The 144,179-nt window shown below is 38.6% G+C and overlaps 1 protein-coding gene across 1 annotated transcript; it reads right to left on the reverse strand.

Moving 5' to 3' along the window:
• Positions 1 to 82,037: 82,037 nt before the first annotated feature.
• LOC118618980 (60S ribosomal protein L32-like) lies at positions 82,038 to 82,445 on the reverse strand. The gene has a single exon (XM_036245596.1). It carries the CDS (start codon positions 82,443 to 82,445, stop codon positions 82,038 to 82,040), a length of 408 nt encoding a protein of 135 aa, XP_036101489.1.
• Between the last annotated feature and the right edge of the window lie 61,734 nt (positions 82,446 to 144,179).

Raw genomic sequence — 144,179 nt, forward strand, 5'->3', positions numbered from 1 at the left:
TAAAAAAAATTATTCCTCTCTCTAAAAAAAAAAAAGAAAAAAACAAGAAACAATTTTGTGAATACCAGCCAAGCAATTCAGGGATAGGTACGTTACATACATTTTCAGGTTCATATGTGCAGTCAGTGCCAAATCACACTTAGTACTCTTTGAAGGAGTGCTGAATCCAGAATCAAAGGGGATGGATCCAATAATTTGTTCTATCACTTCTTGGCTGTATAACTTTGGCAAATCCCAGCATCTTTCTGAGCTTTCATTCCCTCATACATTCATCAGGTTTTAGAATCATGTAAAGCGACGTGGGGGGGAGGTGGTATTTGTTTTTCCAACTGACCCTTAGTGACACTAATCTGTTCCTACCCCATGTCATGCTCACATGAGTCACGGTACATAACAATGACCATAGTGGGACAAATGACACATATTTTCTTCACCAAATTTGAGTCTTGAATGGAGATTCACAGAATGGAAAGCAAAGAAACTGAGTCAATTTAATAATTCAATGAATTCCAAATATTACACTGAGGACTAAGCACCAGACATTGTTCTTATGTTTTACATAAGTTGTCTCATTTATTTCTCACAACCATATGACCTGTAATACCTGTCTATGAGCCAGGATATTATCTTAAATTGGATTTCTCCAAAAGCAGAAGCCATGGAAGAATTTGGGAGCAAGTATTTCTTTAGGAGGTAAGGGGTGTTTGCAGTGAGACAGGAAAGGAAGAAAAGCCAATTCAAATTGTCATTACCCACAGCTTTCATGATGTGCTGTGTGAAGTGTAACTTCTCCAAGGATCCCAATTATGAGTAAAACTGTTTTCTTACTTTGGTGAGGGGATTTTTGCATGATTTTCTTTTTTATTATAGTGTCTTGTAGACATCAAAAGAAGACTTTAATTTGGGGTCAACATGGTGTGAAGTGTATATAATGTAGATGAAAAAAGAAGCATAGAAACAGAATACACTGTTAGGTTTTGGGACTCATAGAAATTATGGTTCACTGAAGATTTCACAGGATATGAAATGGCTGAGAATGTGAAATTGGAATTTGCACTGTTTTTTTCCCCTACATTCTCAAGATATCTAACTTAAATTGAGAACAAAAAGCACAAAGTCACATCTGCCCACTTCTCCTGAATTTTCATAATTATCATTTAATCAAATATTGGGCCATGGTAAAGTATAACTTCTGGATTTAGACTGATTCTCAATAAAATATGCTTTAGCCTTAAGGCCAACACTAGATAAGTTCACCTCATATATTAAACAGCAGTTGCTGCCTCTATAATTTGTATATTATTCCCTATGATGCCACATAGCAATATACAGCTTTGCTAAAGATTTGAGATCCTTCAAGTAGGAAATCTGAAATTCAAAATTTTATTTTTTGTATTTCAGTATAGATGATAGATCCCAAGAAGGAGAAAAAGTGGGGTTGTTTTCTTACACCCTACAAGAAAAAAAAAAGGCTTTACTCAGCAAACAGGCTGAATATGTCCTGACTGCATCACCCGTCTCTCCAGTAGTATCTTGAATCTAAGTTATTACTCCACGTTGTTTTTCTGGTATTTTGTATTGGTTAATGCTTGCTGCTGACAGAGTTAGGACATCATATAAGTCTTGCTTTGTACTTGAATCTGTGAATACCCTGAAGATGGATAACAGTAAAGATAGAGTTGGCTCTGAGCTGGTTGCAAGAAACATAGCCTCAGTATTATGAGATAATTTGTTAATTATGCTAATTTAAAAGGGGGCTCTAAAGTCTGTGAAAACAAAACTGCCTAAAGCATATTCAGTTTGTCTCGTTAGAGTTGTGAAGCACAAAATCCACACATAGTGTACCAGCCATGGATGCTGATTGGAGGCTGAATAGAATTATTATTTTTTTGCATGTGAGGAATATGGTTTTTCATTTTAGCCTATAATTGTTTGACATATTAAACACATATGGGAAGTAGAAATTCCAGAAGAGAGCGATCACTGAGCAAGCCAGAAGGACACCTTTTAAGTGTATGATCATGCTCTCAGACTTGGTTATCCATAGAAAGCAACCATAATTCTCACTGCTGACAGAGAATTCACATGTCCAGATCTAAAATCTCATATACAGGGTGGGGTAAAATCAGGCTTTCAATTGTTCATATGGAAAATAATACAATTCATAAGTAATAAAACAATAATAAACTGTGTTTTGAGTACTCACTACTGTAAACATACTTTTGCCCCACCCTATACTTTTCGGAAATGAAGATCAAGACTTGGTAAAGGCAACACTGGCACAAGAATGCTAAGAATGCAGGGGCTATATTGGATGTTATGGGGGTGTTCCTAACTCTTCAGAGCTAGATAAATTCCCCAGGAATATCAAAGTCTTTCCTCAAGCTATCTGGGAAGTACAAGGATGCTTACATTCTTAATATACCCCTCTGGCTCCCACATCTGCCAAGGAAAATTGACTTAACATCCTATATATTTAGCACCTGTTAAGTTACACACTCCCCTACGTAAACCTATATGTGGAACTCATTCTCATTGACATTCAAGAAACAAACATAAAAAGCACCCACAATGCATGTCAGTATGCAGCCTACTTTATTTAGAATTTAGAATGACAAGTTAGGGGGGGTTATATTGTAGCCATGGAAACAACTCATGGAATATCAGGTATCACTGTTCATAAAACTCTTTCACAACTGCACTTCCCGTAATTGTTCACTGGTCAGTTCATTTCATGTAGCTCATTAAATCTCACATCAGTACTTATTAGTTATGATTGTCAGCATCCCCCTTTACAGAAGAGGAAATGAAAGCTCAAGAGGGTAGAATTTTCTCAAGGTCACCCATCTACAAAGAACTAGGATTTGAATCCATGTTCATTTGAGTCCAATGCTCACCTTTTAATTTCACTGCTATTCTCAAACTACTCTGCCATACCTACCTGCCACCTATAATCAAGCTGACGTCTCATTCATCCAACCTCCAAGACATGCTTATAATTCTCAGCCTAAAACAGTGCTTTCACCTTTTCATCTCCTGCAGTGTTTTCCTTAATATTGGTGTCGTTCAAAACCCCAAACATCATCTAATGATGCCGACTCCATGCCTGAGTCTTCATTGAATTCCCCCCAGCTCCTCCAGTCTACAAGAATGTCTATTTTTTTCTGACTGTATTTGTAGACATAGTAATTGTTTATCATTTTCATGTTAGCTTGATTTCATGGTTTACTTGAAGGTAACTCTAAGGCAAAAATGGTGGGTTGTTATTTTGTTTTGTTTTTGTTGTTTTTACCCTTCCTCCACCCCAGAACTAAACAGTGTTATGTGACACTTAGGTATAAATTAATGCCTATTTATTGACTATAGGGAAAACCATATTTTTATTCTGTTCATCTTTCGGTTTGGTTTGGTTTTGCAAATAATGATAAAAAGCACAGAAAGCAGAATAATTAGATTTTTAGGGAAGAAAAGATGCCCAGATTATTAACTACTTTTGTCTTTAGATGTTTATTCTAGGCACTGCTTTGGCAGATACAGTTTAGGCTACCAGTAATTCTTAGAGATGATGAATTCCAGGTAGATGAAATCTTAATATCCTTTTGAGGATTATTCACTTCAATTTGCTGCATCATTACTTTTAGCAGGCAGCAAATGACAGCAAATACTATACACTCTTGCACATTCTAACTTCCCTCCCAAGTTGAAAACCATTTAAAAATAATTTGAGATACAGTTCAGTCAGTTAGCTAGTTATAGCATTCTCTTAGGGTAGCATTAGCGTTAATTAATGTTTGTGAACTGCTTTGAAAATCACAAATACTATCAAGTGCTGACTATTAATTTAGTGAAAGCACAAGCCATGAAAGCTGAAATTCAAAGGCAGCTGCATACTGCTGAAATGTTTTAAGATTTAAGTGAACCAACCTAAGGAAGTCTCTGACATCCTATGTTTATAAATCAGGGAAGAAAAAGGTCAGAGTGTAGATATTTAAAATGATTTAGAAGAGAATACCGAGGTGGAAGGGAATAGGAATGACTATGTACTATTAGAGGAGGGTAGCCACACTCAAGGATGAACAAAATCATGATTGGAGGTTCACACATCCATCAGTTTGAATATTCTTCCTTGTGCTGGGTATTGTCAGTGACTTAGGAGGTGACACATGGGGGAGGAAGAAAAAGAAGAGGAAAGAAAAGAGAGCTCTTGACTGAAATTAAAAATAGCAAATAAGCCCTGGCCAGTTTGGCTCAGTGGTTGGAGCTTGGCCTGCAGACCAGAGAGTCCCAGGTTCAGTTCCCGCTAGGGGCACATACCAAAAAAAAAAAAAAGCAAATAAAAGAAAGAATCATGGATACAGACTTCAGGATGGTGACTGCCAGAGGAAGGGGGTAGGGAGGTAGAACAAGGTAAAGGGCAGGGGGAGAGAAATGGTGATGAGAGGAGACTTGACGTGAGGTGATAAACACACAGCACAATGTACAGATGATGTTTTGTAGAACTGAATACCCAAAACCTGTACAATTGTATTAACTAATGTTACCCCAGTAAATTCAATAAAAAAATGATGATGCTGATGAAACTGGCATACTCCACTGCAAGTCAGTCCTAGGAGAAATCATATCACAATATGACTCCAAGTTGAAACCACCTCCTGATTCCATCCTAACAGTCATCCCATAACCCCTACTCCATTACATGTTGACATGTGGACCCAAGTGAGCAGACCTTTGTCCCCCCTCCCACCTACGACATCTGCATCCTTTTGCATTTAAAACATGCCTTCCTGAGATAAGGCTGGTATTCTATACACCTTCTCACCCTCATACTCCACTTTCACCAAGACACTGGGAGGGATTGGTCCTGCCCTCTTCCACACATTTCCTGTGTTATTTTTAATGCCTTCTTTAAGACTGTCCTTGATATTGAACTTTTCCAGTAAAGTCACAACACTAGGCCTTGTCTCCATATAACTGCTATTCTGATGGCTGAGACCTACATGCTCTTTCTTTCCAATGACGATTTCCAGGAGAGTAGATTCCCATGACTACAAACGTTGTTACCAACTGAACGTGTTCCTTGGATAGAACTTTCTAGATAACATTACTGGGGTACTACTTGAAATTAGGGGCATGACTTAAGTGACTGATATAGCAACCTGTGTTTTATGAAGAGTCCTTATAGAGGAGATACAAAACTGACTTTGCTTCCACCTTCCTTTTTTTCTTTGGTCTGTCTTCAGTGAACTTATTTTATTTTAAGCATAACATATATTTATATTGCAGAATATTTGGAAAATTGAAAAAACACGTGAAAGTACAAACATAAATGTGGCTCATCTGTCCAAGTATGCCACACATGCATTTAGTCACAGTCCCTGTCTTATATTTATTCACACATATTATATAAGGTAACATTGTATATACAATGTTATACTACATATAACTGAATAAATATTTGTATATTTATAAATATCACTTATATTAACTATATTTATAAATATACATATATTTATTATAACATTGAAGTATTTTAAAACATACATATAAATGTTTGCATGATATATAATGAATGTATTATATAACATATAGAATGTATTATATAACATATAAAATATACTTATATTATAAAATATTTTCCACAAATGTCTTTATAATAGATGGTTAATATTCTGCCATGTGGATATACCATGCCATTCTTTATCTTTAGAATTGTACTTTATTGTTCTTACAATATTTATCTTTACAAATAATGTTGTAATAAATATCTTTGGGAAAATATTTTTGCAGAATTTTTATTAAGTGAGGCAGGGCCTAATTTCAACAGTCATTTAAATTTTATGTTTTCTAATTTTCTTACCAAGACTTTCTATAAATTATAAACTATCCAATTGAAAAAAATGTATTTCCTAGTCAGAGTAATCAGGTGATCTTTATGCATATGGTAATAGTTGCATTTTAACAGAATTTCAATTCTAATCATAGATTCAAAACCTGTGTAAGGAGAAAACAAAATGAATTAAACTATGTCTAAGATATTTGTTAAATGGTAAAATGTGTCAGGTACTGAGAACACCACAATGGTGCCAGAGAAACCAAGGTAAATGAAACATGGTCCCTGCCTGTGAAAGTCCCCTGACCCTTCATTTAATCTATGTCATAGATCAATTGCAAAAGTGGGCAGAGTTCTTCCCCTCCCTTTATTCACATCAGTGTCAGTGTGACATTGAAGCATTTTCTGTCCATTCCCTCCCCTTGAATTTTGGCTGGCCATGGGATTTGTTTTTACAAATGGAATACTCCATATGTGACTATGTGCTGATTCTAGTCTGTGACTCAGGGACTTTGCACACCTTGGTTGCTCTCTTAAAACCCAGCTATTGACATATGAACAAGCCTAAACCAGCCTACTGGAGGAGGAGAGACCACATAGGGCAGAGATGGAATAGTCTACAGAGGTCACCTTGAACAGCCACCCCCACAGCATGCCAACAGTTGAACACAAACACATGCCAACTAAGGTCAGAAGAACTGCCCAACTTCTCAGAATCCTGAGCTAAATAAATATTGTTTGGGATGGTCTGGAATAATGGAATACTAATTAATACAACCTGTAAACCAATCACAGCAATGTGCTCAGTATCATAATAGTGGAAGAGGCAAGGAACTACACCTAATACCACATTTGTTGGCAGTATTTTTAGGATATAGTTGATTTCTAACACCTGCTTCTCCTCAAAGCAATGGTTCCATTTAAAGTTCAGGCATTGACTCTAACTGGCCATGTATTCAACAGTGTAAACCCTCAACACTCCAGGTGTGATCCATGGATCAGCACTCTCACCTAGGAGTTGGTGAAAATAAAGAACCTCCAGCTCTATCCCAAATACTGAATTACAATCCTCACGTGAGCAAAATTCCCAGGTAATTTTAATCAAAATCTGAGCCCTACTAGTGTGGAAATTTCAAAACATCTATCTATTCCTGTATTGTTCATTTCAGGACAACTCTTATGTTACGATAGAGAAAACACCTGGCTTCAAGCTATTTCTTCTAGTCATGAGGTGTATCATCCTTTGTATTCAAGAATAGATTACGGGGATTGCATCTACTTCTAGAGTTGTGACAGTGAAATGAGTTAAGATATATAAAAACATTTTGCTCAGGGCCTGGGACACTGGTGCTATGGAAAAACACATTGTTTTGTTTAAGAAAAGATAAATATGAACAACTTTGAAAGATACCGAATTGAGATTAATGCATTTAAGAATAAAATGTTACAATGGAGTTGGACACTGAAAATAATAGTACTTTATAACCACAGAGCAATATACAGGGGTGGGCAAAAGTAGGTTTACAGTCGTAATACAAATAAATAATACAATAATTAACAAATAATAGAAGAATAAAATGTGTTTCATGTACTCGTGTCTGTGAACTACTTTGGCCCACCCCATGTCCATACAATTCTTAAGAGTTTACTTATTAGTTTGGAATGCAGTGAGTTTTTATTACTCAGAAAATATTTAAGAGCATATATTTTGAAAATGAATACTAGCAAACCTAGAATGGTGCTACAGATGTGAAATGAAAGACATTTTGTTTACCATTGTCCAAAAATTCATATGGCTGCTTTGTGCTCATAAATGTAGCATAACGTCCTTCCAATATAGCACACAGATGTTTAAGGAGCCAAATTACTGCCTACAACGGCAAGATTTTGAAACTCAAAGGAGAGTAAGATTAAATAAAATCACTTGGAGTTTGATGTTACCTTCGAACCCCATTTGTGTGACTACAGAAAGGTAGTTCTCCTTTGAAATTGGTTGTTCTTGAGCAATATTAATTGCCCACAAAACTAGGCTTTTTATATCTTGAAATCAACAATAAACGCAAAATCTCAGCATGATTACTCACTCGAGTGCATAAACATCAACACAAAAATATGTGCAAAGATATTTTTATATCTTGAAATCAACACTAAAGGGAAAAATTCTCTACATTAACATATCTCTCTTGAATGTCATTTTGAATAGCAAGAAAAGGAATCCCGTTGCTTTCAAATGCCACAGCTAGAGTTCATTAAACCACTTCATTGATTATCCCTAAATATCCTTCTCTCTACTAATAGTATATTAAGGCTAAATACGTCTCTTTTTTTCCTTCTTTTTTAAAATATGCAGATCCAGCCCGGCCGATGTGGATCAGTGGCTGAGCATCGACCCATGCACCAAGAGGTGCTGGTTTGATTCCCAGTCAGGGCACATGCCCAGGTTGTGGGCCAAATCCCCAGTGGGGGCCATGCAGGAGGCAGCCAATTGATGTTCTCTCTTATCAATATTCCTATCTCTCTCTCTCCCTCTCCTTCTAAAAAAATAAAAATAAACAAATAAAAAATACGCAGATACATTTTAATTTCAAATTACTCTTAAGAAAATATAATTTGCTCTTTGAAAAATCACAGGCCATTTTACCAAAAAGATCCAAGTTTTTATTTTTTAAATAATTTTAGATTCAGACTTTAAAAAATAGTCTAAAAACATATGCCACATCACCTGCTATATTGAACCACATGATATTACTAATATTTGATGATTCCTGAGATATAATAATGGCATTTTAATATAGTTCAAGTCACTAATTGCTTCTCTCTACACTAAAGAAACACTTCATGTAGGCATTTTCTATTTAGTGTAATGTCAGTTCAGAAAATGTATTTTTAGATGGCCAAGAACCTAGGTTGCTTTCTGAATCAATTTTTACATTTGTTAGGTCACAAACATTAGAAGTACATCCTTAATTTGCATATACAAACCACCTGGTAAGTAAACCAGTTTTATACTGTTCTGATTAATTCTTGGTAGCTATGGTAGCACTCCCTTATAATTAGAGGAGGAGAAAACAAGAAATAGGGTGTATTTTTTAAAAAGCTTCATCTGCAAAATTTAACAATTAAATGGCTTTATAAAGTGTTCCCTTCTGGTAAATGCTTTGACCAAAAATTCTAACCCGTGGATCAATTATAATAGAAAAGCTTGAATAATCACTCACGTCTCTAACTCTACAACTCTAGTTTCAGTGGTGAGTGATAAACCAAGTTACCAGAATTTTGCTCAGTAAACAGTTTGGAGTGTCATGGAATAAAACAGAATCAACCCACACATCCACTCTTTCACGTTTGCTGTCCAGCACTGTGCAAAGTGTTGTTTTTAATGATTACACAGAGGAATGAGAAAATCCTAAACTGACTTCAAAGTCATTAAGGAGATTTAGTTGTGTTCAGTAGAGCATTAGACATTTATGTATTTCATTGCTTCTCAATTTCCTGAAAACTTGTAAACTGCTGATTCTTACACAATGATGGTATACAGAATTAACTTTGATGTGAGCTAACCAAAAGTCAATATATACTATTTTTCTGAATTAAAAAACAAAAATAATTTTTTGAAATGAGGCTTATAACATCCTGTCTCTTTCAGATGATAGATGAAATCTTGGCCCTCAGAGCATGCGTCTATGATCCAATGTCTTACAAATTAGGATGTGCCATTAGAAAATGCAGTGACTCGGATGCCAGGCCCAAAGGTAGCCTGGAAAGTGATTCAGTTTAATGATCCAGATAGCTTCTTTTAGCCCGCAGTGGGAGGGTAGGTTTTCTTATATTTAGTGACCACTGTTATTGAATAAGAAAAGCCCGCCCTGGCCGATTTGGCTCAGTGGTCAGAGCATTGGCTGGAGGACCAAATAGTCACAGGTTTGATTCTAGCCAAGGGCACAAACCTCGGCTGCAGTTCTCACCAGTCCTGGTCGGGATCATGTAGAAGGCAACCAGCCGATGTGTCTCTCTTGCATCGATGTTTCTCTCTTTCTCTCCCCCTCCCTCTCACTCTACCTGAAGATAAATATAAAAATATCCTTGGGTGAGGATTAAAAAAAAAAGAAAGAAAAGAAAAGCCATCAACTGAGTGTCCACATGGAGGCTCAATTCCAGGTGTCACAAGAGAAAGGCAAGGCCCAACCACTTAGACTCTAAGTCTTAGAGGAAACCCATTGAAACTTAACATTATCAACCATAAGAAAAAAAGTAAACTGAATTTATCAAAGATTCATCTGCTCAGAATCCAACACATTAAAAACTAAAGACAAAAGCAAGCAACATGCCTGTCAGCACCTATTAATCTTTCTTTAGTGAGCTATATAAATCATCTTTCACAAGCAATAAAGTATTCTTGAAAGAATATCTAATACTGTATGTCAGAAGAATAAGTGGATCTGGCCTGGAAATAGGCTTTACAAATTTATGGACATTTCAAATCTCCGTGACAAAGATGGAAGATATATTATAAAACAATTATTAAGCAATAACCAACTCTAGAAAGAGAAAACTGGGTGTGAACTTTGCTCAAAACTTCCAAGAAGGAAATCATTTGACACATACCTGATGCAGCTGTATTCCACCTGGGCTCATAGATTAGCGCTTTTTCTTTTTTTCAAACAGGGAGAACTAGGAGCCCACATTATGTGCCATGCGACTCGGGGTCACTGCGGGAACTGATGGAGGGAAAGGGAGAAGGGCTGCAATGAGCTGAGCGTAGGAGGCCACTCAGAGAAAGGCGGAATCAGGCCCTAGAGCTGCAGCCAGGACTCCTCTTCCCAGAAGGCCAGTTTCCATCTAGGGGCATCTCAGGATTTCTATCAGGGGAGGAGGAGGAATGATAGGATGAGAAACACCTGCATGCCTGGGGTGCCGGAGGCCCTTCCCCCACAGTCCTTTGGAAGGAGTCTGGCTCACTTGACCCATCAAGCAAATGCCAATACTTGAGGATTCTTTGGCCTTGTGCCCCTCAGAGGCACAGAACCAGGGAGCTTCTCCCAAGAGGCTGGGCCAGGTGTAGCAAAGGGCTCTGGCCCAAAGGCTCTGTAAAGGAGGGACCACCTGAGGCCAGAGCCAGACCCGAGAGTGGACTGAACATGTTCAGGGGCAAAGCTATAGCCCTCCAGAAGCACAAAGGGCCTGGCATCACACAGGCATGGGAGCAGAACCTGGGGCCCCGACCCAGACTGTTTGTTATGGTTCTGCACTGAGATTAGTACAGACATTTCAAAAAAATGCAAATAAGCTTTTATTACAATTCAACCAAGTCATTTTATGTTTGTGTAATCTCACTAATATGTTTACAATGGAATTTTGTCTTCCTAAATTTATTTAATAGCTTTTGTGTTGTGTTTTGCAAAAATATTAGTCCACAATGGACTGGAAATTTTTCTTTTCTTTTAGTCTTTACTTGAGGATATTTTAGAGTGTGTGTGGGGGGAAGGGAGAGAGAAACATTAATGTGAGAGAGACACATTGATTGGTTGCCTCCAGCACAACCCCAACCAGGGCCATAACCTAACCACAAAACCGAGGTACATGCCCTTGACTGGAATCGATCCCAAAACTCTTTGTTCCGAGGGCCAACACTCTAACTACTGAGCCAAACAGGCCAGGGTTGAATTGGAAAATTTAAAAATAAACAGAAAACAAAAACAAGAAATAATTCTTTCTTTATGGAAGTTCTAATGCATCTCTAGCTTCCAAATAAATTCTTACTAACGCCAGCCATTGCTATTTGCTTTCATCATGTTTTTATTATTTCTTTACTTATTTTTATAAATGAATTTATTTTGTTACAGATGTTTCTACTTTTTCCCCTACTGATTCCTTCCTCCCCCTACCTCCCCACTCTGTCCCAGCTGTGTTGTCCATGTCTATTGTTCATGCATACATGCATATAAGTTCTGCGGTTTATCTCTCCCCTTCACCCCCTCTTCTCAGGATTGTCAGTCTGTACACCACTTCCACGTCTCTGGGACTACCCCATTTCTCAGACTGTTATGTTCATTATATTCCACAAATAAGTGAGATCATATGATACTTGTTTTTCTCTGTTTGGCTTGTTTTGCTTAGAATAATACTTTCCAGGTCACTCTGTCATCTCAAAAGGATAAGAGATCTTTTTTTTTTTTTTTTTTTTTTCTTACAGCTCCATAGTACTCCATTGTGTATATGTACCACAGCTTGTTTATCCTTTCATCTACTGATGGACGTTTGGGCTGTTTCCAGATCTTAGCTATTGTAAACAGTGCTGCTACGAACATGGGGGTACATATATCCTTTCTGATTGGTGTTTCAGGCTTTTTAGGGTATATTCCCAGAAGTAGGATCACTGGATCAAATGGAAGTTCAATTTTTAATTTTTTGAGGCAACACTATATGGTTTTCCATAGTGGCTGCACCAGTCTGCATTTCCACCAGCAGTGTACTAGAGTCCCCTTTTCTCCACACCCTCACCTACACTTGTTTTTTGATGATTTGTTGATGGCGGCCATTCCACAGGTGTGAAGTGATACCTCATTGTTGTTTTAATTTGCATATCTCTGATGATTAGTGATGTTAAGCATTTCTTCATATGTCTCTTAGCCATTTGTATGTCCTGTTTGGAGAGGTGTCTAGTTCCTCTACCCATTTTTTAATTGGGTTCTTTGTCTTCCTTTTCTTGAGTTGTATGAGCACGCCATATATAATGGAAATTAACCCCTTATCTGATATATCATTGGCAATTATGCTCTCCCATAGAGTGGGTTGCCTTTCCATTTTGATGATTGTTTCTTTTGCTGTGCAAAAGCTGTTGAGTTTGATGTAGTCCCATGTGTTCATTTTCTCCTTTGTTTCTACAGCCTTAGGTGATGTATCAGTGAAAATTCTGCTGAGTATGATTTCTGGAATTTTGTTGCCTACAGTTTCTTCTAGGATTTTTATGGATTCATGAGTCACATTTAAGTCTTTTATCCATTCTGAGTTTATTTTTGTGTATAGTGTAAGTTGATGGTCTAGTTTTATTTTTTTGCATGTAGCTGTCCAGTTTTCCCAACACCATGTATTACAGAGGCTGTCTTTACTCCACTGTATGCTCTTGCCACTTTTGTCAGATATTAATTGAGCATATTGCCTTGGGTCCATTTCTGGATTTTCTGTTCTGTTCCACTGGTGTATATGCCTGTTCCTGTGCCAGTACCAGGCTGTACTGATTACAGTGGCTTTGTAGTATAACCTGAAATCTGGTAATGTGATTCCTCCAACTTTGTTCTTCTTTTTCAGAAGTGCTGTGGCTATTCGAGGTCTTTTTTGGTTCCATATGAACTTTGGAAGTATTTTTTCTAGTTCTGTGAAGTATGTCATCGGTATTTTGATAGGGATTGCATTGAATCTATAAATTGCTTTGGGAAGTATGAACATTTTAATGATGTTAATTCTTTCAATTTATAAACAACATATATGCTTTCACTTTTTGATACAATTCTTTATTTCTTTTTTCAATGACCTGTAGTTTTCTGTGAATAGGTCGTTTATTTATTTGGAAGTTTATTCCTAGGTATCTTAATTTTTTTGCTGCAATGGTAAATGGGATTTTTTTTTTTTTTAGTTTTTCTTTCTGTGAGTTCATAATTGGTGTATAAGAATGCCATCAATTTCTTGATGTTAATTTTGTATCCTGCTACTTTGCCTAATTCATTTATGAAGTCTAGTAAATTCTTGATGGAGTCTTTGGGATTTTCTGCGTATAGTATCATGTCATCTGTGAATAATGACAGGTTCACTTCCTCCTTTCCAATTTGGATTCCTTTTATTTTTTCTTCCTGTCTGGTGTGGCTAAGACTTCCAGTACCACGTTATATAAGAGTGGCAAAAGTGGGCATCCCTGTCTTGCTCCTGTTCTTAAGGGATATGCTTCTAATTTTTGCCCATTGAGTATGATGTTGGCTGTAGGTCTTTCATATATGGCCTTTATTATGTCGAGATGTAATCTCTCTATTCCCAGATTACTGAGCGTTTATATCAGCAAGTTGAATGCTTTTTCAGTGTCTATTGATATGATCATATGATCTTTATATTTCATTTCTTTTTATGTGGTATATCACATTTATTGATTTGCAAATATTGTACCAGCCTTGCATCCTTGGCATGAATCCCACTTGGTCATGGTGAATAATTTTTTGATGTATCGCTGGGTTCAATTTGCTAGTATTTTGGTCAGGATTTTGGCATCTATATTCATCAGGGATATTGGCCTGCAGTTTTCTTTCTTTGTAGCATTTTTTTCTGGTTTTGGAATTAGAATTATGCTGGCCTCATGAAACGAGTTTGGAAGCCTTCTTTCTTCTTGAATTTTTAAAAATAGTTTGAGAATGGGTATTAGTTCTTCTGTGAATGTTCGGTAAAACTCACCCGTGAAGCCATCCAGGCCTGGGCTTTTGTTTGCTGGGAGAGTCTTGATTACATCTTGAATTTCTTTTTTGTTATTGGTCTGTTCAAGTTTTCTCTCTCTTCCTGGTCCAGTTTTGGGAGACTGTGTGTTTCTAGAAATTTGTCCATTTCGCTTAGATTGTCAAATTTGTTGCCATATAATTGTTCATTATATTTGTTAACAATCCTTTGTATTTCTGTGGAGTCAGTTATTATTTCTCCTCTTTCATGTCTGATTTTGTGTATTTGGGTTCTCTCTCTTTGTTTCTTGTTGAATCTCGCTAAGGGTCCATCAATCTTTTTTATCTTTGCAAAGAACCAGCTTTGTTTTATTGACCCTTTGATTTGGTGTTTTGGCCTCTATGTCATTTATTTTTGCTCTGATCTTTACTATTTCTTTCCTTCTACTTACTCTGGGGCTTTCTTTTTGTTTGCTTTCTAATTCTTCAAGTTGTGAAGTTAGATAGTCTATTAGAAATTTTTCTTGCTTCTTGAGGTAGGCCTGTAGTGCTATGAACTTCCCTCTCAGAACTGCTTTCATTACATCCCATAGATTTTGTGTTGTTGTGTGTTCATTTTCATTAGTTTCCTGGAAGTTTCTAATTTCTTCCTTGATCTCCAAGGTAACCCATTCATTGTTCAATAACATGCTATTTAGCCTCCCTGTGTTCAAATGTCTTTGCGTGTTCTTGTTGCAATTGATTCCTAGTTGCATGCCATTGTGATCTGAGTAGATGCTTGATATGATTTCAATCTTCTTGAACTTGTAGAGAGTTAGTTTGTGCCACAACATGTGATCTATCTTTGAGTATGTTGCATGTGCACTTGAGAAGAAAGTGAACTCTGCAGTTTTGGGGTGTAATTCTCTGCAGATATCTATTAAATTCATTTGATATAGCACTTCATTTAGAGTCTGTGTTTCCTTGTTAACTTTTTGTCTATAAGATCTATCCAGTGATGTCAGTGGAGTATTGAAGTCCCATGCTATGATTGTATTGCTGTTGATTTCTCCTTTGAAGTCCTCCAAAAGGTTTTTAATATATGTTCGTACTCCTAAATTGGGTGCATATATGTTTTCCAAGGTTATATCTTCCTGTTGGATAGATACTTTCAATATTATGTAGTGGCCTCTTTATCTCTAGTTATGCCTTCATTTTGAAATCTATTTTATCAGATATGAGTATTGCTACCCCACCTTTTTTTTGCTTTCCATTTGCTTGGAAGATTTTTTTCCATCCCTTCAATTTCATATGTGAGTCTTTTGCTGTGAGGTGGGTTTCTTGTAAACAACATATGTGTGAGTCATGCTTTCTTATCCAGTAAGCTACTCTGTGTCTTTTATCGGAGCATTCATACCATTCACATTTAAGGTGATAATTGGTGTGTACTTATTTATTGCCATTTTTGTTTAGTGTGGTTCTGTTTTTCTTCCTATTTCTTCTACCAATTACAGCAGTCCTTTTAGCATATCTTGCAGTGCTGGTTTGGTGTTAATATATTCCCTTAGCCTTTTTTGTCTGGGAAGCTCTTTATTTGACCCTCTATTTTGAATGATAGCCTTGCTGGATAGAGTAGTCTTGGATTCAGATCCTTGTTTTTCATGACCTTGATTACATCATGCCATTCCCTTCTGGCCTATAGCGTTTTTTGTGATAAGTCAGCTGAGAGCCTTATGGAGTTTCCTTTGTAGATAACCTGTTGCATATCTCTTGCTGCCTTTAGGATTCTCTCTGTCTTTAATTTTTGGCATTTTAATTACTATGTGTCTTAGTGTGGGCCTGTTTGGGTTCTTATTTGGGGCTGTCTGTGCTTCTTGAACTTGAATGCCATTTTCCTTCACCAAGTTAGAAAAGTCTTCTGTCACTATTTCTTCAAATATATTCTCTAACCCTTGAGCATTTTCTTCATCTCGGGGACTCCTATGATGTGAATGTTATTATGTTTCCAGTTGTCCCACAGTTCTGTTAAGCTGTCTTTCTGTTTTTTAATTGTTTTTTCTTTTGGGTTTCTGATTGGTTGATTTTCTCTACACTGTCTTCTAATTCACTGATCCGGTCCTCAGCTTCCTCTACTCTGCTGGTTAGTCCTTCCAATGTGTTCTTAATTTCTGCTATGTCATTCTTCATTTCCACTTGGTTGTTTTTTAATGTTTCTATATTTTTACTCATGGTGTTGATGTCCTTACTCATGCTGTTGAGCTTCTTCAAGATCATGGCTCTGAACTCTACCTCTGATAATCTGCATAGCTATTTTTCATTTATCTCATCTTTTATAGAGTTCTCTTGTTCTTTCATTTGAGATTTGTTTTTTTGTTGTTGTTGTTTCACTATTTTGACTATCTTGGTGGGTTTTGGAGCCTGCCAAATTTTTCCTGTAGGTGTTGTTTTTCTGCTGTTTGTGGCTCCCTCTACTGGGTTTGGATGAGCCTGGGTTAGCCCACCTTAAACACCACTGTCAGTCTTACTTTCCTGGGTAGATTTGCAGCCCAGGAAATGTTCAGTTATCTTCTAGCTTTTTCCTGGTGGCTAGTAGTCTCAGTTACTCAGTGCCTTGGAATGTAGCCCTGGTGTTCTGTGTAAGAGGTTTTCCAGAGGGTGTGATAGATGCTGGTTATTAATGAACCTCAATTTGTATTTCTTCGCCTCACCTGGGGGGCTGCTGCTTTTCCCCACAGCTCTGGGAAGGAGCACACTGGCCACCGTTCTTTGTGGCCAAAACTCAGCAAAAACTCTGAGTGTCCTCCAAATCCCGGGTGTCTCCACAGAGTTCCAGCCCAGTCTGTCCTCCTTCTGCCATAGCCCCTAGGTGAGTGGCTGTGGTTATTTTAGCACTCTGTCCAGGCTCTCCGCTGTAGAGCGGCCTTGGTCTTTATTCCCCAAGGGCACTGCTCACAGCTAAGATTGCTGCTGTTCATGCACTCTCTCAGCCCGCCACCCTCTCATGCCTCCACAGGTTCTACCAGTGTACCTGGTTATATGGTCCTGTGCTGATGCTTTACTGTTGCTTTTTTTCTGAGGATTTGTCTTTATTTTAGTTGTAATTCCCATTTTGTCCGGAAATCATCTGTGTAGCTTCCATTCACTCTGCCTCCATTTTTACATCCTCTATGCCTATCTTGTGTGCAGCTGGGTCACACAGGCTTTTCTCGTGCCCTCACACCCTGCAAGTCCCACGGGTAACTGGATTGCACAGTCCTTTTGGGGACCCAGCTCTATGCCTATGTTATGGGCTGCTGGGTCACACAGTCCTCTCTGGTGCTTCAGCAGCCCGCAGGTCCCATGGGTAACTGAATGGCACAGTCCCTGCTGGGTCTGGGTTGAGCAGGCCTCTCTGGTGCTTCAGCACCCACAGGCTCCTTGGGTAACTAGATTGCGCAGTCCCTGCTGGGTCGCACAGGCCTCTCTAGTGCTTCAACACCCCACATGTCCCACGGGTAACTAGATGGCATAGTCCCTGCTGGGCCGCACAGGCCTCTCTGGTGCCCTCACACCCTGCAGTTCCCAAGGGCAGGCAGCTGGATTGCACCAGTCTCTCTTAGGCTCAGGTTCCCATTGTTCTTGTTGGGTACTGAACAGCACAGGACACTGTGGAGCCCCAGGTCCAACCACTGGCTTCTGGGGAGTGCTGCTGCCCCTTGAGGCTCAACTCCTGCTCAGCTTTTGCTGTAGTTCTTGTGGATGGTTTTCAGCTGCTGGTCTGTGCTTCTGTTGCCTGGAGATACATGTCTGCTCCCCTGCTTCTGTTGCTGGGGGTATATCTCCACTCTGATTGGGTTGCTACTATAGGGGATGGTGCTAGGCTCCGGGCTGTCTGGGGCTTCCCTGACCAGCACCTTGTGAGCTCCACTGCTATTCACCGGTCTGTGTTGACACAGAGTGTCCACTGGTCCGATGGTGCCAGGTGTGCTGGTGGGTTCAGGTTGCTGGGCCTAGCCGCTCCCATTGCCTCCTCCCAGGGAAGGCCTGGGATCTTCCAAAATGGTGGGACCTCCCCACTGTGCAGGGAAAAGCACCCTGAAGGGCAGCTTACCATGGTAGCCAGCTGCTCCCATCCACAGCACAGGAACTTTCTGCTCTGTGGCTCTGCACTGCTCCGGTATGGTCGTCCACTTTCATGTTCACTCACACTCTCTCACACACTCACTCACTCTCTCACACTCACCCTCCCTCTGGTCCTGCACAATGCCATCTTTCGCCCCTTTTTAATATAGCCTCTAATCTTGTTTTTAAAGATATCAGAGAAAAGTAATTTTATGACCTCCCTTGGAGTTCATTTTGGTGTTTTGTGCCCTCATTATTTAGAAGACTGCATTTGTAGCTGAGTAATCTGGAGGGTGCACTGTGCTGCCTGTAATAGACATGGGGACAAGTTACCACATTCTTCTAGTCCATTGTCCAATACTGGAAACAATATTGCCTCTCTTTTCTGTGCCCATCTTCCCACCCTCCCTACATCCCTCTTATGCAGGGGAGAAGATAACGGAGAGAAAGAGTAGCTGGTTGATTTTTACCTGAGTTAAATTTTAAGAGTTTGGAATAATGAGCAGCCCAACATTACATTTATTTATTTTTTATCTAACTACCATGGAGCTGAAATCAGACTTGCTTTATCCAAAACTCACAAAGGGCTCCCAAACACTTGGGGAGAAATATGTTCTTCTAACCAGGTCAGACCAGGTACAGCCCTGATGTTGGAGACAGAATATGTCTTGAAATTTACCTTACTGTGGTTGTTTTGTCCGTCAATCTAGACACTAAGCATTCTTATCATTCCACCACCAGTGGAATCTTTGAAGTCAGCCATGGCTCTAATTATTCACCAATTAACCTTAATTAAGACTGTTCTTATGTAATAGCACAACCAGAGCGTTCACTAAACAAACAGCTTGACAAATGCTGTCATTTAAAATCCTTTCCAGAGACAGAAAAATGGCGGCGGAGTGAACGGAGCTACGCAGACCTTCTCCCAGAACCAAACTGGAATTACAACTATAACACAGACAAATCAACGGGAAAAACCAACAGAAAAGCAGCTTGCGAAGACCATACAACGAGGGACACTGACTCCATCCCGGTAGGCTTGCGAAGGCGCGAGACGGGGCTGGGAGCCCACGGTCGGCAGCTCGGCAGCGGCCTCAGCTGGGAGCAGCGCCCTCGGGTCACACTCCCAGGCGGCTCCACAGCGCAGCCGGGGAAGAGGCTGAAACAGCCACAGCCACTCACCTTGGGCTCCGGCAGAGGGAGGGCAGACTGGACTGGAGCTGTGACGGGACACTAGGGGTTTGGAGGGCGCTCAGAGCTTTGGCTGAGTGCAGCCATTCAGGACGGTGGCCATATTGCTCCTTCCCAGGGCTTTGAGGAGAGGCAGAAGCCCCTCCCTCGGAGATCCAACCCCACCCTGTGGGCCATTGAAGTGTTAATTGAGGCTCACTATCAACCAGCATCTGCCCCACCCTCGTGAAAGCCCCTTGGCTGAGCGCCAGAGGGAGTTTTTCAATCAACTGAAAACCCAAAACTCATCAATTAACATAGACTGCTAGCTTCCAAGCAAAAAGCTAGAGGATAACAGTACGTTTCCTGGGCTGGCAACTTTAACCAGGAAAGTAAGACTTGACAGTGGTGTTCAACGTGGGTCCTCCCTCACTCATCTAAATACAGGAGAGGGAGCCACAAACAGCAGAACACCAACACCCACAGGGAGAACTTGACAGGTTCCAAAGCCCACAGTGATAGCCAAAATGGTGAAACACAGAAACAGAAGCCAAATGAAAGAGCAAAACACCTCCACCGAAGATGAGATCAATGTGGAGCAATTAGGCATGTTAACAGAGCTAGATTTCAGAGCCATGATCTTGAGGAAGCTAAACAGCATGAGTAAAGACATAGAGACACTGAAAATAAGCCAATTGGAAATTAAAAACCAACAAGAAGAGATAAAAAATGACATATCAGAAATGAAAAACACATTGGAAGGTTTAAAAAGCAGAGTAGGGGAAGCTGAGGACCGGATCAGTGAATTAGAAGACAGGGTAGAAAAAATCAACCAATCAGAAAAACAAAAGGAAAAAACTATTATAAAACAGGAAGACAGCTTAAGAGAACTATGGGACAACTGGAAACATAATACAGTGATACCTCGGTTCTCGAACATAATTTGTTCCAGGAGGACGGTCGAGAACCGAATTGTTCGAGAACCGAAGCAATGAAACCAATAGGAAAGCGTGACTCCACAAAGCGTGACTCTCTCTCTGCACTCACACTGATGACGCAAGCAAGGCGCGCTGGGCAGAATGAACGCCATTCGGCTCATCTCGGAAGTTCAAGTTCCAAATATTTGTTCGGATTCCGAGACAAAAGTTTCTCGAATCTCCATTTGGTCGAAAACCGAGGCGTTCGAGAACCGAGGTATCACTGTAATATTCGCATCATAGGAGTCCCCGAAGAAGAAGAAAAGGAGCAAGGGATAGAGAATATATTCAAAAAAATAGTGACAGAAAACTTCCCTAATTTGGTGAAGGAAGAAGGCATTCAAGTTCAAGAAGCACAGAGAGTCCCAAGTAAGAAGAACCCAAACAGGCCCACACCAAGACACATAGTAATTAAAATGCCACAAATTAAAGACAAAGAGAGAATCCTAAAAGCAGCAAGAGATAAGCAACAGGTCACCTACAAAGGGAACCCCATAAGGCTCTCAGCTGACTTCTCACAAGAAACACTACAGGCCAGAAGAGAATGGCATGAAGTAATCAAAGTCATGAAAAACAAGAATCTGAATCCAAGACTACTCTACCCAGCAAGGCTATCATTCAAAATAGAAGATCAAATAAAGAGCTTCCCAGACAAAAAAAGGCTAAGGGAATACATTAGCACCAAACCAACACTGCAAGAAATGTTCAAAGGACTGCTGTAATTAGCAGTAGAAATGGGAAGAAAAATAGAACCACACTAAACAAAAATGGCAATAAATAAGTACATATCAATAATCACCTTAAACGTAAATGGATTGAATGCTCCCATAAAGAGACACAGAGTAGCTGATTGGATAAGAAAGCATGACTCATCTATATGTTGTTTACAAGAGACCCACCTCTCAACAAAAGACTCACATAGGTTGAAAGTGAAGGGATGGAAAAAAATTTTCCAAGCAAATGGAAAGCAAAAAAAAAGCTGGGGTAGCAATTCTCATATCTGATAAAATAGATTACAAAATGAATACCATAACTAGAGACAAAGACGGCCACTACATAATATTGAAAGGATCTATCCAACAGGAAGATATAACCTTGATAAACATATATACTCCCAATATAGGAGCACCAAAATATATTAAAAATCTTCTGGAGGACTTCCAAGGAGGAATCGACAACAATACAATCATAGCAGGGGACTTCAACACCCCGTTGACAGCACTGGATAGATCCTCTAGGCAAAAAATTAGCAAGGAAACAGAGACTCTAAATGAAGCACTAGACCAAATGGATTTAATAGATATCTACAGAGAATTACACCCCAAAACTACAGAATACACATTCTTCTCAAGTGCACATGGGACATTCTCAAAGATAGACCACATGATAGGACACAAACTAAATCTCTACAAGTTCAAGAAGATTGAAATCATATCAAGTATCTTCTCATAGCACAATGGCATGAAACTAGAAATCAATTGCAACAAGAACATGCAAAGACATTTCAACACAAGGAGGCTAAATAGAATGTTATTAAACAATGAATGGGTCACCAAGGAGATCAAGGAAGAAATTAAAAACTTCCTGGAAACCAATGAAAATGAACACACAACAACACAAAATCTATGGGATGCAGCAAAAGCAGTTCTGAGAGGGAAGTTCATAGCTCTACAGGCCTACCTCAAAAAACAAGAAAAATTTCTAATTGACTGTCTAACCTCACAACTTAAAGAATTAGAAAGCAAACAAAAAGAAAACCCCAGAGCAAGTAGAAGGAAGGAAATAGTAAAGATCAGAGCAGAAATAAATGACATAGAGACCAAAAAAAATAATTCAAAGAATCAATGAAACAAAGAGCTGGTTTTTTGAAAAGATAAACAAGATAGCTAGACTCACCAAGAAACAAAGAGAGAGAACCCAAATACACAAAATCAGAAATGAAAGAGGAGAAGTAACAACCAACACCACGGAAATACAAAAGATAGTTAACAACTACTATGAACAACTATATGGCAACAAATTCGACAATCTAAGCGAAATGGACAAATTTCTAGAAACACACAGTCTCCCAAAACTATTCCCGGAAGAGATAGAAAACTTGAACAGACCAATAACAACTAAGGAAATTGAAGAGGTAATCAAGACTCTCCCAGCAAACAAAAGCCCAGGCCCAGATGGCTTCACGGGAGAGTTTTACCGAACATTCAAAAAAGAACTAACACCCATTCTCCTCAAACTATTTCAAAAAATTCAAGAAGAAGGAAGACTTCCAAACACGTTCTATGAGGCCAGCATAATTCTAATTCCAAAACCAGAAAAAGACAGTACGAAGAAAGAAAACTACAGGCCAATATCCCTGATGAACATAGACGCCAAAATCCTGAACAAAATATTAGCAAATCGGATCCAGAAATACATCAAAAACATTATTCACCATGACCAAGTGGGATTCATTCCAGGGATGCAAGGCTGGTACAATATTTGCAAATCAATAAACATGATACACCACATAAACAAAATGAAGAATAAAAACCACATGATCATATCAATAGATGCTGAAAAAGCATTCGACAAAATCCAGCATCCATTTCTGATAAAAACGCTCAGCAATGTAGGAATAGAGGGATCATATCTCGACATAATAAAGGCCATATATGAAAGACCTACAGCCAACATCATACTCAATGGACAGAAACTAAAAACATTTCCATTAAGAACAGGAACAAGACAGGGATGTCCACTTTCGCCACTCTTATTTAACATTGTACTGGAAGTCTTAGCCACAGCAATCAGACATGAAGAAAAAATAAAAGGGATCCAAATTGGAAAGGAGGAAGTGAAACTGTCATTATTTGCAGATGACATGATATTGTACATAGAAAACCCTAAAGACTCCATCAAAAATCTATTAGACTTAATCAATGAATTTGGCAAAGTAGCAGGATACAAAATTAACATCAAGAAATCGACGGCATTCTTGTACATCAATGATGAACTCACAGAAAGTGAAACTGAAAAAACAATCCCATTTACCATCGCGCCAAAAAAATTACGATACCTAGGAATAAACTTAATCAAAGAAGTAAAGGACCTATTTGCAGAAAACTACAGGTCATTGAAAAAAGAAATAGAGGAAGATATAAAAAAGTGGAAGCACATACCCTGTTCATGGATTGGAAGAATTAACATCATTAAAATGTCCATACTACCCAAAGCAATCTATAGATTCAATGCAATCCCCATCAAAATACCAATGACATATTTCATAGAACTAGAACAAATACTTCAAAAGTTCATATGGAACAAAAAAAGACCCCGAATAGCCACAGCAATCTTGAAAAAGAAGAACAAAGTAGGTGGGATCACAATACCAGATATCAGGTTATACTACAAAGCGTCTGTAACCAAAACAGCCTGGTACTGGCACAAGAACAGGCATATAGACCAGTGGAACAGAACTGAAAACCCAGAAATGGACCCAAGGCAATACGCTCAATTAATATTTGACAAAGGTGGCAAGAGCATACAGTGGAGTAAAGACAGCCTCTTTAATAAATGGTGTTGGGAAAATTGGAGAGCTACATGCAAGAAAATGAAACTAGACCATCAACTTACACCATACACAAAAATAAACTCAAAATGGATAAAAGACTTAAATGTGACCTGTGAATCCATAAAAATTCTAGAAGAAAATGTAGGCAACAAAATTTCGGACATCATACGGAGCAGAATTTTCACTGATACATCACCTAAGGCAACAGAAATAAAGGAGAAAATGAACACATGGGACTACATCAAACTAAAAAGCTTCTGCACAGCAAAAGAAACAATCATCAAAATGGAAAGGCAACCCACTGTATGGGAGAACATCATTGCCAATGATATCTCAGATAAGGGGTTAATTTCCAATATATATAGAGTGCTCATACAACTCCACAAAAGGAAGACAAAGAACTCAATTAAAAAATGGGCAGAGGAGATGAATAGACACCTCTCCAAACAGGACATACAAATGGCCAAGAGACATATGAAGAAATGCTCAACATCACTAATCATCAGAGAGATGCAAATTAAAACAACAATGAGGTATCACCTCACACCTGTCAGAATGGACGCCATCAACAAATCATCAAACAACAAGTGTTGGCGAGGGTGTGGAGAAATGGGGACTCTAATACACTGCTGGTGGGAATGCAGACTGGTGCAGCCGCTATGGAAAACAATATGGTGCTACCTCAAAAAATTAAAAATTGAACTTCCATTTGACCCAGTGATCCCACTGCTGGGAATATGCCCTAAGAAGCCTGAAACACCAATCAGGAAGAACATATGTACCCCCATGTTCATAGCAGCACTATTTACAATAGCTAAGATCTGGAAACAGCCCAAGTGTCCACCAGTAGACGAATGGATAAAAAAGCAGTGGTACATATACACAATGGAGTACTATGCAGCGTTAAGAAAGAAAGATCTCTTATCCTTTGAGACGACATGGAGGGACTTGGAAAGTATTATCCTAAGTGAAAGAAGCCAAGCAGAAAAAGACAAATACCACATGATCTCACTTATATACGGAATATAATGAACATAACAGTCTGAGGAATACAGTAGACCCAGACACATTGAAGTAGGGCACAGACTGACATCCCTCAGAAGAGGGGATGGGGGGTGGGGGGGTGGGAAGAGGTAAACCACAGAACTTATATGCATGTATGCATGACCAATGGACATGGACAACTAAGCCGGGGACAGGGTGGAGGGGGGTGGGGGGTGCCAATGGGGTAAAAAGGTAAAATATCTGTAACAAAAAAATAAATAAAAATTCATAAAAAAAAAAGAAAAAAAGAAAAAAAAAATCCTTTCCAAACATGTTACTTTGTTAATTAGGAAGTCAGGTTGTGAAGACTCTACATTCACTGACAGGTTGTGGGAAATGAGAGAAGATGGGGGTACGTTTTTCTTTACACTCCCCCAATGCACCGGTTACAGTGAACCGTGCTGCCATGGATGGACCCACGGGTCAGTGCTACGAAGAACACTGTTGTACACATTTGCTCCAGGTGAGAAATAAATGATACCAAATTACTGAAGTCAGTTTTATTTTTTGAAGAAAGTTTAGAAAACAAAAGGAGGTGTTTTATCGAAATAATGAAAGGATTTAAGATTGATCTTTTTCCCGTTGCTAATAGGCTGAAAGTCACATCTATACTATACATTTCATAGAAAATGCTGACAAAGTTGGTGTTTTAAAATATGTCTTTGACATCTTTATAATACAGGATTCTCTTTTTTAAAACACATTTTCTATTTATTCACGTCATGACTTAAGCTATTCAACAGATTTTTATGTTGAATTTGCACATTTCTTATACTTTTGTTGCTTTTGTAAATGGAATCTTTTCTTTCATCATATTTAATTTCATTTTAAAATAATTTAATGTGAAGTCTATCATACAAAAATATATAGCCCTGGCTGGTGTGCACAGTGGTTAGAGTGTCAGCCCATGCACCGAAGGGTAGCAGCGGGTTTGATTCCCAATGAAGGGCATGTACCTGGGTTGCAGGTTCGATCCTCCGCCCCTGTTGGGACATGTGCAGGAAGCAAACAACTGATGTGTCTCTTCACATTAATGTTTCCCTCTCTCTCTCCCCCCCCACCCTTTCTCCTTCCCTCTGTCCCTTCAACTCTCTCTGAAAATCAACGGAAAAAAATATTTTCAGGTGAGGATTAAAAACAAAAATATATAGAATGTGTATATGTAATATTTTAATAAAATTTATAATACTTAACACCCTGTTTAAGAAATAGAACATTAATAATACTTTTAAATCTCCATGTTTCCTTCCTTCCTTATACCTCCTTCTTCCCTACACTTCAGAAATATTTTCTCCTAAATTTATGCTAATAATTTTCTTCACTATGTTTAGAGTTCCCCCACCTAATACTGTTATAATTAACCTGGTTATTAAATATCAGGAATGGAGAAAAGCGGAGACTAAGTAATATAGGCATGTCATTTATACAGCTTTGCCAGAAAGCTGCAGTTTAGACATATGCCCAATAAGGTCTGAGTGATGTGGGAAAATGCTTCCTGTTAGTCACAACTGGGAACAGGTAATTGGCCAAAACAGGTATGGTACTGCAAGGGCACAAAATCTGAGATACATTAGCTTCTGAACAAAGAAAGTTCCCTCTCTTGGTTCTCTTGGCCCTCTTATACTCCTGTTGCAGGGAACGTGTTCCCCTGTGTTCGCCCATGTTGGTTGACGGCCATGTGGGCCCCACACAGTGGTGGACTAATGGACTCAATCTGGCCTGATGCCTGATGCTACAACAAACTCAATTTCACCATGGAGCAAAAGCTTGGGACACTGGCCCTACTTCTAGCTTTGCTGAATTCCCAGTTACCCCTCTTCCAGGACTTGCTTAAGGGAACTGGAACTTTACAACCCAAGGAATGTAACTCCACAAAAATAAAACCTTTTATCACATCTTATTCTCTCATGCAAGTCTTAGAAAATTCATTTTCTCAAGATATCATAAGAACCCCACTCCCACAAGCTACGGGGAACTTCATTTCTCCAGCAACATACCTATCTGTAGTATAAAACTAAGTTATATGTGTGTAATTATGCACATTTTTTGGCATTTATATAAGTGAAATCATACTGTAATATTATTTAAAATTTTCCATCAACCTATTTTTGACATTTATCCAAATATGTGTGTGTAACTTGACTTCATTTGTTTTCTGTCATGTGGCTATTATGAAAAAACATCTAACGATCTAAGATGATCCCCAAGATTTCCAACACCTGGTATACACATACTTTCTGCTATTAATTCAATGAACACTAATCTAGGTGCTGCTGTGAAAGGACTTTGCAGATGTAATTAAAATTCCTAATCAGTTGACTTTAAATTAGGGACAGATTCTTGGGTGGGCCTGATCTATTCAGGTGATCCCTTAAATGAATTCAGGGAGATCTGAAGCAGGAGAGGGCCACACAGCAAGTGACTACTGGCAACCTTTGGAGCTGAAAGTGGCCTCCAGACAAATACCAACACCTTGACTCCAACCTTATGAAATTAAGCAGGGAATTCAGTGAGGCCAAGCACAGACTTCTGACCCATAGAAACTGAGATAACAAATGGGTGTTGTTTCAAATCATGTAAACTGTGGCCACTTGTTATGCAGCAGTAGAAATGATGCAAGTTATCTGCAGAATTGTGCTTTGAGAGACAGTGCTGCTCTGAATACTTTGCACATGTTCCCTGGAGCACATGCGGGAGTTGAAGGAATAAAATAAAATGGAACAGAATAAAATGGAACTGTTATGTGACAGGTACTGGATAATTTAATCCAATTATTTTCAATGTATCCTTTGACCAGCAATCAAGAGAGTTTCTTTTACTTTTTCACATCCTTCCCAAAATATAGCATTGGAAGTATTTAAAGTTTTGCCTGATTAATGACTGAAATATTTATTGTAGTTTTTAAATTTGCAGTTCTCTGAATTATTAATAACAATGAGCATCTTTTCATGTTTATGTACTGTGTGTATTCTCCTCCAGTGAAATGCTTTTTCAAGGGAGTCTTCTTTATTGATTCACGGGAAGGGTCAATCATCTCCCCACTAATCTGCTAACCCAATTTGAACCACATCATCTTTCAGATTAATGAGTCTGCATGTATTTACCTAACTATATTACTCATTGTATTTGTGACTATTTGGGGCCCTTGTTCTTCCAGATACATTTTTAAATGAGCTTATCATATTTTATTTCTTAAATGGTATTTGATTTCTATTATATTGAATCTATAAATCAATTTAAAAATAAATAACATCTACAAAATGGTGAGTTATTCTATTCATTAAAATAATATTCTATATGTACAGTTATACTTTAATGTCATTTATTATAGTTGTATCGTTATATATATATAATAATCTTCTATACCATTTGTGAAATATGTGTCCTATGTAACAAATATGTTTATTGGTATTGCATATGGCATATTTTTATTTCATTTATTTATTTACTTTAAATCCTCACACAAGGATATTTTTCTATTTATCTTCAGATAAAGTGGGAGGGAGAGAGAGAGAGAAATATCAACGTGAGAGAGACACATCGACTAGTTGCTTCCCACACGACCCCAAATAGGATGGGAAACTGAACTGCAACCAAGGTACATGCCCTTGAAAGGAATCAAACCTGAGACTCTCTGGTTCACAGGCTGATGTTCTAACCACTGAGCCAAACTGGCCAGAGAAACATATGGAATCTTTTTAAATTGCATTTTTTTGTAATTGTTTATGAGTAATCTATGAAAATAAAATGGATTTCTTGCCTTTATTTTATATCCCAAAAGTTCACTAAACTTCTTAAATTTAATTTTTTCCATCACCTTTTATCCCATCTATGCCCTCTTCTATCTCAATCCATCCCCCTCTACCACCGCAATTATCACACTGTTGTCCACGTCCATGAGTTCTCTCTTTTTTTCTCTTTTTTACTCAATTTCTCTCTCCCACCCAACCTTCCCTCCCCCCCCCCCCAAGCTGTCTGCCTGCTCTCTATCTATTAATCTGTCTTTACTTTGCTAGGTAGTTTAGTTTGTTCATTAAATTCCACATAAGACTGAAATTTTATGGTACTGGTCTTTCTCTGACTAGTTTTATTTCACGTAACATCATGTTTTCCAGGTCCATCCATGCTGTCACAATAAGTAAAATTTTCTTCCTTTTTATGGCAGAGTAATATTCCATTGTATAAATGTACCACTACTTTCTTTTTATTTTTTTATTTATTTTTTATCCTCACCCGAGGACATTTTTACATTTCAGATAGAGCAGGAGGGAGAGAGGGAAGAAGAGAGAGAGAGAGAGAATCATCAAAGCGAAAGAGGCACATCAACTAGTTGCCACCCACACAACCCCTTCTGGAGCCGGGGATAAACCGCAACTGAGGTACGTGCTCTTAGCAGGAATTGAACCCAGGTCTCTCTGGACCGCAGGCCGATGCTCTAACCGCTGAACAAAACCGGCCAGGGCAACCACAGCTTTCTTATCCATTCATCTACTGATGGACACTTAGGCTGTTTCCAGATTTTGGCTATTTTAAATAACACAGCAATGAATATAGGGGTGTATATATTCTTTGAATTAGTGCTTCTGGTTTTTTCATATAAATTCCCAGAAGAGGAACCACTGGGGCATAAGGCAGTTCCATTTTTAATTTTTTGAGGTAACTCCATACTGCTTTCCACAGTGGCTGCACCAGTCTGTATTCCCACCAATAGTGCATGAGGGTTCCCTTTTCTCCATATCCTAAACAACACTTATTGTTTGTTGATTTATTGATGTAGCCACTCTGACAGACAGGAGGTGACATCTCATTGTAGTTTTAATTTGCATTTCTCTGATGATTAGTGATGTTGAGCATCCTTTCATACATCTGTTGACCACCTGCATGGTGCAATGTAAGAAGATGGTTGTTCCATTGTTTAATATATCTGTCCAATTTTCCCAACACTATTTATTGAATAGACTATCTGTCATCCATTGTATGTTTTTGCCTCCTTTGTCAAATATTAATTGACTACATAGGCGTGGATTTATTTCTGAGTGTTCCATTGATCTGTGTCTGTATTTATTCCAGTACCATGCCATTTTGGTTACTATGGCCTTGTAGTATAGTTTGATATTAGGTAAGTTGATTCCTCCAATTTTGTTTTTTCTCAAGATTGCTGTTGCTATTCAGATTTTTTTGTGGTTCCATACTCATTTTTGAAATATTTTGTTCTAATTCTGTGAAATATTCCATTGGTATCTTGATAGGAATTGCGTTGAATCTGTAAATTGCTTTGGGTAATAGGGACATTTTAATAATGTTAATTCTTTTTATCCATGAACATGGTACACACTTCCACTTATCTGTATCTTCAATTCTTTATTCAGCATCTTATAATTTTCCAAGTATAGCTCTTTTACATCCTTGGTTTAATTTATTACTAGGTATTTTATTATTTTTGAAACAACTATGAATAGAATTGTGTTTTTAGTTTCCCTTTCTGATAGTTCATTATTGGTGTATAAAAATGCAATTGATCTCTGGATATTTATTTTATATCCTGCTACTTTAGTAAATTTATTTGTCAAATGTAGTAGTTTTTGGTGGAATCTGTAGGGCTCTTTATGTACAATATTGTGTCATCTGGAAATAATGACAGTGTTATTTCTTCCTTTCCAATTTGGATGCCTTTTATTTCTTCTTCTTGTCTAATTGCTATGGCTAGATCTTCCAATACTATGTTAATAAGAGTGGTAAAAGAGAACATCCCCACCTTGTTCTTGATATTAAGGGGGACTCTTATAGTTTTTGTCCATTGAGTATGACGTCTATGGGTTTGCCACATATGGCCTTTATTATGTTAGGTAGGTTCTCTCTTCCCATTTTGCTGAGAGTTTTTTTTATCAGAAATGGGTGCTGAATTTATCAGATGATTTTCTGCATCTATTAATATGACCATGTGTTTTTTATCCTTTTATTTGTTTATGTGGTGTATCACATTTGTTGCTTTACAGATGTTGTAGCAAACTTGCATTCCTGGAATAAATCCCACTTGATTATGGTGTATGATCTTTTGAATGCATTTTTAAGGATTTCAGCATCTATGCTTATCAGGATTATTTGCCTATAATTTTCATTCTTTGTTATATCTTTATCTGGTTTTGGAAATAGTATAATGCTGGCTTCATAAAATGAGCTTGGGAGTCTACCCTCCTCTTGAACTTTTTGGAATAGTTTGAGAGGGATAGGTGTTAGTTCTTTGAATCTTAAGTAAAATTCTCCTGTAAAGCTATCAGGTCCAGAACTTTAGTTTGTTGGGAGTTTTCTTTTCTTTTCTTTCTTTCTTTTTTTTTTTTTTTTACTGCTTCAGTTTTAGTAGTTTTAATCTGTTGATTCGGATTCTTTGATTCTTCTTGATTTAGTTTTGGAAGGCTGTATATTTCTAGGAATTTATCCATTTCTACCAGATTATCCATTTTTTTGATATATAGTTGTTTGTAATATTTTCCGACAGTCCTTTGTATTTCTTTGGTGTCAGTTGTTACTTCTCCTCTTTCATTTTTATTTTATTTATTTGGGTCCTCTCTCTCTTTTTCTTGATTAGTCTGATTAGAGATTTGTCAATCTTGTTTATCTTTTCAAGGAACCAACTCTTTGTTTCATTTATTTTATTTTATTTTTTAGGCTCTATTTCACTTATTTCTGCTCTAATCTTTATTATTTCCTTCCTTCTACTCACTCTGGACTTTGTTTGTTGTTCTTTTTCTGGTTCCTTTAAGTGTAAATGTAGATAGTTTATTTGAGCTTTTTCTTGTTTCTTGAGATAGGCCTGTAATGCTATGAATTTCCCTCTTAGGACTACTTTCTCTGTGTCCCACAGATTGTTGTTATTTTCTCATTTTCATTCATTTCGAGGTATCTTTTTATTTTTTTCTGGATCTCATTGTTAAACCATTCATTGTTTAGTAACATGTTATTTAGCACCCATGTCTTTGTGTGTTTTTCAGTTTTCTTCTTATGGTTGACTTCAGTGTTCATAGCATTATGGTCATGGAAGATGCTTGATATGATTTCAATCTTATTAAATTTATTAAGACTTGTTTTGTGTCTTAACATGTGGTCTATCATAAAAACATTCCATGTGCACTTGAAAATAATGTATATTCTGCTTTCTTGGGGTGGAATGCTCTGAAGATATCAATTAAATTTCTTTGATCTTGTGTGTCATTTAAGGCAGATATCGCCTTATGAATTTTCTGTCTGGAAGATCTAGCCATTGATATTAGTGGGGTGTTAAAATCCCCTACTATAACTATATTAATGTTAATTTCTCCCTTTATGTCCATCAAGATTTGCTTTACATACTTAGGTGCTCCTATGTTGGGTGCATAAATGTTTAAAGGGGTTATATTCTCTTATTGGATTGATCCACTTATGATTATGTAGTATCCTTCTTTGTCTCTTACAATATCCTTGGTTTTAAAGTTTATTTCATCAGATAGAAGTATTTCTACCTGAGCTTTTTTTTTTCCTTTCCAGTTACATGAAATATCCTTTCTCATCCCTTTACTTTTAGTCTGTGTGTGTCTTTTATTCTGAGGTGGGTCTTTTGAAGAAACCATATGCATGGGTTTTGTTTTCTTATTCATTCAGCTACTTTATATCTTTTGATTCGAGCATTTAAGTCATTTGCATTTAAAGTGATTATTGATAAGTACTTTTGTATTGCCATTTTATTTTTTTTTAACTATGTACCTCTGTTTTTTATTTGTTTGTTTGTTTGTTGTTTCTGTTTCTTCTCCTTCTTAAAGGAAGCCCTTTAAACATTTCTTGTAATATTGGTTTGGTGGTAACAAACTCCAATAGCTTTTTCTTGTCTGGGAATATTTTTCTTTTTCCTTCAATTTTAAATGATAGCCTTGCTGGGTAAAGAAGCCTTGGTTGCAGATCCTTTTCATCATTGAATATTTCATGCCAATCCCTTCTGGCCTGAAATGTTTCTATTTAGAAATCAGCTGACAATCTTATGGGAGCTCCCTTGTGGGTAACTGACTGCCTTTGTCTTGTGGATTTTAAGATTCTCTCTTTGACCTTAGCTTTTGGCATTTTAATTATGATGTGTCTTGGTGTGGGCCCCCTTGGGACCATCTTGTTTGGGACTCCCTGTGCTTCCTGGATTGTATGTCTTTTTCCTTCACCAGGTTAGGGAATTTCTCAGACATTATTTCTTCAAATAGATTCTCAATCCCTTGCTCTCTCTCTCTTTTTCACCCTATCATATGGGTGTTTTTTTGTTTGCTTGTTTCATGTTGTCTCAAAGGTCTGTTAAACTATCTGCACTTTTTTTTTTAAAGTCTTTTTTCTTTTTGCTGCTCTGATTGGGTGTTTTTTTGTTTTGTTTTGTTTTGTTTTTTTCTTCATTGTCTTCCAAATTACTGATTGATCCTCTGCTTCATTGACCCTGTTATTTATTTCTTCCAGTATATATATATATTTTTTATTTCAGATATGGCATCCTTTATTTCTGACTGGTCCTTTTTCAATGGTTGATATATTATATTTCATGCTGTTGAGCACCCTTATAATCATTACTCTGAACTCTGTATCTGATAAATTGCTTACTTCCACTTCACTTAACTCTTCTTCTGGAGAATTCTCTTGTTCCTTTATTTGGGGCCTGTTTCTTTGTCTCCCCATTTTCGCTACCTATTTGTGTTTGTTTCTATGTATTAGGTAGATCTGCTGTGACTCCTAGTCTTGATAGCGTGGCCTCTGTTGTAGGTGACCTGTGGGACTCAGTGGTTCAGTCTCTCTGATTACCAGAACTGGGTGCTCTAAGAATGTCTCTTATGCACATTGTATGGGTCCTCCTGTTGTAATTAAGTCTTGATAACTATTAGCTCATTTGTGTATGGGCTTGACTCTCAGGCTGGCTGACACTGAGGCTCAACCCCCAACACAGTGTTCAGGCTGCTGTGCAGGTGTTAATCACATGCCTCAGCAGGGCTTGGTGCCTGCCAATAGCTTCCTGTAGATATGCTGCTTACTACATTTGTTGGATTCTGCTCTGTTGTCTGAACCTGGCCACTGGGTGACTGGTCTGAGCCTCTTTGGAGGTATTCTGGTGCAGTCCAATATCAGACACTATCTGTGTTTGGCCCTGAGCAACCTGTTTAGAGCTATCAGCAATCTACAGCTTTTGCCTCTCTGCTGGGCTTGGGGGTGTGTGTGGAAAGATAAACTTATATTAAATCTAATAATTTTTCTGTAGAAATTTTCTTTTGTCATCATGAGATCATGAAAACTTTGTTTCAGCCTTTTCAATAATTCTACTTTTGATTTCTTTTTCTTGTCTTATTATGATGGATAAAACTTGCAGCACATGCTAGATAGAAATGTTAGTAGCAGGCATCCTTGCCATGTTACTGATTTTAAAGTTAATACTTTTAAGTGTTTTATCATTGTAATGGTTAATTTCATATGCCAACTTGTCTGGGTCACAGTGCCAGATATTTGGTCAAACATTTTTCTAGATGTTTGTATGGAGATATATTTGGGTGAGATTATCATTTAAATCAGTGGACTGTGAGTAAAGCAGACTGTCCTCTACAATGTGGGTAGGCCTCAACCAATCAGCAAAAGACTGACTTCCCTCAAGCAAGAAAAAAATTCTATGAGCAGGTAGTCTCAGACTTCAACTTCCATGTTGTCTCTTCCCTGTGTTTCCAGCCTGCTGGCCCACCCTGCAGATTTGGGTCTTGCCATCCTTTATAATTGGGTGAGCCAATTCCTTAAAATGATTTTTTCTTAAGATATCTATCTATCTAGTTAGATAGATAGAGATAGAGATAGAGATAGAGATAGAGATAGAGATAGATAGAGATAGATAGATATACAGATATAGATCCTAATATTTTATTTGTTCTATTTTTCTAGAGAGCCCTAAATAATACAGTCATTAAAAGGAGTTTGTATTTGTTTTCTTTTTTAAAATAGAAATCTGTTATCAGTTAAGGTGGTTATTCTCTCTCCCTATTTTTAAGAGGTGTTTTGTTTGAATTTGTCAGGAATGGTTGTTAACTTTTATCAAGTAGTTTATTAATCTATTGCAATTATCATAAAACTGTTATATGTTTTAATTGTGCTAATATGGAAAACTACATCACATAAAAATCTTATAGATAAGTAATAAGTCAACTTGGTCATGCACTGTGTTTTGTTTTACAATGCTGAATTTATATTGTTGCTTAGTTTTTTGTGGGGAATGTTGCATTCATGCCCATGAGTGATTGAATTATAATTTCCATGTATCCTATTGTTCTACCCTGATTTAGATATCAAGATTTTATTAGCTTCAAGACATGAGTGTCAAGGTATCCTCTCTTTCTGGTCTCTGGAAGAATTTTTTTAAGTTTAGAATTATCTATTCCCTGAATATTTGGCATTACTCTTTTTTAAATATAACTAAGATGAGAAAAAGGCAACTTGAATTTCCTATTTTCTGGAATTATTAGCATTTCTAGGAATATGTTTCAATTCTACTAAATTTTCCAATATGTTGGCATACATTTCTCCATAATTACCTCTATTATCATTTTATTATCTGTATCATTAAGAATGTGTTTGTGTTCTTATTCTTCATATATCCTGTCAGAGAGGTCAATTTTTATAATCTTTTTTATCTATGGTACACTTATTTTTTTTTTGTATGAATTTCTACTCTTTAGTACTTATTTACTTCTATGTTTTTAGTTTTATAATGCTTTATTTTGTTTTGATTCATTTTTTTTATTTTCCTCTTTGCTGTTTTTTAAGTTGAAATCTTAGCTCCTTAATTTTCATCCTTCTTTTCTGGCATAAACCTTTGGGGTTATTATTTCTTTCTAAGAGGCATTACCTGTGTCACACAAATTTTTATAGTAGTAGTTTTATTTTTATTTAATACTAATAAAGTGTTAAATACAAATAAAGTCCTTTGCTTTCTCTCTTTGACTATGCAAAAAAATGTGACCCACCAAAATGGGACTATCCCATGTTCTGCTTTTTTTAGTGCTATGCTTTACTTTTACATTAAGACTTTACCTTTCATATAAAATTAATGATGGGCCTCAAGGCTCTCAATTCACTAAAGAAATCTCTGATATGTATTTTGGCCAAACAAACAATGATTTATCTGTTTTTATATTCTTTTTTAAGTTTGGTGATCACCTGAACTTCAATAGATACACTGTACAGCTACAAATTACTGGACTAAGATTGCTGATCTTAACTTGAACATACTATCTCACTTTATGTTATTATCGGTATCCTTTAATCTAAATGCCTTTTGATTTTGTCTCCATACACATTAGAAAAAAAAATTATTCTGTGCTTGAACTTTTTTTTAGTGTCCTCTGTACCAAGTGGAAATGACCATTGTTGTAGAAAACAACAGACCTCTCCCCCTTTGCTGTGTCTGCCTGACAGGGATTTAACAGGCTTCATGGACATCAAAGGACACACAGAGCTAAAGAAAAGTCTCATAGTGCCTTTTAAATCCTTTATCTTTCTTTTTCAAACCTGCAATGTGTAAGTATTCCTTTTATGCAACTCGCATTCAAATTTCTGCTGTTCAGGCAGAAAAAAATGTCTTTTATCAATTTTAAATTATTTATTTCCTAATCCTCTTCATTTAGGTTAGAGTGAGCAGCTATTTAAGAAGATTGAAATAATTTCTTCTGATATTGGGACTTAAGCAAACTATTTTAACTGCAAGCAACAAAAACACAATGGTACAAATATATACATTAAAGGAGAATTTATTAGTAAGTTACAGGGTTTTCTTGTGGACTCTGTGACCTGTTTGGTCTGACAAGGGTCTAGCAGCAGAAATTACATATAGGCTGTTAGAGCCCAACGGTCATTTTAAATCCCAATTATAAATTCTCGAGACAGGAAAACTAAATTGATCATGTCTTAGGACAAATGCCCATTCATTATCTAACCAATGATGGTGATAGGGTAAGAACAGATATGAAAGGGAGTTTGGAGATCAATTGCTCAATGTACGGACAACAGTTCTTAGAAGCAAAAAGGCAGCAATCCCACAAAGAAGAGGATCCTGCATTAGACAATTATGTCTGCTAGAATTTGGAGGGAAAGGAGTCAAGCTAAAAATGATTGGAAAGAATATAATGCAATTATAGAAGCAACTGGAAAGTAAAGATGTGAATAATCAATGCTTCTTAAAAAGAAGAAAGAAAAACAAAGAACACTACAAACCGTTGCTATCAAAGCAAATTAATTAAGCACAAAGAAAAAATATCCTGAGATAAGTAAACAATGACCTCAGAAACAATAAGATATTATTCTAAACAAATACTGGTCAAAATCTTAAATATAAAGAAATAATATATGAATATCACAAGCACTCAACAGAAATAATACGAAGCTGAAAAAAGATACGTAAACAAGAAAATTAGGCTGGCTTTTATTTTTATTAAATTTAGATATCAGAACCACTCTGAGCAACATTTAAAGGTATTGAGTAGAAAATTTGAGACTCCCATAATTTAAAATAAACCAAATTTTCTTTCATGTATATAAACTAAAAAAAGATATTCTCCTCCCTTCCATTGGGGAAAAAGCATTCTGACAACTGAGAGAACCTGTTTCCTCAGCTGATCATGTTCCACATTTCTTACCTTTTTGCTCTTCATCCTTCAGAATCAGCTCAGTGGCAGATCCTTCCCTGGGCCTCAAACTAAAGCATGTTGCTATGTTATTGTCTCTTTCAAAACAAAGTCAATTTCTCTCCTTGCACATTTCAGAATTGTGTTTATATATTCAATTGTGTTCACCAATTCATATCAATCTTCCATGTCAGGTTATAAGACTCAGAGGGGCAAGCACAGTTCCTATTTTGTTCACCATTTTATACACAGTGGATAGCACAGTGTCTGGTAGAACATATCAATAAATGCGGTGGGAAGGGAAGGAAGAAAAGGGAGTCACACAGCTTACTTGAATTGGTGGGGGCAGACAACTGGGACAAAGGGAAACAAATGGTAAAAGGCAGTAGGGTAGAGTCTTAGCTAGGGCGCTGTAACAAAATACCACAAGCTAGGTGGCTTATAATTAACAGAAACTGCTTTCTCACAGTTCTCACAGGGCGCCAGCAGGGTTGGGTTCTGGAGAGAACACTCTTCTGGATCGCAGACTGCACACTTGTTTCCGCCCACAGTGCAAGTAAGCTCTCTAGTGATGTATAAAGGTACTAACCACATTCATGGGGGCTCTACATTCATGACCTCATCCAATCAAAATTACCTCCCAAAGATTGCACCTCCTAATACCATCACATTGTGGGGGGACTGTTTCAATATGCGTGTTTTGGGAGGACACAAACATTCAGTCCCCAGATAGACTGCTGGGCACAAGATCTAAGGAGGGGTCCCACAGATTCTGCTTGAGAAGGACACATTCACATCTGAGTGTGGAGGGTTAGTAGTTACTGAAGGCTATGCATAGTGGATAAAGAGGTGTATGGACGAGCTTGTGAAAACGTGGAGAGAAAAGGGGTGAAAGGTAAGGCAAGAATATCTTTCTCTAATCCCCAGTGGAAATCCATCTCTGTTAAATAATGTTTCATTGAATAAGTAGAAATTGGTTGTGTGTCCCAATGAAACAGATTTTAAATAATACATTTCTTAGATAGGGTATTCTCTTCAAAGAGTTGACAATTAAAACTATTTGTTCTCTGGGGGAAAAAATGTTCTTCATATTATGTCTGTTCTGTATAACTTCAACTTTAGAAGGAAAACTATATCTAGCAAACAGTAGCTTCCTGAAAGTGCTAAATTCTCTCCAGCTCCTTTTGTAACGGGAGAGCTTTTACCATCTGTGACCAGTTCTGGGCTTTGGCCCTCCATATACCACTACAATTTCTCTGGCTATTAGGAATCCATTGTTTGTTGAGGTCACAGGGTAGTGTGTCTATGGTTATATAAGTGCCACAGAATATTGGCACTGGGGAATTGCCCAAACCAGGCAGTTCAAACAGGGTTAAACAATGTCCTAAGGCACAAGTGGCATTTCATTACTAGGAGCCATCTGTGGGTACTGTGCTGACGATTGTCAATAAAAGTTCAATTTTCACAGCGAGAAATGAGCAACTAATACAGCTCTTCTAGCTGGGAAACAACTTGGTTTAGCTCTCAGTGCTGGACACTAGCAGGGTGTGGCTCTTTCCCAGTGCGATTCCAAATATGCCTTATGGTTGCCTTAGGCAATGTTCCTCTAGCTTGGTTTTTCTAAAACGTTTGTTTATTCAAAACCTAAAAGTAATCTCGCCCATGAAAATTCCAGCATATAAAAATAAATTCAGTGTTTATAATTCCCATTAAAGTTTTTTAATATTTTAGTACATGTTTTTTATTTATAAGTATTATATGTAAAATGTGAAACCAAGGAAAACAAAATATTTCAGAAGTCATATTACCAATCAGTGAGTAAATTACATATAACACATCAATAAATTTTGTTTAAATTATTTATATGCTTTCTTATATTTGTCAGCATAATTTATCCATTTTTGAGAATTTTTTAAAAATCTCCAATGTTTCAGTGTTTATTAGTTTCTGTTTATAATTCTGCAAGTTTTACTTCACATAGCTTGAAGCTTATGTTGTTGATTGCCTACAAGTCCATGCTGAGCATAGCTTCTTATTGGCTCGTTATTTATTCCTAAGTATATAGTCTCTTTTTTATCCTAGTCAAGTCTTAAATTTTATCTTGACAGATACTACTTTTATTTCACTGCTTTTTTAACTTAGTATTTGTTTGTTTGTTTTTCATGCATTTATTTTGGATCTTTCTATGTGGTGTTTTAGCTGGATTTTTTTGTCTTATGGAAGCAATTTATTTCAAATTCAGTTAGATGCACTGTGATTTCTTAATAGGAAAGTTTAATCTATTCATATTTTCAATGAGTTTAGTGAAGTTCTTTTTATTAACTAAAATTTTTTTCAATTACATTTGACATACAATATTATATTACTTTCAAATATACATTATAATGATTAGAAATTTATAACATATAAAGTGATCACACGGATTCCAAAATGGCAGCAGAGTGAACAGAAGCTACACAGAATGTCTCCCAGAACCAAACTGAAATTACAACTATAACACAGACAAATCGACGGGAAAAACCACAGAAAAGCAGCTTGTGAGGACCATATAACCAGGGACACTCACCCAATCCTGGTAGGCTTGCAAAGGCACAGGATGGGGGCTGGGAGCCCATGGTCAGCAGCTGGGCAGCGGCCTTAGTTGGGAGCGGCTCCATCAGGTTACATTCCCAAGTGGCCCAACAGCGCAGAGCTGGGACAGAAGCTAAAAAAGCCACAGCCACTCACCTTGTGCTTGAGCAGAGGGAGGGCAGACTGGACTGGAACTGCGTTGGGACACTCAGGATTTGGAAAGCACTAAGAGCTTTTACTGAGTTGCTGCCACACAGGACGGGGCCATATAGCTCCTTCCCAGGGCTCTGGGAAGAGGCAGCAGCCCCTCCCTCAGAGATCCAACCACACCCTGTGGACCATTGAAGGGATAATTGAAGCTCATTAACAATCAGCATCTGCCCCAGCCTTGTGAAATCCCCTTATGCTGAGCACATGAGGGAGTTTTTCAAGCAACTGACAACCCAAAACTGTCAAGTAATCTTGACTGCTAGCCTCCAGGCAAAAAGCTAGAGGATAACAGTACCTTTCCTGGGCTAGCAACTTTAACCAGGAAAGTAAAACATAACAGTGGTGTTTAATGTGGGTCCTCCCTCGCTCATCTAAACCCAGGTGAGGGAGCCACAAACAGCAGAACACCAACACCCACAGGGAAAACTTGACAGGCTCCAAAGCCCACTGTGATGGCCAAAATGGTGAAACACAGAAGCAGAAGCCAAATGAGAGAGCAAGAGACCTCCACTGAAGATGAGATCAATGTGAAGCAGTTAGGCATGTTAACAGAGCTAGAATTCAGAGCCATGATCTTGAGGAAGTTCAACAGCATGAGTAAGGACATAAAGACGCTGAAAATAAGCCAATTGGAAGTTAAAAACCATCAAGAAGAGATAAAAAATGACATATCAGAAATGAAAAACACATTGGAAGGTTTAAAAAGCAGAGTAAAGGAAGCTGAGGACCAGATCAGTGAATTAGAAGACAGGGTAGAAAAAATCAACTAATCAGAATACCAAAAGGAAAAAACGATTAAAAAACAGAAAGACAGCTTAAGAGAACTGTAGGACAACTGGAAACGTAATAATATTCGCATCATAGGAGTCCCCGAAAAAGAAGAAAATGAGCAAGGGATAGAGAAAATATTTTAAAAATAGTGACAGAAAACTTGCCTAATTTGGTGAAGGAAGAAGGGATTCAAGTTCAAGAAGCACAGAGAGTCCCAAGTAAGAAAAACCCAAACAGGCCCACACCAAAACACATAGTAATTAAAATGCCAAAATTTAAGGACAAAGAGAGGATCTAACCTAAAAGCAACAAGAGATAAGCAATAGGTTACCTACAAAGGAAACCCCATAAGGCTCTCAACTGACTTCTCATAAGAAATACTACAGGCCAGAAGGGAATGGCATGAAGTAATCAAGGTCATGAAAAACAAGGATCCAAATCCAAGACTACACTACCCAGCTAGGCTCTCATTCAAAATAGAAGGTCAAATAAAGAGCTTCCCAGACAAAAAAAAAAAAAAAAAAAAAAAGGCTAAGGGAATACATTAGAACCAAACCAGCACTGCAAGAAATATTAAAAGAACTGCTATAATTAGCAGGAGAAATGGGAACAAAAATAGAACCACACTAAACAAAAATGGCAATAAATAGGTACATATTAATAATCACCTTAAATGTAAATGGATTGAATGCTCCCATAAAAGGATACAGAGTAGCTAATTAGAAAAGAAATCATGACTCATCTATATGTTGTTTACAAGAGACCCACCTCACAACAAAAGACTCACATAGGTTGAAAGTGAAGGGATGGAAAAAAATTTTCCAAGCAAATGGAAAGAAAAAAAAAGCTGGGGTAGCAATACTCATATCTGATAAAATGGATTTCAAAATGAAGGCCATAACTAGAGACAAAGAAGGCCACTACATAATTTTGAAAGGATCTATCCAACAGGAAGATATAACCTTGATAAACATATATGCACCCAATATAGGAGCACAAAAATATATTAAAAATCTTCTGGAAGACTTCCAAGGAGAAATTGACAGCAATACAATCATAACAGGGGACTTCAACACCCCATTGACAGCACTGGATAAATCCTCTAGACAAAAAATTAGCAAGGAAACAGAGACCCTAAATGAAGCACCAGACCAAATGGATTTAATAGATATCTACAGAGAATTACACCCCAAAACTACAGAATACACATTCTTCTCAAGTGCACATGGGACATTCTCAAAGACAGACCACATGATAGGACACAAACTAAATCTCTACAAGTTCAAGAAGCTTGAAATTATATCAAGCATGTTCTCAGATCACAATGGCATGCAACTAGAAATAAATTGCAACAAGAACACGCAAAGACATTTGAACACAGGGAGGCTAAATAGCATGTTATTGAACAATGAATGGGTTACCATGGAGATCAAGGAATAAATTAAAAACTTCATGTAAACCAATGAAAATGAAAGCACAACAACACAAAATCTATGGGATGCAGCAAAAGCAGTTCTGAGAGGGAAGTTCATAACACTACAGGCCTACCTCAAGAAACAAGAAAAATTTCTAATTGACTCTTTAACCCCACAACTTAAAGAATTAGAAAGCAAACAAAAAGAAAACCCCAGAGCAAGTGGAAGGAAGGAAATAGTAAAGATCAGAGCAGAAATAAATGACATAGAGACCAAAAAAACAATTCAAAGGATCAATGAAACAAAGAGCTGGTTTTTCGAAAAGGTAAACAAGATTGATGGAACCTTGGCTAGACTCACCAAGAAACAAATAGAGAGAACCCAAATACACAAAATCAGAAAGAGGAGAAGTAACCACCGACACCACAGAAATACAAAAGATTGTTAACAACTACTATGATCAATTATATGGCAACAAATTCGACAATCTAAGCAAAATGGACAAATTTCTAGAAACACACAGTCTCCCAAAACTGGACCGGGAAGAGATAGAAAACCTGAACAGACCAATAACAACTAAGGAAATTGAAGAGGTAATCAAGACTCTCCCAGCAAACAAAAGCCCAGGCCAAGATGGCTTCAGGGGGGAGTCTTACTGAACATTCAAAAAACAACTAACACCCATTCTTCACAAACTATTTCTAAAAATTCAAGAAGAAGGAAGACTTCCAAACTCATTCAATGAGGCCAGCATAATTCTAATTCCAAAACCAGAAAAAGACACTACAAAGAAAGAAAACTGCAGGCCAATATCCCTGATGAACATAGATGCCAAAATCCTGAACAAAATACTAGCAAATCGGATCCAGCAATGCATCAAAAATATTATTCACCATGACCAAGTGGGATTCATTCCAGGGATGCAAGGCTGGTACAATATTCACAAATCAATAAATGTGATACACCACATAAGCAAAACGAAGAATAAAAACCACATGATCATATCAATAGACACTGAAAAACCATTTGACAAAATCCAGCATCCATTTCTGATAAAGACGCTCAACAATATGGGAATAGAGGGATTATATCTCGACATAATAAAGGTCATATATGAAAGACCTACAGCCAACATCATACTCAATGGGCAGAAACTAAAAACTTTTCCATTAAGAAAAGGAACAAGACAGGGATGTCCACTTTTGCCACTCTTATTTAACATAGTACTGGAAGTCTTAGCCACAGCAATCAGACATGAGGAAAAAAATAAAAGAGATTCAAATTGGAAAGGAGGAAGTGAAACTGTTATTATTTGAAGATGACATGATATTATACATAGAAAACCCTACAGACTCCATGAAAAATCTACTAGACTTAATAAATGAATTTGGCAAAGTAGCAGAAAACAAAATTAATGTCAAGAAATCAACGGCATTCTTATACACCAATGATGAACTCACAGAAATAGAAACAAGAAACAATCCGATTTTCCATGGCGGCAAAAAAATTAAGATACCTAGGAATAAACTTAACCAAAGAAGTAAAGGATCTATTTGCAGAAAACTACAAGACATTGAAAAGAGAAATAGAGAAAGATATTAAAAAGTGGAAGCACATACCTTGTTCATGGATTGGAAGAATTAAAATCATTAAAATGTCCATACTACCCAAAGCAATCTATAGATTCAATGCAACCCCCATCAAAATACCAATGACATATTTCACAGAACTAGAACAAACACTTCAAAAGTTCATATGGAACCAAAGAAGTCCCCGAGTAACCACAGCAATTTTGAAAAAGAAGGACAAAGTAGGTGGGATCACAATACCAGATATCAGGTTATATTACAAAGCGACTATAATCAAAACAACCTGGTACTGGCACAAGAACAGGCATATAGACCACTGGAACAGAACAGAGAACCCAGAAATGGACCCAAGGCAATATGCTCAATTAATATTTGACAAAGGTGGCAAGAACATACAGTGGAGTAAAGACAGCCTCTTTAATAAATGCTGTTGTGAAAATTGGACAGCTACATGCAAGAAAATGAAACTAGACCATCAACTTACACCATACACAAAAATAAACTCAAAATGGATAAAAGACTTTAATGTGACCCGTGAATCCATAAAAATTCTAGAAGAAAATGTAGGTAACAAAATTACGAACATCATAGGGAGTAGATTTTCACTGATACATCACCTAAGGCAACAGAAAGAAATGGAAAAATGAACACATGGGACTACATCAAACTAAAAAGCTTCTGCACAGCAAAAAAAAACAATAATCAAAATGGAAAGGCAACCTACTGTATGGGAGAGCATCATTGCCAATGATACATCAGATAAGGGGTTAATTTCCAATATATATAGAGTGATCATACAACGCAACAAAAGGAAGACAAAGAACCCAATTAAAAAATGGGCAGAGGAACTGAATAGACACCTCTCCAAACAGGACATACAAATGGCCAAGAGACATATGAAGAAATGCTCAACATCACTAATCATCAGAGAAATGAAAATTAAAACAATAATGAGGTATCACCTCACACCAGTCAGAATGGCTTCCATCAACAAATCATCAAACAACAAGTGTTGGCGAGGGTGTGGAGAAAAGAGGGCTCTAGTACACTGCTGGTGGGAATGCAGACTGGTGCAGCCGCTGTGGAAAACAATATGGTGTTACCTCAAAAAATTAAAAATTGAACTTCCATTTGACCCAGTGATCCCGCTTCTAGGAATATACCCAAAGAAGCCTGAAACACCAATCAGGAAGAATATATGTACCCCCATGTTTATAGCAGCACTATTTACAATAGCTAAAATCTGGAAACAGCCCAAGTGTCCATCAGTAGACGAATGGATAAAAAAGCAGTGGTACATATACACAATGGAGTACTATGCAGCTGTAAGAAGGAAAGATCTCCTATCCTTTGAGACAACATGGAGGGACCTGGAAAGTATTATCCTAAGTGAAATAAGCCAAGGAGAAAAAGACAAATACCACATGATCTCACTTATATACGGAATATAATGACCATAACAGTCTGAGGAATATGATAGACCCAGAAACATGGAAGTGGGGCACAGAATGACATCCCTCAAAAGGGGGGAGGGAGAGGTAAACCACAGAACTTATATGCATGTATACATAACCAATAGACATGGACAAGAAAGCCAGGGATTGGGAGGGTGGTGTGGTGGGGAGACGGGTGCCAATGGGGTAGAAATGGAGAAACATCTGTAAAAATTAAATAAATCAAAAATAAAATAAAAAAATAAAGTGATCACCCCAATAACTGTAGTACACATCTGACACCATGGTGGAGTTTATTTCTATCACCTTGTTTTGAGTATGGGATTACCTTTCTTTTTCTTTATTGCTGTAATTCTCTTTCTCTGCCTTCTGTTAGTTTGGTAAAATGTTCTAGTTTTCCTTTTTAAATTGTTTTACAATAAATTGTCTTGCTTGTCTGTTACTTTTTAGTTCCACAGTTGCCCCATCTGGCCCTCCAAGGCCTTGATCTGGAGCTAGGTTATACTACCAACAGCTAGGCTGGGAATGTGGCAGATCCATGCTCAGATCAGTGGTCCAGTTGTCACAGCTCCTGGCCAGGAAGATGTGTCTGTGTTCCCAATGTTCTCAGATTTAGCTCATTTGAAACTCTATCCCCAAGAAATGGTTGGCAGAAGAAATTCAGTTTCCTACTATAAGTGGGGGTATCTTTCATCCACCCAAGCGTCTTTCATCTCCTCCAAGAATACTGTTAGTCCTCTTTACCTGAAAGTAACCAAAACCTCTTGCAGCTACTGCCTACTTAACATTCAAAGTGCAGCAGTCTTACCTTCTGCTCTGCTCACCATTTTTTTTTTCCTATTCTGTTCATTGACTGTGGAAATGCTTGTCTTTTGCTGAGCCCAGCTATGTCTCCCTTTATATTTTTCCCCACTTGCTATATGATTGGAATAAAGGTATCATCTTGACCTGAAGACTCTGTTCTTTTTCGAATTCTATACTTATGGACTAAACATTACCCTTTCTCTCAAGTCATTCCTTTTGATTCTCAAAAGACTGTTTTGGAAGTCAGAAAACTGAACATTGACCCTTCCTTCCTTCCTTCCTTCCTTCCTTCCTTCCTTCCTTCCTTCCTTCCTTCCTTCCTTCCTTCCTTCCTTCCATTTCTTCTCTAATGATCTACTTATTCTCAAGGCAAGATGGCTCTTACTGAGGAGGGGAAAGGTCATGATATAAAGAAAATGCTAAAAAGTAAAATCTCAAAATTACTATTTTGAGATGTTTTCTATATTTTCCTTAATGAGGTCCGTGCTTCAAAGCCTAGCTTAAGCGACTCATGTGTGCATGAAATTAAGTGTAGGTCATTCTGGCAACAACTGCTAAGACTGAAACAATGTGGTTTATTGACTTCCTCCAGCATTATATGTTCCTTCTGGTGTGTCACTACAGAAACTTGAGGGAAATGACGAGGAGAATGCTGCATTCTTTAGACCCTGCTGCCTCTGGGAAGTGAGGAACAGGGAGAAAAAGGTTAGCCATAATGGGAGGTGGAAGACATTATAAAAGCAAATTTATCCCATGGGAACTGTGAACACAGGAGAAATTCTTGGCTTACATAGGGTTGGATAAAGAGATAACATCTGAATAAAAATAAGGAACTCTCAAATATGTAAGTGAAGTAAATGACCTTGAAAAATATGTCCTGACATACTAAAGACACATTTGCTGGCTGGCTGCAGTGCTCACATTCAAGATCTGTTCACTATCAATTCTCTTCTGGCTAACCTTGTGAACTCTTTCTCTTGCAGGACGTGCCAAATGCTCGGTGAACCAGGTTCTACATGGACCTTAATGCCTGTGAAACAAGACAAATACAATATGGTACCCATGGCTGATTGGGGCATATGAACCACTCAGTAACTGTGGACTCAACTAGAACTTGCTATCTTGATACATATTTTTAAAAGTAAGTACACTAGAAATAAGGATAACAAAAAGTAAAGCAAAACATGAACAGAATTTTACTTTTTAAAATCATCTTTAGTAGATGGTATGATGGCCAGTTTTATTTGTCAGTTGGCCAGGCTGTACTTCCCAGCCATTCAATTAAACACTAAAGGTATTGCTATGAAGGTATATTATAGATGGGACTAATATATACAAGTAGCACACCGTATATAACAGAAATTATTCTAAAAAATCCAGGTGGGCCTCACCCAATCAGTTGAAGGGCCTTAAGAGCAGAGCTGATGTTTTCCTGAGCAAAAATAAAATTCTGCCTGTAGGCTGCAGCTTAAGCTTGTGCCAAAAATTTTTTGCTTTCTCCTTCTGATGGATTTCAGAGTTGCCTAGCCCACCACCACAGTTACATAGGCCAATTCCTTGCAATACAACTCTTGATCTAAGTGTATGAGTGTGTGTGTGTGTGTGTGTGTGTGTGTGTGTGTATGTGTATGTGTGTATGTCTCCTACTGCTTCTGTTTCTTTTATAGATCCCTGAATGTTACAGATTTTTATGTTAAAAGTGTTATGGTCCTGCCGTGGCCAGTTTGGTTCAGCAGTTAGAGTGTCAGCCTGCGGACCAAAGAATCAAGGGTTCAGTTGTAGTCAAGGGAATGTTCCTCGGTTATTGTTTGGTTCCTAGCCCTGGTCGGGTCATGCAGGAGGCAACCAGTCAATGTGTCTCTCTCACATCAATGTTTCTCTCTCTCTCTCTCTCTCTCTCTCTCTCTCTCTCTCTCTCAGATCAATATTTAAAATCCTCAGGTGAGAGTTTTTTCAAAAAGTGTTTTGAGAGGGACAGAATCTTAAGAACAAGTTTTCTTAATTGATTCTGAGTTTTCTGGAATGGGTATTCTAGTTTGATTAGATTAAAAGGCACAAATGAATATTTTCAGTGGTGGAGAGAACACTGATAATCCATAGTATGATGTGGCAACAGAGATAGGCAAGATATCACCAGTGGATACTCTATCAAATACATGGTTATTTGATACCATGTAACATTTTCTTCAAACTAAGCAATATAATGGGACTGGCTGGTTGCTCCTGCTTACACTGGAGAAAGTGGTGAAAGGAAATGATGACCTTGGAGCTCAAGTTCCACTTACGTGACTTGAGAGTTTCCATCTGCCCTGAAAAAAACTTGTATTTCCTCTAACTGCAGGGCTGAGATGTCTAAAGACCAAACTCTGACTCTTGTCCTGAGAGTGGCTGAATTAGAATGCAAATTGATTCTCAGCCTAAGGACGTCCCCTGTTCACTGACAATGAAAGGGTCCTGAACACTGGACTGGAGATAGGTCCCCGGGAAGCCAAGCACTTTGAGCCCCTCAATTCGGCTGCCTCTTCTTTGCCAGTAGAAAAGGACACTCCACTTCTGTGTGAGGAGATCCAATCTGCTTTGCCTGAAGAAGCCACAATGGCTTCTCCTCAAGGTAGTTGCCATGAAGAACACTTTTAATTCCCCACAGGGTCTACTCTCACCATTACTCTTCTAGACCAATGGACTCAGTTCCCAGCAGGCCTCAGAGGACAAGGAACAAACTGTGGCCTGCAATGACATGCCAAAAGAACACCATGATTTTTCTACATTACACAGACAGGAATGTGGGTAATATGTGTGGTAATGGATATTAAGGGTGCAGGATAATGGTGTGAGGAATGTAAAATTGAATCATGCCAGAATTATTGGTGTGGTCCCTCTTAGCAGAGATTCTGCATTTAATGTTGCAGCCCAGGCTATAAAAGGCTCTACCAGTTTATTTGGTTGATTTGCAGAAACATGGACCAAAAAGTGACTAACTGAAGTTGAATTTCCAGAATTGCCTTTATATATTGTAGGGGAAGGTATACAAAACCTTGCAGAAACTGTAATATTAGAATATATTTTATTTATCACTTAAAACCTGCTCACACACCACTTCTATCACCAGGATTATGAGGAATAAATTTGTAAGGGAACCCTGGCATCCTTAAGGAGCTCAGTGATCCCTCTTCTCTGTAGGTCAGAAATTACAGTTGGAACTGCCCCCCAACTCTGATCCCTAAATACAGCAGGAATAATTAGATCACAGAGTGGCAAGTTCTGAGTGGTATAGCTTAATTACCAAAAACAAGGAGGGTGTGGTTGCCAAAATGGGCAGTGGAATCACAGCAATAATCAGAATAGTCTGACTGCCAGATATATATATATATATATATATATATATATATATATATATATATATATATAGTGTTAGCTAATTGATCATGGGTCCCTAGAAAAGAAATAGATGGACAATCTATTTAATTCTTACTTGATGTGTATCAAAAGTGGAAAGGCTGCCCCGGCTGGTGTTGCTCAGTGGTTAAGCATTGGCCCAAGCACCAGAGGGTGGTGGGTTCTATGGTTCGATTCCTGGTCAAGGGCATGTACCTGGGTTGCAGATCAATGCCCGGCCATGGTCAGGGCATGTGCAGGAGGCAACCAATTGATGTGTTCCTCTCACATTTATGTTTCTCTCTCTCTTTCTCTCCCTCTCTCTGCCTTCCTTTCCTTCCTCTCTTCCACTCTCTCTTAAAAAATAAATGTGGAAAGGTTCTAGATTAAGTCATCAAAACAGATAGTAATGCTTTTTGATCAATTCCCAGATTTGAGTCAATTTGCAGAACCCAAACTCCTTGAATGAAGAGGAGGCCCTGTCCCCTGAAGAGAGACCTTACTACACAGCCAAAAATGTATGCCTTCTTACTAGAATAGACACGCCAATCTGGATTTGCTTTTTCTGCACACAATACCTCTGCCCAAACTGTGGACTTATAGAATGACTTATTCATTGTCACAGTATTCCATACAACATTGCTTCTGATCAAGGAACTCATTTCTCAGCAAATGAAGTACAGCAATTGACCAAGCTCATGCAATTCACTGTGTTCCCCGTCATCCTCTGAAGCAAAGCAACTACTTGAAGGAACAGTAGAATGGTATTTTGAAGCAATCTCATGAGGAAATACTTTGCAGAGCTTGGGCAATGTCTAAATAAGCCTCCAATGTATGGTGCTAATTCTCTCATAGCCCAGATTAGCAGACAGTTCCAGGGATCAAGAGGTTAACGCGGGAGTGGCATTTCTCGCTATTACCCTCAGTGACCCACTAAAAAAATGTTGCCTTCTATCTCCATGACCTTATGCTATGTTCCAAAGGGAGAAATTCTTCTATCAAAAATACAACACTAATTCCACTGAAGTAGAAGTTAATACAAACACCTGGCCACTTTAGACTACTCGTGTTTCTGAATCAACAGGCAAAAAAATATGTTACTATCCTGACTGGGATGATTGACCTTGATTACCAAGTAGAAATTGGACTGCGATGACACAGTGGAAGGTAAAAAATATATATATGGCTGGAATACAGGAGATCCCTCAGGGTGTGTCTTAGTGTTACTATGCCCTGTGATGAAAATCAGTGGAAAACTGTAACAATTCAATTATGACCAGACTGCTAATGGCCAAGTCCCTTCAGGAAGGAAGGTTTGGGTCACCCTTCCAGGAAAAGAATCATGACTAGCTGAGTGAACATTGAGGGCAAAGGGAATATTTAATGTGGAATAGGCAGTAGAAAAAGGTACTTATACATACTATCTATGTGCTAAAACCATGTGATCAACTACAGAAATTAAGACTAATAGTTATGAACATATCTTCCTTATTTTGTTATGTATATGTTTGTGTGTATAGCAAATATTTGTATTTCCTTTTTTATCACTTTATGATATAACATGATATAAATGCTCTTAGGCAGTTAACTTTAAATCACTATATTTAATTTATAGAATATCAAGAAAAAGAGTGAATACTACCCAAATACTTTGTATTCTCTTCTTGGGGAAGGGTTAGAGCATTTTAAGTTGTACATAGAATAGTTACATTATTTTAGATGAAAGTATGTTTATCTGAATATGAAATAAGGTTTAAGGAGATACATATGGGCACCAAGCTGACAATGGGTAGAACATTATGGTCACCTGTATATGTCAGCTTATCTGGGCTATAGCCCCTAGTTATTCAATCATATACTAGTCTGTGTGCATCTAGCTGATACAAATGGTCAAAGAAAAGAAAAAAAAAAAAAAACCAACCTAAGACTTTTCTTGTTCCCTTCTATAAAAGTTTTTCAAAATAAGGGTTATATATAATGCTGATTAGTATTAGGTACTATATATACAGCGTCTCGTTTAATCTTCACCATGATCTGTGAGACGAGTGACAGGAATACAGAGAGTGAACAACAGACTTGGAGTCTTTCAGCTAGTAGTTCAAAATCAGGATTTAAATTCAAATTGTCTGACTCCAAATTCTTGAGATATGTGCACTCCCCCATTATAACTACAAAGTCCATACATGCTTAGAAACAGCTTCTATGCTAATTACTCAACCTTACATAGCAGCCTTCCTTTTTTATAAATCCTTATCTTATTTACAACAAACAAGATTATTTTCTGAACCAAGTGATTTTTAAAATAGCCTTAGAGCCTTCTAAAAAAAAAAAAGTGTATCTGTTAATTTTGTATCTGAACTCTTGCATAAAGGAAAATGCCTGATTTGGAGAGAACAGGGCACTGAAGCCAGCTCAGCAGTCCTCCCATTCTTGGGTTTGTACTTGGGCAAGTTACTTAAATCTACTGGGCCCCAGTTTTATTCCTCCATTATTAAGAAATAATAATAATGAAGGTGATTATCTTGATCTAAATTCTTCACAAGACTTTTGTGAGGAATCTTTGAGATACCGTAGGTAAAACTACTCCATAAATTTAAGAGATGAGTTCAGTTCTTTTCTACGGACTTAGTTTGTAAACTGCTTGATGGTAGTTCTACATCCTGTTCAGCTTTGTAAAACCTGTGGCACATGACCTTACGCAAAATAGTTACCACAATAAATATGTATTGATTTGGGTAAGTAGTAGGTACAAGTGATACCTCGGTTCTCGAACATAATTCGTTCCAGGAGGACGGTCGAGAACCAAATTGTTCGAGAACCGAAGCAATGAAACCCAATAGGAAATAATGGAAACTGGATTAATTCGTTCCAAGCCCCAGAAAATGCCTATTTACTGGCCTAATTTGTATATAATATGTAGAAAAACATAAGTCTCAACAAGAAATAAAAGTGTACAGTATGTCTAAGGGTTAAATTCAGTGTAAAGCGTGACTCTCTCCACAAAGCGTGACTCTCTCTCTGCACTCACGCTGATGACGCGAGCAAGGCGCGCTGGGCCGAATGAACGCCATTCGGCTCAACTCGGCTCATCTCGGAAGTTCGAGTTCCAAATATTTGTTTGGATTCCAAGACAAAAGTTTCTCGAATCTCCTGGTCGAATACTGATTTGGTCGAAAGTCAAGGCGTTCGAGAACCGAGGTATCACTGGTACTACATTTTAAAAAGGTGATATACCTCCTAAAGGTGGTAGCTTTGTCTGTGGATTTCACGGCTGCATTTCTAGTACCCAATGCTAGCCTGGCATAGAGCAAAAACAACTGAATGACAATTAAAATGGCATGATGAGCGATAGATTAATCTCCAGGTCTTTCATTGGTGGACACTGAGAAAGTAATTATCGAACCTGTCTGCTTCCCATTTCCTCACTGTCTTCTTTCCAGCCTCCCCATTTATGTTCCTTCTTTAAAAAATGAAACTTTCGCCCTGGTTGGTTTGGCTCAGTGGTTAGAGCGTCGGCCTGCGGTCTAGAGAGACCTGGGTTCGGTTCCCGCTGAGGGCACATACCTTGGTTGCAGTTTGTCCCCGGCCCTGGTTGGTTGTGCGGGTGGCAGCCAGTCGATGTGTCCCTTTCACGTCGATGTTTCTCTCTCTCTCTCTCTCTCTCTTCCTCTCTCTCCCTCCCACTCTATCTGTACAAAAAATGGAAAAAATGTCCTCGGGTGAGGATAAAAAAAAAAAAAAATGAAACTTTCTAAATGTATGGCCTGGATACCATCAAACCCTTCTTTTCTACCCATTCTTTCTCTTTCTTCCTCCTGAGAGTGTGTATCCTCAAAAGTCATCAATCGTCACTGGTCAATGGGTCATAATGAAACTTTGGGATGCCATTTGACACTATTTAAAATAGTTTCATTTTGATTTTAATCTTTTATTTTTGCTCTCTTCTACAACCCATCCCAAATCATTTAGATATTAACACCTATCAGTTTTCCTTCATCTAGGGGATGTGATGTTGACTTACTAAGGGACAAACACTTTGAATTATTGTTGTGACAATTAAGTATCAATAGCAAAAGTCCTTTAAATATTTGAAAAATAAAAGATTGAAAGTATTAATTTTTAAGCTGCAATTTTCTAAAAAAAATAAGCTTTAGTGAAGAATACGCAGAAAGGTCTAAAACAGCAAATTTAAATTCCTGGTTAGGGCACATGCCTGGATTGCAGGCTTGATCCCCAGCAGGGGGCGTGCAGGAGGCAGCCAATGGATGTTTTGCTCTCGAATCCTTGTCTCTCCCTTTTTTTCCTCTCTCTAAAAAATCAATTTATATATATATATATATATATATATATATATATATATATATATATATGGCATAAAGGGTTTTAGGAAGTTTGCCTCTAGTAATTTACAGTCTGCTTTCTCTTATGGATCACTCTCAGTCAGGGCTGAGACAGAGCTCCTCAGTGCATGGCACCCACGTCATCTTCCCTACAGCTCTCTGTCGTCAATTCCTCTAATCTAGCTGAGATGAAGTTAGAATCCCAGTTAACACAATAGCACCCTTCACTGAAAGAAACAAAGGAGGAAGGGAGGGAAGAAAGGAAGGAGGAAATATTTAATTTCCACGAAGATGTTCATCCAATATTTAGTAGTAGGAGAGCAGATTCCCACACAATTTTAAAATACTAAGATATGAATTACTCATTCTAATTTTTGAATTATGCTTCAGTGTTAAGCTAATAATTTTGAAGGCGAAGAAACAAGAAACAGGGGAGAGGAGGAGACTTTCCTTTCCTTCTGTGTTAATATAAACACCCCTTTGCTCCTGGAATAACTGGATAAGGCCCCTCTCTCCACCAATAATTGCATAATGATACACAGAGCACTATCCGCCAAGGGCTCCTGGGAGAAAATATGTGGTCAAGAACCAGTGGTCCAGGCCCAGACGGCTCAGCCCCTGGGACATGAACCCTGACTGTGATGCATCCCTGGAGAGGACCAGACATGAGCATCAGAAGTTAGCTTTGACTTTGGAGACAATCCAAGAGAGGCTGCAGGAAATGTCTCCATGCTCAGTATGATAGTACAGGGTTCTCTTCTCATAGGTTAACAAGCTAGACCACATGTGGAACTGTTTTCGTGGCACAAACAAAATCTCCAAACCTGCTCTTTTCAAAATCCATATCTCCTATGGCTGGAGCCAAAGCTAGAAGCAGTACCTTCTGGCTTAAACTTGAAGCTCTTTTTAGGGGCATTGCCATCTGCCCGCAGTGCCACTCACATGCAGTGGTTAAGGGCAATCAGGTCCTCTTTTTGAATTTGAGTTTTCTCATCTATAGAAGGGGAGTGGGGACAAATCAATGGATTGTAAGAGCATTATTGTGTGAAGTCTCTATTACTGAGCAAAAGAAGTCTGCTGAGCTACTATTTTCCATTACATTTACTTATTTAGCCATGGAGTATAATGATTTAGGATGGAGGGTAGGAGTACACGGATATTCCTTTGTCTGACCCCAGGGGGCAGTAGTTTTCTGAGTAAAGAATGGTCAATGAGGAATACACTGTGCATAGGAGTGTCATTTTCCCTTAATCCCTGAGGTAAGGAAACAGCTCCATCACAATGCACTTTTCTAAAGAAACATAAAACTTTAAGAAATCATGCACCCATTCTAAAGAAATTATGGCTCCAAGGAGAGCTTCAAAACAGAAAAATCATTGGTGCAAAGATAGTATTTCTCCTGAAGGGTTTCCCTTAGATTTTCCTGCATGGATATTTAGGGAGAGCAGATTTATTTTTTAACAAGTGCACCCATAAGGCATCCTCTTTCTTGATGACAAGGGCTTTTGCTTTTTCCAAAATGTATCTGGCAAGCTCCAAAGCCAGAGAAACAAAACTGCGAGGTTGATGTTACACAATGAGTTATAAGCAATACCCGAAGCTGTTCTGGTTCCCTTGTGTTCCCTGATTCCACAGGGATGTGCTGCATCAGCACTCTGGAGTTTCCTTCCTAGCAGCTACTCCAAATCTTTATTCTATTTTTCCATTTTCATTGGAAGGAAGGTAAGAAGGGAAGAGACAAAGCAGAAGACTTAGATTATTCTAACAGAATTGCCAGCTTTTACTTTTTCCCCCTGTGTGGCTTTTAGCCCAATGCTTATAGCGGAAGCCTTTGAAATTCTCACAGCTAGAAAGTTGAGATTTCTGAAGGAATGCATATGCATGGCACAAATAATCTACAATTTATTAGCCTGCTTCACTGGTCATTATGGAGATTTGACTGTAATGCTCAGTGGCATTAACATCCTCTCCACATCTCCCTTACAACGTTTATGGTCAGTAATAATATTAGTTCAGTCCTTGAGCTGTGCTCTGCAGAAGGAATCCGCTAGGGCTCATCTTGCCTCATTACTCCTAACAGGGCTCCCGTAGTCATGTCACACTCCAGTGACACACCAGACACAGATGACATCTTTTAAATATTTTCTCTGACATGTTCCATTGGAAATGTTGCCTTTCCATTAGTGCTATGCATGAGGAAGTGACAAATTATGAAGGAAGAGTTGCTTCTTCAGGTGAGCGGGATAAGGAGAGGATGTCACAAAAGAACTGGAGGGTGGCTACAGAAGACTTCCATGAATATATCCGGGAAAGTCCCTTTGCAGTTGTTTTCTCAGCCCAGGTGGACAATGTTGGTGTCCCGCCCAGATGCCCTCATACCACCTTTATTGGCACTGTGCACCCATTCCCCATTTTTTCACTCTCTGCTACTAATGGCTGCCTCCTGCCACCACAAGCATTGCAGCCGCCCAGACCCTGACTCACAAAGGAGCCCATAGCTTAAGACTGACTGGCACAGAAGGACAAAAGCCCAGCTCCTTTGCCTGGAGGCTGGACAAACTAAGAGGGATAATTTATGCTCCAGAGACCCTTGCAGGCTCAAGCTGTGGCTGGGGCTTCACTTCCTCCTTCTCCCTTTTCTGCTTCCCACATTTGCTTACTGGCCTCTCCAAGGAGACCTTCCTTGATAAACCACTTACACAGGAATGTTGGTCTGAGGGTCTGCTTCTGGGAGAACCTGCTGTCAGATGCTTTAGGCAGGCATCTGTGTGCAAGCTTTGTGGCCATCCCACTTGTAAATTTGCTCCTGTATAGCAGGAAAACCTCCTAGCCGCCCAACGTTTATACCCCCCCAAAATTTTCCAACTCCACTCAAGGCCCAGGGTCCTCCAGCATCTCGGACCTTCAGTTCAAAATGGCTTTCAGGGAATCAGTATATATATATTATATATATATATATATATATATATATATATATATATATATATATATATATATATATATATATTATTTCTTACTACCATCATTTATGTACATAATTCCATTTTATATTTTTACCATTGCAAGCATGTTAGTACTAGGTCCATTTTATAGTTAAGGAATCCAAAGCTCAGAAAGGTGATGAAAACTGAGCAAAATTCCCACACCCCCCAAAATGTGAGGCCTTTAACTCAAGCACCCAACTCCAAATCCAGTGGATTTTTCACATACTTGACTGCAACGATTCCACAGATAACCAAGTCTTGATGTTCCCAACTGAGGATAAGTAATGTTCAGATAAGGCCACATCATGGTCACATCTGCAAAAGGACAGAGGCCTGTCCATAACCACAACAATGTCTAAATATTCCTCCTGTTTTTTGTTTTTTTTAATCCTCACCTGAGGATATTTTTTTTCATTTATCTTCAGATAGAGTGGGAGAAAAGGAGGAGGGAGGAAGAGAGAGAGAAATATTGATGCGAGAGAGACATATCAACTGGTTGCCTCCTGCACAACCCTAACCAGGGCCAAGTACAAACAGAAATCAAGGTATGTGCCCTTGACTGGAATTGAACCTGTGGCTCTTTGGATTGCGGGCCGACACTCTGACTGCTGAGCCAAACCAGCCAGTGCGTTAGTTTTTATTTGAATAAAAAAAATTTTTTTTACATGAACATTTAGTATATTTTTTACATTTATCTTTAACAAATATTCCTCCTTTTTATCATCATTGACCCCCTCTTCCCTGCTCTCCTGCCCCCTTTACCGCACTGCTAAGTGCATCGTTTATGCATATATGCATATAAGTTCTTTGGTTAATCTCTTCCTGCCTGCCCTTCCCCTTCCCTCTGAGGTCTGTCTGTCTGTTCCCTAATTCCATGTCTCTGGATCTATTTTGTTTGTCAGTTTATTTTGTTCATTATATTCCAAAAAAAAAGTGAGATCATGTGATATTTGTCTTTCTCTAGTTGGCTTATTTCACTTAGCATAACACTCTCCAAGTCCTGCCATGTCTTCTCAAAGGGTAGGAGATCTTTTTTTTTATTACTGCATAGTACTCCATTGTGTAAATGTACCACACTTTTTTTATCCACTCATCTACTGATGGACACTTAAGCTGTTTCCAGAAATTTTTATTGTACTACTTTACAATTAGGTACAAAATAGACAAAAAGATCCTTTCTAAAAGAGCAGAAGTAAATATGAATGGTGTTAACTTTTCTTTCCACTAAAGGAAACATATGAAGGCACATAGCTTAACTTATTGTAAAAAAGGAAAATACAGTTACATCTATAGAGACAAAAATATCCCTAGGACCTATCCCTAAGCAGTAATGTTAGTAATACTCTCTACTGTTTTTTTCAATGAATATTCAATTTTGTCATCTGGAAAAAAAACAATTTACTCCAGATAAATTATGTAATTCAGGCATTTTATTTACATAGGTAGGTGAGAAAGGGAGATGCTTGGGTTAGATGGAGGAGAATGCTCCTTGACTCCATCTCATGCTTATAAGACATTTCCCACCCTCCTGAACCCTAGCGATCCCTCCCATTATACCGAATACTGGGTGACCTACTCATTTCTGTAAGTGGTCAAACCTCAGCATATATGGTAGGTGCTGTTGGTGTCCTCCTTTAACGAGCTGTTTTACCTGTTCCCCTAGCCCAGTGGTTATCAACCTGTGGGTGGCGACCCCTTTGGGGGTCGGACAACCCTTTCACAGGGATCACCTAAGACATAACAGTAGGAAAATTACAGTTATGAAATAGCAAAGAAGACAATTTTATGGTTGGAGGTCACCACAACATGAGGAACTGTGTTAAAGGGTTGCGGCATTAGGAAGGTTGAGAACCACTGTGAGTATCAGCTGCTAAGGCCTCAAAGCAGCCCACTATTGTATTTGGCTTTAGACAACTAAAGTTTCTTCACCTGTCGGTGGGTAGGAAGTGAGACAAGTAGGTCTGTTATCTCCCCACCCCCGGAAAAGGCCTACAGACAGTGACTTCAGCCTATGACTTTAGGGACAGGCACAGATTGGCTGTTCCTTGCCTCAAGGTGGACATTACTCCATGATGCACTTCAGAGGTCGCAGTGAGAGGAAGCTTCAAGCTTGATTCATATCCTTCTGACCCTTTCCTCTGACTTAGCTTGCTGCCTTCTCTTCCCCTGCCCAAGTCTCCCCTGAAAGTCCCCTCAACAAATCACCTGCGCAAAAATCCCCAGCCCTAGCCCCAGACCCAAGGCTAATCCAAGATGAAAGTAAACCCGATCCTAAGAGTCTTTTTAGGTTTGCACCAACCTGTTCTTTCTCCCTCTCCATGTGCAGTGTCCTCACGGAACCTGGATCAGCTAGACACACCTGGCTTTACCTTAGCTAAATTAACTCTGCATCTGCTCTGACCCTTGTCTCATGGGGAGAAAAGGAATAGAAACTTCAACCTGTATCCTCCATCCATTCACCCAAGAGTAAGGAGATGAAGAGATGAGGACTTCTCGGCCACTCCCTAGAGAGAAAGTCTTAAGGAAAAGTCAGTTTTGAAACTCTGGGCTTCCCCAGCATTCACCCATCTTTCTACCACATACCAGACTTACATGTGGTTGTAGAAGACAAATCTTTGGGTCCCCATCTCTCTATGTAGTGGGCCTTCCCTAGGCCAGCTGTGCTGTGATTGGCAGACTTCACCTGCACAGTGGCTGAACTGCCTCTCTGCCTTTGTCCCCTCTCACAGTGCTTACTTTCCTAAGGCGCCTCTGTTTCCACATGCAGCGATGCTATGTCGGCTGCTTTTTCTCTGCACTGTTCTGAAAACAAAGCCCCCAAAGGATTTGAATTAAAATGTGTCTGTTGGAGAAAAAAAGAAATATTCTTTTGAAACAGAGACCTAAAAATTTCTCTGAGGTAAAGTTTGCTAAAGTTAAAGCCTATTTATCTTCCTTCCCCAATATTTTCTTTTTATTGCAAAATAACTCCCCCCTCTTTTTTTTTTTTTTTCTGGTGACTTAACTATCATTGTATCATAGTCATTTAATAGATGAATGTTCGGCTCAAATTACTCTATATGTAATTATTTATGACTTTTCACTCTTTAAATCCCATTCTTTCCTTCCACATAGTTTATGCTGGTATGTTTATCTTTTTCTTATATTCAGTCCCTGAATTCAGTTCTCAAACTCTTTTAGGAGATTTATATAAGACATAAGAAAATAAAAGATTGGAAAAAATGAATTATCTGAGAGCCACTGTGTTTGGAGTTCTTTTTCCAACTAATTTCTCTTCTTGATTTTATAAAAGTAGAGATTTTGGTAAGATCTTAAAGTCCTAAACAAGCAGAGGGTGCCCAATTAGTCAGTCATGATGAAATAATTAATCATGGACTCAGATCTTCTGAAATAGGGGGTCCCGGCCTCTGTCCAGAGTTTCTGCCATGTCTTCAGGATCTTGGGATCAGCTTGCCATCTCCCCTATCCTCAAAGTGTCAAGGGGAGACTAGATGTGGATTTAAATCAGAAGTCAGTGTTTTCTTTAAAGGACTACATAGTAAAATTTTTAGGCTTTGCAAACCCTGAGGTCTTTATCACAACTGCTGTACCCTGCACTGCGGTGTAAGCAGCTACAGACAATGTGTGAACAAATGGCTGTGTCTGTGTTCCAATAAAACCTTGTTTACAAAACAGACCATAGACTGGATTTGGTCCATGGACCATAATTTGCTGACCCCTGAGATAAAAGAGGAGGTGATTCTGGTTTTTAAAGATAAAAAAATCTTTGAGCTGTTATAGTATGAGTAGAGATTTTAGAGATGCAAGAAGACATACAAATGCAGAAGAGGTGTCCTGGGCTTTATCCATTACTTAATACTATTGTTAGTTAAAGGAAAATGTCTAATAATAAAATATCTAATAATTTTTAATTTTATCTTCTTAGATTTTTCTCTTCTGTGGTCTGTTGATATCTGATGCAAAAAAAAAAAAAAAAAAAAACTGCTTTAAAGAAACAATCTGATGTATTCATACTAAGGTGAGAATGGCTAATGAAGCCTGATATATTATCATTCCAAAGTCATTTGCACTTTAACAGAGATGAAGCCCACTTAGCACTGAACGGAAGAAAGGGGCGTTATGCAAGGACTTCTATCATTAAGAAGCTGGATCAGCAGTGGGAAAGGTAATTGACATTTGTTTGCCACCCACTTAGTGCCAGTTCCCAGGTACCAGTCATGTCATTCTCTGTCCTCTCGGTAAGCCTATAAGATACAAAATATCGTCATCTCCATTTTAAAGATGGGGATCTGGCCCTGGCCAGTTTGGTTCAGCGGTTAGAGCGTTGGCCTGCGGTCCGGAGAGACCCGGGTTCGGTTCTCGCTAAGGGCACGTACTTCGGTTGCGGTTTGTCCCCGGCCCTGGTTGGTCGTGCGGGTGGCAGCCACTCGATGTGTCCCTTCACGTCGATGTTTCTCTCTCTCTTCCTTCCTCTCTCTCCCTCCCACTCTATCTGTACAAAAAATGGAAAAATATCCTCGGGTGAGGATAAATAAATAAATAAATAAAGATGTGGATCTGAAACTTAGAGTGATTAAGTTGATCAGAAACAATTAGTTGATAAGTGTCAGAGCTGAAACTCAATCCTACACCTCTCTTTTCCCAAAGTCTGTTTCATACCCTCCTCTGGCCATTCCTTCTTTGCCAGGGACTCTAAAGGCTTCTGGGACCCCAGTCCCCTTTGAGGTTCTCTTGCAAACTACAGATCCCAGAAGAAAAAAAAAAATACTCCTATGCACTTTTGTATACAACCTCACACTATTTTTCATGACATGTCAAGGGTTAACAAATCCTTCCAGGTCCATTCTTTGGAGATATATTTCTTCAGAGAGATTTTCCTTAGAAGCTTGAGATTATGTCATGTACCAGCTGCCTACTGACCCTTAGACCCAGCATATTAATTCTAGTGGCCTGAAAGATAACAGACCAGCCCTGCAGTTGTGTTAGATGGAGAAAAGGAAGAAGAGAAAAAGTAAATCTTTTCTGAAAATTTCTTTTCTAATGTTTTGAGTTTATTATGTATTTCCCATGTGCCAGACAGAGGGTTTCATGTTATAGACACATTATGTCACTTAGCATTAATTTCTCCAGGAGATACATTTATTGTTGGAGCAGTGTGTATACGATGGTCCTTTCAAGAAGCAGGATAGCCCTGGCCAGTTTGGCTCAGCGGTTAGAGCGTCGGCCTGCGGTCCTGAGAGACCCGGGTTCGGTTCCCGCTAAGGGCATGTGCCTCGGTTGCAGTTTGTCCCCGGCTCTGGTCAGTCATGCGGGTGGCAGCCACTCTATGTGTCCCTTCACGTCGATGTTTCTCTCTCTCTCTGTTCCTCTCTCCCCCTCCTACTCTACCTGAACAAAAAATGGAAAAATGTCCTCGGGTAAGGATAAAAAAAAAAAAAAAGAAGCAGGATAACTTGCCTCAGTTACCACCCCACACCCCCAGGAGAGAAAGGGTGCAAACCAAGGAAATGTCTTCTCCAGGGCATCTGTTCTTAACCATGTATATCCAGAAAATCTTTCCATAGACCTGAAGGTGGAGTTCTCTGTGTCCTACTTAAAAACAACCTCCGTGATGAATATTTATAACTCAGAGCACCTGGTATTGGTGCTGTATGCATTGTTGTCATTAAAAATGTGAAGGTAAATATTTTAAAACAGCTGTTAACAAAATGACTTCTGGGGAAGAATTTTGAGCTCAAATTGCTGCTTGGAGGTTTTCTTTTTAACACAGAAATATGCATCCTGACTCTCAACAGGAACCTTCCTCCTGTTGCAATTCTGGCCTGTCATTGCTCAGCTAAGCCTCTCCTAGAATTCAGCTCGAGGTCCCCAGGAAAGTACCTGCTCTGAAAAAGAAGATACTTCTTCTCACCCACTACAATAGCTAAAGCAAGCAAGACTAGCAAATAGCAAGGACTGGAAAGGATGTGGAGTAACCAGAATCCTCAAACACTGCTGTAGGGGGTCAAAAATGGTACAACTCCTTTGCAAAATTGTTTGGCAGTTTCTAATAATGGTAAATTTGTTAAACTATCCTCTGATTCAGAAATTTCACTCCTAGGCATTACCCAAGAGAAAGAAGAATATGTACCCATCCAAAGAAATGTATAGGAATTTTCATTGCAGCTTCATTCATAAGAGCTACAAATTGGACACGACCCAAATGTCTAAAAACAGATGAATGCATAGGCAAATTATGATGTAGACATACAATGGAATGCTGCTCAATAAAATGGAGCAAGTTACTGATCCATGCTACCAATAATAGCTACTACATACAAGGGTAATCTCAAACACATTGGTCTGAGCAAACGAAGCCAGATGATAAAGACTATCCATTGCATCGTTTCATCTATATGACACTCTGGAACATGCCAACTCTAGTAGCAGAATAGGTCAGCAGGTTCCTTTGATGGCTCAGGGCTTAAAGCCAAAGGGCATGCAGGGATTTGTTGAATTTGAAGAGAACCAACGTTTTGCCACCCTGAAGCTGCCTTTTCGGGATATTGATTTTAAGCTATTTATTAAGAAATAAGACTCATGCCTGGCCATTGTGGCTCAGTGCACTGAGCATCATCCCATAGATTAAGAAGTCCTGGTTCAATTCCCAGTCAGAGCACATGCCCGGGTTGTGGGCTTGATCCCCAGAAGGGGGCATGCAGGAGGCAGCCAATTGATGTTTCTCACTTCCATGTTTCTCACTTCCATGTTTCTCACATCTCTCTCTCTTTTCCACTCTCTCTGAAAAATCAGTAAATACATAAAAATAAAAATAAAAGACTCACAAAGAATCTCTGGCCCTCTCCTCTTTCCTGTCCAAGCGAATCAGACAGAAAAACCTGCTTCAGGAAGAAAACTTTAGGATGTTCACTTTCACCTAATTTGAATTCATTATGCTAAACAGAGGGCTCCCGGCAGGTGCCTGTTCTCGAGATACCTCTGCGTCCCGTTGTCTCTGAACTGCCCAACAAGAACTTTTCCACAACTACTTGTAAATATCCTATTCTCACTTCTAGAATCTAATACCCCGTTCCCCCCAACTTTTCTCCTTTGTCTAGAATGATATATATACCCGATGTTGCCTCGCGGTCTTTGGAATTTTTATGCTTATACTAATTTCCCATGTGCATGTCTTAAAATTACTAAAATTTTATTTTCTCCTGTTAATCATTCTCTGTTGATTTGATTATTAGCCCAGCTAGAAGAAAGTGGGAGACAAAGTTTTAATATTATTTTAGCCCCCACAAAGTCTGCATTTGTTTCTCTATCTTGTTAGATAGGTACTATGGGTGATTACAGGTGCATCCGTATCTTGTTCTGTATCTTGATGAGTGCTGCGTACTTGTCAAAATTTCTTGATGAGTATCCTTAAAACTGTGTGTTTATTGTATGTAAATTATATCTTACTATACCAGAGTCCTGAGAGAAAGAACAAAAGTTTAGATGGTGAATGTACATCCTTGGCAGGCTCAACTTGTGACCTTGCTTCCCAAGGCACAGGCCTCCACAGATGCTCACCAGGTTCTTTGCTGGCCCCCTCTGGCACACTGAAGATCTACTGACCCACTTTTCCAGCCCTCTGTATAAAGTTAGAAAAAGCTTCCAAATTCCAAAAAGCAGTGAGGATGAAAGCAATGTCTTCCTTCTCCCTGTGTTTAGTTTCTGGAGTCCTGCACCTGAGAAATGACTAAAACTCCACACTGAACTTTGATTGTGTGGCTTCAAATTCCTTCCTGGTTGATCCCGTGCTAGTTTGGACTACATTTGGGGATTTGACCTGGGGCTTGGAGGAGTTGAAAGGGGCATGCTGCTACAAGAACACATGCCAAAAGGTATGTATTTTCCATGAGAGCTCTCCCTCTGCCATTCTGATAAGCCCCAGCCTGCTTGACAGCCCTTCCCAAGGGAAATGCACTGGGCATCTATCTGATCAGGGCCAGAACTAACGTTCGTCAGCACAGCCTGGCTCAGGAAGGTGTCCCTGCCAGTTTCCATGGGGCCCTCTGGGGTGACTAAGTCTCCAGCATACTTAATGAATTTAGAAATACATTAGCTTGATTTAGAAAATAATAACTTTTTAAAACATATGCTTGTCTGCATTCCCACCAGCAGTGTACTGGAGTCCCCTTTTCTCCACACCCTCGCCAACACTTGTTGATGATTTGTTGATGGCGGCCTTTCTGACAGGTGTGAGGTGATATCTCATTGTTATTTTAATTTGCATCTCTCTGATGATTAGTGATGTGGAGCATTTCTTCATATGTCTCTTAGCCATTTGTATGTCCTGTTTGGAGAGGTGTCTATTTAGTTCCTCTGCCCATTTTTTAATTGAGTTCTTTGTCTTCCTTTTGTTGAGTTGTATGCAGACTGGTGCAGCCACTATGAAAAACAATATGGAGTTACCTCAAAAAAATTAAAAATTGAACTTCCATTTGACCCAGTTATCCCACTTCTAGGAATATACCCTAAGAAGCCTGAAATACCAATCAGAAAGAATATATGTATCCCCATGTTTGTAGCAGCACTATTTACAATAGCTAAGATCTGGAAACAGCCCAATTGTCCATCAGACAAATGGCTAAAAAAGCAGTGGTACATATACACAATGGAGTACTATGCAGCTGTAAGAAAGAAAGATTTCTTATCCTTTGAGACTACATGGAGGAACCTGGAAAGTATTATCCTAAGCGAAACAAGCCAAACAGAGAAAGACAAGTATCATATGATCTCACTTATTTGTGGAATATAATGAACATAACAGTCTGAGGAATGGGGTAGTCCCAGAGACGTGGAAGTGGGGTACAGACTGACAATCCCCAGAAGAGGGGGTGGTGGGGGAGAGATAAACCACAGAACTTATATGCATGTATGCATGAACAATGGACATGGACAACAAAGCTAGAGACAGGGCAGGGAGGGAGGGGGAGGGGGAATCAGTGGGGAGGAAAGGAGAAACATCTGTAACAAAAATTAATTAATTAATTAATAAAAATAAATAAATAAAACATATGCTTGTGCCCTGGCCAGTTTGGCTCAGAAGTTAAAGCACTGGCCTGTGGACTAAGGGTCAATGGTTCAATTTCCAGTCAAGGGCCCATACCTGGGTTGCAGGTTTGATCCCTGGCCCTGGTTGTCGGGGTTGTGCAGGAGGTGACCAATTAATGTGTCTCTCTCACATGGACATTTCTTTCTCTCCCTCTCTCCCTTCCACTCTCTCTAAAAATCAATGGGAAAATATCCTTAAGTGAGGATTAACAAAAACAAAAACATATGGTTGTTTTGGAGAATTCATTGTCTTCCTTCTTTTCTTCCTCATACTGAGCTGTGCCCCCACCACCACCACCCAGCCCCAAGAGCTGCAGATGTAAATTTGGCTGAGGAAAGAGAGAACATAGAACACTCTGTGCTTTGCAAATGCCCAGAGAAAGCATTCTGGAATTAGCTGGCAAGTCAATCTCTAACTGCAGGATCAGGGGATAAGGCAACTATCCTAAAAATCGTTTTGTGAGGGGAAAAATGCAATCCCCTCTCCTGAAAACAATGCTGCCTGTCGGGTTTTCTTGGCCTCCTGGGGGCCCTCCAGTCATTGCTAGAGCAGAGCTGTGAGGGGACAGAATGCTTCGCGGTGGTTGTTACCTGGCTGCCAAGAGGCGGGATGCGCTGGGCTGTGCAGTGTGGTATGCTGCCAGCCCCCAGGAGCAGTGGCAGCCTTCCTGGGAACACCTGGTCTTCCCTTCCTTGCATCGGGGATGTGCCATCTTCTTCCATGCCATGCTGCTTTCCCCTGCGTGGCTCCATTTTGTCTTTTCTGATGGCAGAGGCCCACTGCCTTCCTTCCAGTACTTGCTGGGCACTGGGGGACAGCATGGCCTCTCAGAAGCATCCCTCTCTCGGGCACACTCCTGTCTGTGTCTCAGGTATCAGCCAGCAGCAGGTGCTGTGACATTATGACAAACTCTCAGGCCCTTGATGACTGGATGCGGCACACGCTGTGTCTGAGCCTCTCTGACATCTCATCAGTCATAGCCTGGATTATGCCTCTCAGCGTCTCCAGGCTCAGCTTTGGGCTTCAAACAGAATTTATTGCAAGCTGAACATCCTTATTTCCAACGTGGGCAGTCTTGTTTAAAGTAGCATAATGCAGCTAGAGGATCACACTTGCACAATCAAATTGGCTAACCTTTCCTCTTGTCAATATTTCTTCTGTGCGCATCAGTCACGAGCAGTTGCTGGGGAATTTCACTCACCTCCATCCTCCCACTGTGTTAGGCAGTTAGACAGGCATGAGCAGAGCAGGAATGGTGGGCCGGGTGCAGAGGGTCACCAGGGCAGACAGCCCCAGGTGACCAGCAATGGGAAAAACTACAGGCCCTTGCACAACCACTCCCTTAAGCGTGAACCCCTGGGAGGATACCTGGGCCTCAGCTGTGCTCATCTCCAGGACAGAGAGGCAGTATAACCGAAGTAATGTCAGGGCTGACCCCTGCTACAGTGACTGCTGACCAACCCCCTCCCCTGGTGCCCACCAATCATGAGACCATGACCCTGAGGAGACACACCAGGAGAGCTGATGAATATTCTATTGAGATCCTCCCCTGAGACGTCAGATAAAAGCCCTCAGGATGGAGGACCCAGCCAGATTTTTCCCGGGAGCACACTGCAGCTTTTCCCCACCCCCTTCTTCCCTCCCCAGGGTGTGCCCACCCACTCTCTCCTCCCTCTTTTGTACCTCAAGGCTTGTATGTCTCCTGAGCTCCAAGGGCCTTTCCTTGGCTGTAACATCTTTCCTGAGTCAATTTCTTTTTCTTTTTTTTTAATCTTCACCTGAGGACATTTTTGCACTCATCTTCAGATAGAGTAGGAGGGAGAGAGGGAGAGAAATATCAATGTGAGAGACACGTCGACTGGTTGCCACCCACACAACTCCAACCAGACTAGGGACAAACCGCAACCGAGGTATGTGCCCTTAGCGGGAACCGATCCCAGGCCTCTTTGGTCCCTGGGCTAACACTCTAACTGCTGAGCCAAACTGGCCAGGGCCTGAGTCCATTTTTTCTACAGCTCACTTACAGGGGTAGGGAACCTTTTTCTGCCAAGAGCCATTTGGATATTTATAACATCATTCGTGGCCCATCCAAAATTAACTTAAAAACTAGCCTGCTGTATTTGGTTAGGCTCATTTGATAAGGCATGCGATGTTAGCTGGTATTGATTTTGGGGGTCTTATGGTTCCCCATCCCTGACTCTACATAAACATTCTCTTACAGTTTGAGTCTTGTCTCTGAGTTCTCATAGCCAGAACTCAAGAACTGAGGCTGTTGAGCCGAGGTTAATGCCTGGTGCCCCTTTTTCACTGCTCACACCACAGTCAGCTACAGTGGAGTATGCGTTCTGTTGATTCTGTTGTCCCTTGGAATTCTGTACTTGAGGGATGGCTGTGACTGCCACTTCAGCCTAACTGATGAATAGTGGAGCCTCTCTTGGAAAGGGAAGAGAGAAAAGGCCTGTGATGATGAAATGCTTGGTCCTAACTAGTTGCCTACATGGCATGAGGCTGTTTATCAATCAGCATTGATTTAGTTGGGAACCATGACTAGCTGTGTGTAAGACTCTGAGGCCAAACAAGTAAGAAAAATAGGATTGCTGCTCAGGAGAACGTCAAAATCTAGTTGGAGAGATAATTATGCAAATATTTACGTAGCGAAATATTTAGCAAACTTCTTTGCCTGGTAATGAAGTCATTCTAGAGTTTGGCCATAGCAGTTGGATCCTCAAAGGCTGTTACAGTTGGTTTACTCCCTTTCCCCAGAACATCCCATTTTATTACTCTAGCTCATAGCATTGTCTTTTTTTTTTTTTTTAAGGCTTTTATTGATTTTTGGGAGAGAGATAGAAACATCGATGTGAGAAAGAAACATCGATCAGCTGCCTCCTGCACACCCCCTACTGGGGATCGAGCCGGAACCCCCAGCATGTACCCTGACCAGGAATCAAACCAACACCTTTTGGTCCATGGGACAAGGCTCAATACACTGAGCCACACCAGCTGGGTGTATGGCATTGTCTTCACCTGCAGCTCATTCCTCACATATTTCTCTAAACCAGAAGCCAGCAAGCTTTTTCTATAAAAGACCAGATACTAAATATTTTATTTAAATATTTGTTTATTAAATTGTAAACCAAGAGGCAAAATCCAGCAACAATTCTTGCTCAAAGGTTGATAGTGTTGTTTACATTTAACATTTAAGAATGTAAAAGCCATTATTAGCTCATTAACCATGGAGGAGGATGTAGTAGGCTAGATTTGGCCTGAGCGCTATATAGTTTGCGGATCCGAATCTAAATCTTATTTGTCTTTCGAGACCCAGTTCAAACTGCAGTCACTGTGTAAAATATATTTGACACTCATCCAAAATTCTTGTCTCTCTTAGAAATGTCTACTTTACACAATTTGTCTAGCAGGTATTCTTACATTTATGAATGCATCTATCAGGCAGTATGGTTGGAAATTTTAAAATTAGATAGAATAACAATCAAATACTGGCTTTTCCACTTATAGTTAAGTGGCACTGTGATAACTTCTTAAATTCTCTGAGAAAATTATTCAAAGGAAATACACCAAGACATGTATATCTCTGTATAGAAGAAAATATCTATTTGCTTTCTTACCTAGATTTTCTAACATTCTTTATATTAAATATGTATCCCTTTTATCATACAAATATGTTAATCACCAAATACACAGGATTATAAAATAAATATACCTGAAATATTGCAAGGGCTCAGTAAATGTTTTCTTTCATTTCTTCATAAATTATTTCCATATCCTCATCAGGGGTACAGGTCTTATGCCCAAAACTAAATTACATCTTTCTTGAGGACAGATATATTACCTTATACGCTAAGCCCTCCATGGTGCTTAATTGAGGCCAGTGGTCAGAATTATTTGCTATTAATAGAAATGGTACCCAAAACTCATTTACATGGAAACATTTCAAATGAATTGTATTCATTTTGATTTGCATGGCCTACTCCTCAGTGTGATTCAGTCTGTCTTCTTTCACCAACACCCAATCAACCTCCGTGTCTAAATCTAGCAACACATTTTGAATTCCAAAATGTCAGCAGAGTGAACGGAAGCTACACAGACCGTGTCCCAGAACCAAATTGGAAATACAACTATAACACAGACAAATTGATGGGAAAAACCAACAGAAAAGTATCTTGCGAGGACCATATAACCAGGGACACTGACTTGATCCTGGTAGGCTTCCGAAGGCATGAGAAGGGGGCTGGGAGCCCATGGTCAGCAGCTGGGCAGCGGCCTTAGCTGGGAGCTGCACCCTTGGGTTACACTCCCAAGCGACTTCACAGCGCAGAGCTGGGACAGAGGCTAAAAAAGCCATAGCCACTCACCTTGGGCTCCAGCAGAGGGAGGGCAGACTGGACTGGAACTGCGTCAGGACACTCGGGATTTGGAAGGCATACAGAGCATTTGCTGAGTTGCTGCCACACAGGACGGTGGCCATATTGCTCCTTCCCAGGCTCTGGGGAGAGGCACCAGCCCCTCCCTCTGAGATCCAACCCCACCCTGTGGGCCATTGAAAGGATAATTGAAGCTCATTAACAACCAGCATCTGCCCCACCCTTGTGAAATCCCCTTATGCTGACACCTGAGGGAGTTTTTCAATCAACTGACAATCCAAAACTCATAAAGTAACCTAGACTGCTAGCCTCCAGGCAAAAAGCTAGAGGATAACAGTACCTTTCCTGGGCTAGCAACTTTAACCAGGAAAGTAAGACTTGACAGTGGTGTTCAACGTGGGGCCTCCCTCGCTCATCTAAATCCAGGAGAGGGAGCCACAAACAGCAGAACACCAACCCCACAGGGAAAACTTGACAGGCTCCAAAGCCCACTGTTATAACCAAAATGGTGAAACACAGAAACAGAAGCCAAATGAAAGAGCAAGAGACCTCCACTGAAGATGAGATCAATGTGGAGCAGTTAGGCATGTTAACAGAGCTAGAATTCAGAGCCATGATCTTGAGGAGGCTCAACAGCATGAGTAAGGACATAGAGAACCTGAAAATAAGCCAACTGGAAATTAAAATCCATCAAGAAGAGATAAAAAATGACATATCAAAAATGAAAAATACATTGGAAGGTTTAAAAAACAGAGTAGAGGAAGCTGAGGACAGGATCAGTGAATTAGAAGACAGCGTAGAAAAAATCAACCAATCAGAAAACCAAAAAGAAAAAATGATTAAAAAACAGGACGATAGATTAAGAGAACTGTGGCACAACTGGAAACGTAATAATATTCACATCACAGGAGTCCCTGAAGAAGAAGAAAGTAAGCGAGGGATAGAGAATATATTCAAAGAAATAGTGACAGAAAACTTTCCTAATTTGGTGAAGGAAGAAGGCATTCAAGTTCAAAAAGCACAGAGAGCCCCAAGTAAGAAGAACCCAAACAGGCCCAAACCACGACACATAGTAATTAAATGCCAAAAATTAAAGACAAAGAGAGAATTCTAAAAGCAGCAAGAGATGAGCAACAGGTTACCTACAAAGGAAACCCCATAAGGCTCTCAGCTGACTTCTCACAAGAAATATAACAGGCCAGAAGGAAATGGCATGAGTAATCAAGGTCATGAAAAACAAGGATCTGAATCCAAGACTACTCTACCCAGCAAGGCTATCATTCAAAATAGAAGGTCAAATAAAGAGCTTCCCAGACAAAAGAAGGCTAAGGGAATACAATAGAACCAAACCACCACTGCAAGAAATGTTAAAAGAACTGCGGTAATGAGCAGGAGAAATAGGAAGAAAAACAGAACCACACTAAACAAAAATGGCAATAAATAATTACATATCAATAATCACCTTAAATGTAAATAGATTGAATGCTCTCATAAAAAGACACAGAGTAGCTGATTGGATAAGAAAGCATGACTCATCTATATGTTGTTTACAAGAGACCCACCTCACAACAAAAGACTCACATAGGTTGAAAGTGAAGGGATAGAAAAAAATTTTCCAAGCAAATGAAAGAAAAAAAAAAGCTGGGTAGCAATACTCATATCTGATAAAATAAACTTCAAAATGAAGGCTATAACTAGAGACAAAAAAGTCCACTACATAATATTGAAAGGATCTATCCAACAGAAAGATATAAGCTTGATAAACATATATGCATCCAATATAGGAGCACAAAAATATATTAAAAATCGTTTGGAGGACTTTCAAGGAGAAATCGACAGCAATACAATCATAGCACGGGACTTCAACACCCTATTGACAGCACTGGATAGATCCTCTAGACAAAAAATTAGAAAGAAAACAGAGACTCTAAATAAAGCACTAGGCCAAATGGATTTAATAGTTATCTATAGAGAATTACACCCCAAAGCTACAGAATACACATTCTTTTAAAGTGCACATGGGACATTCTCAAAGATAGACCACATGATAGGACACAAACTAAATCTCTACAAGTTCAAGAAGATTGAAATTATATCAAGCATGTTCTCAGATCACAATGGCGTGAAACTAGAAATCAATTGCAAGGAGAACATGCAAAGGCATTTCAAAACACGGAGGCTAAATAGCATGTCATTAAACAATGAATGGGTTACCATGGAGATCAAGGAAGAAATTAAAAACTTCCTGGAAACCAATAAAAATGAAAGCACAACAACACAAAATCTATGAGATGCAGCAAAAGCAGTTCTGAGAGGGAAGTTCATAGCACTACAGGCCTACCTCAAGAAACAAGAAAAATTTCTAATTGATTGTCTAACCTCACAACTTAAAGAATTAGAAAGCAAACAAAAAGAAAACCCCAGAGCAAGTGGAAGGAAGGAAATAGTAAGGATCATAGCAGAAATAAATGACATAGAGACCAAAGAAAACAATTCAAAGGATGAATGAAACAAAGAGCTGGTTTTTCGAAAAGATAAACAAGATTGATGGAACCTTAGTTAGACTCAGCAAGAAACAAAGAGAGAGAACTCAAATACATCAAATCAGAAATGAAAGAGGAGAAGTAACAACTGACACCACAGAAATACAAAAGATCATTAACAGCTACTATGAACAACTATATGGCAACAAATTCGACAATCTAAGTGAAATGGAAAAATTTCTAGGAACACACAGTCTCCCAAAACTGGACCCGGAAGAGATAGAAAATTTGAACAGACCAATAACGACTAAGGAAATTGAAGAGGTAATCAAGACTCTCCCAGCAAAAAAAAAGCCCAGGCCCAGATGGCTTCAGGGGGGAGTTTTACCGAACATTCAAAAAAGAACTAACACCCATTCTCCTCAAACTATTTCTAAAAATTCAAGAAGAAGGAAGACTTCCAAACACGTTCTATGAGGCCAGCATAATTTTAATTCCCAAACCAGAAAAAGACACTACAAAGAAAGAAAACTACAGGCCAATATGCCTGATGAACATAGACACCAAAATCCTGAACAAAATACTAGCAAATTGGATCAGCAATACATCAAAAAAATTATTCACCATGACCAAGTGGGATTCATTCCAGGGATGCAAGGCTAGTACAATATTCGCAAATCAATAAATGTGATACACCACATAAACAAAATGAAGAATAAAAACCACATGATCATATCAATAGATGCTGGAGAAGCATTTGACAAAATCCAGCATTCATTTCTGATAAAAAGGCTCAACAATGTGGGAATAAAGGGATCATATCTTCACATAATAAAGGCCATATATGAAAGACCTACAACCAACATCATACTCAATGGGCAGAAACTAAAAACATTTCCTTTATGAACAGGAACAAGACACGGATGTCCACTTTCGCCACTCTTATTTAACATAGTACTGGAAGTCTCCTCCACAGCAATCAGACATGAGAAAAAAATAAGAGAGATCCAAATTGGAAAGGAGGAAGTGAAACTATCATTATTTGCAGATGACATGATATTATACTTAGAAAACACTAAAGACTCTATCAAAAATTTACTAGACTTAATAAATGAATTTGGAAAAGTAGCAGGATTCAAAAATAACGTCAAAAAATTGATGGCATTCTTATACACCAATGATGAACTCACAGAAAGAGAAACTAAAAAGGCAATCCCATTTACCATCATGACAAAAAAATTAAGATACCTAGGAATAAACTTAACCTAAGAGGTAAAGGACCTATTTGCAGAAAACTACAGGCCACTGAAAAAAGAAATAGAGGGAGATATAAAAAAGTGGAAGCATATACATTGTTCATGGATTGGAAGAATTAACATCATTAAAATGTCCATATTACCCAAAGCAACCTATAGATTCAATGCAATCCCCATCAAAATACCAGTGACATATTTCACAGATCTAGAACAAATACTTCAAAAGTTCCTATGGAACCAAAAAAGTCCCTGAATAGCCACAGCAATTTTGAAAAAGAAGTACAAAGTAGGTGGGATCACAATACCAGATATCAGGTTATACTACAAAGTGACTGTAATCAAAACAGCCTGGTACTGGCACAAGAACAGGAATATAGACCAGTGGAACAGAACTGAAAACCCAGAAATGGCTCAAGGCAATATGCTCAATTAGTATTTGACAAAGGTGGCAAGAGCATACAGTGAAATAAATACAGCCTCTTTAATAAATGGGGTTGGGAAAATTGGACAGCTACATGCAAGAAAATGAAACTAGACCGTCAACTTACACCATACACAAAAATATACTCAAAATGGATAAAAGACTTAAATGTGACCCGTGAATTCATAAAAATTCTAGAAGAAAATATAGGCAACAAAATTTTGGACAACATATGCAGCAGACTTTTCACTGATACACCACCTAAGGCAACAGAAACAAACAAACAAAAATGAATACATGAGACTACATCAAACTAAAAAGCTTCTGCACAGCAAAAGAAACAGCCATCAAAATGCACTGTATGGGAGAACATTATTGCCAATGATATATCAGATACAGGGTTAATTTCTAGTATATATAGAGTGCTCATACAACTCAACAAAACGAAGACAAAGAACCCAATTAAAAAATGGGCAAAGGAGCTGAATAGACACCTCTCCAAATAGGACATACAAATGGCCAAGAGACATATGAAGAAATGCTCAACATCACTAATTATCGGAGAGATGCAAATTAAAACAACAATGAGGTTTCACCTCACACCTGTCAGAATGGCCGCCATCAACAAATCATCAAACAATAAGTGTTGGCGAGGGTGTGGAGAAAAGAGGACTCTAGTACACTGCTGGTGGGAATGCAGACTGGTGCAGCCACTATGGAAAACAATATGGTGTTACCTCAAAATATTAAAAATTGAACTTCCATTTGACCCAGTGATCCCACTTCTAGGAATATACCCTAAGAAGCCTGAAACACCAATCAGGAAGAATATATGTACGCCCATGTTCATAGCAACACTATTTAGAACAGCTAAGATCTGGAAACAGCCCAATTGTCCATCAGTAGATGAATGGATAAAAAAGCAGTGGTACATATACACAATGGAGTACTATGCAGCTGTAAGAAAAAAAAAAAAAAAGATCTCTTATCCTTTGAGACGACATGGAGGGACCTGGAAAGTATTATCCTCAGTGAAATAAGCCAAGCAGAAAAAGACAAGTACCACATGATCTCACTTGTATACGAAATATAATGAACATAACAGTCTGAGGAATGAGGTAGACCCAGAAACATGGAAGTAGGACACCGACTGACATCCCTCAGAAGAAGGGGTGAGGGGGCAGGAAGAGATAAACCACAGAACTTATATGCATGTATACATGACCAATGGACGTGGACAACAAAGCCAGGGATGGGGTGGGTGGGGGTGGCGTGGGGAGGGGGTGCCAATGGGGTAAAAAAAGAGAAATATCTGTAACAAAAATATAAATAAATAAATTTAATATAAAAAATAAAAATATAAATCTTACAAATACATTTTAGGACTCACCTTATTTGAATTTTTATCAGCACTAGACTCAAACATTTCCTTCTTTTTCGTACCTCAACACCTATGAATTCCATGTCAGGATTTTCTGGGCTTCTTTCTTACTCTCCTATCTCTCCGTTTCTGTCTCATTTGTAGGAGCTTCCTCATGCAGAGACCCTTAACCATTGGTATTTTTTTTTTTTTTTTATCCTCATCTGAGGACATTTTTCCTTTTTTTGTTCAGGTAGAGTGGGAGTGGGGGAGAGGAACAGAGAGAGAGAGAGAAACATCGACGTGAAAGGAACACATCGAGTGGTTGCCACCCGCACAACCGTCCAGGGCCGGGGACAAACTGCAAGCGAGGTACGCGCCCTTAGCGGGAACCGAACCCGGGTCTCTCAGGACCGCAGGCCAACGCTCTAACCGCTGAGCCAAACTGGCCAGGGCAACCATTGGTATTTTTAAGGACATTGTTCTTGCTATGCTCTCCCTATGCATTTTCACCCATGCCCCTAGTTTCAGATGACATAAACACACAGATGTGTCACAACATTTAATCTCTAAGATCACTTCTTCAATGTGTACCTCAGTAATCTCACTCAGCAGCCCCTCAAAATCAACATGACAAAGACTAAAATCCATGAACCATCCTCATTTCTCATACCTGCCACTCAAAGTTGTCTTCCTTCAGTTTTCTATCTCAGGAAAAGGTGTCACTGTCCTTCTTGTCAAACAAACTAGAAACCTAGGAATTATGAACACCTGCCAATCTCATCCTGCTAGCTAATTCATCACCAAGCCCTGGAGATTTTATCTCTTTAATAATGCTTGAATCCTTTACTTTTTTTTTTTTTAAATTATGAATACCACCACTCTAGACCAACCAGAGCCAACTGATGCTGTGCTAGCTTACCTCTGCTTCTTTGCTCCTCTACACCACAGAGTGATATTCTCATAATCCAAGTTCAAATTTATAATCTTCTACTCACCCTGCATATCGACTCTTGTCAATGTCTCAGGGACAGTTTCTCTTAACTCCTTCTTCCAGAGCATAGCAACAAACTGATTCCTTCTGCTTTTGAGTTCTTGTTTTAGCATGTAATAAATCTCTCAGTTGGATTATTATCTGAGAGTTCATCTCCATACTTAGACTGTAGGATCTCTGAGAGCATCTAATATGTCTAGGTTTGCTGTTATTGAAACCTAAGCATGTGGTGCCATGCCTGGCAAATAGGAGTTTGTTAACATTTTTGTCACAAATAAATGGATGGACACATTGGAAAGGATAATTTTTAAAATTTTGCTACCAAATCTCTCTGGATGACCTAAAGATTCAACTCTGAATCAGTGTCTGAAGTGAAAGGATTCATGTTTTGTTTTTGTTTTTTTATCCTTACCCAAGGACATTTTTGCATTCATCTTTAGATAGAGCGGAAGGAAAAGAGGGGGGAAGAGAGAGAGAAACATCGATGTGAGAGAGACACATCAAGTGGTTGCCAGTTGCCACACACATGACCTCAACTGGGGTCAGGGACAAACTGCAATTGAGGTACGTGCCCCTAGGGGAAACCAAACTCTCTGGTCCATGGGCCTACTCTCCAGCCACTGAGCCAAACCGGCCAGGGCAAGGATTCATGTTTTTTTGTTTGTTTGTTTTTTTAGTAAGTGGATTATTTGGGAGGGCTAACTTTTTTCTTGTTGTTCTCTCTCTCTTTTTTTAATGTTTTTTATTAATTTGTTTTTGTTACAGATGTTTCTCCTTTTTTCCCCCCATTAACACCCTCCGCCCCAACCTCCCTGCCCCATCCCCAGCTTTGTTGTCTATGTCCATTGGTCATGCATATATGTATGCAAGTTCTGTAGTTTATTTCTCCCCCCCTAAGCCCGCCTCCTCTGAGGCTTGTCAGTCTGTACCTCACCTCTATGTCTCTGAGTCAATTTTGTTCAACAGTTTGTTTAGTTCATTATTCCACAAATAAGTGAGATTAGGTGATATTTGTCTTTCTCTGCTGGGCTTGTTAAGCTTAGCATAATGCTTTTCCAGGTACTTCCATGCCATCTCAAAGGATAAGAGAGCTTTCTTTCTTAAGCTGTATAGTACTCCATTGTGTACATGTACCACGGCTTTTCTATCCACTCATCTACTGATGAACACCTGGGTTGTTTCCAGATCTTAGCTATTGTAAATACTGCTGCTATGAACATGGGGGTACATATATTCTTTCTGATTGATGTTTCAGGTTTCTTAGGGTATATTCCTAGAAGTGGGATCACTAGGTCAAATGACAGTTCAATTTTTAACTTTTTGAGGTAACATCATAGTGTTTTCCACAGTGGCTGCACCAGTCTGCATTCCCACCAGCAGTGTACTAGAGTCCTCTTTTCTCCAAACCCTCGTCAACACTTGTTGTTTGATGATTTGTTGATGGCGGCCATTCTGACAGGTATGAGGTGATACCTTATTGTTGTTTTAATTTGCATCTCTCTGATGATTAGTGACATTGAGTATTTCTTCATATGTCTCTTAGCCATTTGTATGTCCTTTTTGTAGAGGTGTCTATTTAGGTCCTCTGCTCATTTTTAATTGTGTTCTTTTTTTACTTTTGTTGAGTTATATGAGCACTCTATATATATTGGAAATTAACCCCTTATTTGATGCATCATTGGTGATTATAGTCTCCCATATAGTGGGATCCCTTTCCGTTTTGATGGCTGGTTTTTTTTTGCTGTGCAGAAGCTTTTGAGTTTGATGTAGTCCCATGTGCTCATTTTTTCCTTTGTTTCTTTTCCTTAGGTGATGTATCAGTGAAAATTCTGCTGCATGTGATGTCCAAAATTTTGTTGCCTGCATTTTCTTCTAGGATTTTTATGGATACACAAGTTACATTTAATTCTTTTATCCATTTTGAGTTTATTCTTGTGTATGGTGTAAGTTGATGGTCTAGCTTCATTATTTTGCAAGTAGCTGTCCAATTTTTCCAACACCATTTATTGAAGTGACTGTCTTAACTTCACTGTATATTCTTGCCACCTTTGTCAAACATTAATTGAGCATATCGTCTTGGGTCCATTTCTGAGTTCTCTATTCTGTTCCACTGATCGATCTGCCTGTTCTTGTGCCAGTACCAGGCTGTTTTGATTACAGTGGCTTTGAAGTATAACCTGAAATCTGGTAATGTGATCCCTCCAACTTTGTTCTTTTTTTTCCCAGATTGCTGTGCTATTCAGGGTATTTTTTGGTTCCATATAAACTTTTGGAGTGTTTGTTCTAGTTCTGTGAAGTATGTCACTGGTATTTTGATGGGGATTGCATTGAATCTATAGATTGCTTTGGGTAATATGGACATTTTAATGATGTTAATTCTTCCAATCCATGAACAATGTATATGCTTTCGCTTTTTTATATCTCCCTCTATTTTTATTTTTTCAATGACTTGCAGTTTTCTGTGGAGAGGTCTTTTACTTCTTTGTTTAAATTTATTCCTAGGTATCTTAATTTTTTTTTGCTGCTATGGTAAATGGGATTGCTTTTTTAGTTTCTCTTTCTGTGAGTTCATCATTGGTGTATTAGAATGCTGTCGATTTCTTGACATTAATTTTGTATCCTGCTACTTTGACAAATTCATTTATGAAGTCTAGTAGATTTTTGATGGTGTCTTTTTGGTTTTCTATGTACGATATTATGTCATCTGCAAATAATGACAGTTTTATTTTCTCCTTTCCGATTTGGATCTCTTTTATTTTTTCTTCATGTCTGATTGCTGTGGCAAAGACTTCCAGTACTATGTTAAATAAGTGGTAAAAGTGGGCATTCCTGCCTTGTTACCATTCTTAAGGGGAACGCTTTTATTTTTTCTCATTGGGTATGATGTTGACTCTAGGTTTTTTATACATGGCTTTTATTATGTTGAGATATGATCCCTCTATTCCCACACTGCTGAGTGTTTTTATCAGAAATAGGTGCTAGATTTTGTCGAATGCTTTTTTAGCATCTATTGATATGACCATATGGTTTTTAATCTTCTTTTGTTTGTTTATGTAGTGTATCACATTTATTGATTTGTGAATATTGTACCATCCTTGCATACCTGGGATAAATCCCACTTGGTCATGATGAATAATTTTTTTGATTTATTGCTGGATTCAATTTGGTAATATTTTGTTAAGGATTTTGGCATCTGTGTTCATCAAGGATATTGGAATGTAGTTTTCTTTCTTTGTAGTATCTTTATCTGGTTTTAGAATTAGGATTATGCTGGCCTTATAAAATGAGTTTGGAGATGTTCTATCTTCTTGGGTTTTTTTGAAATAGTTTGAGAAGAATGGGTATTAGATCTTCTTTGAATGTTTGCTAAAAATCCCCCATGAAGCCATCTGGGCCTGGGCTTTTGTTTGCTGGGAGTTTCTTAATTACATCTTCAATTTCCTTTGTTGTTATTGGTCTGTTCAAGTTTCCTATCTCTTTCTGGTTTAGTTTTGGGGGGCTGTGTGTTTCTAGAAATTTGTCCATTTCCCCTAGATTGTCCAATTTGTTGGCATATAATTGTTCATACTATGTTTCAATGATCCATTGTATTTCTGTAGTGTCAGCTACTTCTCCTCTTTCATTTCTGATTTTGTTTATTTGGTTTTTCTCTTTTTGTTTCTTGATGAGTCTGGCTAAAGGTCCATTGATCTCATCTATCTTTTCAAAGAATCAGCTTTTTGTTTCATTGATCTTTTGAATTTTTCTCTCTCGCTCTCTTTTTTTTTTTTTTTGGTCTCTATGTTGTTTATTTTTGCTCTGATCTTTATTACTTCCTTCCTCCTACTAGCTCTGGGTTTTTCTTTTTATTTACTTTCTAGTTTTTTAAGTTGTAGGGTTAGAAAGTCGATTAGAAATTTTTCTTTTTTCTTTAGGTAGGCCTTTTAGTTCTATGAACTTCCCTCTCAGGACTGCTTTCGCTATGTCCCATAGATTTGGTGTTGTTGTTTTGTGTTCATTTTCACTGGTTACCAGAAAGTTTTAAATTTCTTCTTTTATCTCATTACTAACCCATTTGATGTTTCATAACATGCTCTTTAGCCTCCAAGTGTTTGAATGTTTTTGTGGGTTTTTATTGTAATTGAGTTCTAGGTTTATGCCACTGTGATCTGAGAAGATGCTTGATATGATTCTAATCTTCCTGAATTTGTAGAGACTTGCTCTGTGTCCTAACATGTGGTCTATCTTTGAGAATGACCCATGTGCACTTGAGAAGAATGTATATTCTGCAGCTTTGGGGTGAAATGTTCTGTAAATATCAATGAAGTCTAACTGATCTAGTTTGTCTTGTAAGGACTCTATGTCCTTGTTAATTTTTTTGTCCAGTGGTGTCAGTGGCTTGTTAAAATCACTCACTATGATCGTGTTGCTATTGATCTCTCCCTTAATGTCCTCCAGAAGGTTTTAAATATATTTTGGTGCTCCTGTATTTGGTGCGTATATATTTACCAGGATTATATCCTCTTGTTGGATTGATCCTTTTAATATTATGTAGTGACCTTCTCGGTCTCTTATTATGGCCCTCATTTTGAAGTCTATCTTGTCATATATGAGTATTGATACAACAGCTTTTTTTTTCATTTCCATTTGCTTGGAGAATTTTTTTCCATCCCTTCACTTTCATCCTGTGTGAGTCTTTCCTTGTGAGGTGGGTCTCTTTTAGACAGCATATATATGGGTCAGGTTTTCTTATCTAATCAGCTACCCTATGTCTTTTTTTTTTTTTTTTTTTTTTTGCAGAATTTTATGGTTTTATTAACACAAATACAATGTGTACACAATCTATCTATTCATTTTCTTTGCTGCACAGACTGGCATTGGGATTAGTGATTCTGATGGCCAGCTGGGCTGCTCTTTCCACAATGGCTTTGTGGTTCTTTGAGGAGACATTGTGAGCAATCTCAGCACAGTAAGATTTGTTGCACACCAGCAGCACTTCAAGCTCCTTGACGTTGTGGACCAGAAACTTATGAAAGCCACTGGGAAGCATGTGTTTTGTTTTCTTGTTGCTCCCATAACCAATGTTGGGCACCAAGATCTGGCTCTTGAATCTTCTGCACACCCTCTTGTCAATACCTCTAGGTTTTCGCCAGTTCCGCTTAATTTTGACATATCGGTCTGACTGGTGCTGGATGAACTTCTTGGTCCTCTTTTTGACAATCTTGGGTTTCACAAGGGGTCCGAGGGCAGCCATGGCGCCAAGTAGAAGATTGCTGCCAACTCTGTAGGCAGCACCGAGGAAGAGTACCCTATGTCTTTTGATTGAAGCATTCGAGCCATTTATATTTAAGGTAATTATTGATAGATAGTTATTAGCCCTGGCCGGTTTGGCTCAGCGGTTAGAGCGTCGGCCTGCGGTACAGAGATAGATAGTTATTAGTTGCCATTTAATTTTATGCCTGTGTTCCTCTCCCTCTCTCTCTCTTTCTCTTTGTTTGTTCTTCTTACAACTGTCCCTTCAGCATTTCTTGCAGTGCTGGTTTGGTGGTGGTAAGTTCCTTTAGCTTTTTTATATCTGTGAAGCTCTTTATTTCTCCTTTAATTTTGAATGACAGACTTGCTGGATAGAGTAGTCTTGGATTTACACTCTTGCCTTGCATTACTTTGTACACTTCATGCCACTCCCTTCTGGCCTGCAGCATTTCTATTGAGAAATTAACTGACAGTCTAATGGGAGCTCCCTTGTAGGTAACTTTCTGTCTTTCTCTTGCTTTCTTTAAGATTCTTTCTTTGTCTTTAATGTTTGTCATTTTTATCATGATGTGTCTAGCTGTGGGTCTTCTGGGGTTCGTCTTGCTTGGAACTCTGTGTTTCCTGGACTTGTGTAACTTTTTCCTTCACCAGTTTAGGGAAGTTTTCTGTCATTAATTCTTTAAACAGGTTCTCTATTCCTTTCTCTGATTCTTCTCCTTCTGGTATCCTTATAATGTGAATGTTGTTATGTTTTGTATTGTTCCACAGCTCCCTTCATCTTTCCTTCTGCTTTTTAATTTTTTTTTTTCCATTTGCTGCTCTTTTGGGGTGTTTTACTCTACCTTGTCTTCTAAGTTGCTGATTCAGTCTTCGGTTTCTTCTAATCTATTTAACCCTTCTAAGGTATTTTTTATAACCGCTATGTCATTCTTTATTTCCTCTTTATTTTTATGCATAGCTTCTACCTCTTTTTTTTTTTTTTTTAGCTGAAGTAGTTCCCAGTGAGCTCTTTATAATTATTAAGTTGCTTGTAGTTCTCACCAAATTGAGCACCCTTAAAATCATTTCTTTGAATTCTTTACCTGAGAAGTTGCTGTCTTCCATTTCTTGTAGTTCCAATTCTGGTGATTCCTCTTTTTCATTCCTTTGGGTGTTGTTTCTTTGTCTCCCCATTTTAGTTGTCTGGTATCTCTAGACCGGTGAGGGATGTTTAGACGTGTAGGCAGCTCACCGTATATCAAATAAGGCTACTGTGCCTCCCAGACTGTTTTGGTTTATGTCGCCTCTTGCCTGCTGTGGATCCTGGAGGATTGACTACTGGGGGCTGGTGTTTGTGTGTCCTGGTAGGTGCTGCTGCCGGATCACATGGGTCCCTCTGGAGCTGGTCGCTGGTACCACCTGTAGCTTATTGCTCAGGCCCTTCTGGAGCTACACTCCCTGTCCAAACCATGGACAGCTGTGTTGCACCAGCCTCACTGGAGCCCTGGCTCCCCACTGATATTGTGTGCATCTGGGTTGGACAGGTCCAGTTGGAGCCCCTGCTTCCTGCTAATTCCATGGGGAGCTGGATCACACAGTCCATTTGGAGACCTGGCTCCACGCCTGTCTTGTGGGAAGCTGGGTCACATAGGCCTCTCTGGTGCCCCAGCTCCCTGCAGGTCCCAGCTCCCTGCAGCTGGATCGCACTGGTCCCTCTTGAGCCCAGGCTTCCCACTGCTCTTGTTGGCTGCTGTGTTGCACAGGCCCCTGTGGAGCCCCAGGTCCCCCCACTGGTGGCTGGGGAGTACTGCTGCCCCATGGGACTCAGCTCCTGCTCAACCTTTGCTGTAGTTCTGGGGGATGGTTCTCGGCTCCTGGTCTGTGCTTTTGTTGCTTGGGGATGGATGTCTGCTCCCCAGCCTCTGTTGCTGGGAGTATATCTTGACCCTGATCAAGCTGCTACTGTTGGGGATGGTGCTGGGCTCCTGGCTGTTTGAGGCTTCCACAACCGGCATCTTGGCAGATCTTCTACTGTGCACTGGTCTGTGTTGACACAGGGTGTCCACTGGTCTGATGGTTCCAGGTGCACTTGTGGGCTCAGGTTGCTGGGCCCTAGCTGCTCCCACTGCCTTCTCCCAGGAAAGACTCAGAATCTTCCAAAATGGTGGGGCCTCCCCGTGGCACAGGGAGAAGCACCCTGAAGAGCCGCTTACTTCAGTAGCCGGCTGCTCCCCATCCACAGCACAGGAACCTTCTGCTCCGCATGTCTGCACTGCAGGAGTTTGGCCGTCCACCTTCATGTCCACTCATACTCTTACACACTAGTTCACTCTCTCATGTACTCACCCTCCCTCTGGTCCTGCCCACCATCATCTTCCAGTTCCAAAGGTCTGCTCCTTTTCTGGAAGGGCTAACCTTTACCATCCATTTATACCGTGTCCAAATGTTTTTTTCCCCTGGTTATTTGGCCCATCAATTTATAGTGTCAGTCCCTTTAGGAATAAGATGCAGAGACCCTTCCAAGTGAACTCAATTAATGAGAACTGATTGTAAGAATAACATATAAACTAAGGAAGTAAAACTTTTAGGACTTTCTCCCAAATCTGATTATAAGAGGACTAAGTCTAATGGAGATCAGAAGCAAAGGGCTGTTTGAGATGAGATCCCATGTTTGCTTTCAGCAGCAGCAGACAATGTGCCTTTATTCTTGTAGTCATCCATTCATGTATGGCAGGTGCCATCAGAGACTTGACCCATTTGAACCCAACTGGTTCTCCTCTAGATGCCAACTGATTGCTGAGACACAATTTAATTGAACCAGCTAGTAAACATTTAGCCTGTTTAGACAGAGATTTGCTCAGGCCATCACCCAGCCTAGGGACCATTGACCGAAGAGGTCTATATAACTAACAAGAAATGAGTGCGTGGACGGGTATAACACTGACTTCTCATGCCCTAGAAACAACATGGAACCACTTCTCTCAGCAGAGTATGGCAGCAAATGCTGCTGAGGCTCCACTCCGATCTCTTCAAAGATTTGTGTGGAGGCCCAAACACCAACTTCCAGATGTTTTTAGCATTGGCTGCTGACATCCACCCATCTCCAGAGAATTGCCCTTAGCTGTTGGAAGTCACTGCCTGTGACCCACTGAAAGAGTTGGTATAACAGCACAGTTCCCTTAATTCTGGGTGCAAGAAACTCTAGAGTCTCAAGGAAAGGAGAAAAAAGTTATAGACTGGAAGAAAATATTTTCAAATGACACATCTAATAAAGGACTATCATCCAAAATATGAGTCTGGCCAGTGTGGCTCAGTGGTTGAGCATCGACCTATGCACCAAGAGTGCATTCCCCGTCAGGACACATGCCCAGGTTGTGGGCTCGATTCCTAGTGGGGGGGCATGCAGGAGGTGGCCAGTCAGTGTTCTCTCTCATCGATGTTTCTATCACTCTCTGCCTTGCACTTCCTCTCTCTATATAATATCAATAAAAGAAAAAAAAAAACACAATATGCAAAGAATTCTCAAAATTCAACAATAAAAAAGTAAACAATCTGATTTAAAAATGGGCCAAAGACCTGAACAGTCACTTCATCAAAGAAAATATACAGATGGTAAATAAGCATATAAAATGATGTTCAGAATTATATGTCATTAGAGAAATGCAAACAAAAACAACAATGAGATACCACTACACATCTGTTAGAATGGCAAAGCTCTAAAACACTGATACACCCAGTACTGGCAAGGATGTAGAGCAATAGACACTCACATTCATTGCTAACGAGAATGGAAAATGGCACAGCCACTTTGAAAGACAGTTAGGCAGTTTCTTATAAAACATACTCTTACCATATGATCCAGCAATCACCCTCCTTGGTATTTACCCAAATTAGTTAAAAACTTATGTTTACACAAAGTCTTGCATATAAATGTTTATAGCATCTTTATTCATAATTGCCAAAACATGAAAGCAACCAAGATGTCCTTCAGTAGGTAAATGGGTAAACTGTGTACATACAGGCAGTGGAATATTATTCAGCACTAAAAAGAAAACAGCTATCAAGCCAGGAAAACATATGGAAGAGACATAAACGCATATTATTAAGTTAAAAAAGTCCATCTGAAAAGGCTACATAATAAATTATTTCAACTACACGGCATTCCGGAAAAGGAAAAACTACAGAGATAGTAAAAAAGTGAGTGGTCACCAAGGGTTAAGTGCAGGGGAGATAAATGAGCCCAGCACAGAGGATTTCTAAGGCAGTGAAACTATTCTGTATCATAGTACAATGATGGATCCTGTCAGTATACATTTCTCAAAACCTATAGAATGTACAACATGAAGAGTGAACCTTAATGAAAACTGTGGACTCTAGGTGATAATGATGTGTCAATGTAGGTGCATAGATTTTAACAGAAATACCACTGAGGTGCAGGATGTGAACAGTAGGGGAAGTAGTATGTGTTTGTGGTGAGGGGTTATATGGGAACCCTCTACACTTGCTGTTCAGTTTTTCTGTGAACCTGAAACTGCTCTAAAACACAAAGTCTATTTTTTTTAATGCTCTGTTATTTTTTATTCTGCATGGGATCAGGCTGAAGCTAGACTTTACATAAACCCACACCTTTTCCTTACCTTAGTCTCCTGCCCTATCCACTTCCATTCTTCTTCTCCTGAAATCATTTCCTCAATATATCACTTAGGCAAAAATCCCCATCAGGCTCTGCTTCTACGGAACCAACCAAATCAGAGCTGTAGGTGTGGCATGCATTATTGCTGACCTCTTGAGAACTGTTTTTCTACTGGGAAGAATGGAACATGATGGAGCGATTTTTGTTGGAAGAGGAAGAGAGTTAATGGAAGTCTGGAGTATAGGTGCTGACAGAAAAAAAAATGGGCATGGGGAGGTTTGGAAAGAAATCTTATACACATTATCATCACTACACCTAGGGAGATGGAAATATGCCAAGGACAAATTGTATTTCCTTCAAAGAGTTCCCTGGGTGCCAGCTCCCAATTCTTTGTGAAGGAAACAAAATGTTCTCAGTTCCTTTCACTCACTTGTGTTTGTTTTCTGGTGCTGCTATAACAAATTACCACAAACTGCATGGCTTGTAACATGGACATTTATTCTCATAATTCTGGAGGCTGATGGAAAAAATCAGTGTTGACAAAGTCATACTCCCTCTGAGCACCCTATGGGGGAATCCTTCCTGTTTCTTCCATCTTCTTGGGGCTGTTGGCAATCCTTGGCTTCCTTGGCTTGTGGCCACATCGCTCTGTCTCTGCCTCTGTCTTCACATGGCCTCCTCCTCTGTGCCTGTTTTCTCCTGCGTGTCTGTAAACCTACCTTCCACTGGATTTTGGATTCACCCAGATCATCTAGGATAATCTCAAGATCCTTAACATAATTACATCTGCAAAGATTCTTCCTTGTTTCAAATAAGGAAATAGTCACAAATTCCAGGGATTAGGAAGTGGCCACTATGAGAATGGACATGGCTTTTCCTTATCTCAGTCAATGCTTCCTCGACTTGTATGTAAGTTCTTTTCTTCAACTGCCCATAAGACACTCATAAGGGTTTACATACAGAGCAGACTATTTTCTTTTCTTGACACCCCCTCCCCTACATCACCATCCGTACCAAATGGTCAAAATTTAATCTATGACCCTTCTAAACAAAAGAGATTATAAAATCACTATTTTGCAGAAAAAGGAAGTCACTCAGCAAACCAGGGCCACCATTAAAAGGCGTCAGTGGCCTCCTCAGCCTCATTCCTCCAAGTGTGGAGCCTGGACCACCAGCAGCAGCAGCATCACCTGGAACTTGAGAGGCATGCATAGCTACAGTGAACCCCAGAATCAGAACTTCTGCAGTGGGGCCCAGGAGTGTGCATTTAACAAGCCCTCCTGGTAATCCTGATACACGCTCAAGTTTTAAACACGCTTTGCTATAGCCGTGGTTCTCAAACTTGAGCATGCACCAGAATAATCTGGAGGCTTGTTAAAACAGATCCTTAGGTTCCACTCCCAGAGTTGGTGAAGTTTGTGATTCACAGGCTTGAAGCTAGGCCAGAGGATCTGCATTGCTCATACATTTTTGGGTGATACTGTTGTTGCTGGTCCAGGGACCACAATTTGAGATGTGCTGTACTACTGCACATCCAGAGGTCAGTTATCTCTGGAAACAATAACTTGTATAGAGAGCCTTGCCAGAAGAAAAAAAAAAAAAAACACCTGATTTGGAAGACTGCTTTTGTGTCTGGCTTTCCCACTGCATGCAGGTTTCTTGTTACTTTGATACCTGTTAAGAGCCAGTCTCCCTATTCTCTACGAACAGGACATCACCAGTCTCTTCACATCTCCATCAAAGTCTCTCAGACCCATCTTCTGCCTCCTGAGGCTGGTTATTGCTCCAAGCTGTGCCTTTCTGCCTCCAAATCTATTCCATTTCTCTCTGTTCTCTTCATATTATCACAAGGTACACTTTCCCTAAGCTACACTTTGGTTGCAAAGTGTAAAGGTGGCAAAAATTTTAAGGACTCTTTGGTTACTACCATGTCAAATCCAAACTCTTTCTTCCGGTTTTGAAGACGCTCATCATCTAATTTCTCTTTACAACTACTCATCTAACTCATTGACTCACTCTGCTTTGTTCACACTTGTCCGTTTACTGTGCCACACATATAAATGCATTGTTACTCCTTGTTACTGTCTTTATTCGAAATGCTCTTCTTTCCCACCTAAAACCAACACATCCTTCAAGTCTGACATGAAGTGCCAACCCCTTTATGTACACCAGCCACCACTTTTCCCTGTCCACAGCATGTACTATTAGTCAGTCATGTAATTCAAGCTGAGATAACATATACAATCTCTGGGTCCTACTTAACACAATACTTCAGGCCACTGCTGCCAATTAAAGTGTGCACAGAAGATAAAATCTCAGTATCCTATCCCTATTGTGGCAGTTATTAATCAAACTACCCAGAATCCACCATCTGGTATCTATTAATTGTTATTCACAACATTGTAGGCTCACTTAGGAGAGAGATAAGGCTTAAAATACTCTTGTACTCCTTCAGAATGTCACATAGTCCTAAGTATAAGCTAAAACCTGAGGAACAGCCCTGGCCAGTTTGGCTCAGCAGTTAGAGCATTGGCCTGTGATCCAGAGAGTCCCTGGATCAGTTTCCGCTAAGGGCACGTACCTCAGTTGCACATACCCTGGCCCTGGTTGGGTCGTGCGGAAGGCAGCTACTCGATGTGTCTCTCTCACATCAATTTTTCTCTCTTTCTCTCTCTCTCTCTCTCTCTCTCTCTCTCTCTCTCTCTCTCTCTCTCTCTCCTTCCCACTCTATCTGAAAAAAAAATGGAAAAAAATGTCCTTGGGTGAGGATAAAAAAATAAAGAAATAAATAAATAAAGTGCCACAGATTTAAAAAAAAAAACAAAAAACCTAAGACACACAAATTTGTTTTCTAATTAAATGGAAGGCATTGTAACAGATACCAGTAACTCTTACACTTGATCTGGCTTATTACTCTATGGAGAGCCAAGTTTTCTGAGTTCCTCACCTACCACCTCAAAGGATAATACTAAAAATATTTGCTTAATTCATTCCTTAGTTTTCCACAGAATAAAATGGGAATTCTCCTCATCTTGGTTTGAATTAGCCTTATTTTGGTTGGAATTAACATTTACAGGAATTATTTTTTTTTAACCTGAAATAAAATCTTGACCTCAATTCTGTTTTGTTTTGTTTTTTCCTGTTCATATCTTGACATACAAATTTCTAAGGGAGCTGTGGGGGAGGCAAGATTGTGATTAAATCTGCTTCTTGAATTCATTATTGTCTCACTTTCCATGAGCTCTAATTTAAACATCTTATTTATAGTATCATGTTCTTAACAGTTTGCTGGGTATATTTAATGGTGATATTTAATTGGGGTAATTCTAGCAGAAGTCAGGTCCTATCTCAATTTTATAGGTAACAGCTCCTTTCTACTCCTTCAAAAAAAAAAAAATGTCATTTCCTTTTTCAGTCTAATTTTTATGTTCATTGTTACTGCTCTGAACATTGTGACCTCAGGCTGTGGGAGTTTAATAATATTTTTAGTTTTAATGTTATTGCTAGTATTTGCAATCTTCACATCATGAATTTGGTATCCTCCTACAGAACTTCCCATATCTCTCGACATAAAAAAAAAAAAAAGTAAAGTCTAAAGGAGTGAATAAGTTTAAAATAGTGTGAATTAGATATTGAAAAAAAAAGTGAAAACTTTGTGCTATGTTTTAAAGATGTATTTATTAAATGAGCTCATACAATGAACAGAAATGATTTTTCAACTGCACATAAAGTTGCTTTCACACCTACTCTTGATACCACCTAATAAATGGCTTAGGTAATAAGTACAATTCTATTATTTATGGCTTACTGGAATAATGTGATATCAGAATATAGGGCCAAATGCTAAAGTCAGATTAATTATACACCAGCCTCTCTTGTTCTCCCCAAATTGCTTGTTTCAGGTTGAGTTCTCCAGAAGCAGATCCTGAGACCAGTGTAAGTTGTTTATGAGGGAAATGATCCAGCAGAAACTTATAAAAAAAATGGGACAAAAGTCAGGGAAGAGGACAAGACCATGAAGGGGCAATTTCAGGTTTCAACTTCTGCCTGATCTTTGGGGGAGCTCCAAGTGTAAATGGTACTTCAGAGTGTATCCTTCCTTAAGACAAAGGAGCAGGGCTTTCATACTTACCAGTCATTGGCTACTGGTAACTCCTGGGGAACATAAGCTCCCAGGGGTTTCTGCCTCTCAATCTGTCTGGGCAATTCATCTCCAGCAGCCTAAGAGCAGATCTATAAAGAAGATTGTAATTGCTAGGTGTTTGCATTGCTCATCTTGTAGGTCAACTATGAGGATGCATCATTGCTCTTCCTAAGGATTTTTTTTTCTTTTTGGAGAACAGCCATATTCTTTCTAGCCCATAAGAACTTTCCACAAAGAGTAGTGTGACAGGTCATAGACCTCCACAATTACTATTTTCCCATACTTCCAAATGCAAAGACACTAACTTTTATTCATCAGGTTTCCCCTCTCTTTAACCCTGCTACTGCTATATAACAAATCATAAACAAAATTTTAGTGACTTGATACAATAACCATTTACTTTGTGTAGAAGTCTAGGAGTTGGTAAGTTGGTCTAGGCTCAGCTGGGTGGTTCTTCTGGTTCTTCAGGTCTTTCTGGAAGTTCCCTCGTGTGTCTGAGGTCAGCTACAGGTTAGGTAGAAGGCTTTCCTGATTTTTGATGAATTCTATCTTTTCTCTCACTTGGGACAAGTAGATTGATTCACATCTCCTCTGTGTAGAATGTGTCCTCTGTCTCATCCTTCAACAAGCTATCCCAAGTTTATTTATATGACAGTGACAGGGACACCTACAGACTAAATAGCATTGTGTAAGGTCTCCTGGGGTCTAGGCTCAGTACTAGCTCACTATCACTTCTGCCACACATTTTATTAATCAGAGCAACTCACACAGCCAGGCCAGATTCAAGAGGTGGGAATTAGATGCAGAGTCATATTGCAAAGGGCATGGATACAAATGTAAACAATTGTGTGTATGTTTTGCAACATACAACAGCCTCTCAACCCACAACCCTCCAACTCTCAGGAACATTAACTTAATTCTAGGACGTGCCTAATCTTTCCAAAAAAGTTCCAGATGGAAGTTTGCTTCATCTTGTCTTCTGACACCCAAAGATGCTATCTCCCCTCCAGTGCAAGGTCTTGTCTGCTATTAGGAAGATAAGATTCTCCAGAGAGACAGAATCAATAAGATATTTAGAGGTATACAGAAAGAGATTTATGAGGGATTCACTTTTCTGGAAACACCCTCACAGGTGTACTCAAAAATAAGATTTACCATTCGTCTGGGCAAGCCTTAGCCCATCAAGTTGACCCATAAAATAAGCCATCATAGGCTTGTAAAGTAGGGAGAAGAGTTAAATTCATTTCCTCTTTCCCCTAGCAGCAGAGATAAGACAGAAATTACTCTCAGTAGATTATGGCCCTAAATACATTCAACAATGCTTATTTTCCATTCATTTGGTGGGGTAGGGTGTGAATGTGTCATGCATCTTGTTTATTTCCATGTGACAACTAATGATTGAGAATAACAGAAGGGAGTAAAGAACGTAATTCTGTTTTCCACCCGCTGAGCACAATTAGCTGTTGTGACTTGGAGATCATTCCCAGTAATTCTAACATGTGAACTGGATACTGGTAAAGGTTCTTTGTATGTCCATATTCAGTATCCATTTTAAATAAGATAACCCATAACTGAAGGCTGTCCATAGAGGGTGAGGCAGAGGAAAGATCTCTACAAGCTTCAAATGATCCAATGTCATCCCCAAAGTATTTCTTCACAAGCTTGAAAAGACATTACATATTTATTCAGTTCCAAGATGCTCATTTTTCGTATTTTAACATCTCTGAAATGGAGACGTGTCTTAAAATTGGCCCCTTATGATCCTTTGGCAGCATTTTCCTAATAGCCTATAAAACAGTGGTGGCTCTTACAACTGGTGTTGTCTTAGACTCAATGATATATGATAACAAGAAGCAGTTATTTCCTCATATAAAACACTGGCCTGTAAAACACACATGATTATTAAAAGTATAACAGGCAAGCTTTTTGACATGGCTGTTCAGTAATTTAACAAGCTTCATATTGTAAATGATGAATAAATTCAAGTCCTGGCTCACCCAAATTAAGTATATGCATGGGGTGGAATAACCATGCTAATTAGCATCAGAGGAATCCTTCAAAATCATCCTCAAACACTCTGGAGTTAAAGGGGGAATATTTTTTTTTCTGGCTGCTTTAATAATCAGCTTAAATCTGAAATTAGCTGCAGGGTGTACAAAAGTGCAACTAAGTCACTATCAAAAATTAGACTTAGCTACATAAAATTATTTAATTCTTTTGGTTTATAAATCTGAGTAAAGAAAATTTCATAAGAATCAATTGAAATCTGGCATTTCCACTTCCCCCTCCAGGTTCATGCTTGGTATACTCTGTTTGAAATTATTTTTTTTCATGACCATGTGAAAAGGGTTTCCCAAACCAATTTCAACATGTAGAGATGCCCCCATACCAACTAATAATTCAAAGACACCAGCAGGGTGTCTGAGAATTCAACTTAATTCTGACAGTCTAGGTAACATCAGATTCTACAGGTTAAGGGCTCAGTCCTACAAGAGTGCCCCCCACCTCAACACACATTTTGGATTGCAGCCACAAGTCCAGGCTCTTACCTATGCTTCTGACCAACTGGCTATAGATTGAAGTTTACAGTGACCCCCCTCCAATTCAGAATGCCAATTGCAAGTCCAGGTTTTTATCTGTACTACTGACTGATTGGCTGTTAGCCAGAAGTTCCCACAACTCCCTCCTTAGGTTCAGGTATTTTTCTAGAACAGCTCATAAAACTCAGAGAAGTTTACTTAGTATATCACCTTTTAATTGTAAAAGAATATATATAACTCAGAAACAACAAGATGGAAGAGAAGCACAGGACAAGGAATCTGGGAAAGAGCTCAAAGCTTCTGCATCCTCTTTGGATTCACTACTTTCTCCGTTCTCCACGTGTTCACCAACGTGGAAGCTCCCTGAGCTCCATCCTCTTGGGTTTTATGGAGCCTTCATTACATAGGCAATGTTGATCAGATCACTGGCCATCATCATTGATCCCCAGACCCTCTCCCTTCCCCAGAGATTATACAAGATGGACTGACAGTTCCAATCCTTGAATTGCATGGTCAGTTCTTCTGGCCCCCTCTTAGGTACATCCCAAATGTTACCTCATTAACAACAAAACACAATGTTTTCACTCTCAACACTTAGTAAATTCTAAGAGTTTTGGGAGCTCTTGAGCCTGGAATTGTGGGTGAAGACCAAATATATATGAGAAATATATTTGGTCATTCAGGTGACCAAAAAAATTTTTTTTCACAAAACTCATAATATTGCACCATGACTGATATCCAGTCTACAGCCCATCCAAATGTGCTTATCAATTTAGATAAAAATGTATGTGTTAAAGAATTAAGGGTATTTAAAAAGTATCTTTTCTGTAGTTTTCCACATCTTGTTTCCCAGTACATATGTATTCTCTTGATAATCAGAAAATTTGTTTAAATGAAGGAAAAGTTATCTGCTGTACAGAAAAATATATCACTACAAACACAAGAAGTAAAAAGATAATGATAATGAGCTAGCTTAATTGTTACATTCGTGGAATGCGAGGCCACTGAACAATGGAATCCTCACATTTTTGGTGGTTAGAACTACTGTCATCCCCACTGCACAGACGAGGAAACAGTAACACAGAAGGCTAACATAGCTTGCCCAAGACCACAGGTCTGTTAACGGGGAAGAAGGATTTGAAGAGGAGCAATCAAGCTCCAAAGTCTATGCACCTACATTTTGATGAAAAAATATGAAATGAACACGAATAATCAGATCAAAGCCTTAAGAAATCACTCCATTTTATCACCTCTTTGTAGCTGCACTGTGAATGGATAATTTTGTCTCTCTAAACCCTAATTTCCTAATTTTAATATGGATATACTGGCATTAATAACTGGTCCCTTATGAGGATCAGATATAATGAATATATATGTCTTAAAAACTATCAAGTAATATGTATATATGTTATTAGTAATAACATCTTCATTTCTCCTTCAGGACTTGGGTAAGTAAGCAGGAAGTGGTTACCTCCTCACAACTTGCTCCCCAAGCATATGACTTTCTCCTATTCTAACAATAAAGTACTGAACTATTTTGTCATATCTCAGAACTACCATCAGTAGCTATAAATATCACTGTGCTATCAGTGTCTTGTTCAGGATTTCAAAGCCAAGACAGTAAATGCAGGGCACAGGTATCACAACTAATCCCTTCTTTGTCCACAACAGACATTGATAATTAAGCACAGATCTCATGCTGGCTTAGCTGAAGATCAAACACTGCCTCAGAATCCTTCTTGACACATGATCTAAGCGGCCACTTGCTACTACCACCCAAACATAAACAGCTGACTTAAAACCTATTTGCCACTCCTGTTGCAAAGCAGTCAAAAGACAGAAATTAGAATTAAAAAGTAGAGGAACTCTTTGAAATATAACGTGAGTAGAGCTACTTCAGTTCTGACAAAAATTGCAGGTTCCATGGCCTTTGCATTTCCATTTCCTCATGGTTCTAAAGAGAGAGTTCTAAAGAGATTCTGGCCTCCAGCAAAATGAGTTTTAATTCTGGCGTATTGATTCCTTTTCAAACTTCTAACACGTTCAAAATAACTTTCTGCCTTTTCTCTTATGAACATGAATTGCCAACCCCAATGCTTTCTCTCAAGCCATTTAAGTCCTATTTTGACATCTTCAAACTCGATGCTACTACAAAGTACTTTTTTAATTAATTTATTTTTTATTGTTGAAAGTATTAAAGATGTCTCCCCTTTATTCCCCCAGTGACACCCTCCTCTCCTCTCCCACCCCCCTCCTGCTTTCCTCAAACTAATGTCTGTGTCCGCTGGTTATGCATATATGCATATAAATTCTTTGGTTTATCTCTTCCCACTCCCTCTAACCTCCCATCCCTCTGAGGTTTGTTAGTCTGTTCCCTACTTCCATGATTCTAGACCAATTGTGATATTCCATAAATAAATGAGATTATGTGGTACTTATCTTTTTCTGTTGGGCTTATTTTACTCAGCACGAGGTTCCTCCATTTAGTATCAAAGGGTAAGAGATCTTTCTATCTTACAGCTGCATAGTATTCCATTGTATAAATGTACCACAGCTTTTTATCTACTTATCTACTGATGGACACTTAGGTTGTTTCCAGATGTTACCTATTGTAAACATCACTACTATGAACATAGGGGTACACATATTCTTTCTGATTGGTGTTTTAGGCTTCTTAGAATATATTCCTGGAAGTGGAATCACTGGGTCAAATAGCAATTCAATTTTTAATTTTTTGAGGAAGCACCATATTGTTTTCCATAGTGGCTGCATCAGTCTGCATTCCCACCAGCAATGTGCTAGCACACCCTTTTCTCCTTATCCCTACAAGCACTTGTTTGGTGATTTCTTGATGGCAGCCATTCTGGCAGATGTGAGGTGATATCTCATAGTCACTTTAATTTGCATCTTTCTGATGATTAGAGATGTTGAGCTTTTTTTTTTTATATATAACTCCTGGACATTTGTATGTCCTGCTTGGAGAAGTTTCCTCTGCACATTTTTAATTGTATTGTTTGTCTTCATTTTGTTGAGTTGTATGAGTACTCTGTTTATTTTGGATATTAACCCCTTATCCGATGTATCATTAGCAAATATGTTCTCCCAGAATGGGTTCCCTTTTCATTTTGATGCTGGTTTCTTTTGCCATGCAGAAGCTTGTTAGTTTGATGTGATCCCATTTATTACTTTTCCTTTGTTTCTCTTGCCCTAGGAGATGTATTAGTAAAAATTCTGCTACATATGATGTCTGAGATTTTTCTGTGTACGTTTTCTTCTAGGATGTTTATAGTTTCACAAGTTATATTTCAGTTTTTTATCCACTTTGAGTTTATTCTTGTGTATGGTGTAAGTTGGTGGTCCAGTTTCATTTTTTGCATGTACCTCTCCAACTTCCCCAAACCATTTATTAAAGAGACTATCTTTTTGCCATTGTATGCTCTTGCCTCCTTTATGAAATATTAATTGTTCATACTGTCTTGTGTTGATTTCTAGGTTCTGTAGGCATGTTCCTGTGCCAGTTCCAGGCTGTTTTGATTACAATGATTTTGAAGTATAACTTGATATCTGGTATTATAATCCCTCCCACTTTGTTCTTCTTTTTCAAGATTTCTGTGGCTATTTGGGGTCTTTTTTTGGTTCCATATAAACTTTTGGAGTACTTGTTCAAGATCTGTAAAATATGACATTTGTACTTTAATAGGGATTGCATTAAATCAATAGATTGCTTGACTAGTATAGACATTTTAATTATGTTGATTCTTCCAATCCATGAACATGGTATATGGTTCCACTTTTTTATGTCTTCCTCTATTTTTTTTTTTCAATGTTCTATAGTTTTCTGAGGACAGGTCTTCTACCTCTGTGGCTAAGTTTATTCTTAGGTATCTTATATTTTGTTGTCGTTGCAATGGTAAACGAGATTGTTTTTTTAGTTTCCCTTTCTGAGTGTTCATCATTGGTGTATAAGAATGCCACTGATTTCTGAATGTTCATTTTGTATTTTTCCATTTTGCTGAATTCATTTATTAAATCTAGAAGATATTTGATGGAGTCGTCAGGGTTTTCTATGTCCAATATCATGTCATCTGCAAAAAATAACACTCTCACTTCCTCCTTTCAAATTTGGATTCCTATTATTTTTTCTTCTTGCCTAATTACTGTGGCTAAGACTTCCAGTACTATGTTAAATAAGAGTGGTGAAAGTGGGCATCCCTGCCTTTTTCCTGTTCTTAGAGGAAATGCTTTTAGATTTTCCCCACTGAGTATGATGTTGGCTGTAGGTTTTTCATATATGGCCTTTATTATGTTGAGATATAATCCCTCTATTTCCACTTTGCTGAGCATTTTTATAAAAAATGGCTGCTGGATTTTGTCAAATGCTTTTTCAGCATCCATTGATATGATCATATAATTTTTATCTTGCATTTTGTTTATGCGGTGTATCACATTTATTGATTTGCAAATATTGTTCCAATCATGCATCTCTGGATGAACTGTACTTGGTCATAATGAATAATTTTATAAATATATTGCTGTATCTGATTTGCTAATATCTTATTAAGCATGTTGGCATCTATGTTCATCCATGATATTGGCCTGTAGTTTTCTTTCTTTGTAGTGTCTTTATCTGGTTTTGGAATTAGGATGATGCTGGCCTCATAAAATGAGTTTAAAAGTCTTCCTTCCTCTTAAATTTTCTGTAATAGTTTGAGGAGAATGGGTGGTAGTTCTTTGAATGTTCAGTAAAACTCCCCTGTGAAGCCATCTGAACCCAGGCTTTTGTTTGCTCAGAGTTTATTGATTAAAGCTTCAATTTTCTTAGTTGTTATTGGTCTGTTTAAGTTTTCCGACTCTTTCCAGTTCAGTTTTGGGAGACTATGTGCTTCTAAAGATTTGTCCATTCCTCCTACGTTGTCCAATTTGTTGGCATATAATTATTTATAGTATTTTCTAGCAATCCCTTGTATTTCTGTGGTGACAGTTATTACTTCTCCTCTTTCATTTATGATTTTGTTTATTTGGGTTCTCTCTCTGTTTCCTCATGATTCTTGCTAAAGGTTCATCAATCTTGTTTATCTTTCCAAGAACCAGCTCTTGATTTCATTTATCTTTTGAATTGTTGGTGTTGTTTTTTTTTTTTTTTTCACTCTCTATGTCATTTATTTTCCCTCTGATCTTTATTATTATTTTTCCATCTACTTACTCTGGGTTTCTCTTTTTGTTTACTTTCTAGTTCTTTAAGTTGTAGGGTTAGATAGTTTATTAGAATTTTTTTCTTGTTTCTTGAGGTAGGATTGCTTTCACTGTGTCCCATAGATTTTGCATTGTTGAGTGTTCATTTTTATTGCTTTCCAGGAAGTTTATTATTTCTTCCTTGATCTCCTTGGTAACCCATTCATTGTTTAATAACATGTTTTGTCTCTATGTGTTTGAATATTTATGAGTGTTTTTATCGTAATCAATTTCTAGTTTCAAGCCATTGTGATCTGAGAAGATGCTTAATATAATTTCAATCTTCTTGAACTTGTAGAGACTTAGTTTGTGTCCTAACATCTGGTCTATCTTTGAGAATGTCCAGTGTGCACTTGAGAAGAATGTGTATTGTGAAGTTTTTTGTGTAATTCTCTGTATCTATTAAATCCATCTGATCTAGTGTGTTGTTTAGGGTCTCTGTTTTCTTGTTAATTTTTTGTCTAGAGGATATATCCAGTGATGTCAGTGGGGTGTTGAAGTCCCCTGCTATGATTGCATTGTTGTCATTTTCTCCTTTGAAGTTCTCCATAAATTTTTAAATATATTTCAGTGTGCCTATATTGGGTGCATATGTTTACCAAGGTTATATACTCCTGTTGGATAGATCATTTTAATATTATGTGGTGGCCTTCTTTGTCTCTTGTTATGGCCTTCATTTTGAAGTTCATTTTATCAGATATGAGTATTGCTACCCTAGATTTTTTTTATTTCATTTCTATTTTCTTGGATAATATTTTTGCATCCCTCCACTTTCAACCTGTGTGAGTCTTTTGTTGTGAGGTGGGTCTCTTGTAGATAACATATATATGAGTCAAGCTTTTTTTATCCATTTAGCTACTCTGTGTCTTTTGACTGAAGCATTTAGTCCATATACATATAAGGTTGTTATTGACATGTACTTATTTATTGTCATTTTTATTTATTATGGCTATGTTTCTCTCTCTATTTCTTCTGCTTATTACAGCAATACTTTTATTGTGTCTTGCAATGTTGGTTTGGTGATAATATATTCCCTTAGCCATTTTTGTCTGAGAAGCTCTTCATTTCACCTTCTATTTTGAATGATAGCCTTGCTAGACATAGTCTTGGATTCAGATCCTTGTTTTTCATTACCTTGATTACTTCATGCCATTCCTTTCTGGTCTATAGTGTCTCTGTTGAGAAATTAGCTGATAGCCTTATGGGGGTTTCTTTGTTGGTAACCTGTTGCTTTTCTCTTGCTGCCTCTCAGATTTTCTCATCATCTTTAATTTTCGGTGTTTTAATTATGATGTGTCTTGGTGTGGGCCTGTTTGAGTTCTTTTTACTTGGGGTTCTCTGTGTTTCCTGAACTTGTATGCCTTTTTCCTTCACCAAATTAGAGAAGTTTTCTGTCACTATTTTTTCAAATATATTCTCTAACCTTCGCTCACTTTCTTCTTCTTCTGGTACTCCTATGATGTGGATATTGTTATGTTTCATGTTGTCTGTCCTCATGTCTCAAACTATCCTCTTGTTTTTTAATTGTTTTTTTTTTTTTTTTTTCTTTTTGCTTCTCTGATTCAGTAATTTTTTTTCTACGTTGTCTTTTAATTCACTCATCCAATTCTCAGATTCCTCTAATCTCCTGGTTATTCCTTCCTATGTGTTATTTCTGCTGTCATTCTTCATTTCCACAGGGTAGTTTTTCATTTCCAATTGGTTGATTTCTATTGTTTCTATATTGTTACTCATGCTGTTGAGTTTTTTACTCATGCTGCAGGACTTCCTCATAATCATTACTTTGAACTTTACATCTAATAACTTGCTTATCTCTATTTCCTTTAGCCCTTCTTCTGTAGAATTTTCTTGTTCTTTCATTTGGGCTTTGTTTCTTTGTTTCAGCATTTTGGCTGAAGAGACATCTTCAGGGTTTTGAGCCTGCCAAAATCTTCCTGTATCAATATTTTGAAGATTGTGGCTCCTTCTGCTGAGTTTGAATGAGTATGGAAGGAACCACACTGAACACCAAAGTCTTGTCTTACTTTCCTGGGTAGAGTTGCAGGCCAGGCAAAGATTCAATTATCCCTGAGCCTTTGCCTGCAGGCTGACTGTTAGTCTCAGTTACTTAATGAGCCTTAGGTTATAAGCCTCAGCTGAATGACAAATCCCCGAGGAGGGCAGGGTAAAAGGATTTCCATGGGTGAGCAATTGCTTCTCTCTTTTGGCTGAAGCTGCTTTGAGAGTAAAACTCTGCCTGAAGTAAATGGTTTATACAGTAGGAGTTAATAACTCAACACAGGCCCAGTCAGCTGCCTTCTCAGTTCTGAACACAGAGCCTTGAAACCCAATGACCATGAAGCGGGTCTAAAGGTCAGAGCAAGCAGAGTCTTGTTTACACTTTCAGGCTGACTGATAGTCTCTGGAAGTTAATAAGCCTTGGGTTGTGCTTCTCCTGGCTAGGCTGGGTTGATTTCCCAAGAAAGGTGCAGTTGCTTCTCCCCCAGGCTAACGCTGCTCTGATGGGAAGGGGTTGCTTGAGAAAGATGGCTACTGCAATGTGGGTCAATGGCTCAGCACAGGGACCCGGGTCTCAGCTTTCACAGCTCAGTCCCCAGAGCCATGAAACCCAGCAACCTAGAGCCAGGCCCAAAGTTTAAAGCTTTTAGAGATGAGTCTGTCTACAGCTGCTGGGTAGTCTTTGGCAGTTAATAAGTCTCATGTTGTGCTTTTCCCAGCTGAGTGTAGTTTAGTTCCCAAGGGAGGAGCAGTTGCTTCTCCTCTGGGCTGAAGACCACTCTGATGGGAAGGACCTGCTTGAGAAACATGGCTACTGTAGCATGGGGGATGATTCAGCATAGGACTCCAAATGGCTTCCTTCCCAGTTCTCTCCCCAGTGCCATGAAACCCCGACTGTCCTCACACAGCTACAGTCCAGTCTGCCCACCCTCTGCTGGAGCCCATGGTGAGGGGCTGTAGCTATAATTTAGTGCCCTGGTCCTCCAGGGAATTGCCTGTCTTCTCAGAACCTCTCTCTGCCAGATAGAACCTCTGTTCTGGTGATTTTCTCAGCCAGGTGTTATATGGGTGCCTTACCCTGTTCTTCCACTCTGTGCTGGGAAGTTGTCTTGGGGTTTAAACCCCTGACCTCTCAGATGTAACTTCTCAGAGCTAAGATAGCCCTCAGCTACTGCCTGTGGGAATCCAACCAGCCCTCTGTCTCCACACCTCCTACCAGTTTCGATTTGGGGTCCTCTTTACATTTCTGGTTATAAGGGTTCTCTCCAGCTGCTCTTCAGTTGTTTTTTCCAGATGACTTTTCTTTATTTTAATTGTAATTCCAGTTTGGTCCTGAGAGATGGTCTGTGTAGCTTCCGTTCCCTTCACCACCATCTTAATCAGTCTAAAGGTATTTTTTGACTACTCTAGTTGATAGGAACCTCACCTTCCATTGACTGATTTTAACATTAATCATCCACTCAGTGGCATCATATGTTCAGTGGACTAGACTGCAAGCTCCCTGGGGGGCAGGTTCAGAAATCACATTTCTTTCATTCTCAGTGGCTTGCATAAATTTTTGTCCATAGTAAGATGCTTAGTGATAAATACCCGAGTTTACTTTGAGCATTATAATTTTCAAAGAACTTTCAAGTTTGTTTGTTCTAAATTGACCCCTTCAATCCCCCTGATAATTTTAACCTTAGAAATGTTGGTTAATAGTAATATTTAGAAAAGGGCTAAAACTGGTCTTCCTAGCTGTACTTTTAAAAACATCTATTTTTCTCCATGAAGACTTAGTCTGCTATTTTACCATGAGTATGAACTGGGAAGAAAGAAAAGATGAAAAAAATGTCTCAAATAATACACTCAGGATTATTTCTTAGGACTCAACTTTAACATGCATCATTCTGAGGCTGATTTTAAATACTTCTTTTAGTTATTTTAATTTTATTGCATATACCTAAATATATTTTATGATTAATATATAATTTAATATTATTGATATAAAATATAAGATAATTATCATTAGTTTACAATGAAAATGTTTTATAATTTGAATATAATGATTACATAATATAGTCAAAAGATTTTATACTTATAATACTTTGTAAAATAATTGTTAATATTTATATCTTGTTTTTTCCCCAAAAAGTTTGAGCTAGATTTTTAGTTGGAAAAAATAATAATAATTACATATATATATATATATATATATATATATATGACTTTATATAGTTTTAACTCCAAACCCACCTCCAACCCATATCCTTTTGTTTGTTTTTATTTTGACGTGAAACATTTTGCTTTGCTTTTCTCTTTATAATGCTGGCTTCCTCTGTGTGAACACATATAGTTAGGGTTTTAGTCTACATCAGGTGGTATAAAGAAAGTAGAAAAGATTAAGACACAGTGGGTTATATGATAAAGAGTCTCACTGGAAAAGAAATTTCATTATCACCACCCTGGAATTTGAGTTTTTATGTTTTATTGGGGTTTCTTTTACATCAAAAGGTGGAGGAGAAGATGGGGGAGTCTTCAAAATGGATTTCCTTTCATTTTCACTTCAGTTTACTATGGTTGGGTGTTTAGTATATTCCAAACTCTCAGACTCTGAAAAAATTTGAATTTGACTTAACACATTGAAAATTTCAATTCAAGCAGATCTGACAGGAGAAGACAGATGCCTAAACAGATGCAACTTGTCTAGAGAGAGATTATTTTTTTTATTCAAAAGTTGCTGATTTTTCTTCTATAAAAACCTTTTCCCTGATGAGATATGTTTTAAAGTGTGAAAATTTTGACATTTTTCTTTGCACATCACAGGTTTACTGTGTTTATCTGTGTGTATGTGAGTGTAATGTAATTGTCCTCTGGTGGATTGAGAAGGCAATATTCAGATTCTGTCAAAACCCCTGGGATGTTGCCATGTTTTTTAATCTTCTAGCACTTCACCGAGCTTACCAGGGGCCTTGCTTCTCCGATGTGTGAATCGCTGCAAAAATTAAAATGTGGCCAATGCTGAAATCTCTGTTGACAAGTTGATGAGGTCCATGTCCCTGAAGTTTCTCTCAAGTCTCACTGATCCTGTCAGAGAAATCACTGCACCTGCTCCTAATTGCTACCTGAGGAGAAGTCTAGGACTTTACAGGAATTTGAGAGGTTATGAAAAAGAGGTGAGAATTCTGGTCAAAGAAAGAAGAATTTCATATAGCTGAGGGTGAACTGAGCTGGTATAAAATGCATAAATTACCTCATGTTTTATATTTACATGAACAAATATCCAAGAAGAACAAATACAGACATAAAGACAATGGAGGAAAATGAAATGAGTGCTCTTATCAGCCCTACAGTTTCTGTACTATGCAATCAAACATACCTCTTAAGTTGGTTGATTGACCAATATTGATTGAACCACACTGACCCTCAATATTTATGAAACAGGAAATTCAAGAAAAAATTATCCATATATCTGTATCCAAGCTCGTCTATTCTTTTTGATGGCACCATTTTCTCTTTTCTCTAGCGCAGGAGCCCTCAGAGTTTGGTCACTAGACCAGCTGCATCATTATCACCTGGGAACCTGCTAGAAATACAAATTCTAGGGCTTCATCCTAGACCTACTAAATCAGAAACTCTAGGGTATACCTCAGCAATGTGTGTTTTTATAAGCTTGCAGTATGTTCCTAACTCACAGAAAATTTTAAAAACCAGTGCTCAGTGGAGAGTATCATGAGTCTCTCAGTCTCAACTGATTTATTCTTATCTGTGTGCAGTATGTTCTCATTCGTGCTACATTAAAAAAAATCTTCTCTTGTCCTCACAACTTCCAGCTATCTTCCCTATCTTTCCTTCATCACAGCATTCATTATTTTAAAACCTTGTCTATAAAGCAAAATAGCAAAATAGGAAGCCCCAGACCTTGTTTTTTCAAAAATACACTAAGTTAACAACATACAGGGAAAATGCCTTTATAAGGACTCCAGAAAGCAATTGCAGTACCCAAGCATACTCAAAGCAAAAAAACAGCTACATTGAAATAGGTTGGAAAAACCATTTATTCTCATTTATTGCAGTACAGCTTAGCATGATTAAAAGAAAGTGCTGAAATCATGGCTTTTCTATTAGCAGAGGGGAGGAGAGGGAAGACTAAAATGTATGTCTATCTTTCTCACTTTTCAGATGGATGCCTGAGAGAAGAGTTCCCATCATGTCTGACTTTGAGCAATGATGGAATTCTGGCATAATTTGGATGTCTAGTGATTGTTGAGAAAAAAAATTGCAAGGAGCTCCTTGGCTTACTGCTGCACCAGAGAACCTGTAGAACTGAAGACAGACACCACAGGAAAAAAGAGATTATAAGATCATGAAAAGAAACCAACAAAGAGGCCACACCAAAACACACTATAATTAGAATGTCAAAAGTTAAAGACAAGGAGATAATCTTAAAAGCAAGAAGAGAAAATCAACTTGTTACATACAAGAGAACCCCTATAAAGCTATGATCAGATTTTTTAGCAGAAAATTTACAGGCAGAAGGGTGTGGCATTATATATGAATAGTGTTGAAAGAAAAAGAACTTCCAACCAAAAATACTCTACCCAGGAAAGTTATTCAGAATCAAAGAAAAGATAAAGCTTTCCATACAAGCAAACGATAGAGGAGTTTATCACCACAAAACTGGTCTTACAAGAAATGTTAAAGCTAAAAAGAAAGAGCACTAATTAATAACAAGAATGCATATGAAAGAATAAATTTCATTGGAAAGGTAACTATATAATAAAGGTGGATTAATAAAGGTATAGAGGTTAAAAGACAAAAGCAGTAAAACTAACTGTAATATAATTAGTTAAGAAATATACAATATAAAAAGAAAATGTAATATCAAAACAAAATATCAGTAGGGGTCAGAATAAAACTGTTGAACTTTAAATTGGGATCTAACTTAAGCTGTTATCACCTAATACACACACACACACACACACACATTTTGTTATACGTAAGCCTTATGGTTGTTATATATAAGCCTCATGGTAACCACAAAGCAAAACCTATAGTAAATAAACAAAAGAGGAAGAGAAAGGAACATGAGCATACCACCGAAAAAGGTCATCAAACCACAAAATAATAGAGCTAGAGAAGAAGAAAAAACAAACAGAAAGAAACTACAAAAACAACCAGAAAATAATGAACAAAATGGAAATAAGTACTTACCTATCAATAATTACTTTAAATATAAATAGACTAAATACTCCAGTGAAAAGACTTAGAATGGCTGAATAGATAGAAACATAAGAGCCATCAATATGCTGCCTACAAGGAACTCACTTCAAAAGTAAGGGCACACAGAGACTAAAAGTGAAGAAATGGAAATAAAATATTGCATGCAAATAAAAATTAAAAGAAAATTTGAGTAGCTATACTTATAGCAGATAAAATACTTTAAAACAAATCAGTAATAATACAAACATGGACATTTCATAATCATAAAAGGGTCAATCCAACAAGAGAATATAACATCTGTAAATATTTGTGCCCCTAATATAGAAGTACCTAAATAAATAAAACAAATATTAACAGACATAAAGGCATAAATAGACAGAAATACAATCATAGTAGGGGACTTTAATGTCCCACTTACATCAATAGATGTAAGAGAGATGATTCAGGCAGAAAATTAAGAAGGAAACATTGACCTTAAATGACACATTAAGCCAGATAAACTTAACAAATATTTATAAAAAAATTTATCCAAATGCAGAAGAATACATATTCTCAAATGCACAGGAAACATTCTCTAGGAGAGATCATATGTTAGGCCACAAAACAAGTCTTAATAAACTTAAGAAGATTAAAATCAGGTAAAGCATCATTTCCAACTACAATAGTAGGAAACATGAAGCTAACTAGAATATTCAATAATATGTAGAGCTTAAACAACATGCTATTGAATAACCAATGAATTAAAAAAAAAATTAAAAAGAGAAATCAAAAAATAACTTGAGACAAATAAAAATAGAAATGGAACATACAAAAATTTATACGATGCAGCAAAAGCAGTCTAAGAAAGGAGTTCATAGTGATTAATGCCTAGCTCAAGAAACAAGAAAAATATAAAATAAAAAAACCTAACTTTACATCTCAAGGAACTAGATAAAGAAGAATAAACAAAGCCCAATGTTTGTGGAAGAAAGGAAGTAACAAAGATTAAAACAGAAATAAATGGAGACAAAAAATAGTAGAAAAATCAATGAAACTAAGTGCTGGTTTAAAACAAACAAACAAACACCAGAATTGGCACACCTGTAGCTAGAATCACTAAGAAAAAGAGTCAGGACTTCAAATAAAATAAGAAATGAAATAGGAGATGTTACAACTGATGTCACAGAAATACAAAGATCATAAGAGACTACTACAAACAATTAAACAACAACAAATTAGACAACCTAGGAGAAATAAATTTCTAGAAACAGAAAACCTACCAAAATTGAATTGTGATGAAATAGAAAATCTGAACAGAACAATTAAGGAATTGGATTAGTAATCAAAAGTATTCCAACAAACAAAAGTTAAAGACCAGACAGTTTTATTGGTGAATTATAGCAAATATTCAAAGAAGAATAAATACCAAGCATTTTCAAATTCTTCCAAAAAATACAAGAAGAGGGAATGCTTCCAAATTTATTTTACAAGGTCAGCATTACCCTCATACCAAAACCAGACAAGGATGCCAAAGAAAAGAAAATGACAGGCCAATATTTCTGATAAACATAGATGCAAAAATTCTCAACAAAATATTAGCAAAATGAATTCAACAGTACATAAAAAGGAGCATACACTAGGATCAAATGAAATTTATTCCATAGATACAAGGATTGTTCAACATTTAAATCAATGTGAAACACCCCATTAATAAAACTAAAGATTAAAACTATATGATCATCTAAATAGATGCAGAAAAAGTATTTGACAAAATAAAAATTAATTTTATAATAAAAACTCTCAACAAAGTGGGTATAGAGGAAACATACCTCAACACAATAAAAGCCATACATGACAAGCCCACAGCTCATACTCAACAATGCTTTTCTGCTAAGATCAGGAACAAGACAAGGATGCCCACTCTTGCCACTTTTATTTAACACAGTATTGCAAGTCCTAGCCAGAGCAATTATGCAAGAAAATTGAAAAAAAAAAAAAAAGAGATAAAATTGTCACTAATTGAAGATGATATAGTATTATATATAGAAAATCCTAATAACTCCATCAAAAAAACCTGTTAGAACTAGTGAACAAATTCAGTAAAGTTGCAGGACACAAGATCAATACCTAAAAATTTGTTGCATTTCCATATAATAATCTATCAGAAAGAGAAAATAAGATAACAATCCCATTTATAATTGCACAAACATATATCTAGGAATAGTTTAAATAGAGATGAAAGACAAGTGTACTGAAAATCATAAGATGTTAATGAAATTTAAGAAGGCAAAAATAAGTGGAAAGACTTTTGGCTCATGGATTAGAAGAATTAATATTGTTAAAATGTCCATATTATCCAAAGCAATGTACACAGTCAGCACAATTTCTATGAAAATTACAATGGCAGCTTTCACAGAAATAGAACAATTGATCCTAAAACTTATATGTAACCAAAAAAGACCCCAAATAGCCAGAGTAATCTTGAGAAAGAAAAACATGGTTGGAGACATCACACTCCCTGACTTCAAACTATATTACAAACCTATAGTAATTAAAACAGTGTGGTATTGGCATAAAAACAGACACAAAGATCAATGCAACAGACAGAAAGCCCAGAAATAAATACACACATATATGGTCAATTAATTTTCCACAAAGATGCCAAAAATTTACAGTGAGAAAAAGATAGTCTCTTCAATAAATTTGTATTGGAAAAATTGGACAGCCACAGGCAAAAGAATGCTATATTATACATACACAAAAATTAATGCAAAACAGGATTAAGACCTCAACATAAACCCGAAACTATAAATCTCGCAGAAGAAATCATAGGCAGTGAACTCCTTAATATAGGTCTTGGTGATGAGTTTTTTAATCTGAAACCAAAAGCAAAAATAAACAAGTGGGACGTCATCAAACATAAAGGCTTCTGAAGAACAAAGGAAACCCTAACTAAATAGAAAGGCAACTTACTGAATGAGTGACAATATTTAAAATCATATATCTAATAAGGGGCAAATATTCAAAATATATAAAGAACTTATGTAACTAAATAGCTTAGAAACAAATAATCTGATTAAAAAATGGGCATGATATAAATAGACATTTTCCCAAAGATGGCATACAGAAGGTCATCAGGTACATGAAAAGATGCTTATGGTGGCGGGCAGGACTGGAGGGAGTATGAGTGTGTGGGAGAGAGTGAGTGGACATGAAGGTGGATGACCAAACTCATGCAGTATAGAGACATGAAGCAGAAGGTTCCTGAGCTCTGGACGGGAGCAGCCTGCTACAATGTTAAGCTGCTCTTCAGGGCACTTCTCCCCATGATTCAGAGAGGTCACACCATTTTGGAATATTCTGGGTCTTCCCTGAAAGGAGGCAGTGAGAGTGGCTAGGGCCCAGCAAACTGAGCCCACCAGCACACCTGGCAGCATCAGACCAGTGGACATTCTGCATCAACACAGACCACTGCACAGTAGTGGAGCTCCCAAGGTGCCAGTGGCAAAAACCTTAGACAGCTGGGAACCCCCAACATCCCCTGCAGTGGCAGCCCTATTGGAGTCGAGATATACACCCAGCAACAGACTCTGGGAAGCAGATATCCATCCCCAGGCAACAGAAGCACAGATCAGCAGCTGAGACCCATCCCCAAACACTACAGCAAAAGCTGAGCAGGAGTTAAGCCCCACGGGGCAGCAGCACTCCCCAGCCACCAGCAGTGGGACCTGGGGCTCCACGGAGGGCTCTGTGGTCCGGCAGCTCACAAGAGCAGTGGGAAGCCAGGGCCCAAGAGAGACTGGTGCGATCCAGCTGACCATGGGTACTGCAGGGAGCTGGGGCACCAGAGAAGCCTGTGCGAACCAGCAGGGACTGTACAATTTAGTTACCCACAGGAAGTGCAGGGTGCTGAAGCACCAGAGAGGCCTGTGTGACCCAGCAGGGACTCTGCGATCCAGTTACCCCTAGGACCTGCGGGGTGCTGGAGCAACAGATAGGCCTGTGTGACCCAGTAGCCCATAACATAGGCATAGAGGATGTGAAAAATGGAGGCAGAGTGAATTAAAACTACACTGATGATCTCCCAGGACCAAAAGGAAATTACAACCAAAATAAAGACAAATCCTCGGAAAAGAAAGCAACAGAAAAGCAGCAGGACAAGACCATATAACCAGGGACACAGGTAGGATCTGTGGAGGCACGAGAGAGTGGCAGGCTGGGAGCCCAAGGAAAGCAACAGTCTTAGCTTTGAGCAGTGCCCTTGGGGAATTAACACCGAGACCACTCCACAGAGCAGATTGCCTGGAAAGAGCACTAAAATAGACACCCTCACTCACCTGGGGGCTCCGGCAGAAGGAGGGCAGACTGGGCTGGAACTCTGTGGGGACACCTGGGATTTGGAGGGCACTCAGAGTTTTTGCTGAGTTGCAGCCACAAAAGACAGTGGCCAGTGTGCTCCTTCCAAGACTGTGGGGAAAAGCAACAGTCCCCTCAATGGCCCCTGAGATTCAGCCTTTCCCAGGTGAGGCAAAGAAATGCAAACAGAGAATCATTAACAACCAGCATCTATCCCACCCTCTGGAAATCAACTTATGCAGAACACCAAGGCTACATCCAAAGGCACTGAGTAACTGAGACCACTAGCCTCCAGGAAAAAGCTAGAGGGTAACTGAACCTTTCCTGGGCTTGCAAATCTACCTAGGAAGGTAAGACTTGACAGTGATGTTTAACGTGGACCCACCCAGGCTCATCCAAACCCAGTAGAGAGAGCCACAAACAGCAGAATACCGACACCCATAGAAAAATTTTGGCAGGCTCCAAAACCCACTGAGATAGTCAAAATGGTGAAACAAAGAAACAAATCCCAAATGGAAGAACAAGAGAACTTTATCGAAGATGAGATAAACAAAATGCAGTTAACCAAATTATCAGAGGTAGAGTTCAGAGCCATGATCTTGAGGAAGCTCAACAGCATGAGTAAGGACATCAGCACCATGAGTAAAGATATAGAAACACTGAAAACCAACCAAGTGGAAATGAAGAATGACACAGCAGAAAGAAAGAACACATTGGAAGGACTAACCAGCAGAGTAGAGGAAGCTGAGGACCGGATCAATGAATTAGAAGACAGGGTAGAAAAAATGAACCAATCAGAAAACCAAAAGGAAAAAACAATTAAAAAAACAGAAAGACAGCTTAAGAGAACTGTGGGACAATGGGAAACATAATAATATTCGCATCATAGGAGTCCCCGAAGAAGAAGAAAATGAAGGTTAGAGAATATATTTGAAGAAATAGTGAAAAAAACTTTTCTAACTTGGTGAAGGAAGAAGGCATTCAAGTTCAGGAAGCACAGAGAGCCCCAAGGAAGAAGAACCCAAACAGGCCCACATGAAGACACATAGTAATTAAAATGCCAAAAATTAAAGACAAAGAGAATCCTAAATGCAGCAAGAAATAAACAACAGGTTACCTACAAAGGAAACCCCGTAAGGCTCTCAGCTGACTTCTCAAAAGAAACACCACAGACCAGAAGGGAGTGCATGAAGTAATCAAGGTCATGCAAAACAAGAATCTGAATCCAAGACTACTCTATCTAGCAAGGCTTTCATTCAAAATGGAAGGTCAATAAAAGAGCTTTCCAGACAGAACAACAACAACAAAAAAAGGCTAAGGGATTATATTAACACCAAAATAGCACTGCAAAATAAGCTAAAAGGACTGCTGTAATTAGTAGAAGAAATAGGAAGAACAATAGAACCACACTAAACAAAAATGGCAATAAATAAGTACAAATCAATTATCACCTTAAATGTGAAAGGTTTGAAAGCTCCGATAAAAAGACACAGACTAGCTGACTGGTTAAGAAAGCATGACTCACATATATGTTGTTCACAAGAGACCCACCTCCCAACAAAAGACTCACATAGGTTGAAAGTGAAAGGATGAAAAAAATTCTTTCAAGCAAACAAACAAACAAAAAAGCTGGGGTAGCAATACTCATATCTGATAAAGTACATTTCAAAATGAAGGCCATAACTAGAGACAGAGAAGCCCTCTACATGATACTGAGAGGATCTATCCCACAGGAACATATAATCTTGGTAAATATATATGCACCCAATATAGGAGCACCAACATATATTAAAAATCTTTCGGAGGACTTCAAAGGATAAATCAGCAGCAATACAATCATAGCAGGGGACTTTAACACCCCGCTGACATCACTGCCTAGATCATCTAGACCAAAAATTAACAAGGAAAGAAAGACTCAAAATGAAGCACTAGATCAAATGGATTTCATAGATATCTACAGAGAAATACACCCCAAAACTGGAGAATTCACATTCTTCTCAAGTGCATATCAGACATTCTCAAAGATAGACCACATGTTAGGGCACAAACTAAGTCTCTACGAGTTCAAGAGGATTGAAATCATATCAAGCATCTTCTCAGATCACAATGGCATGCAACTAGAAATCAATTGCAACAAGAACATGCAAAGACATTTGAAAACATGGAGACTAAATAGCATGCTATTGAACAATGAATGGGTTACCATGGAGATCAAGGAAGAAATTAAAAAATTCCTCGAAACCAATGATACAAAATCTATGGGATGCAGCAACTGCAGTTCTGAGAGGGAAGTTCATAACACTACATGCCTACCTCAAGAAGCAAGAAAAATTTCTAATAGACTATCTAACCTCACAACTTAAAGAAATAGAAAGCAAACAAAAAGAAAACCATAGAGCAAGTAGAAGGAAGGAAATAGTAAAGATCAGAGCAGAAATAAATGACATGGAGACCAAAAAACAATTCAAAGGATCAAAGAAACAAAGCTGGTTCTTTGAAAAGATAAAGAACATTGATGGACCCTTAGCAAGACTCACCAAGAAACAAAGAGAGGGAACCCAAATACACAAAAACAGAAATGAAAGAGAAGAAATAATAACTGACACCACAGAAATACAAAGGACTGTTACAAATATTATGAACAATTATATGGCAACAAATTTGACAATCTAAGTAACATGGACAAATTTCTAGAAACACATAGTCTCCTAAAACTGAACCAGGAAGAGATAGAAAACTTGAACAGACCAATAACAACAAAAGAAATTGAAGATGTAATCAAGACTCTCCCAGCAAACAAAAGCCTAGGCAATAACTCAAAAAATTATTCTCCATAACCAAGTGGGATGCAAGGCTGGCACAATATTCTCAAATAAATAAATGTGATATACCACATAAACAAAATCAAATATAAAAATCATAAGATATATCATTAGATGCTGAAAAACATTTGACATATGGTGCTACCTCAAAAAATTAAAAATTGAACTTCCATTTGACCCAGTGATCCCACTGCTGGGAATATACCCTAAGAAGCCTGAAACACCAATCAGGAAGAATATATGTACCCCCATGTTCATAGCAGCACTATTTACAATAGCTAAGATCTGGAAACAGCCCAAGTGTCCACCAGTAGACGAATGGATCAAAAAGCTGTGGTACATATACACAATGGAATACTATGCAGTGGTAAGAAAGAAAGATCTCTTATCCTTTGAGACAACATGGAGGGACCTGGAAAGTATTATCCTAAGTGAAAGAAACCAAGCAGAAAAAGACAAATACCACATGATCTCACTTATATACGGAATATAATGAACATAACAGTCTGAGGAATACAGTAGACCCAGACACATGGAAGTAGGGCACAGACTGACATCTCTCAGAAGAGGGGATGGGCGGTGGGGAGGTGGGAAGAGATAAACCACAGAACTTATATGCATGTATGCATGACCAATGGACATGGACAACTAAGCCGGGGACAGGGTGGAGGGGGGTGGGGTGGGGGGTGCCAATGGGGTAAAAAGGTAAAATATCTGTAACAAAAACATAAATAAATAAATAAAATTCAAAAAAAAAAAAAAAAAAAAAACATTTGACAAAATCCATCACCCATTTCTGATAAAAATGTTCAGCACTGTGGGAATAGAGGGATCATATCTAGACATAATAAAGGCCATATATGAAACATCCACAGCCAACATCATACCCAATGGGCAAAAACTAAAAACATTTTCCTTAAGAACTGAAACAAGACAAGGGTGCCCACTTTTGCCACTCTTATTTAACATAGTACTGAAAGTTTTAGCCACAGCAATCAGACAGGAAGAAAAAATAAGAGATCCAAATTGGAAAGGAGGAAGTGAAACTGTCATTATTCACGGATGACATGATACTATACGTAGAAAACCCCAAAAAATCCATCAAATATTTACTAAATTTAATAAATGAATTTGGCAAAGTAGCAGGATACAAAATTAACATAAAGAAATCTACGGCATTCTTATACAACAATGAACTCACAGAAAGAGAAACTAAAAGAACAATACCATTTAACATCGTGGCAAAGAAATTAAGATACCTAGGAATAAACTTAACCAAAGAAATAAAGGACCTATTCACAGAAAACTACAGGTCATTGAAAAAAAAAAAATAGAGGAAGATATAAAAAAGTAGAAGCACATACCTTGTTCATGGATTGGAAATATTAACATCATTAAAATGTCCATACTACCCAAAGAAATTTATATATTCAATTCAATACCCATCAAAATACCAATGACATACTTCACAGAACTAGAACATATACTTCAATAGTTTATATGGAACCAAAAATGACCCCAAATAGCCACAGCAATCTTGAAAAAAAAGAACAAAGTTTTCAGATTTCAGATTATACCACAAAGCCACTGTAATCAAAACAGCCTGGTATTGGCACAAGAACAGGCAGATAGATCAATGAAACAGAATAGAGAACCCAGAAACTGACCCAAGAAAATATGCTCGATTGATATTTGACAAAGGGGCCAAGGGCATACAGTGGAGTAAAGACAGCCTCTTTAATAAATGGTGTTGGGAAAATTAGACAGCTACATGCCAAAAAATGAAACTAGATCATCAACTTACACCATACACAAGAATAAACTTGAAATAGATAAAAGACTTTAATGTGACTCATGAATCCATAAAAATCCTAGAAGAAACTGTAGGCAACAAAATTTTGGACATCATATGCAACAGAATTTTTACTGATACATCACCTAAGGCAACAGAAACAAAGGAGAAAATGAACACATTGTACTACATCAAATTCTAAAGCTTCTGCACAACAAAAGAAACAACTGGAGAGGCAACCCACTCTATGTGAGAGCATCATTGCCAATGATACATTAGATAAGTGGTTAATTTCCAATATATAGAGAGTGTTCATACAGCTCAACAAAAGGAAGATAAAAAACCCAATTAAAAAATGGGAACTAAATAGACACCTCTCCAAACAGGACATACAAATGGCTAAGAGATATGCAGAAATGCTCAACATCACTAACCATCAGAGAGATGCAAATTAAAACAACAATGAGGCATCACCTCACACCTGTGGAATGGCTGCCATCAAATCAGCAAACAACAAATGTTCGGGAGAGTGTGGAGAAAAGGGAACTCTAGTACACTGATGGTGGGAATGCAGACTGGTGCAGCCATTATGAAAAACAATATGGTGTTACCTCAAAAAATTAAAGATTGAACTGCCATTTAACCCAGTAATCCCACTTCTAGGAATATTCCATAAGAAGCCTGAAACACCAGTCAGAAAAAATATATGTACCCCCATGTTCGTAGTAGCACTATTTACAATAGCTAAGATCTAGAAACAGCCCAAATGTCCATCAGTAGACGAATGGGTTAAAAAGCTGTGGTACATATACACAATGGAGTAATATGCAGCTGTAAGAAAGAAAGATTTCTTATCCTTTGAGACAACATGGAGGGACCTGGATAGTATTATCCTATGTGAAATAAGCCAAACAGAGAGTGACAAGTATCATATGATCTCACTCATTTGTGGAATATAATGGACATAACAGTCTGAAGAATGGGGTAGTCCCAAAGATGCAGAAGTGGGGTATAGACGGATAATCCCCAGAAAAGGGGGTGGGGGGAGTGATAAACCACAGAATTTATGTGTATGTATGCATTAACAATGGACATAGACAACAAAGCTGGGGACAGGTTTGGAAGGTAATCAGTGTGTGTGTGGGGGGAAACATCTGTAACAAAAATAAATACGGTAATTAAAAAATAAATAAAGATGAAAAAATAGATGATTAACATTATTAACTATAAGGAAAATTGAACTAAAAACTACAGTGAAACATCACCGCTCACCTATTAGACTGGCTATTATCAAAAACACAAGAGTCCTGGCTGGTTTGGCTCAGTTGATTGGAGTGGCATCCCAAGTACCAACTGGTTGTGGGTTCAGTTTCTGTTTAGGGCACATACCCAGGCTGCAGTTTTAATCCCTGGTGGGGGCCATGTACAGGAGGCAATAGGAGGATGGTTTTCTTTCACATCAGTATTTCTCTCTCTCTCTCTCTCTCTTTAAAAAGAATGATTTAAAAATGTACTTAAAAAAAAGACAAGAAGAAATAAATATTGGCAAATATGTAGAGTAAAGGGAACCCTTGTGCAATGTTAGTGGGAATGCAGATTGGTGCAGCCCATTATGAAAAACAGTATAGAAGTTCTTAAAAATATTAAAGTGGAGCTAATACATGATCCAACAATTCCACTTCTGGGTATTTATCTAAAGAAGACAAAAACACCAATTCTGAAAGATATATGACCACGAAATTCATCTATATTGATGCAAATAGCTAAATTTTATTCTTTTTATTTTATAGTTACATATCACAGTTTCTTTTCTTTCTTTTTTTTTTTTTTTTTTCCTTTTCTAGCTTATATACAACAGAAATTTATTTCTCATAGTTCTGAAGGTTGGGAAACCCAAGCTCAATGTGTCAGCATATTTGGTGTATGTGAGAACACATTTTCTTGATTCATCAATTGCTATCTTCTCACTATGCTTTTATAAGGTAAAAAGGGCAAGAGAGCTCTCTGGGGTCTCTTATACAAGGGCAATATACACATTTATGAGGGTTCCATTCTTGTGACTTAATAACCTCCCAAAGCACTGCCTTCTAATACCATCACACTGAGGATTAGATTTCCACATAAGAATTTAAAGGGGAAAAAATAAAATTCATAGACACAGACAGCAGCATGGCAACCACCAGAAGAAAAGGAGGGTGAGAGGAGGCAAAGAGGGAAAAGGGAGGACAAATGGTGATGGAAGGAGACCCGAAACTGAGCAGCAAGCGCACACACAATATACGAATGATTCACTACAGAATTGCACACCTGAAACCCATACAATTTCACCAACTAATGTCACCGCAGTAAATTGAACTACAACAACAACAACAAGAAAAAAATAATTTGGAGGGAATGGAGGGGGGGTACATAAACATTCACTCAATTTATAGCTACAAAAATCAAACAGTGTGTTACTGTCATAAAATGGAGATATAAATAAATAAAACAGAAATGAATGTCTAGAAATAAACCTATACATCTATGATCAATTTATTTTCAATGATGGTGCCAAAACTATTCAATGGGCAAAAAACAATTTCTTCAACAAATGGTGTGGGGTCATCAGGGTATCCACATGGTTAAACTTCTATTTCACACCATAAGTAAGAATTAACTCAAAATCTATAAAAGATTTAAATGTATGATCTAAAATTATAAAGATCTTAGAAGAAAACTTAGTTGTGAACCTTTGTAAATATTAGATAAGGCGGTGGTTTCATAGATATTATACCAAAGGTACAAGTACAAACAACAACAAAAATACAAATTGGAATGCAATATTTTTGCTGATATGTCTCCTAGGGCAAGGGAAAAAAGGGAAAAAATAAACAAATGGGATTGCATCAAACTAAAAAGCTTTTGCACAGCAAAAGAAACCACCAGCAAAATAAAAAGGGAGCCCATTTTATGGAAGAACATATTTGTCAATGATACACCTGATAAGGGGTTAGTTTCCAAAATATATAAAGAACTTATATACAACTCAACACCAGAAGACAAAAATCCAATTAAAAATGGACAAAGGACCTGAATAGACATTTCTCCAAAGAGGACATACAGATGGCCAATAGCCATATGAAAAAACGCTCAGGGTCACTAGTCATCAGAGAGATACAAATTAAAACTACAATGAGTTATTTCCTTCCACCTGTCAGAATGGCTGCCATCAATAAATCAACAAACAGTAAGTGTTGGTGAGGATGTGGAGAAAAGGGAACCAGAGTGCACTGCTGGTGGTAATGCAGACTGGTGTAAGCACTGTGGAAAACAGTATGAAGTTTCCTCACAAAATTAAAAATGGAACTGCCTTTTATCCTAGCGATTCCACTTCTGGGAATATATCCTAAAAATACTGAAACACCAATCAGAAAAAATATATGCAACCCTATTTTCATAACAGCATAATTTACAATAGCTAAGATCTAGAAACAGCATAAGTGTTCATCAGTAGATAAATAGATACAAAAGCTGTTGTAATATACACAATGGAATACTATGCAGCTGTAAAAAATAAGGGTCTCTTACCTTTTGAGACAGCATGGATGGACCTAGAGATTATTATGCTAAACAAAATAAGCCAGTCAGAGAAAGACAAATAACATGATCTCACTTATATACGGAATCTAATGAACAAAATAAACTGATGAACAAAACAGAACCAGAGGCATGGATACATGGAACAGACTGATACCTATCAGTGAAAAGGGAGGTGGGGAGGACTGGATTAAAGAAGGTGAAGGGATAAGCCAAAGAACATATATGCATAGCCTTTGGACAAAGACAATAGTATGGTGATGACCAGAGAGAGGGGAGCAGGGGCTGGGTGGAGGAGCAAAGGGAGAGGAATGAGGGACATCTGTAATAGTATCAGCAATTTTAAAAAAGTAAAAAAAAAACAACTTGTGCTTCAACAGATACCATAAAGAAAATAAAAAGTCTATCTAAAAAGTGAGATATTATCATTTCAAATCATATATCTAGTAAGTGACTTGTATCTGAATATATAAAGAATGCCTACAACTGAATAAAAAGAACAAATGTCCATTTTAAAATGAACAGAGGTTTGGAATAGAGATTTCTCCAGAGAATGTATGCAAACTGCCAATATGTACATGAAGAGATGTGCAACATCATTAGTCATAATGAAAAGTCAAATCAGAAGCACAATGAAATACCACTTAGTGTAACCTAGGAAAACTATTCAGACAGGTAATAACAAATGTTGGCAAGAATGTGGACAAATTAGAATCCTCACTTATTGCTGGTGGGAATGTAAAATGCTGTATACATCACAGTTTCTTTATCTAGTCATCCATTGAGAAGCTCAAGGGAAGCAGCTATGTAAACCCTTCATGTTACAGAACTTTCTAGTGAGATTAAGCCAAAGCTAGATTCCACTGGAGCCTATATTCATGCCTGACTTCTTCCCTGTCCATCCTGCTTCCTTCACTCCTATTCAGGTTCCTCCGGTGAACCCTCTGTCAATCCATCCCTTGTACCAAGATCCCTAGCACAGGTTGTTTCTAAGAACCTAACCTAATATAATTGTCATATAAAAGGGACAAAAAAAAACACTAATCTAAATATATCGTTTTAAAAGTGCAATAAATTATGTTTTTGGACGTTTGTTTTATCTTTTTGCATAATCTCTAGGAGAGGTAGAAAACCTGACATAGAAATCCTGAACAAGTGAAAGGCTGAATTGTTTTTTGAACCAAGATGCAGGGAAACAGGTGTGCCAGCCATCTGTTGGTGGGTTGGAGATGATCTCCCCCAAAATGTGTCAATCCAGACATCAATTCACAGGACTCAAGACCTACAGTGTGTTGAGGGGAATCAGACAGAAGGAGCAGCTTCGTTTCCTCTGTAAACCGAAACAGGGGTATGTAGTCGAACTCCGTGGCTGTTTCAGAATGCTATGCCTTTTCACTGAGGAGTCCTTCCACTCCATCCCCAGACAGGAGGAAGCGCAACACCGAGCTCCCTAAGTCATCAGGGCCACCAGCAGCTGCCATGCAGCACTTTCTGGGCTCCTGCCAAGTGCCCAGTTTTGTCACCTCACGCTGCTCACCTTTTGACAAATGTCAAGGCTTCAGTGGGGACACATCTCTCCTGCGGATCGCGAAACAGAGCGCAGAAGACAGAAAAACTCAGAAGAGAGAAAACTCACTGCGGGCTCTCAGTGAGAACAAATGGAAGATTTCTGTAGCAGTCAATTACAGACTCTGGGAAACATAAACCAGAGAGCAAACCCACCTAGCTAAACAATCAGGCTTTCATTTGGAGTGAGTGAGTGAGTGAGTGAGTGAGTTATTTATTTATTGAAAACTCATCTTTGGGAGGCATTTCAAAGGCTTTCTTTTTTATTCTTCTTCTCTACAGTATCACCAAGCTGAAATTATCAGTATTTGCTGAAGGTTTTGTAGAGAAAAGGAAGAGAAAAGGGCAAAGGAATGGAAAGGGGCTGTGATGGAACCAAAATTAGAATTTCCAGAAACTCAGAAAATATCCTTCAACTACCAGTGAGTAATTAACCTTATATTCTGCCCAAGAAAAGAACCCCTCATTCTCTGGCACTATTTAGAAACCAGTTGCCATGATTTGTTTAATAAACTCCAGTTCATTCGGGTAACAGAACAAGATACAGCCATTTATGATAAAGGAGACATTATATGTTTTGATACGAATGTTTGCCAAGATAAAATGTTTAGTAAAAAAAGTGAAGATGCAAAACAATGTGCAAAATATCTGTGGCAAAACAATGAAGAGTCATTTTACATATATGCATGTATATGAATGCATATATTTGTATGTAATATATAAAATATTATATATACGTACACACATGTATATTGGGAGGAGATTGGGAAAGGGATGTAGGAGAGAATGTTTTCACTGTTTACCCTTTTCCTTGAATTATTTTCCATGTGCATCTACAACCTACTCAAAACATTTTAAAAGACTAACCCACACAGCCCTGGTCAGTTTGGCTCAGCAGTTAGTGTCTGCCCGCGGACCAGAGAGACCTGGGTTGGTTCCCACCAAGGGCACATACCTCGGTTGCAGTTTGTCCCTGCCCCACGTGGGGTTGGGGTCGTGTGGGTGGCAACACACACACATTGTTGTTTCTCTCTTTCTTCCTCCCTTTCTCCCTCCTGCTCTGTCTGAAGATAAATGCAAAAAGTCCTTGGGTTAGGATAAAAAAAAAGACTAGGACCCACAAACCAAAACAGGTGATACCTGGCTAAACATTGGGGCTTTTTTTGTGGAGTGTGGGTAGTTAAGTACTGCTATTCTTACTTGCTAAATCAAATTTTTATTATGTAGCCCTGGCAGGGGGCTCAGTTGGTTGGAGCTTCCTCCCATACACCAAAAAGGTTGTGGGATTCCAACTCCAGTCAGTCTGACACATGTGGGAGGCAATGGATCCCAATGTTTCTCTCTCGCTCAATCTCTCTCTCACTCTCAAATCAATAAACACATTTTCAGATGAGGATTAAAAATATTTTTATCATGTATACATTATCCCTTGGAATTCCCACAGATGCTTTGAAAATATTGCGACAATCATAGCTTCCTGGGGTACCATGTTGTGCTTTTAAACTATGACCTAACACAGTGGTTTTAAAGATACATCTGTTTACTGATTTCAGATTTGAATCTGATTTAGATTTGAGTCCTGAGGGAAAATGTATGTAGTGGGAGATCCCAGACTTCCCCACCCCCAATATGATTCCCAAGACTGCCTTGGGGAGAGATTGTCTGGAACAATGGGCCAAGTACCTTTGAATAAATCGAGTATTTTTTCCAGTAGTAAGAAAGAGAGATTCTGAGGTAGATAGAGGCTTCAAAGTCCAACCTAATTCAATGGCATTCTTAATCTTTCTGAAAAATATTAGGAATGAAAACAGGAATCTCTAAAATGTTTACTTGAGAGTCAATTGTAGCATCCCCCTAGAAATTCTCAAGGATGTAGCTGCTAAGAGCTAAAAATATCTCCTAAGGGAGGGCTGTGCAGATGGGATGTTGAGAGCAGGGGGTGCACAGAGAACCCAGAAGAGCAGCCATCTGAGCAGATTTCACAGGATTAATAGGGAGTTTGTTCGCTTGTGGACTTTAAAAATAGAACCTCATTTCTGAGGGGTGGGTGCCCTGCTCCAGAGCCCTAGAAGGAGTCTGCTGAGCGGGATGATTAAAATGAAAGATTGTGCAGCTTTAAGGAAATGTTGGCATAAAGAAATGGCAACAATTACTGATGCTCCAGCCACCTTCTAAAAGGTTTCTGCAAATTGCTTTCCTTGGATGAAATACCAAATATCTGTTCCCAAATGCTATGAAGCAAAATAAATCACATTCCATTGACACATCCAATATGTCGTATCAGAGACCCTGAATCCAAACAAAGCAACGCTGCCGTTACCCCGGCACTATTACATTTCTTTCTCTTGCTGCAAGATGAAAACTTGCTCCTTGTAAACAAAAAATTATCTCTGCCTCCCCCCTGCAGTAAAAGAGAAATCAAATCAGCCACTGACAATTTTTTAGAATTCAAAATTCGGAAATCATTTACCCTGACCCCTGACATTTAATAAATGAAGAAGCCAAGCCAGGAAAGGGTGCAGCACTTTTGCAAGGTCACATTGCTGGAGATATACACAGGACAAACTGGAGTCCGGATCTCGCAACTCTCACCTTATCAATAAATATCCCTTCTGCTAAATATTGTATGCCAAAGGTTCAAGGTTGTATTTCTTTGTAAGACCCTGCATTCTCACTAGAATCAGAGTTCTAAGAGAAAGATGATTTTTCAGCCAATAGCTGGTACATAAAAAAAGGCATTTTTTTTTTAGGTATGCAAAGAAAGAAATAGGGTTTAATTTCTTGATCTACAAAATAACATTAAAGTTATACGCACTGTGGGAGTGTGTTGCACTTCTCAGATGTAACACTGAGTCTCAGTACAACGGATAATATTTACCAAGGTGGAGTAGCTGTTGTTGGACCACTTTCACCAGCAGGTGCCCCCACCTCCCAGCTACTGGGAGTATTGGTGGCTAAGAACTCAGGGCTGTCCCTTTCTCCAGAGAATTTGCGTGCTCTCCTCAAAATGTCTGAGAGAATTACAAACGATGAATTGATATGGTGTACAAAAGGCCATCCCTGTTGCCTCAAATCTGTGGTTTTATTCACTCTAGAGCTCCCTGTGAGATCAGGCTGAGGCCAGATTCCAGCTGTAACCACATCCTTATTCAGCTCCTTCCCCTGTGAGCTTCCTTCACTACCTATAGGTTTTCCTGGGATCCCAGTTTCAATAAATCAAATACTTTCAGGGAACCTGACCTAAAATACCAAATAAGTGTGTAGGAGAGATAATAAATTCCCAATAGCAAGTTATATGACTTTTTCATTCATTTCCATTTTGGTCTTCATGCAAATATGTATTTGAGACATTCTGTCTGTGCTCTCCTTGCCTGGTAATATGAAGTGTTGCCCAGTTTAAACAAACAGGGTGTTTATTGCTAAGGTACAGGAAGTTCAAAGGATTAGAATGACAGATGCAGAAAGCACAAAGTAGAGGATGCTATATGGCCGTGGGTGCTGCTGCATGGCCGTGGGTGCTGCTACAGAATGGTTCTTCCATCTGCCTTCAAGATTCAGGGTTCTGGGAGGGAGTCTAGCCGGCTAAACTGAGGTCACAGTCCCACTGCTTGACTGTACCAGGTTAATGTGACTAGAGATGTAGGGAAGGGGTTGTCTGACCCTGGCTGCACATTAAAATCACTTGTGGGAAGTTCCATAAAAACTTGATACTTAGGCCACGCCAGAGATCAATCATGAAGGGTGAGAGCCCTTTGCTTTGCACTGCCTGTAAATTTAACATGCTCATTAAGATTAAAGCTCCAAAAAGAAAGAAAGCACATTCATAGACATATCATGGAAAAACACCTGATCTCTAAGGAAAAAAGAAAATCTAACACTCTTTAAGGAAGGAAAAACAATTTCTTATAAAAGAATGTCTTATCATCAGTATTAGATTAAAAATGAATGGTGGTACATCAAATTACATTCAGCTAAATTATCATTCATCTCTCAAGTTGAACAAAAGCTATTTGAGGAGAGAAAAGAATTTGGGTGGAATAGCAATTAAGAACGCCATCTAAGAAAAGCCCTTAAAGATTCTATTCCAAAATGAATGAGAAAATTCAGAAACATGAAAAGATAAAAAAGAGTGAACAATGATTATATATAATATACATGTTGCATATACATACATGTGTGTATATATATATATGATATATATACAAATCTATATACAGTTATTAAGCTATAAAGACACATATATACAGGCGTCAAAGTGAATAAGGATGGGTTATATAGCAGTGTATAATATCAGAAATTAATGATGCTAAATACAGGACATATGTAGGTAAAAGTTAACCTTTGAAATGTTAATCTTTAAAAAGTTTTTAAATACTACCCTATCTGTCAAGCCCAGGAAAAATGACTAACAGGAAGGCAGTAAAGAGACTTTAACATCTCCTTAGTGAAAGGTAAAAAGGAGGGAAGAAGAATGGAAATAGGTTTTTAAAATCTTAATTTATTGGAATGGAGAAAAGTAGGCAGGAAACAGTGTTGTTTTGTTTTGTTTTCCTGGGAGGGAGGTGAATCTCTTTGCTGAAGAGCAGTAGATATCGCTTTTTGATCTGTTAGATCAAGAGAGTAAAAATTAACCATAAGTGCCTGAAAAAATGCAGTAGACTTTCCAAATTAGGAAATAGGAAAGAAAATAAACAGGGAAAATAAAAGCAAAACAAAAAAGAAGAAACAGTGATATAGCCACTAGTAAACAAAAACTAGATAACTGTAACACACCAGGTATATCAGTCACTGTATACAATGTAAAAGAATAGGAGGATTCTATCATGAAAGTGGAGCCAACATATGTTTTTATAATACAAAACAAACCAGATGTTATATATAAGAAAACTCTTAAAATAACTTAAAAAACAAACAAACATAAAGATAAATGGCATGAACAAAGAAATACCAGGAAAATTGAAAAAAAAAAAAAAAGAAATGAAGGAGAAGCAAAAATAACAATACTAATATCAGCAAAGTGTAATTTAAGGGGAAAAGAACAAAATAAGATCAAAAGGGACATTCTATGATGATAAACGGCACAATAGTAGAAGCAACAGTAGTCATAAGAGTATCAGCCAATCACCATAGCAGCTCAACACTTAAATGTATTTGAAAAGCAAGAACTTGTAGCCCAGCTGGTGTAACTCAGTGGTTGAGCATTGATCCATGCACCAAGAGGTTGCTGGTTAGATTCTTGGTCAGGGCTCATGCCCAGGTTGTGGGCCCAATTCCCAGTGGGGGGCATGCAGGAAGTGGCCAACCGATGTTCTTTCTCTCTCTCTCTCTCTCTCTCTCTCTCTTTCTCTCTCTCTCTCTCTCTCTCTCTCCTCTTTCTATAAAATCAATAAAAAAAATATTTTTAAAAAAATAAATAAAAGCAAAAACTTGCTAAAAATATAATTATGGTAGAAGCATCAATATACTTCTCTCAAAACTGAAAATCCAGTTCAAAAAAAAAAAAAAGACACAAACCAAAATATACAATAATAAACAAATCATGTCACCTTATCTTTGAATGTACTTTTTAAAATACTCATGAACATTCATAAAGTTTCGTCATATATGTGACCACTGCAGAAAAAAAAAACTAGAAAAATGTGTAAGTGGACAACTTATATAAGTTACATTCTCTGATTAGAAACTAAACAATTGGAAATAAATAATTAAAAGGTAACAAAATATATTTTAATGACTTGACAATGAAGTAGCTTGTTTGCAGACAATTTTTTTTTATTGATTAATTTTTGTTACAGATGATTCTCCTTTTTTCCCCCACTGATTCCCCCCTCTCCCTCCCCTCCCTGCCCTTTCCCCAGATTGTTGTCCATGTCCACTGTTCATGCATACATGCGTATAAGTTCTGTGGTTCATCCCTCCCCCACCTCCCCACTCCTTAGGGGATTGTCAGTCTGTACCCAGCTTCCGCGTCTCTGGGACTACCCCATTCCTCAAACTGTTATGTTCATTATATTCCACAAATAAGTGAGATCATATGAAATTTGTCTTTCTCTGGCTTGTTTCACTTAGGATGATACTTTCCAGGTCCCTCCATGTAGTCTCAAAGGATAAGAGATCTTTCTTTCTTGCTGCTGCGTAGTACTCCATTGTGTATATGTACCACAGCTTTTTGATCCATTCGTCTACTGATGGGCACTTGGGCTGTTTCCAGATCTTAGTAATTGTAAATAGTGCTGCTACAAAGATGGGGGTACATATATTCTTTCTTATTGGTGTTTTATGCTTCTTAGGGTATATTCCTAGAAGTGGGATCACTGGGTCAAATGGAAGATCAATTTGTAATTTTTTGAGGTGACACCATATTGTTTTCCATAGTGGCTGCACCAGTCTGCATTCCCACCAGCAGTGCACACTTTTCTCCACACCCTCACCAACACTTGTTGCTTGATGATTTGTTGATGGCGGCCATTCTGACAGGTGTGAGGTGATACCTCATTGTTGTTTTAATTTGCATCTCTCTGATGATTACTGATGATGAGCATTTCTTCATATGTCTCTTAGCCATTTGTATGTCCTGTTTGGAGAGGTGTCTATTTAGTTCCTCTGCCCATTTTTTAATTGGATTCTTTGTCTTCCTTTTGTGGAGTTGTATGAGCACTCTATATGTATTGGAAATTAACCCCTTATCTGATATATCATTGGCAATTATGCTGTCCCATACAGTGGGTAGCCTTTCCATTTTGATGATTGTATCTTTCACTGTGCAGAAGCGTTTGAGGTTGATGTAGTCCCATGTGTTCATTTTCTCCTTTGTTTCTATTGCCTTATGTGATGTGTCAGTAAAAATTCTGCTGAGTATGATGTCTGAGATTTTGTTGCCCACAGTCTCCTCTAGGATTTTTATGGATTCATGAGTTACATTTAAGTCTTTTATCCATTTTGAGTTTATTTTGGTGTAGGGTGTAAGTTGATGGTCTAGTTTCATTTTTCTGCAAGTAGCTGTCCAATTTTCCCAGCACCATTTATTAAAGAGGCTGTCCTTACTCCACTGTATGCTCTTGCCAACTTTGTCAGATATTAATTGAGCATATTGCATTAGGTCCATTTCTGGGTTCTCTATTCTGTTCCACTGGTCTATATACCTGTTCTGGTGCCAGTACCAGGCTGTTTTGATTATAGTGGCTTTGTAGTATAACCTGAAATCTGGTATTGTGATCCCTCCAACTTTGTTCTTCCTTTTCAAGATTGCTGTGGCTATTCGAGGCCTTTTTTGGTTGCATATGAACTTTTGAAGTAATTGTTCTAATTCTGTGAAGTAAGCCGTTGGTATTTTGATGGGGATTGCATTGAATCTATATATTGCTTTGGGTAATATGGACATTTTAATGATGTTAATTCTCCCAATCCATGAAGAGGGCATGTGCTTCCACTTTTTTATACCTTGCTCTATTTCTTTTTTCAAAGACCTGTAGTTTTCTGCGAATAGGTCCTTTATTTCTTTGGTTAAGTTTATTCCTAGGTATCTTAATTTTTTTTGCCGCAATGGTAAATGGGATTGTGTGCTTAGTTTCTCTTTCTGTGAGTTCATCATTGGTGTATAAGAATGCCATCGATTTCTTGACATTAATTTTGTATCCTGCTACTTTGCCAAATTCATTTATTAAGTCTAGTAAACTTTTGGTGGAGTCTTTGGGGTTTTCTATGTACAGTATCATGTCATCTGCAAATAATGACAATTTCACTTCCTCCTTTCCAATTTGGATCCCTTTTATTTTTTCTTCCTGTCTGATTGCTGTGGCTAAGACTTTCAGTACTATGTTAAATAAGAGTGACGAAAGTGGGTATCCTTATCTTGTTCCTGTTCTTAAGGGAAATGATTTCAATTTTTGCCCGTTGAGTATGATGTTGGCTGTAGATCTTTCATATATGGCTTTTATTATGTCTAGATATGATCCCTCTATTCCCACAATGCTGAGCATTTTTATCAGAAATGGATGCTGGATTTTGTCGAAGGCTTTTTCAGCATCTATTGATATGATCATGTGGTTTTTATTCTTCATTTTATTTATGTGGTGTATCACATTTATGGATTTGCGAATATTGTACCAGCCTTGCATCCCTGGGATGAATCCCACTTGGTCATGGTGGATAATTTTTCTGGTGTATTGCTGGATTCGATTTGCTAGTATTTTGTTCAGGATTTTGGTGTCTATGTTCATCAGGGATATTGGCCTATAGTTTTCTTCCTTTGTAATGTCTTTTTCTGGTTTTGGAATTAGAATTATGCTGGCTACATAAAACGAGTTTGGAAGTCTTCCTTCTTCTTGAATTTTTTGAAATAGTTTGAGGAGAATGGGTATTAGTTCTTTGAATGTTCGGTAAAACTCCCCCGTGAAGCCATCCGGGCCTGGGCTTTTGTTTGCTGGAAGAGTCCTGATTGCATCTTCAATTTCTTCTGTTGTTATTGTTCGGTTCAAGTTTTCTATCTCTTCCTGATCCAGTTTTGGGAGATTATGTGTTTCTAGAAATTTGTCCATTTCGCTTAGATTGTCAAATTTGTTGCCGTATAATTGTTCATAGTAGTTGTTAACGATCTTTTGTATTTCTGTGGTGTCAATTGTTATCTCTCCTCTTTCATTTCTGATTTTATGTAGTTGGGTTCTCTCTCTTTGTTTCTTGGTGAGTCTAGCTAAAAGTCCATCAATCTTGTTTATCTTTTCGAAAAACCAGCTCTTTGTTTTATTGATCCTCTGAATTGTTTTTTTGGTCTCTATGTCGTTTATTTCTGCTCTGATCCTTACTATTTCCTTCCTTGTACTTGCTCTGGGGTTTTCTTTTTGTTTACTCTCTAGTTCTTTAAGTTGTGAGGTTAGATAGTCTATTAGAGATTTTTCTTCTTTTTTGAGGTAGGCCTGTAGTGCTAATGAACTTCCCTCTCAGAACTGCTTTCGCTGCATCCCATAGATTTTGTATTGTTGTGTCCTCATTTTCATTGGTTTCCAGGAAGTTTTTGATTTCTTCCTTGATCTCCTCGGTGACCCATTCATTGTTTAATAACACTCTATTTAGCTTCCATGTGTTAAAATGTCTTTGTATGTTCTTCTTGCAGTTGATTTCTAGTTTCATACCATTGTGGTCTGAGAAGATGCTTGTTATAATTTCAATTTTCTTGAACTTGTAGAGACTTAGTTTGTGCCCTAACATGTGGTCTATCTTTGAGAATGTTCCATGTGCACTTGAGAAGAATGTGAATTCGGTAGTTTTGGGGTATAATTCTCTGTAGATATCTATTAAATCCATTTGGTCTAGTGCTTCATTTAGAGTCTCTGTTTCCTTGCTAATTTTTTACCTAGAGGATCTATCCAGTGATGTGAGCGGGGTGTTGAAGTCCCCTGCTATGATTGTATTGCTATCGATTTCTCCTTTGAAGTCCTCCAATAGTTTTTTAATATTTTTTGGTGCTCCTATATTGGATGCATATATGTTTATCAAGGTTATATCTTCCTGTTGGATAGATCCTTTCAATATTATGTAGTGGCCATCTTTGTCTCTAGTTATGGCCTTCAATCTGAAGTCTATTTTATCAGATACCCCAGCTTTTTTTTCTTTTCCATTTGCTTGAAAGATTTTTTTCCATCCCTTCACTTTCAATCTATGTGAGTCTTTTGTTGTGAGGTGGGTCTCTTGTAAACAACATATAGATGAGTCATGCTTTCTTATCCAATCAGCTACTCTGTGTCTTTTTATGGGGGCATTCAGTCCATTTACATTTAAGGTGGTTATTGATATGTACTTATTTATTGCCATTTTTGTTTAGTGTGGTTCTATTTTCCTTCCCATTTCTCCTGGTAATTACAGCAGTCCTTTTAACATTTCTTGCAGTGCTGGTTTGGTGCTAATGTATTCCCTTAGCCTTTTTTTGTCTGGGAAGCTCTTTATTTGACCTTCTATTTTTAATGATAGCCTTGCTGTGTAGAGTAGTCTTGGATTCAGATCCTTGTTTTTCATGACCTTGATTACTTCATGCCATTCCCTTCTGGCCTGTAGTGTTTCTTGTGAGAAGTCAGCTGAGAGCCTTATGGGGTTTCCTTTGTAGGTAACCTGTTGCTTCTCTCTTGCTGCTTTTAGGATTCTCTCTTTGTCTTGAATTTTTGGCAGTTTGATTACTATGTGTCTTGGTGTGGGCCTGTTTGGGTTCTTCTTACTTGGGGCTCTCTGAGCTTCTTGAACTTGAATGCCTTCTTTCTTCACCAAATTAGGGAAGTTTTCTGTCACTATTTCTGTGAATATATTCTCTAGCCCTCGCTTACTTTCTTCTTCTTCAGGGACTCCTATGATACGAATATTATTCCGTTTCCAGTTGTCCCACAGGTCTCTTAAGCTGTCTTCCTGTTTTTCAATCGTTTTTTTCCTTTTGGTTTTCTGATTGGTTGATTTCTTCTAGCCTGTCTTCTAATTCACTGATCCTGTCCTCATCTTCCCCTATCTGCTTTTTAGACCTTCCAGTGTGTTTTTCATTTCTGATATGTCATTCTTCATTTCTTCCTGTTGGTTTTTCATTTCCAGCTGGTTTATTTTCAACATTTCTATGTCTTTACTCATGTTGCTCATGTCCTTACACATGCTGTTGAGCTTCCACAACATCATGGCTCTAAATTTTAGTTCTGTTAACTTGCTTAACTGCACCTCATTTATTTCATCTTCTGTAGAGGTCTCTTGTTCTTTCATTTGGCTTTTGTTTCTGTTTCTCACCAGTTTGGTTATCACAGTGGGCTTTGGAGTCTGCCAAGTTTTCCCAGTGGGTGTTGGTGTTCTGCTGTTTGTGGCTCCCTCTCCTGGGTTTGGATGCACCAGGGAGGACCCACTTTAATCCCGCCAAGTCCCCTGTTCTCCGGGAGTCTGTGTGGCTCCAGCCGAGAGCTTAGCAGGCTACAGCGTTCCCAGGGCCCATGCAGGGTGGCAAGGGAGGCGGTGGGAGTAATTTCCCGCTGAGTTCCCTGGTCCCGCCGAGTCCCCTGGTGCCCGCGAGTCTGTGGGCCTCAGCTGAGTGTTTAGCAGGCTACAGAGTTCCCAGGGCCCATGCAGGGTGGCAAGGGAGGCAGTAGGATTAACTTCCCGCTGAGTTCCCTGGCCCCGCCGGGTTCCCTGGTCTTTGGGAGACTGTGCGGCTCCAGCTGAGCTGTAGATAATTTTTGATCGAAAGGAAATCAAAACCTGCCTAGAAGGCAAGGGAAAGGAACACTCCATAACAAAATCTACAGAACACATCAAAAGCTGTATTCAGAGGAAAATGTATAACCTTATTTTTCTTCATTATTAAAAACGGAAGCTGGTAAATAATGTAATTTTTGTGAAAAGCAAAATTAAACAGTTAAAAAAGAAAATTTAAAAGTACATTTAAATGGGAAAAAAAATAGAAGAAAGGACAAATGATTTCAAAATCTTTCTTTGAAAAGACTGATCAACTAGATAAATTATCTTATGATTCTGATAAAAGAAAAGTTCAAAAGCAAAAGTAAGTGGAACAAAGAATGGGTATGAGACATAGCAATGACATGAAGGACATTCATGTCACCATGAAAAAAGTACAATGTGCAACTGTATGGCTACAAATGAAAATAAATAATGTTTTAGCAAACTATCTTTAGCTCACCAATTTTCATAATTTCTACCCTATTTCACCATTTTCCTCTAGTTTTATATATCTCATTTTGATCAACCTTCTCTTTCATGCCCAGCTTCCCACCTTGATGGAATTATTTCTCTTCAATCAAGGGCCAGTTAGTTTTACTGGCCTAGTGTGGTCTGGGAGGACACTTTGTTTATTCTAGCTCAAATTCAGTGAGGGTGAATTCACTTTAATACCTTACTTCCATGTTCTTGGAGCATCTCTCATGCACCCCATTTAGCTTGTACATGATAGTTCTCGTTTCTTGTGATATTTCAAAGCTCTTTCACATTCCTTATAGTAGCAATTTTAAAATTTAGAATATGAAGAAAATGTTACCACTGTGGGCAATAGTTTTATATGAAAAGCAAAACAGCTTGTTTGCACAGGCTGAGAGAAAGGTTTTCACTAGTTTTTAATTATTGAATATATTTCATCACACATAGACACACACCTGCTCACATATACACCTACATAATATAGTTATAGTATCACTGGGAGAATAGATCAGACATAATTCTCAGCCTGAAGAGTCTTATAATGAAGTAAAAGTACTACAATTCAATAAGACTCTACAAATTGCCTGACAGTTTATATAACCGGTAGGGACTTAACTGAAGGGGTGAGAGTCTAGCTCTGAGATGCCCTTTTCCCCCAAACCTGGACACTCTCTGAAGCAAATCACATATTTTTCAGCTCACTCTCAGAGAAAAAAGTTGTCTCATTTTCCAGATAGAAAAAAAAAATCAATATGATCAATATTAAATGTTCACTCTCTGTATCAATAAGCATTTTCTATGTAACAAACCACTCCAAATGAGTTGCTTATAACAAGAACTGGTTCTTTAGCCTACAATTCTATGGATCAGCAATTTGGGCTGGGTTTGGCTCGGTCAGGTGGACCTGCTGCTCTCCCTGGGCTCCCTCATTTGTTGATGATCAGCTCTGTTCTCTCATGTCTGGGGATTAGGCTGAAGCAACAGGGCCAGGGCAAGGGGTTGACTAAACTCTGGTCTATGCAGCCCCCAACTTCCCAGCAGGCTAACTCACTCTTATTCATGTGGCCCTTTGGGAAGGGTTCGTGAGTGAGTCAAGTGTTCCAAGTCCCTTGAGACATAGACGTGGAACTGGTGCAGTGTCACTCCCACCAAATATCTGCTGAATGAACAGAGTCACAAGGCCTGCCCAGTGCAGTGGGTGGGGAGATAGATCCTATGTCCCTACTGGAGGAGCTGTGCAGGCATACTGAGAGTGTGCAGATACAAGGAGAGCAGGATCATGGCCAATTTGTAACCCCTACTGCTTAAATATTGTGGATGTACAGCTGACCCACAGGAAACACCCCTGTGACTGTTGTTGCATGCCTCCACTTAGCCCCAGGTTCATTTAATTACTGATCCTCTTTGTTCTCCAGCTAAGAGTCACTCATCAACCCCTGTGCCCTTCCTCCCTCACCTTTAAATTCCATGGACACACAGGAGGTTTCCTATGGGGTGTTTTCCACAGCCTCCTCACTTAACTTCACCCTTTCCTCCCCTATGCGGTGGGGGGAGATGCACTTTTTCCAGAAGTTCTCTCCATAGCCCTCCTTACTATCAACCTTTCTCAGCCTCACTCCATCTCCTGTCTCCATGCATGAGTGATGTGCTAAGGGGTGAAAAACTGGTTTTATGTTTTTCTTGCTTTAGGTTTCCCTAAAAGCAAGGGGAAGTATGAGAAGTGCAAGAAGATTAATTAGAGAAGAGATTCAAAGAAACAGATTAGGGAGCAAGGAAGAGAGACAGGGAGGAGAAGGAAGCCAGTGCAGGGTATGATTTTCAACTCAGTTACCACTATGGGCAAAACTCTGGGAGTCAGTGTATGATGCAGTTATCTTATCCAGGGGGGAGGGATCCAAAATATTCTTGTGTTTCCTATTCTGGGTTCCTTAGAGAGGTGGAGACTTTAGTTACCTGAACTTTGTATTAGTTTTAACCAGTGGTTTATTTTGAAGGAAACTCAAACTGACACTTCCCATTGGTCATTGTCATTCTATTTTCAGCAACTTTTAAAAATGTTTCTGAATTTCTATGCCTATCACTTTCCATTGTGTAAGTATAGATTGTCATAAATTTTATGCATGATGCTCTAAGAATGAAGAACTGTGTTTCACTCTCTTTCCTTCTCTATCTGTCTCTCTCTCTCTCTGTCTCTCTGCCACACATACAAACATCATTTTGAATTATGTTTTTCACATTGTTCTCTGTCCAGAATTTCATTCCCCTCTCATCATCATCTATAACCTCAACTGATTTTAGTAAACTTTCTATTGAGGTAAAACACCCAAGTAAAAAGTGCAACAATCATAGAACACAGCTCTGTAAACTTTCACAAACAAACACTCATCTACAGCCCTGGGGAAGCCAGTGGTCCACCTCTAGCCTCTCTCAGTTAGGGTGCCATACTATCCCACCAGGAACTGTGACAACCCCATTGAGGTTCTTTCCCCAGGACAGTCCACATAGAAGTTGTGGAAATCCCCAATCTCCCACTGCCTATGGAAGGCAGATAAGAGATAAGCCTAGTTTACTCTGCTTATCCTTCCAGCCATGGTGTTATTTTTGTTTTCAGATTTTGAGTGCTACCTCTTGCTTACTATCTCCTTCTCTGGTCTTATTAGCTGTTGTTTGATCTCCTTTTATTCTATGAGTTCCCTTGTGCTCTGTAATTTCTTTGAATGAATAGGGAGAAATTCACTTTGTTCCACACAGTAAGTTTCCCATGAGCATTCTTCACCTGTCCTTTGCACATGACATTCATTTCACTCTTTTGGAGATTAAGTGTCAGGATTTCTGTGTCTGCTTGCTTCATGTTCTGTCCCCACTGCTTAGAACAAAACTTGGCACATTACCTACATGCAAATATTCACTCAGTACATGTGGAATGAATCTCTGCCTGCTTTCTAATGTTGGAGAGCTTTGCCTTATTCCTAATCTTTGAATGGGGACAACACTTCCAACATTGAATTTACTGAAAAACATCCAGATAGGTGTATAGGGCAGGCATGTGTATGGATGATTAGAACACATAGCACACCCTAGCCAGGTAGCTCAGTTGGTTAGAGCATTGTCCCAATATGCCAAGGTTGTGGGCTCGATCCCCAGTCAGGGCACATACAAGAATCAACCAATGAATGCATAAAATAAGTAGAACAACAAATCAATGTTCCTCTCTCTTTCTCTTTCTCTTTTCCCATCTCTCTCGCTCCCTCTCCCCCATGTCTCTCCCTTCCTCTCTCTTTCTATAGTAAGTCATTAAAAAAATAAATTAATAAAACATAGTGAAATAGGCTAGTCAGTATTGTGAAAATAGCTATGTTGTATTGTAATAGTTTCCTGCTAATTTTCTAGATTCTGCCCTAGGAATTTTCTATCAGTTGCTAGAATCTCCCTCCTTCCCCCCACAAATACCCTACTATACACACACACAAGAAGCATCATTCTGTATGGTCAACAGTGATGAATGAACAGCTATGATGCTGTTAGCTACTTCCTCTCATGAACCCACTCTGCCTTACTTCTAGGCTAATTCTATGGAGTAACAATGCAGGTGACCAAAAACAAAACAATAAAGACAGCATGTTTAAACCATCTTTTCTTTGGCTCCCTGTGCCCACTGCTATGCCCCGTCAAATAGCACATTTCAGAAATATACCCTATTCTCCCTTTCCGATTCCCCCCACCTTCCATTTTTTTATCATTCCCACAGAATCCTTAATTAATGTGCAGAGAACACTTTATCTTGCTTTAAATCTGAATGGTTCTATATTTATTTGTGCCATCTTCCCTTGAATTAACCCATTTTACCCCAACTTATCCATATTTAGTTAATGTTCTGTATTGTCTGTGTCCATGGGCTTCAGCAATCATCCTTGTATCCAGGTAGGGTCACTTTTCGACCCTATTCACCCCCCACCACCACCACCCTCTGGCCTCAAGTCAGCAGGTCTCTGGAGGGAAAATGGAACTAAAACATTACTCCACCACCTGTTCCTGGAAGTCTTATCCTATATTTTAAAATGCCTTTTTAATTACTAACATTCTTCAATGTAAATGTTCTCATATCACAACTGAATTCTGTTTCCCTTGCTAAAAAATACGAAGAGAAGAAAAGAAAAATGGCGGTGGAGTGAACGGAAGCTACAAAGACCGTCTCCCAGAACCAAACTGGAATTACAAGTAAAACACAGACAAATTGATGGGAAAAAGCAACAATAAAAGCAGCTTGCGAGGACCATATAACAAGTCATAACAAGTCAGTGTCTTCATCCTGGTAGACTTGCGAAGGCGTGAGATGGGGGCTGGGAGCCCATGGTCGGCAGCTCGGCAGCGGCCTTAGCTGTGAGCAGTGCCCTCGGGTTCCACTCCCAGGCGGCTCCACAGTGCAGAGCCGGGACAGAGGCTAAAACAGCCGCAGCCACTCACCTTGGGCTCCAGCAGACGGAGGGCAGACTGGACTGGAACTGTGTGGGGACACTCGGGATTTGGAGGGCGCTCAGAGCTTTTGCTGAGTGCAGCCACGCAGGACGGTGGGCATATTGCTCCTTCCCAGGGCTCTGAGGAGAGGCAGCAGCCCCTCCCTCGGAGATCCAACCCCACCCTGTGGGCCATTGAAGTGCTAATTGAAGCTCATTAAGAAACAGCATCTGCCCCACCCTCATGAAAGCCCCTTGTACTGAACGCCTGAGGGAGTTTTTCAATCAGCTGACACCCTAAACTCATCAAGTAACCTTGACTGCTAGCCTCCAGGCAAAAAGCTAGAGGATAACAGTACCTTTCCTGGGCTAGCAACTTTAACCAGGAAAGTAAGACTTCACAGTGGTGTTTAATGTGGGTCCTCCCTCGCTTATCTAATCCCAGGAGAGGGAGCTACAAACAGCAGAACACCAACACCCACAGAGAAAACTTGACAGGCTCCAAAGCCCACAAGATAGCCAAAATGGTGAAACACAGAAACAGAAGCCAAATGAAAGAGCAAGAGACCTCCACTGAAGATGACATCAATGTGGAGCAATTAGGCATGTTAACAGAGCTAGAATTCAGAGCCATGATCTTGAGGAAGCTGAACAGCATGAGTAAGGACATAGAGACACTGAAAATAAGCCAATTGGAAATTTAAAACCATCATGAAGAGAAAAAAAGGACATATCAGAAATGAAAAACACATTAGAAGGTTTAAAAAGCAGAGTAGAGGAAGCTGAGGATCGGATCAGTGAATTAGAAGACAGGGTAGAAAAAATCAACAAATCAGAAAAACTAAAGGAAAAAACTATTAAAAAACAGGAAGACAGCTTAAGAGAACTATGGGACAACTGGAAATGTAATAATATTCGCATCATAGGAGTCCCCGAAGAAGAAGAAAATGAGCAAGGGATAGAGAATATATTCAAAAAAATAGTGAGAGAAAACTTCCCTAATTTGGTGAAGGAAGAAGGCATTCAAGTTCAAGAAGCACAGAGAGTCCCAAGTAAGAAGAACCCAAACAGGCCCACACCAAGACAAATAGTAATTAAAATGCCACAAATTAAAGACAAAGAGAGAATCCTAAAAGCAGCAAGAGAGAAGCAACAGGTTACCTACAAAGGAAACCCCATAAGGCTCTCAGCTGACTTCTCACAAGAAACACCACAGGCCAGAAGGTAATGGCATGAAGTAATCAAGGTCATGAAAAACAAGGATCTGAATCCAAGATTACTCTACCCAGCAAGGCTATCATTCAAAATAGAAGGTCAAATAAAGAGCTTCCCAGACAAAAAAATGCTAAGGGAATACATTAGCACCAAACCAGCACTGCAAGAAATGTTAAAAGGACTGCTGTAATTAGCAGGAGAAATGGGAAGAAAAATAGAACCACACTAAACAAAAATGGCAATAAATAAATACAAATCAATAATCACCTTAAATGTAAATGGATTGAATGCTCCCATAAATAGACACAGACTAGCTGATTGGATAAGAAAGCATGACTCATCTATATGTTGTTTAAAAGAGACCCACCTCACAACAAAAGACTCACATAGATTGAAAGTGAAGGGATGGAAAAAATTTTTCCAAGCAAATGGAAAGCAAAAAAAAGCTGGGGTAGCAATTCTCATATCTGATAAAATAGATTTCAAAATGAAGACCATAACTAGAGACAAAGACGGCCACTACATAATATTGAAAGAATCTATCCAACAAGAAGATATAACCTCGATAAACATATATGCACCCAATATAGGAGCACACATATATATTAAAAATCTTCTGGAAGACTTCCAAGGAGAAATCGACAACAATACAATCATAGCAGGGGACTTCAACATCCCGTTGACAGCACTGGATAGATCCTCTAGGCAAAAAATTAGCAAGGAAACAGATATGCTAAATGAAGCACTAGACCAAATGGATTTTATAGATATCTACAGAGAATTACACCCCAAAACTACAGAATTCACATTCTTCTCAAGTGCACATGGGACATTCTCAAAGATAGACCACATGATAGGACACAAACTAAATCTCTACAAGTTCAAGAAGATTGAAATCATACAAAGCATCTTCTCAGATCACAATGGCATGAAACTAGAAATCAGTTGCAACAAGAACATGCAAAGACATTACAACACATGGAGGCAAAATAGCATGTTATTAAACAATGAATGGGTCACCGAGGAGATCAAAGAAGAAATTAAAAACTTCCTGGAAACCAATGAAAATGAACCCACAACAACACAAAATCTATGGGAGGCAGCGAAAGCAGTTCTGAGAAGGAAGTTCATAGCACTACAGGCCTACCTCAAAAAAACAAGAAAAATTTCTAATTGACTGTCTAACCTCACAACTTAAAGAATTAGAAAGCAAACAAAAAGAAATCCCCAGAGCAAGTAGAAGGAAGGAAATGGTAAAGATCAGAGCAGAAATAAATGACATAGAGTCCAAAAAAAACAATTCAGAGGATCAATGAACCAAAGAGCTGGTTTTTTGAAAAGATAAACAAGATTGATGGACCCTTAGCTAGACACACCAAGAAACAAAGAGAGAGAACCCAAATACACAAAATCAGAAATGAAAGAGGAGAAGTAACAACCAACACCACGGAAATACAAAAGATGGTTAACAACTACTATGAACAACTATATGGCAACAAATACGACAATCTAAGCGAAATGGACAAATTTCTAGAAACACACAGTCTCCCAAAACTGGACCCGGAAGAGATAGAAAACTTGAACAGACCAATTACAACTAAGGACGCTGAAGAGGTAATCAAGACTGTCCCAGCAAACAAAAGCCCAGGCCCAGACGGCTTCACAGGGGAGTTTTACTGAACATTCAAAAAAGAACTAACACCCATTCCCCTCAAACTATTTCAAAAAATGCAAGAAGAAGGAAGACTCCCAAACACGTTCTATGAGGCCAGCATAATTCTAATTCCAAAACCAAAAAAAGACACTACGAAGAAAGAAAACTACAGGCCAATATCCCTGATGAACATAGAAGCCAAAATCCTGAACAAAATACTAGCAAATTGGATCCAGCAATACATCAAAAAAATTATTCACCATGACCAAGTGGGATTCATTCCAGGGATGCTAGGCTGGTACAATATTCGCAAATCAATAAATGTGATACACCACATAAACAAAATGAAGAATAAAAACCACATGATCATATCAATAGATGCTGAAAAAGCATTTGACAAAATCCAACATCCATTTCTGATAAAAACGCTCAGCAATGTGGGAATAGAGGGATCATATTTCGACATAATAAAGGCCATATATGAAAGACCTACAGCCAACATCATACTCAATGGACAGAAACATTTCCATTAAGAACAGGAACAAGACAGGGATGTCCACTTTCACCACTCTTATTTAACATTGTACTGGAAGTCTTAGCCACAGCAATCAGACATGAAGAAAAAATAAAAGGGATCCAAATTGGAAAGGAGGAAGTGAAACTGTCATTATTTGCAGATGACATGATTTTATACATAGAAAACCCTAAAGACCCCATCAAAAATCTACTAGACTTACTTAATGAATTTGGCAAAGTAGCAGGATACAAAATTAACGTCAAGAAATCGATGGCATTCTTGTACACCAATGATGAACTCACAGAAAGAGAAACTGAAAAACAATCCCATTTACAATCGCGCCAAAAAAAATTAAGATACCTAGGAATAAACTTAACCAAAGAAGTAAAGGACCTATTTGCAGAAAACTACAGGTCATTGAATAAAGCAATAGAGGAAGATATAAAAAAGTGGAAGCACATACCCTGTTCATGGGTTGGAAGAATTAACATCATTAAAATGTCCATACTACCCAAAGCAATCTATAGATTCAATGCAATCCCCATCAAATACCAATGACATATTTCATAGAACTAGAACAAATACTTCAACAATTCATATGGAACCAAAAAAGACCCCAAATAGCCACAGCAATCTTGAAAAAGAAGGACAAAGTAGGTGGGATCACAATACCATATATCAGGTTATACTACAAAGCGACTGTAACCAAAACAGACTGGTACTGGCACAAGAACAGACATATAGAACAGTGGAACAGAACTGAAAACCCAGAAATGAACCCAAGGCAATACGCTCAATTAATATTTGACAAAGGTGGCAAGAGCATACAGTAGAGTAAAGACAGCCTCTTTAATAAATGGTGTTGGGAAAATTCAACAGCTACATGCAAAAAAATGAAACTAGACCATCAACATACACCATACACAAAAATAAACTCAAAATGGTTAAAAGACTTAAATGTGGCCCGTGAATCCATAAAAATTCTAGAAGAAAATGTAGACAACACAATTCTGGACATCATACGGAGCAGAATTTTTATTGATACATCACCTAAGGCAACAGAAACAAAGGAAAAAATGAACACATGGGACTACATCAAACTCAAAAGCTTCTGCCCAGCAAAAGAAACAATCATCAAAATGGAAAGGCAACCCACTGTATGGGAGAACATCATTGCCAATGATGTATCAGATAAGGGGTTAATTTCCAATATATAGAGAGTGCTCATACAACTCAACAAAAGGAAGACAAAGAACCCAATTTAAAAATGGGCAAAGGAGCTGAATAGACACCTCTCCAATCAGGACATACAAATGGCCAAGAAACATATGAAGAAATGCTGAACATCACTAATCATCAGAGAGATGCAAATTAAAACAACAATGAGGTATCACCTCACACCTGTCAGAATGGCCGCCATCAACAAATCATCAAACAACAAGTGTTGGCGAGGGTGTGGAGAAAAGGGGACTCTAATACACTGCTGGTGGGAATGCAGACTGGTGCAGCCGCTGTGGAAAACAATATGGTGTTACCTCAAAAAATTAAAAATTGACTTCCATTTGACCCAGTGATCCCACTTCTAGGAATATACCGTAAGAAGCCTGAAACACCAATCAGGAAGAATATATGTACCCCCATGTTCATAGCAGTACTATTTACAATAGCTAAGATCTGTAAACAGCCCAAGTGTCCATCAGTAGACGAATGGATAAAAAAGCAGTGGTACATATACACATTGGAGTACTATGCAGCGGTAAGAAAGAAAGATCTCTTATCCTTTGAGATGACATGGAGGGACCTGGAAAGTATTATCCTAAGTGAAAGAAGCCAAGCAGAAAAAGACAAATACCACATGATCTCACTTATATACGGAATATAATGAACATAACAGTCTGAGGAATACGGTAGACCCAGAAACATGGAAGTAGGACACAGACTGACATCCTTCAGAAGAGGGGGTGGGGAGGGTGGGAAGAGATAAACCACAGAACTTATATGCATGTATGCATGATCAATGGACATGGACAACTAAGCCAGGGACGGGGCGGGGGTGCGATGTGGAGGGGGGTGCCCATTGGGTAAAAAAAGGTAAAATATCTGTAATAAAAAAATAAATTAAAAAAAAAAAAGAAAAATACAAAGAGAAAAATCAATAAATAAAAGCATTTTACAGGCCCTGGATGGTTTGGCTTAGGGTTTAGAGCATCAGCCCACAGACCAAAGGATATGTATCTGGGTTGCAGGTTCAAACCCTGGCCCCAATCAGAGTCCTGTGGGAGGCAACCAATTGATATGTCTCTCTAATATTGATGCTTCTCTCTCTCTCTCTCTCTCCCTCTCTCCCTCTCTCTCTCTCTCCCCTATCTCTGTCGCTCTCTTCTACTCTCTCTAAAACTTCAATAAAAAAAATATCCTCATGTGAGGATTATCCCCCCCCTCCCCCCATCAAAAAAGCATTTCGCAGGCTATTTTCAATTGAATTGAAGTTAACATTCTGATATCTTCAGCTATGCTGTTCGGACGACTCTTGAACCAGTGTCCCAGAAATGGCTGAGCAGTGGCTGTTGAAATTCTGTGCAGGTACTTCTTTGCTTTGATTACTACTCTTATCTGTTCATATTTGTTCTTAGGGTGCAAATACTCATTTACTAAAAGAAATTTGGAGATGGGAGAAATGAAAAACTGAGTCAGCAACCAATTTCAGATCCATTCTAAAGTCTAAAAGGGAAGCTAGAAAATCATACTGCAGAATTCTGGAAGTGGCACTTCTTATGTCCCCTCCTGAAGCCAACTTGTCTATATATGGTCCTGGGCCGTGAAAAATATCCTTTGTCTGATGATGACCAAATATAGAAATGAACCCTAAGTAGCATGCATGTATAACACCTCCTGCCATGTAATCAGTCAGGGCCATGCTGCATGTAGGCACATTTCCTCTGCCCTCTCTGCCTCCACGTCCACACTATAGCTGGATGTTCACTGATGCCCTCTGGCCACCAGGATCTTTTTAAGCAAAGGGTTCAAGTTAATGAGTCATTTCTCAAACTGGGTTCCATAGAGTGCCAAGGTTCCATAAAGATGTTTCATGGAAAAGAAGGGGAACTCAGGGGAAAGCTGAGTATATGAGCCTCCAGATTCTCCACCATCAGGCCAATCAGCAACACTCTGTTGTTATCTGACCTATATATGGGATTCCTGACATAATATTGATGAAAAAGGAAAGTTCTACTGGTAAAGAAAAGTTTGAAAAACTTTTGTAACGCAGATGATGCTGATATATCAGTGTCCCATACCACAAAACTCTTAACCTGAAAATCTATATTTTTATTAAGTATTTTGTAATTAATAATAATTGGAATATTTAAATAAGCAATTAAATCTTATTTTTTCATCTGTCCTTCTCTTCAATACACAAATCAAACCAATGGTCTTCCCTCTTTCCCCCAGGATTTGGGTGCCAGTGTTCTAAACACTCTTTCAGACATATAATGGCATGAAAGGAGAGAGTGCAGAGGGTATTTTCAGCTATGATCAAAGAGCTGGATGAAAGTCCCGCTGGTGTGGCTCAGTGGTTGAGCATTGACCCATGCACCAAGAGGTCGCCAGTTTGATTCCCGGTCAGAATACATGCCAGGTTGTGGGCCTGATCCCCAGTGGGGGTTATGCAGTAGGTGGCCAATTGATGTTCTCACTTATTGACGTTTCTATTTCTCTCTCCCACTCACTTCTTCTTCTTCTCTCTCTAAAATCAATAAAGAATTTTTTACAGAGCTGGATGGGAGATGTCACTCACTGAGTACATTGGTAGCAGTTGGTCAAAATCATAATTAAAATTGGCTTTGTTCCAGCTTTAACATGAGGTTCAAAGCTGGTCGTCAATAGTTAGTGGTTCTGAAAATATTCAGGCTGGTGGGGCAGACATATATGGCCAGAGTCTCTCAAAGTCCATCCCAAATATAAGAACCCAAACACCTAAACATCAACCTCTTACTGTCTTGTTTTAATTAACAGGATATATGGCATTTTTGCAAACCTTCTCCCCCAACTTTATATTTAAGGTTGTTGAATATCACTACATACTCTCCTAAATACCAGTATCAGTGATAATTACAGGTTGTAGATGAGGTATTACAATGTTTCTTTTAAAAAAGTGCCCTAGCCCAGCTGGAGTGGCTCAGTGGACTGAGTGTCATCCTATGGACTGAGAGGTACCAGTTCAATTCCCAGTCAGGGCACATGCCTGGGGTTGTGGCTTTAATCCCCAGTAGGGCGCATGCAGGAGGCAGCTGACAGATTTGTCTCTCTCACATCAATGTTTCTATCTCCCTCTCCCTTCCTCTCTCTGTAAAAAATAAATAAAAACATAGTTTTATAAAATGCTCCAAATTCTATGATTAAATAATTAA

Source organism: Molossus molossus, unplaced genomic scaffold (genome assembly GCF_014108415.1).
Source record: "Molossus molossus isolate mMolMol1 unplaced genomic scaffold, mMolMol1.p scaffold_m16_p_6, whole genome shotgun sequence".
Taxonomy (NCBI): Eukaryota; Metazoa; Chordata; class Mammalia; order Chiroptera; family Molossidae; genus Molossus; species Molossus molossus.

What these genes read in the sequence shown, in the direction of transcription:
- LOC118618980 (XM_036245596.1), bottom strand. Translation starts at nt 82,445, where the DNA reads ATGGCTGCCCTCGGACCCCTTGTGAAACCCAAGATTGTCAAAAAGAGG.